At 36.5% G+C, this 144,179-nt stretch overlaps 1 protein-coding gene across 1 annotated transcript; it reads right to left on the bottom strand.

Moving 5' to 3' along the window:
- Positions 1–55,781: 55,781 nt before the first annotated feature.
- On the bottom strand, positions 55,782–137,492 carry PXDN (peroxidasin). Its single transcript, XM_058835544.1, has 23 exons — positions 137,171–137,492; positions 112,471–112,542; positions 110,695–110,766; positions 104,114–104,185; positions 96,610–96,681; positions 95,959–96,030; positions 95,401–95,570; positions 93,933–94,050; positions 91,685–91,854; positions 90,491–90,763; positions 89,101–89,217; positions 87,743–87,901; positions 84,584–84,696; positions 83,450–83,606; positions 79,652–79,760; positions 79,046–79,203; positions 73,275–74,778; positions 72,291–72,425; positions 69,731–69,939; positions 63,296–63,410; positions 60,361–60,493; positions 59,350–59,463; positions 55,782–58,727 (listed from the first exon to the last, which is right to left on the bottom strand). Exons 1-23 carry the CDS (start codon positions 137,392–137,394, stop codon positions 58,605–58,607), a joined length of 4,461 nt encoding a protein of 1,486 aa, XP_058691527.1. The 5' UTR covers positions 137,395–137,492; the 3' UTR covers positions 55,782–58,604.
- Between the last annotated feature and the right edge of the window lie 6,687 nt (positions 137,493–144,179).

Raw genomic sequence — 144,179 nt, 5'->3', positions numbered from 1 at the left:
TATATCCTCTTTTGGCTCTAACATAACTTCCCATTGAAGATCTATGCTTTAATGTCTAGGAAGTCTATGAAACTGAGCATTTCAGATTGCTGAAAATTCAACACTCGGAATAAGGGTGAAAAATTCTTAAGCCTGAATACATTGAAAACATTTTTATGTTTTTTTTCTTCCAGCTGGAGACTAATTAAATTAATGCAATTTTTTTTTTCAGTAAAACCTGACACCAGGAGCCAGAACAGATAATGTACAGAGTCTGCATGTTTAAAGATTGCCTAAACTTCATAAGTCTTTTCATATTTACCAAGACCATTTTGAGGTTTTACACTGAAATTATGCTTAACTTGGGGTTTTGACATGACACCAAGTGAAATGCTGTTTCATTTTTAATTCCATTCAAAGTAAAAAAAAAAAAAAAAAAGGAAAGGTTTATTTGCTGTAAACCAGCATCTCTACACAACATTCAATAAAGCTGTGCAAGCTTACAACTGAAGAGCTAATCCCAGTGAAGTAAAGCCGTGTAGTGAATTGAACCAAAGAAAATGTTCAAATGAGTAAGGCCAGCTGTATAGCACAGGCAGAATCTGCAGCTGGGCATTGGGCCAGGTTTCCCCATTAATTGCCTCCCCATGCTTCACTGAAGGAAGTTTGAAGCCATTCCAAATCTCCTAAGCTCCCCAGCACCACCCCTCTGTTTTTACTCCAACTGAGGCTTCCAGACATTGCTCTCACTGGCAACAAAAATGGGAATACACACAAAGAAATCTTCTAAACAGTACTTTGTGTGAACTGCAGAAATGAGGCTTAGTCATGAGTAACTCTAGTTCCTGGAGCAACACTGTTGTAGGGGCTGATGATAAGGATCCAAGTAGAGGAAATTAGGTGGGAGGAGAGGCTGGAGCTGGAACAACAAGGGGGAAAAAGCATATGGGAAAATTAGAACTTGTCTGATCTGGTTGCAAAGAAGGAAGAAGAAGAAGAAGCTCTCAAAACATAAAGACTTCTGGAAAAGTCTGAGTGGAAAAGTAGAAAAGGAGAGTCCAAAAAGAAGTGTATGGGATAAAGTGTGTGAGTTAGGAGATGTCCTCAAGGCAGTTCCATGTCTGGAAAGGAAACTGAGCAGGTCAGTGTGGTAAAAATTTGTCTTTTAGGACAAATTATCAAGGAAGGTTGAATGGACCAGGAGAATGTGGTGGGAGTCAGCAATGAGACACTGGGGTTAGGGAACTAAGAGCTGGAGTGGGAAGAAATTAAATTGGATAAAACACGATGAGTGTGAACACCTGACCAAGGAGATGGGAGAGCAGAGAGGCTTGACACAAACATGGTGGTGGAGACATCAGCAAAAAAGGTCTCCCCTCGGGAAGAGATGGCCTAACACATCAGTATCCAGTAAAGCAGTGTCCCTTAAAACTAAAACATAAATCCTCATTTCTGAGCATCAACATTTCCAATGTCAGCACATAACTGAAAGCCAGAGTAATTTTTATGCTGAAATAGTCACAAATAGCATGTATTGGAATGGTTCTGCCCATCTGTGCTGTCCAGGATCAGCCTTCTGACCCTTCACATATTCCAAAATAGCACTACTGAATCCTATTGGCAAGCAGTCTCAATTCGCTCTCACAGCCATGGCAGAGATGATGGCAACTTATTACTGTTATCAATTAATCTCTGAGTTGAAGGGGGCATAGAAGGGGAAGTGAGAAGAATGTGAAAGACATGGTATGGAACTGATGAATGAATGAATGAATGAATGTGCACAAGCCAGAGGAGCTGTTTAGGACAGATTAGATTTTTTTTTTTTTCTTTACTCCAAAGTTAATAAACAAAACAGATAAAACACTCAAGGCTTTGAAAAAAGTTCACAAAGCAAATTTCACAGCTTTTCTATCAGGAGGTCTTCTGCATTATGTCTTTCAGAACTGAGAAGACCTACAATGAATAAGACAGAGATGCAAGGAAAGGACAATTTCTGAAAAGATGCAGTGTTATCCAGCACATAGGCTGTTACCAAGTACATGTGCCATGCTGGATTATCAACCCTGTCAGCAAGGGCATGAAGTCCATACTTCCCATTCCCTGGCGCCCGGTTCAGAGGACGGAAACAAAGACTATTTGCTGCTAGTTTCTCACCTCAGCTGTAATCTCCATTAAAAGTGTTCATCTTCAGTACTTGAGCCTTCTATCAAAATTTTCAAATTGAAGGGGCTGATGCCTTCAGCCAGCACTCTCTCTGCTCCCTGTAGTTATGACATTAGCTCTGTAACAGAACTGTGCGTGCCAATCACATGATAAGTATAGAGAAGATGGTTTACTAAATGCTTTACTAAGTGTTATACAAAATCAATAGCTAACTAGACTTCCTTTTTCCTTTCTTAGTCTCCAGAGCCTGTATGAACCCTCAGACACCTCAGTCTGGCCCATGGGAGCTGGCAGATCATCCCCTGTGAAGCGCCAACTGATGGCTGTGAGAGAACAGCACAGGGTGGGCCCATTCCCTCCCCCTCTGCCTGGCTAAGTCCAAGCTGTCCTCCAGGCATGCAGACTATACTTCTCTGTAAGTGGGAAGTCCTCAATTGGTAAGACAGTCAGCTTTAACTCTCTCTGCAATGCCAGAGGTGAGTCCTGAAGCATGAATGGAGTTCTTCATGTTCTCCAGGTATTCACTAGCAGAGCCAACTTTGCCCCTTTGCCTTCTGTTCTGACTGAGTCAGACTTTGGGCCAAACACTGGAGTCACTTGCCTTGATTCTATTCCATTTCAAGGTACAATAGTGTAAGCATTATGGCTCTGTATTTATAACACCTTAGATTATCACTTCTGTACTCTTCCGTGCAACTGCACTCTGCCTTGGTTACTTTTAACTGTGCCTTTCCTTAGCTTATTTTTATGTCTGACAATAACACATACAGCTTTTGCCATCTATAGTCTTCAGCTTTTATAACATTTAGGTTGTTTCGGTGAACTACTATCCCACCTCCCAGTCTCCTCTATTATAGGGTTAGGATTTGGGGGAGACTGAGAGAAGAGGGAGAACACTGCATGACATAGTGGTTTTCCTTCTTTTAAGCAATTATATTTAGCAGACTCCATGTTCTTTATCCTAGAACAAAGAAACAGAGGTTATATGGAGAGGTCTGAAAAGAATGTGGATGGCAAGTACTGAATTCATTACCACTTCAAAAATTCCCACAAAGGTTTGGTTTCCTTTCTTTTTAATTGCCAGCAATGAAACAGTTCACAGTACACTGCAAACACAGACCCAGCTTTTTGTTAGAAACAGTTGGAGGGGAGGGGAGAGAGGGGAAAAGCTCATGAGGAACATGAATGAGTAAGCTTTGCTGACTCTTCTAACTACAGAGCCTGACAAAGTGCCTATAAATACATTTCCCATGATGTTACTAGCTGAGCAGGACTTTTGTTGTATGATAAGTGGGAATTCAATCTTATCAAACTTAGAAAAGTGGGAGTAAATTGTAATTAACATCTCTAACACAAAACAATATATTAAATTGATCTGTATATTAAAATGTAACTTTGATATGCATATCATAAACTACGCATTTGCTTTACTGATTGTGTTTTCAAGTTACCTCCTTAGTATTTATTGATATTTTACTGAAGAGAATCTCCTAGCCTATCTAATTCCAATCACAAATATCTATCACAAATAATACTATTTTTAAGTACAACTGTCCACTCCTAGTATATCACATAAACAGACCTATTGATCATGTAAGGTTACATGATTGCAAATAATGACCAAAAAAAAGAGAAAATGTATTTTTGTCACATACACGTGTATACATGTATAGTGTTCCTGAAAGGACTGAATTTTTCCTTTATTATCTTTCACTTTCCTCTAGAGATATTTGTTTTCTGAAAACTTGTTTCAGACAAAAATTGAAAAGAACTATTATAGTAACATTTCGGAAAAAGTTTTCTTTCCACTAAAATATGATAAAAAAGAAATTTCATTATGTTAAAATTTCAGGAAAGACAGAATTTTAATCTCATGGATTTATGTCTTGCAAAAATAGGAGTTGTCTTTAGTCGCCTAATTGTTTTAAATTACCTAAGATACAAAATTCCAACACTGGATCTTCTGGTATCCCTTGTTATGTTTTTTTTTTTCAATTTCCTTCAGAAAAGGCCATACAGTTTTGCTCAGTTCAGGTGGTCATTGTGATTTACTGTGCCAACTCTATTGCACTAAGTATGCACAGGTTTTCCCTTTTTGGTTGTACTTAACTAAATCAACTGTGATATTTTTTGCTCAAGAAATTAATGTACTATTTTATTAGGAAGAGAAGATGCTATTTGTATTGCATCCCAATCATACCAATATCTTCTGAAAATTACTCAGTGAAATCATGGTGCATTTCTTATTGCTCCATATTTGTAGAAGACCTGAGAGATGTTTCTTTGATGTTTTTAACGGAAGAAAGGTACAGGCACATACTAATGTAATCTGATGTTCATAGTTTGAGACCAGATGGTCTTCAAAACAGGCTGAGATTTCAATGCAGGTCTGTAACACACCCCTCATACTTGCACTCTGGAGTTCCCATAGTATTTTTCCTGCAAAAGACCCCCAAAAAAGCATTATACATTTGCTCAATTACATTTTCTATGTGTTTCAGTGGGCATTTTCCTATTCACTCCCTTTCCCTTCGTTATATGTCATCTTCCATGATACCTGCATGATATGCCTGATTAACAATCCTATGCACAAATGCAATCAAATATTGCCTGCTGAGATACACATATTTTATAAATTCTCTGCTTCATACTTCAAAGCTACAGATTCTGGTGCAGCACCACTTCCTCCAAGCCTTCAAAGCTCACTCTTATGAATCTAATGAGTAAAGCTACTTCCTAGCTGTCTTCCTCCATTTCCTCACCTTAGTTGCCTCTGAAAACAATATCTTAACATGCTTAAATACATATTTATGTACACACATGCTTTCACCTAAAGGTCTTAATTTTTTTCCATATGAGACAATTTCTGGGGTGACAACAAATTGCAAAGTGCGAGCCTCAGGAGGCAATCAAGATCTGAGCTACTGCTCATTACCTCTGCCATTGAGGTAATACCTTACTGCAAACTACAGCAACTTCTTCCAAGTGCTCCTGGCCTCCATCATGCCTTCTCTTGTTTATAAAAATAGCTCTCCATATGAGATTCTTGAACACTAAAGGAACAATCACCTGGGTCTATTTACACTAGCCACAGAACAGGATGCATAGATAGTAACAAATCTATCACTTGAGCCTTTGGAAGCAGTAATGAGAATGGTGTCTGGCAGATGTTCAGAGGTAAGGAAAAGGTAGTGAGGTTACTGGAAAAAGTCAAGTGGAAAAAGGAAAGTAGAAGACTGTGCATTGTCAGTGCATTAATTAGAACTTCACTGCCCTTAAACTCAGCATCCTCACCCCGGCATAGCTCCTGGTGTTGATTCCTTCTGCTGGCTCTGGCAGCCAGCACACTGGCAGAAGGGTGTGAGAGGGGGAGCATGGGGTACAGCTCAGGAAGGAAAACTCTGTTCTTCCGGGATGGCCGGTAAATATATTTCACTTATATTCAAATAGTGATTCTGGAGGCTTCAATTACATGCACAGAAGCAGCATGATAGTCTGAAAGCACGCATGATAGAAAGTTTGGGGATATGTTGAAATAAGAAAATAAGTGGATGGAAATATTTGTACTGGTTTTAGCTAGGATAGAGTTAATTTTCTTCCTTGTAGTTTGCATGGTGCTAGGTTTTGGATTTGTGCTGTAAACGGTATTGAGGAAATTTTTTAGCTATTGCCGGGAAATGCTTCTGCAATGTCAAGGTCTTTTCTGCTCCTCACACCACCAGTGAGAAGGCTGGGGTGCACAAGAAGTTGGGAGGGGACACAGACTGGACAGCTGACCCTACCATGACCTACCTCTGAGTCAAGACAACTGGGTTCTTGACTAAAGGATTCCTTGGAGGAAATTACAGCAAAAAAACTGTTCAATAGCTGATTAAAACAACAACAATAACTTTTCTTTTTAACAGCTCTGGAACAGTAACTAGAAAAAAAATAACTTGAAAAACCATAACTGGAAAAAGTGGTCTGTAGGCATTCTGGGAGCTAAGATCACTGAAAGATAGGAGAGATAGAAGGAGAAAGATAGAAAAGGAGATAGAGAAATAAATAACAAGACAGAGAGATATTACCAGCTGTGGCTCCAGTGCCGTGTGTGAGTGGCTGTGGTCAGTCACAGCTCCTGTCCATCAGGGGTGAGGGCACCATACACAGCAAAAATAGAGTTTTTATGCCTTTGGTCTCTTTCAAGAGATGGCCCCGTATCTCCTCAAGGAGGAATTCTGGTGAGCATGTGTCATCTTTCCTTGGAAAGGTCTGGAACGGTTGAGAGAGAGAGGATCTGTGTATAGGCTGAAAGTCTGTGGGTTTCAGTTGTGCAGTAATGACTTTCTGCACAGGAAGGAGACTGGCAGAGTGAAAATGCTACTCTGCCTCCACAGGGTCTGCTGCTTAATGGCTGCTGGTAGTCGAAAATCTGCCCAAAATATGTTAAGCATGGACACTAAGTGATCAGCACCAACTCACTCCCTTCAAAGCTGTTCCTAATATGTCACATAACGTGTCACATTGCAAAAATAGGCATAAGCACAGCTTCTAACTATTTCCTATTCTGTCATGCCTTTTGAGTCCAGAAGACAAGCTCTCTGTTTTCTCTCAAAGCACAGATTCACTCTATCATTCAGATGTACACCTTGGACTGCAATTAGAAACCAAATCTCCAGACCCCGTCATACATGACTGGGGATGTGCCCAAGTGTCAGAAGCCTGGGTAGGTTATTGCATTGACTGTGGGAGTCCCACTGCCAGCTGTTAGACATGGGATTAACAGTTGGGCATTCCTGAAGCTCAGAATAGCAATCAGTCAACATCCAGAGACTAGTGGAGCTTAAAAGGGCATGAAACCCTGCAACTGGATCCAGTCAAAACAAGCACTGTTTTTTTCAGAGTAGCAAGTAAGAAATTGTAGAAGACATCTATCTGAAGATAGAAGCTCTATATTTACCATTTCCTCACTTCTCCCTGTTTCTTTGGAGCCACACCATGGAGACACTGGAAAGAGAAAGCTTTCAAAAACATCTTTAAACCCGCATGTTCAGTAAAAATGCAACATTTACATTAAATACATAATGCAGGAAACTGCACCGACAGACAAGATATTCCTCACCTGATTATGACTGGAAAGCAATAAATAGAAAGAACTAGTCGTAAAACAAATGGCAACTGAAAACACATGCATTTAGGTCTTTAGCTCCAGAGTAAATTAAGTGCAAATGCAGATTTTCCATATATCAGCCAGAATTCAGGTAACTATTGTTATTTTTATCCTGTTTAACAGGTTGCTTGTATGAAAAGTTTTTCTAATAATGAAATACTCATTGTGAAAGAGCTTTAAAGATCTTGTTACTGACACAATTAAAATGAATGTGTGTTTTTCCCACTTTCTGTGCCTATGGAGCTACAGTAAATGCCAGTTGAGATAACAAATACTTGCTGATGGAAAACACAAACCCTGAGGTCTATCACATCTCTTAGAAGATGTGATCTATCATGTCCATCACAAGGTCTACTTACATCTCTAAGACTAACTGCTCATAAAGTCTGGTCTTTGCAGCTTATCTGATAGATGTACTTATTTAGTTAAGCTAAACTCTTTTAAAAGTCCCTAAATATTACAATTTAATGGTCCATGTTCAAGAAAAAATAGTTGAATTGTACTCTTGGGTAATACAAAGTGACTGCCAACATTTAAAGAAATATTCTGGATTCAAACTTTGAGCAAATTTGATAACAACCTTGAACTCCACAACCTAAAGTTCAGATCATTCTCCTGTAACACACTTCCCTTGAGATCTGGTCAGGTGACTTGACTTTACATATTTTCAAATGTTTCTAGCCATGGAAATAAGTTAAATCAATTTCAATAAAAACTGGGTGCTTTGTCAATGTAAGATTTGGTCTCCTTGTTTTTCAGTTACTCATTTGTATAGGGGAGACTTCCGAACATCAACAGCAGCAATTTTTCAACAATAAATTTTCACAGGGCAAAAAATGTCAGAAGCCTGCAAAACAGGCAGACATAGGTATTCTCTAGTTTATATTCTGCAGTTGTTCAAAATTGTCATCATTTTATTTGCAGATCAGCTCTGTGATTATCTCAAGACCCTAAAGAAACAGCAAATATTGATGTTTGCAGCTCATTGTCATTCTACAGGACACGTGACCTTCAAAACTGCCGTTTATCTCCTCAACATACAACTTTTTTACTGTTTAATTCTGCCTCCATTATGAAAACACCAATTGTCACAAATGGCTTACGACTGCACAGCCAGGTGTAACTCTGTGACTGTGACTTTCTGCTTCTTCATTAATGTTGACTATTTTATTATTAGAGTTAGGATGATATTCAGAAATTTCAATTATGTTATATGAAGACTCACAGCAGCAGTCGATCTGTGCTCTGAAGACCTCAGAGCTTTAACAGGTACAAGAGACAAAAAAAATACTGTTTTTCTAACATTAGAGATCATCCAGCTCCCAGTAAAACAACCTGATGTTTCTGCTCTGAGCAATTATAAGACACTGGAAGGCAGAAGTTTCATGATAACTGCTCAGGGCAGCTCTTTCCTCTTCAGGCAGTAAGTGGCAGCATCACAGTAACCTTTGCTTCCCTATCTTCTTTGTTGTTGCCTTCCAAGGCAGTCCTGCTTTTCTGATCAAGCTTACAAAATTCATTCTGCTATTTCTATATCCCTAAAATATAATAGTAAATAGGAAAGTAATTATATTTAATATAAATAATTTTGTGTAAAGAAAAATAAAAAAGAAAATTTGCAGATGAGGGTTTTGTGAATGGAGACTGTATATGAAAAGCAACCCCTTCCTTTCTATTCTCTCAGTTAGTGACTATTTTATATCCTTATTAACATTTCTAGAAAATGAACAAATTAAAACAAGGGAAGCTGAAATACTTTCTTCCTGTTTCTGAAGCAGAGGATGTAAATGGGAATCTATCTATAGGTAGACATTATAGTGTAGATCCATATTCTTGAATATTTTATAGCCACTAAAAAATAAGCCTGAAAAATCAACATCAGATCATTTCATGTTAATTGACTTGCCAATGATACAGTATTAGATTTACCCAGTTCTAAAAGGGCTTTTTGGAACAACAGCTGTGATTTCTTCCTGGGTTGTAATCATCAGCCATAAGGAAACTGCAATCAGAAGGGAGGAGACAGATCTGCTGATGAAGCACAAGCCTCCCTTGTATCCAATTCCCTCTTGAGTTCTGTTGGCTCTGCAGTGCTATAAGGAACAGCATACATCAGGAATTCAGTTTTGTCACTTGCATAAACATATAGTCCTAAATATCAATTACACCCTTTTCAGTGTCTGCTGAAGTGAGTGGCAATTTTCAATTGTAGGGCAGGACTAAAAAGTAGATCTTTTCCTGAGAAGAAATGGATTCTCAGGATAATTGATTTTCTGGTTAGACATGTCTGTGGTGATTAGCTTGTGTACTCATTAGTTTCGCACTACCTGGCTCTGTATCATGATGCTGGATGCTCATGCTGGATGTCAAAGGTCATTTTCTCTGGTGTGGCATTTTTGTTACTGGCCTTTGCAGAGGAATGAAAACTGTATGATCTGTCTCTTGTGGAAAAATGTTTTTAAAAAGATCCAGTTCTCCCATAAGAAGATGGCAAATTGTGTAAGGCAGCTTTTCATTAAAAACCTTGCTTATTAGCTGTCAAGGTTAAGAGGTGAATGAGAAGACTCCTTTATTCTTCAGGGCAAAATGGAGCATTTCCAGTGAAGAATCCTGGAAACACTTGCAAGAAAAGGAAAACTGGCTTTACAATAATTTGCACCATGCCTGTGTTAAAAAATCACTATTTTATGACAATTCTGAGTCCCCATTTTCAGTCATGTTGTATTAACTCTGGCCTGATTTGGCGCCTGGGAATTTTTGGCCATGTTTAGAAGAATCAGTCATAACAATATTTTACTGTGAATTTTAAAAGGATTAATTAAAAGGATAAAACACTGCATAATCTGGCAATTATTCAAAATTCTCTTTCAGCAATATTTCTGTTTTTCTGCAACACCACATATACTTTTAATCAGCATGTTTTTAATATAGTTTGGAATACTTAGAATAAAAGTGCTTTATAAATTTAAACCATTACTATTATTTATTACTACAGAATTTTTCCTTCATCATCTTTCTGATCATTAACGAACATTAATGAGAAAGTTTACTGATTGTGAGTATGAGCTGGTTTTCATGAATGTCTTTCCCTGAAATTATATGACTGCTGAGATGAAAGCTGTCCAATGTTAATGCACTTGAGGTTTATAATGTCTGATGTTAATGTCACAGGACATAGGTCAGAGAAGTGAACTGGGAGTGATTGCTCATGATAAACCATCTGCATGCTATTTTGCAACAACAAAACAGGGTCAATTAAGCCCTGGGACATGTCTACTGAGTTATGAAATTTTTGCAGGACTTCATCTAACATTAATGAGGCATCATTTGAACAAATGGGAAATTCCTGAAATAGGATATCACAGAACTAATTTCTGAGGAGCTCAAGGGAATAAATGTTGAGAAAAGGTTAACTGGATTTGGCCTTTAATGTTGCATAAGGAAAAAGAGGAGAGAACTTCTCACATTTCATATTCCAGTGTTAGGCTACAAATACTGGCCTGTGCCCCCTTGAGAAATAAACAAGGACTTTTTTTCAGAATTTATAACTTCCCTTTGTTTTCTTCTCCTCTCTTCTGTGTTATTCTGGAGGTCAAGACTTGAGATTACATGTTCACACACAGAACAGTGAAAGAAATCTTTAAGCTGTCTGTGTACATTCACAGCTATAAAGCATAAAAATATTTTAATATCACTGTGCCTACTGCACTCAACTATTTTGCCTGCTAGTATCCAACTACAAATGATAGGTGTCAGGCTGAGTTGCTACATCAGCTAGGCAGTGATTTACATGTGCTTTTATTTTATGGTCTGCTTTATATTCTTCTTAGCTTTTTACTATTCTGTAATAGGGCCAAAAACTGTACCTACATTGGAGGAGGACTAGAGAAATGAAATAGCTCTTTTAAATTTTATCTGTTTGAAAATGAATTTAATATTTACTACATTATTTGAACTAAGTCTGTAAATGTTTTGAGACCACTAGTTTCAAATATTAAATTGATTTTTATTGATATAAGTTACAGCTTCAGAATATATAAAGGAAGCTGCCGTTATAACGGGATGTTCAAGACTCACATTATCCAATTGAAGGCCTGTGCATCCTACTAGCTTTTAAGAAAGTATGCACACAGCCAGTTCTCTTAGGAGAGATGCATTTATTTGTCCCTGTGGTTTCAGACTCAAAGAGGCACCGGTTATGTCTATTTTCCACCCAGCATCCTGTAGTCTTCCTGGGGGATAACTAAATCCTTACACTACAAAATGACAAACTCACATGTACTCAAATTTGTTCCTACAGGCTTCCCTGGAGGAGAGTTGATGGGAGTGAATGGGGTTAATAACAGCAGAGAGGTTAAACTATTTGTTCTTAAGTGGAAAAACAGCATATACTATAACTGTGATAAGTCTCTTTTGTAAGCTTTATAAGAAATTAGAGATATGTAAATAAGGTACAGGAAATTATTTTTTTTTCCAGGGAATTAGACCATCTGATTACAGCATGCTTTAGTTGTTTAATAACATCTGGAGAAGCTATTTCAATTGCCTTAAAGATAAAAACTAGATAAAAATCTTGGAACATACTACTTCATATAAATAGAAATAATGTGGTGTATGAAGGAGGAAAAATAGATAACAACTCATGTTAGGCAGTGCTCAACATTCATTTTCAGATGAAATTATTAAATACTATTTTATTTTTTACCTTATGTCTGTCATTCCTGACAAGTAATTTCTATATTGTTGTCTGTTGCTGCATGAGAGGAACATTTAAAATACCGCAGGTATTTTTGGGGACCACCAAAAGCTAGCAGTAGAAATACTAAGTTAAAAACCTTCATGGTACAATAGACCTCCAGATCTTTTTACTGGGCACAGAGAAGGGCCTTGAACAGACATTCTTGATTCTGGCCAGAGAAGATATGAAGAGTACTATTTAATTAGTCTTTAAATATAGACAGATAAGTCTCGCTCCAAGGGCTGAAGAGATTATCAGTGGAGAGAGAGAAACATATAAAGGCACATTCTTGACTTGTGGACATTTATTCCAGGATGAGCTGAATTACACCCAAGAGAAAAGGCACCTCGATGACTAGTATGAACATTTACCTTGTAGACATCCTCCTTATGGACAGTGAATCCAGCTCATGGAGTTACATTTTCTCAGAAGCAAAGTGGAACTGAGGGAAGGGATTCTGGAGTTCATTGATTGTCTGAGGTCCATCTTTGGAGAGGCAGACAGCCCAGCACCTACAGCCAGGCACTTGCCCATAAGCAAGCAGACATTTGCCCTTATAGTTATGGATGCAACCAGCTGTAAAGCAATAAGCCTAATCAATCTTTTTGCTTGATGTGGCAGAGTGAGGAAAAGTCTAAAGATGACTAAAAGGTGAAATAAGATGAAAAATCATTTTTTCTCAGCTTCTGTAGTACTCATATAGAAGGGTAGATGAGAAAGCCTAAAAAAAGGCCAGGATCATCACCCCATATTGGAGAAAATGAAAACCTCTTTAGGGGAGGAGCCTGCTAGCTGGCATGTGAGCTCAGAGGAACCCAGGAAGACTGGCAAGTCTGCCTCTAAATTAGGCTTTTGTCTTGCAACTGGTAGGATGATTCCAGGGCACTTCAGTTCACTCAGGCTAGCAACAAAAGTGAAAATAAAGTTGTCATCATTCAAGTCATGTTTGGGTTCAACTCTTAAGCCTTTTATATTCTATCTGTAAGAAAATAATTCAGTGTAACTGTTGGTCTTAAGGATCTGGGCACAAGTGAATTATTTAAATTATTTTTATGGGACCTGCTGCCAGTGGACTACTACATTTTTCCTCTGAATTTCCTTGTTTTGAAACTGAGCAACCATATTAATATCTGTTTACTCTTTAGTACTTATTATTAGCTATGAATATTCAAGCAATACATTTGAGGTATATTCAATAAATTAGTTAAATGGTAGATAAAGTAGGTTGCAGGTGACACTCCATGGAAAGAAAGAGAGAAAGAGAGAGGGAGGGGAGAGAGGAAGGGGAGGGAGGAAGGGAGGGGGGGGAGGGAAGGGAGGAAGGGAGGAAGGGAGGAAGGGAGGAAGGGAGGAAGGGAGGAAGGGAGGAAGGGAGGAAGGGAGGAAGGAAGGAAGGAAGGAAGGAAGGAAGGAAGGAAGGAAGGAAGGAAGGAAGGAAGGAAGGAAGGAAGGAAGGAAGGAAGGAAGGAAGGAAGGAAGGAAGGAAGGAAGGAAGGAAGGAAGGAAGGAAGGAAGGAAGGAAGGAAGGAAGGAAGGAAGGAAGGAAGGAAGGAAGGAAGGAAGGAAGGAAGGAAGGAAAAGAAACGGTAAGGTTTTTACACATCTCATCTATATGCCAGCAGCAGTTAGAAATAGTACCTGAGCTGAATGGTCTGAAATGACTATATCCTTTAGCCAGCTGTGGCTAAATACACACACCCAGCAGAGTGAATTACAGTAGATTAATTTACATAGGAACAACAACAATTTTCTATATGCTGATGTTGTAATTTCCTCTGCATCAGGTCACTCTTACTTATCTGATTATTTAGCTGATCAGCAACCTAAACCATCTGAACTCAATTAACAATGTCATTCCTGCTAAAAGCTGAGCTTGTGTTATCTGTAGGGATATTCATAAGCTTCTTGTTAGTTTGAAGAAATGCTGTGCTGACTTAACTAACCATTCATGGGAAAGGAAGACTTGGCACTCACTGTAGGTACTATGGCTGCTATCACATATCCTCCACTGCTACTATGAAAAGCATTTTGAAGCAGACATTATTAAACACCCCTTAGCTGCTAAACCTTCACAGGGACACTGCAAAACAAGATAGTACAAAACTTGTATGAGTTGTCTGCTCACAAAGGACAACCTTGACAAGAGTAATTTCATGTAACTTTGCATACCTGCACGGTACATGTTTACATCCAGGTTCATCACCCTTGGTTCCTTCTGCCATCGATGAAGGGAATGAGTCATATCTATGACAGGATTCATCACAGCATAGGCATTCACAGGGTGAATCCTATCAAACTGTAAAAGTTTTGATTTTCTTCATTTATGGTGATGAAATGAGTCTGACTAGTCTGAGCACAGATGTTCACTTCAGAGTTTTCTAAAGTAAAGTAGAAGGAATCCAGACAAGTTTTGCTGCTCTTTAAGAATCTGAAATGTTTGTCACTTGTCTTTTTTTTTTTTTTTTTTTTTTTGCCATGATTCTAGTGTCTTAAATTCAGATTACAGCAGGGATTTTCAGAAACCCTGCATACTCTTGAAAAATATGCAAAAAGATGAAATATCTTTAATGGGAAACAGGAAGTAAAAAGGAGCAGTAAAAGAAGGAGACATTGCAAACTATAACCTAGAGATGCTATATATTGCACTTCTGGCTGACAAATGGCATCCTAGCACTTTTGCCACACTGCCCTGCCCTGTGTCCATCATCCTCAGAGTTACCAGATCACAGCAGAACACTCCCTCCTGTCTGCCTCTTGACTGCTGGCAGTGAGTGCTCTGTGTGACAGGTACCTTGCAAAATGCAAAGGAATTTTTGTCCCTATTTTTACTCAGTTATTCTTTAGGGATGTAAATTTTCCTGTGGCTATACACCTGGGGCATCTGGGGTATCTGTTTTACAAGCTAGTCTCACTGATTTTTCAAAATTTGGTGTAATGTAAAATTTCAGCATTTCCTTTCCAAAAGTAGTTACTATAACTATCAGAAATACTCAGCAGTGGAATTTCAATGTTTATTTTAATTATGTACAATAAAAATTTCACATGCTAAAATGCATGTCAGTGTAATGATTATCTTTAAATTAATCCTTTTTTTTCTCCTTAAAATAATTTTTTCTTCCATTTTCTTATTCCCATTATCAAAGACTGATAATATTATTTCCCTTCCTTTTCCAGATATTCTGGTCTTTTTCATTTTCTTTTAACACTTTGCATTTTTCAGGGAAATATATCAGTGAATAAGGACTCTGCTCCAGAAAGTTCCTCTGTTTCTTGTAGGCAGTGATGTGTGCACTCACTGCTCTGAGGAACAAACCTTGTTCCTGAAACAAATTGGCCCAAGAGGTATCATGGTAGTGATCTAGCAATGTCTAGTTTGCTAACTACTAATTGTTATTCTGTTCCTCAGAGTCTATTCTATTAATAAAGGCAAAACTTTCTAGGTGCCTTTCAGAGAGCACTGATGAGCCAGCATCCAGCCTAAAGTAATCTACATCATTTCATCATGCAACTGTACCCAGTGCAGGGCCTTCTCTTTATGGACCTTTCTTTCTGTTACAACTGAAATATTGGACCCTCTTTTTTTTGTGTGTATGAATTTTTTTTAGGTACTGCAGTTTTCCAAAACAGTTTGTATGTAACAGTATCGAGACTACTTCATATTTTCTGTGTATATTACATTAAGTGAATTGAGGTTAAATGTTCGAATAGATTAAAGCTTGACATGTATTCATGTACTGGCACAATCACATAATCTAAATCAAACATTTCTGTCGCAAAACAAGATACAATGACTGAGTAAATTCAGATGTGTACTTTACATAGTTACCTTAATAAAGACAGTGTCAGCACCATATTTGCAAGGCTACTACATCAGTTATAACCAAAGATTTAAATATATGCAGTGCAAGATAAATGTACCATTCAACAGGCCAATAATTCACCAGTTGTTTTTTTGCATTTCTTAGTGATTTTTTTATGATGAAAAACTCAAGTCATGCTGAGACACATGAGCTGACAATTATTTTATTTCAGCCTGTACAAGAGCACCTTCCAGCAGTTCAGAGCTCACTCCTCAAGGAGAGCATGTGGCTAAAGGACTGCAATGCAGTAACTTCCAGACAGGGTGATTAGTTATTTCCCTGTTTCTCCAGAAGATTGTAAGGAAAAAAGTGGGAGAACAGCTGCTGGTTCCTGTATTTGACAAATAATTGAAAACTTCCCTTTGATAACAATATCACTCTACTTATGCAATGATTATTGCAGTCTTTCTGAGGATCTCCTGGCTTCAAGCAGGGATCTTAAAAGAAAGACAAGACAGATAAGCAAGTAAATCAGCCCTTTGTTTGAAAGGCATATAATCTTCCATTAGAAATCAGAATATAATATTTGCTATTGTTGAGCCTCCCTGGAGAAAATATTTCTGCCTGACATGCCCATTTTGTAATTTTGAAAGTCTAAGAACAATGTTAATTTTTATAAACATGTTTTATTTTTTAATTCCTGTTTGAGGGGGTAAAAGAGGAGAGTTTCAATAGTGTTAAAGAGCTTTCAAATAGCTAAGGGGGAAATGTAAGAACTAGATGTGTTAATTGCAGTGTCTTCAAACACAGATCACATCCATTTACAAAACATGTGCACATGCCTGTGTAGATTTTGATTACCAGTGCATGATGAGATTTCAAGCCCAGTTATGCCAAGATATAAAAGAAGGTCTTAGCAGTGGCATGTGGCCACCACACACAGGGGCCCCAGACCCCACTGCAACCTGTTGCTATCTATGGCACGTCCCTGCAGGCTCTGTCCCCACCCTTGCAGGCAGAACTTTGGTCACCATGTTGCAGTAACACTCCTGCTCACATTTCTGTACTGTGTTACTGTCACCATGCTGCTCATTTGTGTTCACGTGGTGCCTCTACACATAATTTTACACTGGCACAGGGAAAGTTTGACTCACAGCTATTAACCCTCAGCAAATCTTCATCTGAAGAACTGAAGTTTGAGCATCAGGCTTTGAGACTTAATGTCTCATCTTACGTGGGGTCTTAATCTCTTAAATGAGGTCTTAAGTAGGATCCAAAATCTCAATTTCTGGACTTCATTTATATGTGGAAAGCACATATGGACACAGAATTGCCCAGAAAAGTTTCTAGAGCCACTGCCTTCTCTTGCTCTTAAGCTGTTAGCCTGTGAAAAAGTTTTGTGACTAAATGAAAACTGAAATTGATTTCTTTACAAAACTAATACATGTCCAGGGAAACTTTTTTGTTTGTTTACTTCTCTTACACTGTCTTTTTTATTTACCAGTCACCATGTCCTAAACTAGAATTTTCATTGAAATTCCTTTGAAGTGTGCCTACAAATATGTAAACAAATTGAATATCGATAAAACTGAGGAGTTTTGTTTGTTACGTTGTTGGATCCTATAGCTAGAACTTTTTAAATTCTTCATCCATATTTCAGATCTAAATACTGAGAGTCTTTTTTTCCTCTTAGTATTTTGTACTTGACTTGAAAAATTAGGGTTTGCTTTTCAGAAAGTGGAGGTACTTTGCTTTAAAAAATTAATATTATTACATTTGGGAAGGTTTTGAAGACATTCCTTTCATTGTTTATGTACCTTATCCCACTTATCAATGATGAAAATTAAATCTAACATTGTATCTAACTCTATTTGCTATAAATACATTTGTTTGCTGAGAAAATCCTGTGAGAACAAAGAAAATTCTCTGCTTCAGATCTTAAAGGATTAGGCCAATTGCAAAGTTTCCTTTCCTGAAAGAAAGTTTAGCCCAGAAAACATAGCAGTTTGCCGCAGGCTTAACTAACTAGAAGAACTGAATCTCCTGCCAGACATCTTAGATATGAGTTACAGCTGTTTTGTCAGACCTTTCAGAAGTCTACATTTACTGGCTCAAATGATACACTGATATTCTTGCAAGGAAGTCAGTGGTAAATAGGTGAAATCCATACTGGGTACAGTGGGAGACAGAAAGATTTTGTTTAACTCTGTTGGAGATTTGCAAAGTTATCAAATATGTTGTGTTATGGGGTGGAGAATGCCCCTGAGAAAACTCAGTAATTTCCATACACTTCTCTGGTTTTGTTACTCATCCTCCCACATTTCTCCTTCCTGCCTCATTTCCATCACAGCTGCACTTTAAATAATCAGGGCCTAATTTCTCTTTTCCTTGCCCCAGTTTCACTGCAGTCTAATGGAGTTAGATCTTCTTTTATTTCTTCAGGCAATGGTAATATTATGCACATGGACAGGAAGACAGAACTTGTGAGAGTGACATAGATTTTGGGAAAGGTGCTCTGAGAGCAAAAGGAGAATGGAGATATTCACACATATCAAGTGGCTAAACCAAGGAGAAACATTTTGTCCAGTTCCATGTCTGAAGACCAAAGCCTCTGTATACAGAAATTTTTTCCAGTGCACTGGCTGCAGATGAAATACCATGTAGAAAAGAGTATTTACTGATGTGCAAGAATTGTGTTCCAGATATTAAATGTGTTGTAGGTAGAAATAAAGTGAATTACAATAATTTCAATACAAAACCCCCAAAGCATTGTATCTATGCTGTACTGGAGCATATTTAAACATTTTCTTTCTATTTTGATAAATATCTGCTTTGATATTTAGAATGTCTTAAATTATCTCTAAGAAAGAGAATGGATTAGTGTTTGGAACATATTTAGATCTATGGTCATCAATGCTTTGTCTACACTTCTGCTAATGAATTAAAAAGTGCACACATATAAACAAAACTAATACAATTTATGTTTATGAAAGTTGACACAAATAACCTGTATATGTGGAGGCTTCTTCTCCTCAAGAAGAATCTGTACCTAAAGAAGGAACCCTTATTTCTCCTTACATTCCTGCAGTACAACTTACCAGTGACTGACCAGTACATACTGCAAAGGTTTTGAAGTCAGCATTCAGGTCTTATTCTATCAGTGAAAAGAACTCATGGTTACTTGAATCTTTTCATATGCAAGATCTATCCAGTGCGAAACCCAGAGTCCCCACCCAGCTGTATCTCTGGATAAAACATAATGTGTAGATAAAACCAGCAAGTTTCCTGCTGGTCACCAAAAGATGGGAGCAGAGAGCTCCTCCCTCTGCAAAGCACTGAGGCAGTGTTTACATAACATCCTTAATCATTTTTTTCAAATGTGTCACACAGAAGTTTTACAGTGCTGCTCATCTCAAAGCTTCTTCCTTTCACGGTAAGAAAAGGGGCTACTCTTGAGTCCAATCCAAGTTATTGTTCCAGCTAAAGACCGATTGTGTTGCTGCATTTAGCCAAGCCCTGTTTATAAGAGTGTTTTAATATTTTTTGTATTGTAACAGTAGATACAGTCAAATATCTTCAAGCCTTCAAAAAAAACAATTAGTTTATTTAATTAAAAGAAGAGCTCAGATAATTTTTGCTACTTATGAGGTTCCTGGAGATTGCATAATATATCCAGAATTTGTATACTGCGTATGTACTATATATAAAATGCATACTCAGTCAAGATTAAAACGGAATTGAATGAAATGCACATTGTAAAATGCTGCCAAATTATGACAAGCAACTTGATTTTGAGTAGCATATGAAGCATATCACGAAACTTATTCCTAAACTAACTCAACAAGACCTCTAGAAAGTTTTCTATTTGACCCTCACTTTCTCAGGTTATTCAAAGAGAATACACATAAATGGAGTGTCACTGATTCAATGCACAAAGCATAAAAAGCCAAAAATAATTTAGACGGAACATATTCTTCACACACAATATTTTATACTGTCAAGTTACTCTGTTTTCTTTTATACCGTGGAGATTTTATCATAAATTATTGTTTTAAAATTGACAGCTGTTACCATTTATACTCTTCAGTACATTCTAATGAACTTCATTTCAGATTGAATTATGTGAAATCATTCCCCAGTTGGCAAGCTATCCATTAGCAGTGACTTCTGATGATTCTTTATAAAGGTAGGATACAGTGAATATATTCTTCACTCTATCTACAAATGACATGCTGGAGTCAAACAACCTTAGGACTGAAGAGAAACCATGGAATTATGGCAGTTGCACAATGTCCAAAAAAACCTCCTTCCTGTTCAGGCATGAAGGAGTTGTTTAGCATTGATGGACTAGCACATTCAAATCCTTATAAATAGAAAATACTCTAAAGTCTGCAAAGATTTGTCCCACTATTAAGCCTCAGCTAGAAATAAATTGAAAAAGATAGTTCCTAGATGTTAGGTCTAAAAGCAGATATTTAAGTTATTTATTTTTAATTACATATGAAGTGTCACTATGGCGAGTCAAAAGCAATAATGATATTTTTAAAACTACGTAACTTTAGTGAAAGGGGGTAATCATGTACATCACAGCTCCTATTAAACTGCTCCACCTTAGCACTTCTCTCACATCTTTGCTCTTTAGATTCCTTTACAGATTAACTTCTATTCAGACAGAGGCTGCTACTCATAAATCCCTCTTCCTATAAGGTATGATGGAATAGTTAAAAATACTCTGCAGGCTGAAGGGGAGGATATTCACAAGTCAGTTTTACAAATGCAGTGAGGCTGACTGAGTTGAAAAGCCATTATGCCTTGAGCTGTGTGTGAAATCAGTTCCTCTGAGGGGGACTGAGACTGAGGCTACTTCCTGTGCTCTCTCACTGGAACAGCACAAGATGGGGACAACCATCTGGAAAGCAGAGAAGGGACATCACAACAAATAGCCTTCTGGACTAGGTAGAGTGTTGCCAGCAGGATCAGGAAGGTGATCCTTCCCCTCTTTTCAGCATTGGTGTGGGACCCATCTGGACTGTCGGGTACAGCTCTGGGCCACTGAGAAAGAGAGAGACATTGGCATATTGGAGAAAATTCAGACAAGGGCCATGAAGAAGATAAGCATAAAAGCCTTCTTATCTGAATTTTTTTGGTTTGGTTTGTTGTTTTTTTTTCTTCTTGAAATGTAAGTGATATCACTGCTATAATTTTCACAGCAATAAATTGCTTCTAAGAGAAGCAGTAGTTTTGAAGAAACTAAGGGGCTCACCTCACTCTTATGGTTTTTGTCAAAGGATGTTAGTATTTTAATCTGTTCACATACCACCCCTATGTTTATGATGAAGAAAGGTAATGGAGTTCTACATACATATTCACAGACAGAAAGGCCATCAAGGTAGAGCCAGATCTCTGTTCACAGTTTTGTATTATGTTACTCATATGCATAATTTGCTAATTCCATTCTGCACATATAATTTCTACACTTAATGAGTTTTTGCTTTTCAGAAATTACCTTGCTATCAAGAAATAAATTAAGCATAAGGTGTAAAAATAACCAGTACTACCAACTGAAATAAAGAAACCCTTAAGCCATAAACCAGTTTATAAATAGAGAACACATTTCAAGAAGCATCTTGACATATGGTTATGGAACAGTTTATCTTGAGTGCAATCACACAGCACATACAGGACAACCAAGTCATCATGCTGAATCCAGGATGGATTTAAGAAAGGCAGGACCTGCATGAGCCATCTGATCTCCTTTTAGGACAGGGTGACCCACCTAGTGGATAGGCTAGTGGATGGATAGTGGAAAGGCTGTGGATGCTGTCTGCCTGGACTTCAGTAAAGCTCCTGTGACTGTCTCTTGCAGTATTCTTCTGGAGAAGCTGGCAGCCCATGGCTTGGACACGTGCTGTGTCGGGGGAGGTTCAGGTTGGACATCAGGAAGAGTTTCTTCATTGAAAGGGTGGGTAAGCATCAGAAAGGGCTGCCCAGAGAAGCTGTGGAGCCACCATCCCTGGAAGACTTCAAGAAATAAATGGATGTGGCACTCACTTCTATAGTTTACTTGGCACAGTAGTGCTTAAACAGAGGTTGGACTTGATGATCTTGGAGGTCTTTTCCAACCTTAATGATTCTATTCTATTCAAATAATGTTACAGTTTCTCAGAAGACTCACACATCAGGCTCCCTTACAATTGTCCATCATACCAATTTTACTGTCTCTACCCCAGACAGCGCAGGCTAAGTATAGGTATCACAAACATAGATGGAACCAGATGGCAGCCAGTGCTCTGGCAAATCTTCCAGCTCAGCTGTCATCCCAGCTGATTCTCAGTGAGCTCAAATATAATCCATTGAAGATGTCATTCCCACAGGAAGCTGAGGATCAGTTCACACAGGACTTTGTGTTTGTTTGCATATGTGTATTCACTGTAGTTAATGTCATTTTACTGACTGCACTTAAAAATTGCCCTCCTCCCGAACCGTGTGAAATGAGATTATCCCTCAAACCATGAGACTGTTTCTGACAAAATACACGTGAATCAAGCCCCAGCAAGTCTCCCACGTTCATGAGAACTACTGGTTTCAGAAAAGAAGCATCCAAAAAATAAATCTTTACATGCTATTTTGTCCTTGTTATTCCTAATAGAAACAATGGATTGGCTGCCTTTTTAGATTTATGGTCCAGAACGATTGCAAAGTCAATATAAGCAAATCTTTTATGTCTCAGACAGAACTCAACTTTTTCCTTCAGGATGATATGTTGTATCATGTTTTTAGGATAAATGCTGAAAAATATGAAACTCTTTTGTCTGAAATAAAATTACTGTAAGGATAAATGTGAAAATTAAAACATTAAAAAAAAAAATATTCAACAATACTATTATCTGCTGCGTAATCCTAAACCATCAGAGTCCAAATGAGGATTTGTGGTATGTCTGTTACCAGTTTCCGACTGGTTCTGGAAAGACTAGATCTAGTTTCAAGAAAAATCCTACTGCAACACCTTTTAGCCAGCGAAATCTGTTGAAGTAGATGGAGTCTTATCAATTATTGTGAGAAGGATTGCAAGAGAATGAAGAAAAAATTTTAATATCTTTTAATAAAGAGCTCTCTAACAGGGATCAGTTCCACAGCACAAAATGCAAGAATTACCTTTATTTGATACTCAAAGCAAAAGGAGAAAAAAAAAATACTAGACAAAGTGGCAAAGTTCTACTCTAGAAACAAGCATCTTTCCACAAAGACTAGGGAATAAATATGTGAGGTCCCAACACTGACTAGAAACGCATGGCTGTAAGAATATGTGGACAATAAACATGCATTCCTCTAAGCTGAATAACCCTTACAACTAAGAAAGAGAAAAACAGAAAAACAAATATTGTTGCTAGGATAATAAACAAGCAAAAATCCCCATCTTGGGTATATTCTTAATCATAAGATGTCTGGCATCTTTCTGTTTCATAGTGTGTCAGTCATATTTTAGTGTGTTATGTACCCTAGAATGAAAGGAGGGCATCTTATTGTGGCACAGCTTCCAGCCTTGACAAAGGCAGCCAACACTCACTCATCAGCTATACTGCATTAAATCTTTACACTGCTGGGACTGACCACCAGTTTACACTGCCTGGGTGCCTGAGTATCCACTACTGGTATTACAGGACAAATCTTTCCAAATCCTTTAGCAACACTGCTAATACAAATATTATCTTGTGCCAGCACGCTGTCAGGAACTGTAATGCTGTCCACAGCAGTCACAGAGAAGAAATAAAATATGAGGAAAGTGAGGTGTAAATATGAGATCACAAAAAACAAATTGTAAAAGAGAAGTAAGGATCTTCTGCTTAAATAGGAAGTGTGGAAACATCTCTTCTTTTCCCCTTCAGGTTTCCCTCTCTCAGTCTTCAGTCTTTGAAAAGGTGTCTGGGGTACTCTTCTGGGAATTCCCTTAGCTTCTTGACCAAGTTTCTACCCAACAGGTAACTTCTTAAACTGAAAAAATAGTGTTATATTTTAAGACATGTGGATTTTGTGGCACCTATTTTGTGAGATATAAATTCTGGGGCTTACCCAAATTTTCTTTCAACTGATTAGGCCAACAATGATATATATTTCAGTTTATTTAATTTTCCTGAAAAATATCTTCAAAATTGTTGGGAAAAAGCTTTGAAAAATCATATTCAAATTTCTAATGTTTTCTGTTTCATTTCTGTTACTTTTTTTTTTTATGTTTTAGTAAATACAAACAAATTTTTAACATGTACTGGAAAAACAGACAAATCTTCACACACAGTCTGGAGTAACAAATGTTTCCAGGGAAATCCGAAGGGTTGTGGAAATGGGAACAAAAATTCTACCTGGCAAAAAGCCAGCTATTTTACTGCAATAGAAAAGCATGCTGATTCCAGAACATGAAAAAAACATGACAAAAGCTCTAATAAACATCCTGAATGCCTCATCCCCAGAAAAAATTCCCTGCTACATAATGACTACTGTTGCTGTGTGATCATCTCCTTCTGCATATCCTTGTGAATAACTAGTGCTCCAGGGATTTTTTTTCCCTTTGATGACTGATCTGTCTCAGCGGCTTGGTGGGAGTTTGCCCTTGACTTCTGCAGAAGCTGGGTCAAGATCCAGAACAAACAAGGACAGACTGCTATCTGAATCTATACAAACTTGGTGAAAAAATCCCTCACCAAGAGAAGGGGCAATGCAATTAATTTAAGAGGAGCGTAGATTCTATACCTGTGATATCAAACAATACATTTTTGATTGATACTATAGACCAATTTTTTCATATCAAAGCAGAAGCATTCAAATTAAGCTAGTATGGCCAACTTGGCAAACTTATCTGTTGTTTTAGTGAACAAGCCAAGAATTGACTAGACACTATATCAGAGCTGGAAAAAATCCTTGTGGTTGTACTAGATTGATTTATGCTGACTGAGGATCTAATACCATCCTCTAATAAAGTAAGGTATACAAGAGGCAATGTGTTAAAACTTCTGATAGTTTTCTCTGTGCTGAATCTATATTACTATCAGAAGACTTCAGAATTAATTCTGGCAACACTTAAAAACATACATTTGCAAAACTTTTGGAACTAAGCCATTCTGGCAGCAAATGTTCAGAATAGATTTTAAAAGTATTCTCCATGGAAATCTTTTATTGAAAAAAAAAATTCATGAAGTTATTACTCTGTAGACCAGAAGGAATGCAAGTCCACAGGTGTAAACTCTATTTTAGCAATTAAACATAAAAAAACTTTTCAGAGTAGTATTACCATAAATTCAAGGGATTGCTACTAATTACATCTATGTATCATTTCAGTGAGAATCTTCCTGATTTGAATTTTACTCATCTAAAGCTTATCCCAAACATTTTAGTTTTTCATCAATTATAAAAATATTGTATAATGCCAGAGGAAATGCTTCACACAGTCTCTCTTCCGACATTTGAAGACATTTGCCACCTTGCCACTTGAGAAGGAACATCTTGTTATTGTAAATAACAAGTGTAACTTTGTTAATGTAAATAGTGTGGCCCCTTCTTCTCTAGAATTTTCAGATTTTAAGTCCCAATTTCAGTGATTCAACTAAAAATTTCTGAAATAAAGCAGGTAAGAAGAAAAATAGCACATGGTCGAGAATCTGAAAATATGCAGATATCTTTGTTTCAGTTTTTTATTATTTTATGACAACTGTTCTTAAATGCTGTTTCTTCAGTATGAGGGGAAAGAAATATAACTATTGTTTTCACAGATTACAAGGGTTTTTTCTAACTGTTTACTGTATTCACATGTTGCTTTACAGCTCATGTAAAGGAAATGCAACTATGCAAATATCTCAAGGGTAGGAATAGTCAAAATCGTCCAGTTAGTACTGGCCCACTCTCAGGCTGATTTCTGCTTTTCTCCTGAACCAAACCTGTGATTCTCTGCCAAGACTGAGAGTCTATCTTGGGAAGAAATTCTTACAAGTAATACAGCCCTTTATCCTCCATAGTTCTTTAATGTTATCTCTGTTAGACCTGCACACAGAGAATGTATTTTAAAATTTAAAGTCACAAACAGTAGCAGGAAGACAATTTTTAAAATATATGGTTTGGAACTCCAGCTAGTAGAAACTTAACCTCACTGCAAATATTGATGTAAGAGCCTGGTAACAATGTTTTTTTAGATCTCCAGTCCCCATGTCCAAGAACACAGAAGTGGATTTTTCAGCTTATTCTCCTGTCACTGGATCTGATGCATCACAGAGATGGGAAAACCACCACTTCACACAAGTGTAACATTCCTGGATGCAGCTGTTTGCACAAGCAAAACCACATGGCATCCAATGAGGGTTATGCTAAGGTTCACATCAGACAAAGTCAAATTAAGAGCTAGGGAAGCTTTAAAAGTATTATGGAGCTTTACCTGATGATTCTCCAAGTGTTTTTCCTACATAGGTTGCTACTGCTCCAGAGCTGACTTAGCTGCTACTCTTCACAGAATAGTATTTTACCTATGCAAGGCGTAGACACCTCTACTTGACTTGGGATGGACTGTTCCTGGAGAACTGTTCCCATGGTCACAAATGTTTGTGAATATAAGAGCATTCATGGCTGGACAACATCATGATAGCACCATAGAAAGCTTGTCTGTATAAAGTTCCTGAGTAAATGATGGAAAAAGAAGTGACTTACTAAATGAAAAGGGAAAAAAAAGTTTGGACATTAAAATTTCTGATAAGAAAGAACTTTAAAATTCATTTTACATTGATTTCTCTGGGACTGTCATAAGGTGACTTGTTTTGCATATTTATGATATTACAAAGCCTATTGCCACACATTATAATTCTTCCAGCTTTGAGATTGTTTTGTATGTTCTTAAAAATTTTCAAAAGTATTTCTTGAAAACATTATATTTAACAGAATGTATCTGATTTACAACCTATAATGGAATGGAAATACAATAACATCTGTGTGCATCAGTTTCTAAAGTTTTTGCAAATAATTCAAAATTATACCAGGAAACAACAGGAAATCATACTGTGACATTATGTGATTTAGAATTTGGAGAAAGATAGTGAACAGGGAAAAGTGCTGATATGCATTAATAGCCATACAGTGTAATTATTCAATGAATGCAAATGAGTAAAATAGATTTTTGACATCAAAAATATTGTGAAATACTCACAGGAAGAGATAAACTCTCCAGTATATGTCCTCTCAGGCAGATATACTGAGAACTGCCCCTCAACCTTCAGGCTCCTTTTGATTTAAGGTATTTGCATGGAGAAGTAAATCTTCCATACTCTCAGACTGAGGCCAAGCAAGGCTTTGCTGGAATCCTTTAGCTGCCAGATGAACAGAGCCCCAGAACTTCCAAAATTTTTCTTGCATCCTTTTGCAGTAAAATGACTGCCAAGGTTAACTGTCAGATACTTGTAAGGAGCAGTAAATCTCACAGTGAGAAAGGTATTTCCCATTGTTTAGTAAAAAAAAATCTTGTTGGAATATCTGAGAGAGGGAAAGACAAACTGTGCTTTGAAGCATGAGCCTTTTTCAAGACTGAACATCTTGAGTCTTTGCACCAAAAAACATTTGCAAAGAATTAATATGTGAATGGGAGCTAGCAATTCAGCAGCCATTAGGAAGAGAATTATAGACCGCAGTCTGAGGCTTTCCAGGGCACAGCAAGCTTTATATACTAAAAGAACAAATTATTAACTTAATTTTTCCTGGTTTGGCTATGAATATAGATCACAATTAGTTTATAGTTTCATTTGGGTGGTTTCTCTTATTTTTCTAAATATCTAAATAAAATTCCTCCAGCAGTGGCTTCTGGCACACACTACTCCTATTTCTCTATATGGAATCCTTCCAAATTGGATTGCTTATGATATTCTCTTCCTGCAAGCTATATTCCATCAGAAACACCTGTGATTTTTAAGTCGTTTCAGCATCTTGGAATTTAGAGAGTAGGATCTGATATTTACACTGTACAAGCAGCAATCCTGCTAGTCCTCTAGGAAAAGAATAAAAGAAATTAAACCCAAACTGAGGATAGTACCATTTTTAATCAAGATAAAAATGCAATTAAAATAGAAAGACTCTTGAGGATTGCTCCACTGAGCTTACAGAAACAATAGTACTTATTTCGTTTGGAATTTTTTCAAGGAATAACGTGCATTTTTTTTTCTCTTTCAGCTTGATGGATCTTGCTGAAAATTTATTCTGCTAGTCCTCATTTGGAAGAGAAATTCTCCAGATAAGGTTTTAATTTCTTCCTTAGAAGTAGTTTCACATGTCATATAGCCTGTGATCACTACTCTATATTAGAGAACATCCATTTTATCTGAATTTAGGTAATAATTACTATGGTGATGGACAATGCATGTGTTAACACTCCTCTTATTATTACTTACTTCAATGTGTTGCCAAAAAAATTGTAAACATCAGATTGTGCATGAGCTTTCATTTAGATTCCTCTGTGTTGTCAGCTATAATTTATAGGTAAAAAAAAACTCCTTTCATCTCTGTTTTCACACATCTTTTAGAATCTAGATGGCAGAACAGAAAAAATATATGTGGATATTTTCACATCAATGACACTCAGTGATAGTGCTTATAAATAAAAGATTGGGAAGCAGGAAAATTTAAAAGGCAAATGAAAAATTATAGAAGCATAGCTGAACTCTACACCATATAATGAGGAAGCCCAAATAACTCAACAGACTTACTCAACTTCTCTAAATATAAAACCTTGAAGTAAAAAATTCTTTTTCCAAATTCATTCTTACGGCAAATACAACATCAGCTTTGTAGTGATTTAAATCCCTACCTGGATTCTGCCCTACCTGGAGTTGGAATAAATATCTTTGATATGAAATTAAATAATTCATTCAATGAGATTAATCTAATCAATTATTAGAATCTTAAGATCAGTATTGTATAATCGATATGGAAACAATTGTCTGGGAAATTATTCTTGAGACCAAAAATAATCTTAAAGATTTAAGAATCAATGCTGTAGGAGATAGACTACAAGATGGAAATATTGCTTGTTGTGTTTTTGAAAATATTTGATTCATTCTTTAGAACAGAATGTGCAGCAGTGTAAACATCAGCCCAGTGATTAAGGAAAATAAATCTCTTATACAGTGAAAGCAATATGAATGAAATACAAGAATGCTATATTGACAGTACTTAAATATCCTTGAAATTTCAGCGTGCATTACAATCTAGTTCTCTTAATCTATATGAATGTATATGCAAGAAATTGAAATCCCATTATGAGAGATAAAGTTGCATTTGTTGTATAAGCAAAAAATAATGACAGTATAAGTACAAAAACTCAGTTTGATCAGTCTTGCTACATTAAGCACAATAAAGTCCAAAGCAGTAATATACATAATTAGTGCTTTGAAAGGAGACATTTCCAAGAACTGAAAAGAATTATGAGTCAAGCCAGCTAGCAGAAAGAATTGAAGCAGAAAAATCATATGTCAAAAAGAAACCAATTATGGGTATTTTGCTTCATGTCCAGAAGGTAATAAGCTTATAAACAAACAAACAAAAAAACCACAGTAAACAAAATAAGAAGGCATCTGTAAAACTAGAGTGATATCTTGAAAATTCAGAAAACTAATATTAAAAATACAAAAATTAGAAGTTGGAAAATTGGAAGGAAAATAATATAAAACATCAAAACATAAGAATAAGGACAATGAGAAGGAATACTTTAATACATAAGGATTAAAGTTGCATAGGTCTATTATTCTATAGAAATGGTACATCTATAAAATGATAGAGAAGATGCTAGAAAAGATGGTCAATATTGATTAAAATGTGGACAGAATCACAGTAATGCTTCAGAATGGACAGGCATAATGATATCAGAAAGATCGTTTTAAAAACATAGTGCCATTGTTTGTCTTGGAATTTTAAAATCAAGTAAGATTAATAAGTTTTTATTTTTTTCAGTGATTTATCAAATTAAAAATTTTATTTTTATTTGTGCCTGTCATATCCCCTTATCCATCACCTTCACAAATCTTTTGTGTTTTTTTCTCCAGAAAGTACTTGAATTTTCTATAGAGATCATCTCTTGCCAGTGGTGTCTCAAGTGTCATTTTAAGTGTCTAAAGCAAAAGGCTTTTGGCTACTTCTGTGTTAACAAATCAAGCACTGCCAGGGAACATTCCTGGACACTGGAACTTGAATATGTTAAAGTCTTAGAACATTCCCTGGCATCATTTTTCCTGGGCCAGCAAGTGCTCTCTCAAACAATTTCCAGGTATGGCCTGAATGTTCATGCAGTCTAGGAACTGATCTCAAAGGATGTACAACCTGCTTTGGTGTCTAGGATGATAATGATTCTCTTCTCTGCCTCTTGGCCTCAGTGCCACAGAATAGTCCCAGGTGCATTGTTGCCCTATAAATATGTAGCCTTTTGTGACAGATTAAATAAAGACAGATTCAAAATTAATGCCTCAGATTCTGAGCCAATGAATGCCCTTTCATGTTTTTGGCCATGAGCTTTAACTGTTCCCAGAGTCCCAAAGTCACTTTATATGACTATTTTCAAGCACCATATTTGGCTTAATTACCCTTGTACTATAAACCCCAATTTTCTGTCCAATTTTCATATTGTGATCCTGATAATATAATTTTCCTGTAGACAGTTTATTAGTTATAACACGCCTCTTGTAAAAATAAATAGGGTTCAGAGTAGGTCTTGAATCTTTCTCAGTCTTCTTAATGTCTCCTGGTTTTTTTCACCTGGCTTTGTAAATTCCCAGCTCTGCAAAAGAAATATAGCAGATTTCTAAAGGACAGCATGAAATAAACTTGAAATCTGTAATTTTGTATATTTTCTTTCAAGCTTTTAATTGCCTAGGCAGCACTTTTTTCAGACGAAATCTCACATTTCATAAGTATGAGATAACCATTTCATGAACTCAAGGCAGCTTACCTGAATAACACTTAGAGTATAATCTTTGTGAACATGAACCATGACTCTCTAAAATCAGTGCATGATTTGCCTGTTTAGAGGATGGAGACACCCCAATTAACCAGAAAATGGACAGCTATTCTGCCCAGCAGAAACACTTTCTGCAGCTCCAGTTTCATAAATTAAATCCACCTCCAACTTGATGCTTTGGGTAATTTAGAAGTCTACATTTGTCTTTAAAAGTACACAGAACAAGGATGCAACCTATCCTTGGCTTTTTATTGATAAGACCATGTGTACAGTAGGCTTATTTTTCTTTGGCCTAACAGAATAATGATTATAGAATTCCAGCAGCAAAGAAGAAATTTTAATTCATGCCTCAATTTTATTCAAGAAAGAAATCTTTAAGGACACAAATAGAGAGTAGCATGATGGAAGTTCATTTCCTTCATTCTCTTTTAAAGGCAAAATGCTGAGCACAAAAGTAAGCCAGAAGTAAGAACAGCCCCTCTGCAGATGGATGGAATGAAGAATATCTGTTAAAGGGTCTTGGAAACTGCAGGCTATGTTAGTTCTGCCTAGTGAATATTGATGCCCATAATTTCAGGACATCTTGAAGTTAAGGCTGTTATGATTCCTGTCTGAAACACAGATGAATTTTAGGCATTCAAATTCTTACTTGGGAAGGAAGAGATATTAGGACTACAGCTACAGTACTAAGTTAAAAATGCCCAGGAACAGCTTTTGGCACTGAGGCAACAGGCATGAAACAGTTTGTGTCATTAATAAAAAATGGGTTTATAGCACTAAAGCAGGATGGCTTCATCCCAACTGCAAACTGGATCTTTTATAACACTATTTAATTTATTGTTATAGATCTTTTAGGAGAAATGGATCTCATCCAAAATCAGCACAGTTCTATATCTGAAGCAGTCTTCAGCAAAGTACTGTATTTCATCAGCTGTTTTTCTTTGCTGTTTTCCTCTACAAATGCCTAGATTTTTCTAAGTGTTATTAGTGGAGTCTGCACTCATTAACTGGTTCTATGATCAATGGTGTTAGAACAAGTAAGATCTACATTATCCACAGTGCATATTTTTTCCAGTTTTCCAAGAAGCAGTCACCTTAACACACCTACAGACTTCTATTACTGTGGATCATCATTTGCAGCTATTATTGATGTAAGAGGGAATTGGATAAGGGGATTAAAACATGTATTTCCTTTGGAGACCAATGTTATTACTTCTATTTAACAACATTATATTTGCTCCAGTGCTATTCATTTACTGTCTGCTAAACTGAAAAATACAGATCTTAATTCCATTCCAACTCACAATTTTAGCAGAATTTCTATCTGTTCTAATCACTGTGTTTTGTTCTGTTTCATTTCTGTAGGAATTTTGTTAAGAGATATTCCCATATGTTTTAGGGATTGTGAAGAGTGAACACACTTTACAAGATTCAAACATGACATTACTGAAGCCAAATAGCATTGCTGTTTTCCAGTGTGTTGGACCTTTGTATGAATAGTAAAATTATCCAGAGGATAGAAAATATTCACAGAACTTTTCTTTGAGACATAAGCCCTCAGGTTTTAGGTATGAACCAGCTTCCAGCTGCTGAAGGAGAAAGAACTTCCCCATAGGTAGTATCTGCCACAGCAGCCTGTTACATCAAGCTGAAACATCTGCTTCCAACCACTGCTGGACAGAAATACACACAAAGTTCTCTGACATTAATTAGCATCTTTTATTACTTTCACCGTTAGTAGCATTCTTTGCAAATATTTCCTACAATTACTTACAGTCTTTATATATAGTGAATTTGCCCGTGTCATGCCCATCATTTATTATCATCTTTTGTCAGGTATGACTGCACAAATGAATGCATATAGAAAAAAGATGGGAAACAGATTGATTTATGCATCCAAGTCAGATACTCAATTACAAGAAATCCATTCAGCCAACAGGGGAAAAAATAAATCTAGATAAATTGTACGAACTTTTCAAGTAAAGCAATAGTGCCTGACTTTTGGGTTTCTTTGTCTGACTGCCAAATGAAAAAGCAGAGTCAAATAGTAAATATGCTGTTCTGTCAAAACTTATGGAGAATACACCAAATCTCAAACAGTAAAACATTCCAGGAAAACTGGAATCCTGCTGTATGTTCAGAGAGGCAAAGCAGATTTGACTCATGCACATGATTAATTACAATGAACTGCCAGGAGTCCACACCGCCATGACCCAAAAATGAATGCAGAAAGGATAACAATGTTATAAAGCAGGCACTGAAAAAATTCTGAAGGAAGGCAGAATTGAACAGGGAGCCAGTAAATTAGCTGTCAGGCTGTAGAAAACAAGACAGGAAAAGGAGTAGCTCAATGGGACACAAACGTTCAGGGGCTCAAGCTGTCACAAGAGAACAGCTGGAACAGAAGAGCTTTTTCCTATGGTGGTTATTTCTTCCCATTTCTATTTTATGCTTGGATCTTAGGAGAAAAAACAGAGTCCATGTATGACTTCCCTTTACTCTGTTCAGGAATTCACTGGAACATGGGGACTCAGATTATATTAATGTAATTTAAGACAAATAAATTGGAAGTTACATCAGCAGACATCCTTGCTGCTGAAATGCTCTCTAACATGACCTAGCAAGCTGGCCATATTTTGTCTAAGTGCGAACATGCACAGCATTCACTTTACTTTGATTATCCATTAAAACAGTAGTTGAAAAAAGAGCCTTCCCAACAGGAAACAGGCAAAGCTGCCTAAAGCTTTGAACACTGGAAGAGCACATTCTGTTTCCAGTTCTGCCAGTGAACTGCTGTTCTTTCTCCATCTGTCAAGTTTCTCAGGTTATGGGTGACAGTAATGAAGTGGTATGTAAGGAATAAATACACTATAATCTTGATAAAGAGGCTTGATAAAAAATGCTATTAATTTTAATTAAGGATGCTGAATTAACTAAATGACAATTGTCACCATGGACTTTTGGTTTTTTTCCTCAATTAAAGAAACCAAATAGATTAAATTACTTCCAACCCTACTCTTTTTTCTTTTGCCTCTTTATTGCCTAATTAAATTTGATGTGAATGCAATAGTAAAGAAATTACAGTAACATTTCATGCTGTTTAGAATAAAAAAAGTTTGGTTGGTTGGTAGGCATCTCTTGAGACTGTCTAGTCTGTCTCAGGGCCAGCTACCAAGCCAGGTCAGGCTGCTCAGGCCCTTGTCAAGTTGAGTTTCTGCTGTTTCAAGCATGAAGAATCCCATAACCTTTCTTCTCCAGTGCTTAAGTAAATGAAATGAAATTTTTATTCCCATATCCAGCTGGAATTGCTCTTGCTACAATTGTGGCTGTTGCCTCCTTTCACTGACCATCACAAAATCACAGAATACTTAGAATCGGAAGTGACTTCTGGAGATTAACTCCTTTTTGACACCCTGCTGCCATCCAGTAAGGCCCAGATGTCCCCAGGTTCATGTACGATGTCTGTCCTCTGCTGCCAGGCTGGGACATCTCAGGAATCACTGTACTGATGGCTGATTAAGTAAATAATCTTCAAATATTCTTAAATCACACTGAAACATATTTTCATTGCCTGCAGTGGAAGTTTAAGTGCTTAAACGACTGTTAAGATTATGTTTAATCCCAAGAATCTAGAGATTTCTTTCATGACATCAGTGTCTGGGCTACTCCAGAGTGGAGTGAGAATTGGCCCAGCAAACATTACCTGTGATAATCTGACATCACTGACAGTGGTTTCAGCAACCTTCTGCTAACAAAATTTGTTCTTAAAATAGGCTTTCAACAAAATCACTGAGCAATATTAGAGATATTGTCTGGGGAAGAAAACAATGCAATCCATGAGGAATTAATGCCAAGTTCTATACATAAAAGCTATCAGCTGTATGATGATAGGCTGAATAATTATGGTCTCTGGTATTATAGAAAAGTGTCTAAAGTATGGTAAACCATGAGTTGAAAGTTATTCAGTGTAAGGCTGCTACAAAAAAAATAGAACAAACCATATTGGGATAGATAAACAATAGTTGTGTTTGCAAAATGAACTTGCACATGAAATAACTTGTCAGTAGCATGACCTCAGGGGGAACACCATGTCCATTTTTGGGCAGTGCAGATCAAGAAGAATGTGAGTTAGTCCAGACAAGCAACAGAAATAACTGAAGGTCTTAAAAACATGGCACATAAATGTTGAAGGAATTAGGACCGGGTAATCCAGATACGGTTGAGGAAAGAAAACTTGGCATGACTTAATCTTTTCTGACTTTAAAAGCGACAAAAAGAACAAGGAGGACATAAAGACTCGAGGCCGTTTCTGGTGCTGATTGGTACTAAAGATGTTTGGCCACTATGACTTATTTCTCCCATGTAAGTGGATCGGGAGCAGGGTCCATGCAGCCAGTTCATCCATCACTACTGCTTAGCTCACCCTCATGAGCTAGGCTTTTGGCAACAGAAGGCTCTCAGAAAATATGAAACTACTGCCAAACACTGAGGACTGTCCAATCTTGTAACCTTTTTTTTCCCTATACTATGCATCAGCTTGTATTTGTACAAAGACTGTTTACACCACATGAAGAGCTGAGTCAGAAACAGAGGCAGGCTACACAAATCATTTCATGACAAAATTTGGCCATATTTCTGTTTCTTTAAAGGCAGAATCCAAGTGTAACTATCAGCTGAGAATTAAATAGTGCTGTGGGTGGAGCTGGGCACAAAAAATGTACTTCTGTTTAAAAGAAAAAAAAAAGAAGAAGAAAAAAGAAATCCATTGATAAAAATTTGATGCCAAGGAGTAGCAAGGCCAGCTGCTGCCTAAGGGCAATAACTATGAAGGTGATTCAGGGGAAGTCATGCCCTCACCAAGTGGGTGCAGTCCTACAAGGCTGAGCAAATTGGGCAGAACCATGGTCTGGTAGCAGGGTCCATCAACAGTCCCAGATCCAGGTCCATGACTGATGCCAAGGATCCAGTCAGGGGCCAAAGAAGATGGAAATAGCTGCAAGCAGACACAAAACATTTTGGACAGAGACAGAGAGGCTGTGGCCAAGCTTAAATGGTGTCCTGGCCCTACAGGAAGGAGTGTGGAAGGTCGGGAGGATTAGCAAGGTCTATCAGTTCTCTCAGGACTCTGGAAAGTTTCAAAGGAAATAAAAAATAACATATTCTTGATTCAACACACATTGGGCTGATTTTAAAGGCAGTTGTTCTTAAAAACAGTTGATGCTACACAGCATTTAAAAGTCCAAAGGAAGAAGGATAAAATTCAATAAATACGATTTGTTCACTACTGTTGAATTCAAATATAGACATTTCCACCAACAGCAAAACATATGATATATTTTCTAGTAAATATGGGCTGAAAAAATATTTTTGGTCTTGGTTTATGCTTGGAGTATACCAAAATTACATCTTGGGTTGATGGTAGAATCAACTGTGCCAATATATTTTTTAATTGTTCTGTGGTTTTGGAAAAAAATCTCATGAAATCTCCTGAGAATTGTTGTTTTTTGAAAATCTTGGCTGCACCTCAAATGTGAACAGGCTCTTCCAGCTTTGGGATTTTACTGGAAACCATAAGCAAAGAACTGATGTTGAAGCTGGGAATTCAAACGTTTCCCCTCCTTTCTTGGACAGAGATTAGATGAGCTAGATATGACATACTGGTTTCAATCCATCTGTTCTTTCAGGCACTATCAGATACATAGTTCATTTCAGTGACAGCAAATGTTCTGAATAATTTGTATTACTTGCATTCTGCAATATCCTTGGTGATCTGTTCTCCTTCCCCACTTGCCCCACAGACACAGACTGAGCCATTCATCAAGTGCTCCTCACCTCATTGTACCAGGAGACAGCTGTGCTCTTATGGATTGCTTTAGACCATTTGGCTGCAAAAGCTGGCTGGCAATCCTCTACAGCTGTAACCTTGGCCCACTAACTTTCTAATGAAATCCATGCCACAGTGGGTACCAAGGGGAAAACAAACACCCTTTTGTCCACAGAAAGTCTGGCAGGGAAGCAGGTCCACTTTTGTTTCAATAACAAATTTCCTTTGACTGCAGCCTTCCCTTTGATTTTTTTCACAGTTAGAAAAATTGACAAGGGCAGGAGGAGACCTACAGTACTTTGGGTTACAGCTGCAAATTTTTTGAAACAAAGAATCTATGGACAATTAGCAAAGAAACTGCTATATCAATTCTTAGAGTTCTACCTTAATGGGAGGTGGTTTCATTCCTCAGACTGGTTTCTTTCTCGTATGTACACACATTTGGTAGAAAAGCCTGGAGCAGCGAGGAATGTCTGGCATTTCTGCTGTCAGTGTGCATGTATTGGAGTTCGTTATTTTTAGAAGCCCATCACATCCAAGTATGCATGAATTCTCACGTAACCTCAAAGCATGAACAGCTCAGGGAGTCAGGGATGTGAGGCATTATCAGATTAAGCACACAACTTGGTTCATGCTGAGTGTTTTTCACACAAACACTTGCTGCATATCCCAGTCCAGGGGCAAATGGTACTGTAAGATTAAAATGGAGAAGAGAAGCAGGAAAGGCTGTGGCAGCTGGGGTATAGCATAACTCTGCAGGGCAGAGCTAAAATTCTTTAACGTTGAGATGGCATGGGCAAAACTGGATGTTCAGTGCATTTTAGACAGCCATTGTCTTTTCTAAATGGCTCTAAGAAAATGTTTTTAAAGGGGAAGTTTTCTGTAAATAGGAGATTTCTGACAGGTCTACTGTGGTTTTCTGACCCATGCCCAGAAATGAAGCCTTATTTCTTCTTTCTTGCCAAGATCATCTGATAAGCAGCCTTTAAAAGCCTTCACAGTAGAAGTGAAACAGCGTCAACTTTACAAAGAAAGCCCAGGGAAGGTCAGCTTTTGAGAGTGCTTGAGACATAGTTATTCACGTAAGAGAAAGGGCCAAATTTGAACTGGAACTTTCCAGAGCTTTTTCAATTTCCTTTTATTTTCAAAAAAGTAAGCATACAATTTCTTACAATGCCAAAGCCCAGCAAATGTAAGGAAAACATTTAGGAAAATGTCCCAGTGTTAGGGATAGAAGATTTACTGGTTGAGCCAGAGAACAATTTTACAACAAACTTCCACTTAAAGAGAGCATTGTTTTAAAGATAGGGCAAGGATCTCGAAACTGCTGAGTGGTTTTAGATCCCTGAAATTTTGAAGGCCAAGCAGAGGACAGTTTAAAGTGTCTTGAATCTCTGCTCTAGAACCAGAACATCCAAAATCACTTGACATGTAAATGATTAGGTGTACTGAAAAAAATAAACAGGACAGTATTCCACCACAGGGTACTTCTGAAAAAAAATACTTTTTTTCAGTAAAATAAGGCATAAATAAATGTGAGCCATGGGTCAAGTTTTTTGTTGTTGTTGGTTTTTTTTGTTTTTTTTTTTCCATTGAAGTGCTTAATCAGACTTTCAGTATTTAATTTAATCACCAAAGCTTGGGCCTAAAGCCCTTTGCTGAGGGAAATCCAAGTTTAGAACATAAATACAACATTCCTGCATAATGCAGCTTTGATCTAATGAATAATAACGTGGAAGGATTCTTGTTCTATTACTCCCACAACACAAATGAAATGGCCTTTGTGTAACTTTCTCTAGTCTTGATTACATCTGTATGTCATTTAGGTCTAAGAGAGTAAGACAAAAGTAATTATAATTTTGTTGGCTTAAGAGCAATCTTTGTTTTTGGACACAGAGGTTTTAAATGGGGTTGAATTGCCTTTCTCCCCCCCCCGCCCCCTCCCATTCCCCTGTTTTTATTTTAAGTTTCTTTTAAAAAACAGAATGAAGAAATGGGGGGAAAAAAAATGAGCTAATGACATGGTTAGTGCTACTTGTTGCTTCTTGTGAGCTTGTCCAGAGCTCATAATGCACATTTCCTTCAGAAAGGAGTTAAAGTTTTACATAAATAAAGATAGCATGGTGTCGTGCTACTGGAATTGTGCAGGCTTAAAGCAGCCTCTAAAAATATTCTGTATGATTATGCTGAATGTCTTTCTAGTCCCTATGGTAACCAAAGGAACAATCAGTTGCTCTGAGGACAAGTGGAAAAGAAATGCTATGAGAAAAACAGACCCTTTCTGACTAGAGCAAGGAACAGGCATGATCTCTGCAGCCTCCTGGAAATAACGTACACTGTCGTTATAACTTTAAGCATGCAAACAAAGATCCAAGTATCACAAAGGGGATGAAAAATAAAGAGCTGGCACAATGTTCTGTAGTGAGGTACAGAGGTAATTTTCATCTTGTAATTATTATTTCCCTGCTACTGCCAAGGCTTCCATAGACTAATCTCTACTCTTTCAGGGTTTCTAGTTGGATGTCTTCTGAACAAAGTCTCACAACTCATTTTGCTCAGCACCCAACATCAGTCATCTTTAGAGGTGCATCCAAACCACTGCCAGGCATAAGTAGGATTTCCTTACTCCAGGGCAGAAATACTTATTAACACCAGCATAGAATATCTGCAGCATTCCCACTAGAACTCAATAAGCTGAGTTTCTTGTTGCAAAATAATCTTATTTTCATGGAGAAAAATATTAATTTTTCATAATGTTGAATATATGAGAGATCAGCTTGGTATACTGAGGATACTAAATCTTGTTGTTTTTGCTGTAGAGATCTCAGAGAGCAGGAAGGAAATGTTCCTGAGGAACACAAGAGAAAGGAAGAGGATCTGGAGCACGAATTTGCAGCAGAGAATTGGAGGAACTAGCTGGGGAAGAGGAACACCTGGCATAGTAATTGAATCTCATAACATGATTTTACATGTGAACATCAAATCTGTAGCAAACATTTAAAACCATGTATGTTAAATACACTTTCTAAAAAAATATATCTATGAACCTAAACATATAAAAATGTCACTAAAATATTACTATATTAATAACTGTAACAGTGAAGAGTTCATAACCATAACAGATTTTACTCATTGTCTAACTAACTGAGTCATACTCGCTAACTGAGCATCCCACAATGCTCAAACTAACAAAATAGTGTTTTCTATCAAATCATTTTTTAAAACTTTTTATTTTTTTGCATCTCACTCTAAAGCTTAAAGAGTTCTTTTGGGCTTCACACCAGAAAAATGACTGCCACTGAAAGGGACCCTTTATGTTGTGTCTCTGATCTAGGAAAAACTGGCTCAAAATGCAGATTTAGAGATTTTTTGCCTCACTCATCATTCTCCACAAGCATCATCTTTTGAAATCTTTCTCTTCCATTATTTGAAAAGGTGTAAGAAGAAATTCAACACATTTAGTGTACTACATAGAGAAAAATGCATTTTTCATTTCTGCATATCACTTCCAGAATTTCAGCAACAGATGTAACTGAACTACCAAAGCTTCTGAGACCAGAGGGGATGCAAGGTCCCTTCCTTCTGCCCTAGGTAAGGTACACTGTTTTCTTAACCATTTTTGAGTGGAACCTCCTAGGCAGAAATATGTGTACATGTGCTAGGTTTTGGAATTCCATACTGTTAATTTGCAATTCCACCATATGTGGAATGATCTGGACAAAGTTGGCCTACTGGATGTGATGTACAGACTGACATCTCAGAGCTAAAGTCCACACTTGCACTACGTCCATCCAAAACATGATCTACCAGTGAACCATAAGCAGATTACAGTTAATACAGTAGTCTCAGTGTATAACATGCATTACTGACCTCCACTATATTAATTACCATTAGTGGCTAATAAAACACAAATCATCCTAAAGTGTCCCTGTAATCCTCAAATTCATACGTGTACATCTGGTAAAGAAATTCACTTTTAGGGCATATTAATAGCATGTACCAACTTACTTTCCAAATCTAGAAATTATATTTTTCATCTTTTATATCTCATAAGGCAGAAATTTTTACTGTTATTTTTGTCTGTCTTCTCACGATGCAGGGATTTCTTGATGCAAGGATTTCTTGAAGCCAAATCCCTCGTGCTTTTTTTGCTGCATTTATTTACTTTCCAACACCCCTTCTCTCTCATTGGAGAACACAAATCTCAGAAAAATGATGGCCATGGAAGGTGGATGTTAGCAGCAGCAGCAAGAAGATGGATGCAAGGTCCAGGCTGGACAAAACTTCAAAATAAGAACATATGCACTCACCCTCTTATCTCCTTCCCACTTTATCAAGACAGATCTCTTGCTTCAAACACCCCTAACAGTATGAGGTTTGTCAGTGAAAGTGCCTAGGTCTACAGAGTCCTGGGGAAAAGAATAGTGTCACTTCAATCACATGAATGGAATGCATCATTAATCAAGTAGTAAAAAAGTGCTGGGTTTACAAAGTTGTACTTTTTCTCCATTCATGCTGGATTTTATCACTTCCAACAAACTGTTGGTAGCATGACAAAAAAAAAGAGAAAGAATAAGATCTTTGGATTATCAGAGCTCACTGTCAGTCATTGTGAGGACTGCAAATATTGATAACGTCCTGGGCTGGGCATCCAATTCCAAGTGCAGAGCTGTTTTTTACTCTTTTTACTGTGTGCTGAGGGAGAGCCTTAAGGAAGTTGTACAAAGGCAGACTGAAGATTGTTGCTCTTCCCTGCCGCACACTTCATGGCCAAAAACTGGAGGCGAACTAACAAACACTATAAATAAGGAAAAAGAAATATAAAAAGAGGGAAAAAGGTTACAATAAAGCAGAAATTGGAAACAGGCAAAAGTCAAAAAACAAGCAACAGTCTAAATAGAGACAGGCTGGCATCAGTTCAAGCTATGGGACTTAAAATAATTTAAGGCAGTCACCTTTAAAAAGAAGCTGTAAAATTGCCTTGGTTGTATCAACAACTTGAGCCTTTCTAAAGACTAAAATCTCTGTTTGTCTTTCTTTCCCTGTTTTCTCTGTTTTTTCATGCATCTTGCATTTCCCTCAGGTCCTATTCCTCACAGATAAATTTTCCTCCAGCTCAGAAATGTATTATTTTGACTACTTAAACTCATTTTTTTTTTAAATTATACTGATAACCAGTGGTATTTTTCTGGGTCCTTGACAAGGGATGATATCTTTAAATAATAGTAAGTTAATGCAACACAAATTTTTGCACAATGTTTTTTACTATATTATGTCTAAAAATAACAGCAAGGCAGTTAAAAGTATAAACACTTCTGAAGAATAAAAATGGTTCAACTTTGCCATTTATAAAGATGAACAATTAAGAAAAACTAATGTATGAAAATGAGATTACCATAAAATGGCACGGAATAGTCCTTGTGAACATTTTTTTTGTTTAAATGGGGATAAAATATTGATGAAAAGTATTTTTTAAAAAATAAACTTTTTAAAATATCCTGTGACAAAAAATATAAATGGTACTGGCTGTGTCCCAAGTAGAAACAAGCTAAAATATCCATGGGGTCGTAAAGATTTCCCAGAAACTCCCTGAAACTGTGAAGTGTGTCAAAAAGAGTATTTTCCTGATGAAACCATATAAAAATAGCTTCAATAAAGTTAGCAAAGGAGTTAATTCTGGCAGAAGGGATCTGCTTTGAGTCATTAAGATGTTGCTCTCTCCTCATGTATCATTGTCAATTTAAATCAAGGGATACTACACCTGAGACTGCCAGAGAAGAGTAAAACCTGGGACTGGTCACTTATTACCTCATTTCCAGTCTTGGACTCTGGGCTGCCAGGAGTGTCCTCTGCCCCTTTTTGGCTCAGTTCGGGACACTGTTCAACCCAACTGTCTACCCCACTGCCTTCTTACCCTTTCTACACACTGAGGAAAATGTAGGTGTAACTAGCTCTTTTAGAAAGATAATTTGTTGCAAGCTGTTACGTTTCTCAAGTGAATGTCAGATGAATTCATAATTGTGGGAACCCTTGAAACATTTCCAGCCTTACACAACATGTTTGTTTTAAGGCTCCGATAACGTCTGTAATGTGTGGGTCTGCTGAGATTTGGAACAGATGCATTATTTTCCTCAGCCACCTGGAAGAAAGTAAAATATTGAAAAAAGTTGTTTTATAAGGACTCCCTGGTGTCCACAAACTGGTCTGGTTAATAAAAGAGAAAATATTTCTGATTTTTTTCAGTTGCAAAACAAATAGTAAACGTATAATTGCTGCTTTCTGTCAAGGACATAAAAATGTCAGGAAGCTTGCAAGGCTTAAAATCAACACACAGTAGCTTGCCTAGTGTCCTGATCTTGGGGTACATTAAGGGTTTCTGAATGTACTTTTCAGACCTGTCCTGTAAACCTGAAACAAGAAAGAAGACCTCAAACCCATGTGCAATTCAGGGTAAACTAGGTGGTTTTAGCAAGAGTTAGAAGAAATTCATATGGCTGTTTAAAGTTCTTAAATTCTTTTACTGGGGAAAAGACACACTTGAAGTTTACACTTTTGAGAGCAAAAGATCTTTGAAAAAAGAAAAAGTTGCCAAGGTCAAATGGCAGCCCAAAGAATAGACTTCTGCAAATTGAGTAATGTTCAGCTTGTTGCAAACACCTTTGAAGTTATGAGCAGACTATTTCACATATACAAATATCACCAGCCATAACATTTGCTGAAGTCTTCCTCTGCTTCCACTCAATATAATGAAATGTGGCAAAATCCTTCATGTTTACAGGCTTTACAACCCTGATAGGGCTGTAAATATACATAATAAATAATATATAATATTCCTGCTTTACATGTTACAACTCAGCTGCAAGACATATACACTGGAATTTCCAAACTAGGTTTCAGATTGATATATGTCATTGAAATTATTTTTTTCATTTAGTTGGAACTCTAAAATTGCAATGAAAACAAGCTGAATCTATTGCCAAGAGAACATCAGCTTTAACGGAAGTTATCTTTTGTTTCTGCATTTCAGAGATCAAATGGCAATGATTAAAATATGATTTTGTAACAAATATTTATGCATCACTAACAAAATTCCTGTATTGTTCTTGTGTGCTGCCATTGTGTAAGACCAGCTCTTTATACCACAGTCAGTTCATCTCATATTTGAAATATAAATTATGACATTTATATGGCAAAGTGCTGTGTAGAGGGATCAGTGTGAGAGAAGTTGGCACTTCTTGAAAAAAAAGAAACGAAATAAAATGTTTCTTTTTCAATCTTCTCCTCTGCTAAGTGAACTAGAATATAAGGACATTTAGTTGTAATACTAAGAAAACAAAATATGGGCTACATTCCTCTCCTTTCAGCCCCCTCCCCCAAAATCTAAATCTTCATTATCTAACAATTTACACTGATCTACATCTGCAAAACTGCATAGCTGCATTTGAAAATCCCAAAGGCTTACTGCAATTCCTAACAGATGTATCATTGCTTTTATACAAAGGGGAATAATGTGGCCCAGTAACCACAAGAAATACATCAAATTATATCTCTGGTGATGACTATAGCGTCTGGTGATGATATCATGTGCCAACTAGTTTCTTCGGCAACTTACACGGACCTAGAATTATGTCTGTCTGTGAAGCTCAGTAGAGAATTGTACAACAGTTCACTTCTCATTGCCTTTTCAGAGAAGTTATGGAATATTTAGTTGAAATGATAATGCATTTATAAAGTCTATTATTTAGTAAGTCGTTTTTCATCCTTACATCATGGATATAATCCAGACATCAGGTTTACAGGCAATGCCTGCTTATGTTAGACTAAAAATTGCTCTGCTGGGGCTTGATGACATGCTTGATTTTTCCAACTAAGCCCAATCTGACTCTCCAAAGTGGGAGTGAGACGAGCAAACCTGGACGAAAATCTAATGGAAGCAGAAGGATTAAGATGAGTAGCTAAGGATACAAGGCAGAGAAAAAAGCAAGCACACAAGATGACAATGCAGAAGAGAAGGAAATCTGAAGGGTGCATCAGGGAAGTGACAGCAGGGCTAGATACAAACAGAGATTGTCAGCTAATGTATGATGGACCTTCAAGCAGTCCACATACTTGCCAGTTATCCCAGGCTTCATCTAGTCTACTGGTTTTTAGATATCTTAAAATTGCCACTCTTTAAAACTGATTGTTTGTGCTGTCGCACTATATTAGGGAATGGCAAGAAGTACATCATGACTCTCTTAGTTGCATTGTCCAAGAGAGCAAAGTTTATTTTCTTGGTCTTCTTTTATAGACATGTTTGAGAAGGTCTGAGAGATAAAACTCTCACTGATCATTAAAGCAACGCATCACCAGCATTGGTTAAGTGGAACACCACCCCTTGACTCTTTCCTAAACTGCAAAGATTGTTGTTCTTTACCAAGGACTGTTTGGATTCTTTCTTATGCTTTCTCAGGCCAGAGTGAGAAGCCTGCATGACTTAGTTTCACACAGGCTCTGTTTCCTGCTTGTTTTCAGCATCCATACTAACCTTTTGGAAAGTGTTAGCTGGAATGAGAGGGAAAAGTGCAGGTCCTTTAACTCATTTGCAGTTGAGTGAAGTCTGGCAGTGTTTCATTTACCATCATACAGAGCTTCATCAACCTGATCCCTTGGAGTTGGCTGCATGTCTCCATCACTACCCTGGCCTACAATCAGCTGTTCTTGCATGCCTAGCCTAGCCTTCAGATAAAGCTGTTCTCAAGTCTGTGAATATATATAAATACAAATATACTTTTTATGTTATGACATCAAGTAGTCAATGGTCATTCAGAAAATTTGCCACAGGATAACAAGATCATTGGTCATTATCATATAAATATTTTAGTAAAAACATCCATGCAAATTAGATAAAGAATTCAAAGACTAAGGGAGAGTAAGGGTATATCTAAGAAATACTCTGCTTAATTCCCATGCTCAACTTTTTACGAGGAAATCTCTAATTGAACTTCTTAAATAGAATTAAAACTGCTAATTCCTTTTGGAGTAAGGGAATGAAAATATAATTAATGCTTTAAAAATATACCTATCTTCAGTCAGAAGAATTTGAATTTAGCTGTGAAATTAGCCCATCTCTCATCCTTCATCAGGAATGTTCCTGGTGTTATGGAAGGGACATCTCTCCATCTTTATCAACAAGTCTTGATAAAGAACTTGGAAGAAATTAACTTGTTATTGAGGATGATTGAACATTGCATTGCGGCAGACACTCCAGTGTTTTGAGAAAGCAGAAGCATGTCTTGTCTGATTCCATGCTTGCCTGGGAAAATGTAAGGAAGGTAAATATGGCAAGAGTCTGTGAAGACAATATTTTCCAGATGAATTTAGGATGAAAATTGTCTGAAAAAATCAGACATTTTCTGAAAGATGGAATTTAGGAGTCATCCAACATCTTGGAAAATTAAACTGATGAAAACTTAATTCTATCTGGTAGCAGAGACAGTATTTTTATCTATACCTTGTCTGATGATGATTTGAGGACTTATTTTTAAGGGCACAGGCTATCTGACAGGAATTAGATATGCACAAGTATGGTCTCACAAATTCTTCACATGCCTAACTCCATCTACGTGAGAGGAAGGAAGAAAAGACAGGCAACTCTAAATCTTGACTACAGAGCAGCTAATAGGAAACAGCAGGCACTACAAGGCCATTATCAGCCACTCCCCAACCTGGAAAACTTCTGTCATAATCAGATCATCTAAGATTCAGCTTCCCCCTCTGTTTAAAGGTTCATGGAGGTGTTATACATGGTAGATTTGTCTTCCTTTGATTGACCAAACTCCTATTCCAAAAAAGGCAAAGGTCACCAAAATGGAAAATAAACAGGGAAAGGAAATAACACATAAGAAGGAATAGCAGTAGGCTTTTTCTGAGACACAACAGGCCACCAGTGAGCTTCAGAGATTTGAAAAGACTTTAAAAGACTTTAAGAGGCCTGCAGCTTTTTTACAGATGGGAGACTTAAATATTGAGAGCTTAAATTAATTGCCTGAGCATGCTAAAAGCTAACAAGAATGAAACCATCTTATTTCTTATCTTCAAGGCCATCCTGCCTTCAATTAATTGTTCCAAATCTACTCAAAAGCAAATAGTAAAGAGATGTTTTTCCCTCTGTCTGCCTTAATCCAGAATATTATGATCAAAATGTCAAATAGTATCAGTGTAGAATCCAATAACTCTGGAGACAGGAAGGTGAGCAGCTCCATTAGCCAAGTGTCCAAGCCAATGTGTTTAAGAGAAAAACTTCCTCCTAAATACCGTTTAACTACTTAGGCTAACTCACAGCTTGACTGGCAGAGTTGAAAACCATTTTCTTGCTTCCTTATTCTATTTTGGGCAACTAATTCAACCTCTTTTACTTTTACTTTTTAAAAAACATTTCATTTTGCTTTGTTCATGTATATAAAACACATTGAAAAAGGATACATTGTGCAGGCTGTAGAGTACTCCCAAATAGTTCATTTCCACTTCTCAGGACACAGATCTCTGTTGCCTTCAGGTCAGACAAACAGAACTGTGATAGTGAATAGAAATCTCTGTTACTGAGAAACAATTAATATATGGATAAATGTGTAAAAAATACCTATTAATATCAGATACTAGGTACAAGAGTCCTAACTACTGGTTTTACCTGGAGTAGAATTAATTTTCTGCCTAGTGGCCGGTACAGGGCTGTGTTTTGGATTTGTGCTGAACAAAGGGTTGATAACACAGAGATGTTTTTGTTATTGCTGAGCAGGGGTCACACAGAGCCAAGGCCTTTTCTGCTTTCTGTGCTGCCACGCTGGTGAGGAGGCTGAGGGTGCCTGGGAGGTTGGGAGGAGACACATCCAGGACAGGTGATCCAAATTGACCAGAGGGATATTCCAGACCATACAACATCATGCTCAGTATATGAAGTGGGGGAAGGAATGAAGAAGGAAGGAAGGAAGGGGAAGAAAGGGAAGAAGGAAGAAAAGGGAATGTTTGTCTTCCCAAGTCATCGTTGTATGTGATGGGGCCCTGTTCTCCTGGAGATGGCTGAACACCTGCCTAAACTTGGGAACACTGAATGAATTCCTTGTTTTGCTTTCCTTTTCCTGTTAAACTGTCTTTATCTCAACCCATAAGATTTCCATCTTTTTTTCCTAGCCTTTACCCTTCTGACCCTCTCCCCAAACCCATTAGTGGTGGGGGGTAAAAGGCTGCCTGGGACTTGGTTGCTGGATGGGGTGAAACCAAGACATTGTATCATGTTAAAATCATTATCAAAGGTGTATACAAGCTATTAACACAGTAGATGCAACTTATCACTTAGAAAATCCCATTTCAAATACTGCAGATAGTTCTTACATGGAGATTTTCCTTTCACAAAGAATAGAATTTTCTAGATAATGATGAGTAAATCAGCATATAAGCAGGCATGATGTATTTAGATATCCTGAAAATCTTGAAAATTAACAATTTAATATACCTTTATTTTTGTGCATCCTGCACTCACTTTTGTGTAAATTTTACCATGGACTGAACAAATTAATTCCCTCAGTTTACCTCAGGGATTATTCCACACTTTGAAGAATTGAATAGGGTAGCTCAATGCTCAATGGCCATTTTTCTACTCCTACAATTAAAAAAAAAACCCTTCCTTCCATTTTTCCAAATATTTCCTTCAAAATAATTGTGAATCATTGCCACTTCATGATGGTTGCTTGGCAAAAAAGGTCTGTTAACTCCCTTAGGAAACCAGTTCCCATGATACCATAAATGCTGGATTTCTCTTACACCCATCCCCTTAGACAGAACACTTTGGTGAGGATTTTGGATCACTTGTTTAGGTACAGGTCACCGGTGTCATGCAATAGAGGGTCATGTGGACTATAGAGGTCACTAGATAGGTGTAAGAAATATATGCATCTTAAAAATAAATACATGCAACCACTACAGTAACAAAGACTTTAGCTCATATAAGTATCAAATATTTCATAATTGAAAGAAAATACATGTAATAAAGGAATACTTTTTTTCAGTGGAAGTCTCCTTCCTGCCTTCAGCTGGAAATTCATGTATTCTATAGAGATATATAACTAATTTGCTCTCAAGTTTACAAGAAAAAAAGGAAGTATGGGTTTTCTGCCTGATTGCCAGAGATTTTATTCAGGGCCCAAGAGAGAAATGTGTTCATGTAAGTCATGATCCTGTGCGTGCTTTCTTGGTGTGCTGTGCCAAGACTGATGCAACAAGCCTTGGGAATCTTCACTGAAGACCCAAACGTGCTAACTGAGATCTGAGATAGCAGCCATCACCCTGACAGTCTGGCAAGCTGACTAGAAGAATTCTCTGAATCTGCTGGGAGAGTCAAAGATATTCTGTAAAGAGCGAAGCATTTCCTGATATCTTGCCCAAACCACAAATGTTAGTTTTCACGTGGACTCCAATTTCATTTGTAGCTAGCACTCACAAGGATTGACCTTGTGTAACAAAATCTACCTAGAAAAAAAAAAATTATTTTCTAGGATAACATCACCAAGGGTATTATTGGTGTCCTGTAAAAGGAATACATTTAGTGAAATCCTGTCCTTAAATTGTACTCACATATTATACCTGCTGATCTTATTAAGAAAGATTTCTAAGTAAATTGGTCATGAGTGTTCCTTGGGACACTTCTGTTTTCAGGAGCTGCAACTAACTTCTCTTTTTATTCAGTTTGCTTGCACTGGGCACTTGTGCAAACAAACAAAAATTAGGACAGAGGCCTGAGACATTACAGAGAATAGGATTTTTTCCTAATGAAAATATACTGTTCAGTGCTGGCATACCAAACTGTAGTAAGATAATATTTCTGAAACTGATCTCCTGATCTTGTACCTTAGACACCAAACTCCTTCTCCCTCTTAACACACAAAATCCAGAACTACAGGAATATTATTTGATTATCTAGGAAATCCTGGCCCAACAAGCGTGTTTCCAGGACTGACCATGACGTGTCAATGACATCACCGCATTGACTTAGCAGAGAAGATTCCAGCTTTGTCTTATCTCTTGTTAAGAGATTTTTGTGTGCTTTCAGAATGGAAAGAAGGCCACCTGTTTGGTTGAACATAGGAAGACAAAACAGAAAAAACCAGTCCACTTAGGTAAGCAGTTTCTACAACACTTTTCCAAGATCATACCTTATTAAGATCTTAAATTGTAAGTATTTAAATTTTCTATAATCCCGTAGGAAAGTTAAGACGATGATTTTAAAACGGCTGAAATGAGCTGTCACAGTCACTGCCATCAGTTTTCCTCAGACCAGACTTAGTACTAATATCTTGTTTGCTTTGCAAGAACCTGCGAAAATAAAACTATACCATTTTCTGTGGAAGTCTGGGATTAACCCTCTAGTTTGGACTTAGTAATAAGCAGTCAACTGCTCAAGATTTGATTTAAAAATAAATGTGTAATTGTTGTGACATTTCCATTTTCTTCTATTCTATCCCTTTTATATTTACTATTTAAAGTACTAGTTAATTTTAAAATACCATGCAGGCAACTTTTCTATGCATAAATATTCTAATAGTCAAAAAAATAAATATTATGGATTTTAAGGTGGTCATAGTTAAAATACTGCTAATGTGAAAGCTTCTAGAAGACAGGTAAGATGGTTTGCAGGGTTTCTAGTGGAGAAGCAAAATCATAACCAATAATTCAGGACAGAAAAGAGACACACTCCTTTCTAACAGCTTGTAGACAAGTGATGTTACAAAGCCCACCAAGGCTGGTATTTGCAGTATTAGTCTTAACAGAGACACCAAGGCATGAATGAACTCCGATCTTCATCTGTGTCTAAGTAATTTTCCAGCGCTGTGGTGGAGTTCAGAGGCGCTAGGAAGTTCTCACATCTGCCAAGCACGGCTGTTCTGCAGGCCAAGGCATTTTATTTTCCAGTGGTGCAAATCCAGCACTAAAATATGCAAAGTTCCTGACCACAGCTATAGCTTCATGTAGCCCAAACTCTTTAAACTTCTAATATAAACAGCTTCCCAAACATATTTTTTTTGCTCTTTCATAAGTGTGGGCTATTCTTGTTTTAATCTAATTTAAATTAGATACAGAACTAAGGGTTGCAATACAGGAAAGCTGAAAGGGAAAAGAGAGACAAGATTATGACTAGGAACACACAGTCTGCACCGTGTGTAAGGATTGTGTGTCAGGATTTACACACTGTGTAGACTTTCTATCAAAGCCTTTCTCTAAGCTCTTGTACCTTTAAATAGTGCATCTAGAGTGAAGAAAACAGCAGCTGATATGGGAGGGGAAAGGCCAGAGACCATAACCAGGTTCTTTTCCTTTGTGAACATCTCACCCCAGAAGGGAAGCAGCAGCTCAGCCTTAGTATATGAAAATTTGTTTTTCCTTTGATTTCTTATTCTCTCAAGTGTGGTCAGTCATACTTGGCTAATTATTGCTACAAGGAAGCTACAAGATGCGTTTGCCTGTAGATGCATCAGAACTCTGTACTAGATCACATAACTTGAAACCTGAAGTATATTACTTTCTATAAAGAAAATTAATACAATTATTGATAAATGTGGCTTATTTTCTAGACTGTTTATCTGAATAGAGTAACATAGTTAAATGCAAAATAATTCATGGGGAATAAAGAATATGACTCCCATTAAAAAAACTCAGACCCATAACATAACTAAAAGCAGCTCTAAGACCTGGCTGGACATGAATTCTTAGTGTCATTTAGTGAAGAAGAGTCATCTTACATTGCAAATGGCACCCATCTAAACCTTGTACTTTTGAAATTAAAAAAAAAGAAGGCTGATCTGTTTTAAAAATGAAACTATCAGTTAGGATGAGCAGTTCAGTAGCAGAAAACAAAACAGTTGCAGGCTGAATTTTTTTTGTGAGAGTAAGTAACCCTCACTACATTTTAAATTATGGTGATGTGGAAGTAACATTTTAAAATTTTCCATCAAGACTGGAAGTCTTTTTAAGACACTATTCAAACACAAGGTAGTGTTTTAATGCAAGAAACTCTGGACAAACTGAGTTTACTAGACAAGGCTACAGTGACTTTAAAGTTAAATCAGGGCTTTAAAGGTCTGTTAATCTAAAGCAGTAGGTAGGAGCCACGCCTCTTTTTATCACTCCCAATGTGCAAAATCCTTGAACTCAAAAAAGTGAGGTGACATTTTCCGATATGTATCTGCAGATCAAATAAAAAATACTAGCTGTTTGTGAAGTAGGATTTGGGGTAAAAATAGCATTCTACTGCAAAGAAAAAAAAAAAAAAAAAAAGAAGAAGAAGCAAACAAAAAATAAAAATATAAGATGAAGGTTTTAAAATCTACATTAATGTTTGCCTGTAGCAGAAACAAGCTGTCCTTTTCTGATTGCAAGGCACCTATTGTTTGGTATTGCCTGAATTGATTGTTGATATAAAAGAAAACCCAAATAATCCCACAGCAATATTTAAACACTCTCAATATAAGAGAACAGCCTGGCAACATGTAAGGGTGTATGCAAACATGCCAAGGCATTTCAGATGGAAGAAAACATTTATTCTACTCCTACAATGTCTCCAGTCTGCTGTACTCCATTCAAGAAAGCTATTTCCACAAAGCCTTTTCTGTGACAACATTGGAGTTTTAAAATAAAAATGTAGGTTGCCAAATAACTGGTTTTCACCCACAGGCAGAGAAAATCATTGATTAAAACAGCTTGAGTATTCCTTCAGCAACTGGAATTGCTCTCTACATATGAGAATTGTCACACTTACCTCTCAGGTGTAGCAAGAAGATGGCTTTCTCCAAAAAGAGTTACCTAGGAAAGAGCAAGCCCTCAGCTTGTTGTCTCCTAACAGAGTTCCACAGAAGTGTGAAATCTATGTTATTGAAATCTATAACAGTGTCAAATCTGTCACCCAAGCACAGGAAAAGAAAAGGAACCCCTGTATGTCCCTCTGGAAAATGTTTTTAATTGGCTGACTCTGAATCTTTCTCCCAGTCATCTCATTTGTGTTTCTCTTGTCTTTGTTCACCAGCCAGGACCTGCCATTCTGGGTCAGGCTGATGATTTGCCCTAATAAACACCTTGACCTTCAGTCCTGAGTTCATATTTAAGTCCTTTAGCTGTGAAAGCAGGTAGGATAGAAAAAAAATAAATCTTCATTGCAAGAAAGGCAATGCACAGAGTGGAAGTAGGGAACTAAAAACCAGCCTTACTACCACTAGTAGCTGGTTTAATAAACGATGAAATTGCTTCCCAGTGCCCCAGGGCTCTCTATCACACTCTAGTATATGTATTGCTTTGGTATAATTAATCTGTTCCTATATTCTTAGTGAATTTCTGTATTTGCCTGAAAAAATTCTGAGGCCTTGATGAAATCTTTCCTTTTTTCTCCCTGCCGACACAAAACTTTTCTCTGGATAACTCCTGACTATTTTTTTTTTTCTTCCTCTGGACACCCTTTTCATGCTTATCTCTGTGAAGAGACATGAAGCACTTTGCCATTTCAATTCTTGGAATGGCTGCACAGCAGATTAACCAATTACAGCATCTCATAAAGATATAAGTAGATGAGGAGATCTGTTTTGGCAACTCAGCAACAGCACATGAGTTGTGGGAATGTAAAGCTGTATCACTGAGGGAGGCATCAAAAAATACAAACATCTTTACCAAATGCAATGATTAAGTTTATTCCTTTATTGAAGGAATTTCTGTTCTGTTTGTTCCATTTCCGAATCTAAACAGATATTCAATTCATATCTTTTCAGCTAAACACAGCTAGCCAGATCTTCTTGTGACTTAGACATATCTGTGCTCTGCTCCATCTGTTAGCAGGCTGTAATGCTTAAACCCCATGAAAGGACCATTCATAACACTGCCAGCTGGACAGCAAATACATCGGGCCCAAAAGAAAAGGAGAAGTGTGCTGGAGGTGCAGATGTTTCCTTGCCATGTCATAGCAGGCTAAGTGGGAAAAAAAGGAAAGTAAAGGAACTACGTCATGAAAGACAGAACTCAAGGAAACGGCCTGAAGCTGTGTCAGGGGAGGTTTAGGTTGGGTATCAGGAAAACGCTCCTCACCCAGAGGGTGGTGGGGCACTGGAACAGGCTCCTCAGGGAAGTGGTCACAGCACCAAGCCTGACAGAGCTCAAGATGCATTTGGACAGTGCTCTCAGGCACAGGGTGTGACTCTTGGAAATGTGGGGCCAGGAGCTGAACTCAGTGATCCATGTGGCTCCCTTCTAACTCATTCTGTGGTTCTATGAGCTAAGCATCCAGGACAATTGCAAAACAACAGTCTGGTATTCTTAGTATGTCTGCTTTAAAATATGCTGTTAAACAAGAACCCTGCCTTTTCATGACTCAGAACAATCTCCTGATTAGGTACATCATAATGCGAAGCTGTTCAGGACAGTATTAGTGTTGAGCAATTTATTAAGCATTTAGCAATTTATTGGTTCACACTGGTTTTAATAAGGATAATGTTTCATTCTACTGGGGGTCTGACAAATTCCAGCTTGAATGAGATATGTGCGTATGCTCATATTAGTATTTCTTTGTTTACACAGTTTATTCACATATTGAATCTCATTTTTTCTTATACAAAACAAAAATTAGTGAATTCTGGAATATATTTCATTGAACCCCATGTTGTAGATGAGAGACCATTAGAGGACATTATGTCATCTTTTCTTCTACTGGTAATTTTATAATTTTATTACACAGTATGTGCATCACTTAAACTATTTTAACAATACAACAAAATAATCATGCAGATGTTTTGAGAAAATTAGTCAAATATACCAGCTTTTGATACCTTAATCTAGTTGTCAAACTAAAACCATGGAACATTCCAACATGTCTAATGATCTCTCTGCAAAGATTACTGATTTGGTATATACTATAGGCAAAAAGCGTGAAGCTAGTTGGGGATTGGAAAGAAAATATAAGGAGAAATACTTTAGATCACATAATGATATATGCTATGGCAGCAAAATATTATATTACAAAGTTAATGACTATGGAAGGTCATTCCCCATAAAGACAGCTTTAATCATACTGCAGCCAAATGATTCTTAGCTGTAATGAACTAAAAGAAAAAAGTCAATTTACTTGATTTATTTTAAATGTAACCGAGTCTTCCTCAAAATATATCAGTATCAGTGCAAGGGGTTTTATTCTAAATCTCTACACTCTGTGGTTTGTTAGGAAACTTCTAGGCAGTTAACACTAAGTGTGGGTGAACAGCAGTATATTTCAGCTGCCTGCAGGAAAATACACAAATGACCTATTGGAGTTTTGCTTTTCTAGATTTGCCTTATGAAAAACTATAAACTATATAAACTATAGTGAAGTGCAATTAACTGCAACCTGAACACGATTCTTTACTTTATCTCTTGCAGTCCATCTTTAATTTCTCCCATTTCACCATAAGGTAACTTAGAATTATATTAATTTCGGTGATATTGTATCACAAAATTCTTCGAATGAATTTCAAGTAAGTCTGACAAAGGAACTGACCTAGTGTCCTAGAGATCCTAACACCTCACCAAACCATGAGAATACTCATCATGCGTCCAGCAGTAATTCATATCCCAGGATAAAAAGAAAAAATGAGGTTAAGATCATCTCTTGCAAAGACTCGTTTTGAGCTGAGATTACATGAACCTGAATATCTGTTGGTAAAATGATGCGAAAGAAGAATGAATGTAGAATCAAGTGCTTGGGAAGGTAAATCATGACTGGATATATTTGGAGACGTGAGGAACTGTAAGAACAGGCTTAAATTTGTATGCATTTGTAGTTAACTGTCATGACATTCCCATTAAAAAAAAAAAAGTTCACCACTAAGGTCTAAAAAATGCATTTGCTAAGAAATAAGTATATTTTAAAATATCCTTCCTAAACCTATGGTATCTTTTCCAATCATCTCGAAGAAAACAGTGAACAGATACTTTAATTTTATGTGTTGCAATATTACATAAACTACTGAATCTACATGACTCATTAGCCCTTTGCTTACTTCTCAGAAATGGTCTTGATTACGACAATCCTGCTTAAGGTAAGTAATATGGATCTTATCAATGCCTACACATTGAAACTTCAGCAAATAATCTAAAGAACACATGTACAAGAAGAAATCTTGAAATTTACTTGGAAATGTGGCCCATTTTATTTTAACTGAAAAGCATTCATTTTACAGTGCAAACAGTTCTTTGGTAAATTTACTGATTAAAATAACAACAATGATGACTTTGTTTTAGGTAACATTAAAAAAGAAAATAAATATCTAAAATTTGCATAATATTACAGCAATATTCTCACAGTGGCTACTGAGGAAATGGTCACCTAGCCATTGGCCACTGTTTCAGAAATGTTAAAATCGAAGCTGATTCTAGAGACACCGCATTAAAACTGAACTAGTAAAATCCATGACCGATTGCATTTTAAATTGTGGATAAAGACCTGTTTTTCCTGGTTTATAAACAGATGGATGGTGGAAAATAACTCAATATTAGACATGTTACACTTGTTTAAGCATATCCAGACACCTAAGCCCATTTTATATACCATATGAATAAACAGTGAACAGTGAAGAAAACCTCCAACTTTACTCTGGAGGTTGGAGAAAAGGAACAATCAGATATAAGGTACTATTTTATAGTGTATAAAATGGAAACTCTCTTCTCCTATAAGCGGAAATCTTGAGCAAGTTTATTTAATACAAAATTGAAAAGAAAGAATGCAAGTAGTAACCAGCTGGATGTATTACTGCCTTATTTAACTGTTTGGACAGTTAAATTATATTTGGTTTAGCTCTGCAACCCTTCCTCTTTGAGGAATTTCTGCTATAGGTCAATGGGAGTTCCATCTGAGCTGGAATTACAGGGCGAGACATGTGGTATGGACTCTCAAGAAAAGTCAACAAAACACAGAGTATCAAAGAAACACAGGAATGACAATCTTTAGGAACCATATGATACTCAAATGTGCTTGCCACACAATTTCTTGAAGTATTAACAAAGACTATTACATAAATCAAAACATTGTATATAAAATCAATTAAAATATTCTTAAAAATATAAATTGCAATTCCATGTGTATCACACACCTTTAACACAGCACTCACATGTACATATTGCTTCTGCCATAGTATGAAACAAAGTTTCCGTAGTAAGCTTTAAAGTTACACCAAAGTTTGAATGTGTGTCATGGTAATATTTTATCAAATTAGAAATTATTAATGTTAGTAATCAGAGAAATTATGTGCCAAAATATGATAGTGGATTTCATATTGCTGTGCTAGGTTAGTTATTAGACAGGCATTTGTTCTACCATGCAATAATTAAGTACTCGGTCTGTTTGTATATTCTGAAATGCTTAACATATGAAGGTTTAATTTTGTGCAGAATTCTTTGATACCCCAATCACTGTCCTTTGAATCTGAACGCTTTAAACACAGAAATCAGTGAACCATGTAACTAGCACTAGGTTCTAGTGAGTCCTGACTTCTAAAGACTAAAGGACAGGGCAACAACCTCTAACAAATGAAGTATTCAGGGAAAGAATCAATTCTGAATAAACAGGAGAAAAAGCCGTAAAATGAGGTATGATTGTTGTCCTTCACTCAATATAATTCCTGGTCAAAAATATGCAGTTTGCATCCTAAAAAGTACACAACTTTGAAATGCTAGTGTAGACATATACTCTATAATGTTAAACATTTAAATGGGAGATAAAGTTCACTGCCAGATCATTTTTAACACAAATGATAACAACATTGAGGTAAAAATATATATTCATTAGATGAAACTGGAAAAGAAAAAAGAGAAATCAAATACCTTGTCAGAAAAAGTAGTCAATCCACAATTAATCATGCTGCTTGATTTTGATTTTTTTTTTCAACAGTGCCACAATATAGTCAGGAACATATGTCTATTGGCAATATGCACAATGAATCAGTAGGAATCTTTGTATACAAAATGGCATGTGACATCTTTTCACATTTTCAAAACAGGGCTATACAATTACATGAGCTGATCAGAGATCAAGAGATGAATGCTTTCAAACTGACCTGGATGATAAGGCTACAAAGATTTAAAATAAATGAAACAAACAAACAAAAAATGTTGTCAAGCAATTACAAATGTTTTGACAAAAAGGATTAGGCTAATTTAGAAGATCAAATGCTACTCTGTCATGCATGTTTCCCTAGAATGAGGAACGCTGTCAATTACATCTATAATACACATTCAGTTGCTTTTGCTTTCTTCCAATTACAGTTATTTATATTTCCTTACTAATTCTAGCTTTTTATTGCTTTGAAAATTTGGTTAATTTTGCTCCTTAAATTAAGGAAAGTATGTTGAAAGGTGTCAAGTAGCTTTCTTTATTTCCTTGCTGGTCCAGGCCCAGCAGTGATAGTGTGATTTAACAGAATTTCCATCCACTGATGTTTGCAGAAACTGGCCTGGCTATGGCTATGTTCTAGGCACAGTGACCTCGTGTCTTCCTTTTCCTGGCATTTTACTAAATAACTGCAAAAAGTTAAGTATCAAGACAGACTGGTACTAGAAAGGGACAGTAAACTTTTAATGTTGCTAAGTAAAGATAGGAAACAAAGTGTTCAATTTAGACTAAATCCTAAACCCAGGCATTTTGGGTACCTAAAACTACCTGACAGTGTTCTTCTAAAGTAGCACCAGTTCGAGTTTGTCTAACCTGAGAAGTTAACACAATTAACTTTGACCTGTTTGCTATTTTCCCTTTTGTTAATTTTTGCATTGTGATTTACCTTCATGGGCAGAAAATAAAATGATACATTATGTTATACTGTTACAGCACCATTAGAATATTTCAAATCTTGACTTCTTGCTGTTGTTTGGACTGCAGTTACCTGTTTTCGCCATCAGCAGGCACTGATATGATTTGAGGAGTGTGAACCCTAAATCCTTAAAAAGTAGAGTTATGGCTTGTTTTTATTAGTGTTTTGTTGTAAGCAGACTGGACAGCAATCTCCTTTACCCTTCACAGGTGCTTCACAGTCAGCTGGTGGGCACGATTCTACAAAACAGGTAATCTGACCAGCCTGTGCCAGGATAAAAATAACAGAAGAAATACATACTTAGCTACATGTTCCAAACATTTTTCATGTTATTGCAGAAAATATTCTCATTCATTCTCTAAATGTCAGGGTAATTATTATTAGTCAGATAAGAACCTGACCAATTTGGCAACTCCACATGGTTTGTTTTAGTATAAACTTTAAGAAGGTTAAGGCACTCTCTGTATTACCACACTTTTTGATAAAGCAGCATATATGCTTTTGTCTAACACTGAGGTGCCACCGGGGTACCAAGCACTAACTTAATCTTTTAACTACCCTTTTTAAAAATTTCTCTCTGATGGAAGAAAATGACAATCTGGTACTAAGTCAAATGAGCTTTTATTGAAGTGAAAGCTCAAAGTGAAGTGCCTCACTTTGCAGTTAAACTTACCCTTACATAAATGAAAATACAAGTATAATAGATAAGAGCTGGATTGCAAAACAATGTCCAGGGCAGGGATAATATAATTTTCTGAAAAAAACCCTGAAGAACCATAAAAAAATTTGCAAGTATTACCCAGAATTTAGCAGGCACAAAATTGGAGCTGCTGTTTTAGAAGCAAAATTATCATTTCTATCTCAAAATTAATTTTCACATACTTACTTTGCATTTGCACACAGTACAAGGGTCCCTTTTCCAGGTTTCATCGCTGGAATATGATTTACCCTCTTCATCAGTGCAATCAGAATTACTGAGGCGTGATTCAAGTTTTTTTATCTGAAAACATTAAAAAAAAAGTAACTGAATCAAAAAAGGTTTTTATTTGTGTAAAGTATATTGGCTTTTCTCTTATAATAATCGCTATATAACCCTTGTTATACTTATCTGGGTTTGTCTTCTCACTACTTAGCTTTCATAAACCTAAAAGACTACAAACAGGTAATACATATAGAGATAGTCTTTCAAAAGAAAGCTAACAGAAAATATATCTTTCCTACCATTGGAATATTCAGCTAGAGCATGCAAAGAAAAAACTTCATGTTTTATATAGAGAAAGACAAATATAAACTGTCAAAAAAGTTTTTGGAGGAGAGGAAGTAAATTTTAAATTTTTTAAAAACACCTTAATTAAAAATGTTTACTTGAATTTTTTACTAACTTCTGTATGGTGTATATTTCAAAAATGGGATTCCACTATAGCTGAATAGAATTTACCTGCAAACATTGTAAAGTCTTTTCTAAATGATCTAGATCTTAACTCTGTTTGCAGTTGTAGTCTGGCAAAATACTCCTTATGAAGGCTGCATTTTAATCATTGCTTTACACAAATTCTACACACTTCAAATAGCAAAAAATATTTTATTAACACTACACTCAAATTTTAAGGGAGAGATTAATTTTGTGTTTAACATATAATGGTTACACAAGATTTCAGGTTCAAAACTCAAGAGGGTCCAGCTGTAGAATATTTCAGTATGACTTCAAAAGAACACAGAAATAAAGAATAATAACATCATCTTCTGAGCTGGTTTTTGTTTGAGGTACTAAGTGGTGGGTTTTGTCTGCAGGAGATGTCTAAATATTAAAAATGTAACACAGATGTTAAGAAAACATTATTAATTAAATCTACAATTAGACATGATAGACTATTCTATCTTTATGATAGAATCTTACCTGATTTCTGAGGCTTGAAATAGTTTTTTGCATTTCCAAGACAAATTCTTTGAAGTCATTCACTGCGGGTACATTTCTATTTTCATTAGAGGCAGATGTGGTATTACGAAAATATTTACTCTGTTTCACAGAACTGCAACAAATGAATGCCAAGTAAAGATATAGTAATCTAACTCATTTTTATTTGACTCAATATTTTAGGACACATAACAAAAATGTAAAAGAACAGCAACCAACAAATGTAGGAATATGAACCACAACAGCAGCACACAAGACCAGCTGGTGCTGAAGACAGACTCAGCACAGGTGAGCTCTAGATTACTGTCAATATCACCAGCAACGGGGAATTTATTATACTTAGAAAAATTATGTATTTCATGCAGGGGTACACCAGTGACACTATAGAGCATCATCTTGAATTCACCACTGAGCCTCTGTTGTAATGCAGTTAGGAAAAACGGTATGACCCAAAAAATGTACCCCCAAAAATGTAGACTTGGAAGTTTCTTTCCCTTATCTTCTTTCCCCAGTCCCCCTTACTGGTTCTTTGAATTCCCTCCACTCCTTTCCCCTCTGTTTTTAAAAAGGACTGCTTATCGATACCTCTTCCTCTTTCCCTCCTGCAACTTCACCCCAAAAGATCCCAAGGAATAAAGCTGTGACTGCCATCTCAGCTAAGGGAAAGAGCTCGTTTTTAGGATCTTCTTTGGCAAGCTAATCTAACTCCCCTGTCTCCCTGGCTGCTGCAGAGTGGACAGTGGTAGCAGAGAGGCAGGGGACACTACAAGTTATAGCAAGCCTTCAATACGAAAGCAGACTAAATTGAAAGAGTCTTAAAAGTGTTCCCCCTCCAATATGAAATTCACACTTCACATTCTGAACCATAGATTCTTCCTCTGCAGCCTTGGTAGCAAAACAGAAAGTCGGGTTTCATAAATAAATGAGAAGCACTTATAGATATGAACATATATTTAATTAAGGTTTGACGTCAATACACAAAAAAAAATATAGTACACAAAATCAAAAGTCTTTTGTCTCTAGTACTTTCCAGCTGATATCTCATAACAGATATATAACACAAAATTGTGTTAATCAATTCAATCTGTTTATGAGAAAGAGTAACAAAAAGATCTGTCTGTAACTAACAATCTATTTATCTGATACTACTTGAAAAAACAGGCATTCAAAAGCATGGCTAACACTAATTTTTAAGTCACTTATTACATTAAGATCCTTGAATCCATTTACTTTTTTGAAGATTCTTGAATTCATCAATAATTACAGGCATTACTATTTTGTTAACATGTCATCTCCAGTGCTAAGGGATACTCAAAGAATGAATTGGCAAAGAAATTGTCATGTATCAGGGCTCAGGATTTATAATCTTTCTGCATAAATTAAAACAGCACTTACTGGCAGGTGTTCAAGCTACTTAGTTTCCCATAGTTTTTCATCTAAATTAGAGAAAAAGATCTCTAAATAATATAACATGCCAAAGTTCAAGTAAACCAGCTGCTATTGTATAACAAAATATTTAATCTTCCCCACCTGTTCAAGTTATTGAAAATGAGAAGGAAAAAAAAAAAAGGAAAAAACCCTTCTCACCATAAATGCAATTTAAATACAACACTGAGCATGAGAACTTATGGGAATGTTCAATGACTGAGGTTGCTTTAGCTCTATGATACAAATGAAGTATTGTAAATCTACTATTTTGTACTTTAGTAATTGGACTGAAACAGTCAAACAAGCTGGTACTTAGATGTATTTATTTTTCTATTGTTCTCATTTTTATTTAATTTAACCCCTTTTATAATTTTAGAATTATGGGACTAGCATCCTTAAAAAGTGAATAGCTGTTTTTTAAATTTTTCTAGCAGTTCACTTGCAAAGATGGACAAAACATCTTCAAGGATTACTTCAAAGAAACCTACCTTTTCATATTATCTATAAGATATACAGCCTATACATAGTTGCTGTCTTCTCTTGTCTAAAATCCTAAACACCTAAAGCATCTTTTATTTCAGGACAGATTCCTCTCAAATAAGTGGAATATAATCATGATGGTTCTTCAAGCACCATAAGACCTCCAAAGTATTTGAAATAGCTGAAATTAATTTACCTCATTATGTATCTGTCTAGATGCTTTCCTTGCCAGAGTGGGTAGACTCTACTTGATCACCATCATCACACAAGTAGAAAATTTTATTTGTTAAAAAAATGCATGCTGAACAGAAAGAGCTATAATTCAAGTGTCTCGAATTTGTTCATCATGAAGTATCTTCACAAGAAATGAGCAGAACTTGTTTCATGTCACTAATTCATACCTAAGTTTTCATTCCCATGAAAGGGCAGGGATCCTGTGCAGCTGATAATTTGTGACTGAAACTGTGATTTACTTCCTTGCTATAGGTTGAGGATTAGGGAGTTATAAACAATATTATTAGCACTGCTGTTCTCCATTCCTGCTTGAAGTATTTTTGGTACCAGAAGCAATCCTTACCATTATCACAAATTTTTATGCACCTGAAATCAATACTTGGTATCCTCCTATTTCTACAGGAGAATCTAGAAGCTACAAACACAAAATGGAGTAATTTAGATAATTTAGTCTACTCCAGGCACTGTAGGAATGTGGCATTTCAAACCCCCAAATTCCGCTTCATTAGTGATTTTTTTTTTTTTTTATGAAGACTGCAGGAAGAATAAAAGCACTATAGTTATACTACTCACAAAGAGTTTTACATAAATTTGAGCTTGAAAAAAAGTGGTTTATTGTTAGTAGATATCTAGAAGTGTCAGAATAAAATACATCCATCATAATAAACTTGAGAAAGCAGACAATGGACAAAAGTGGCATGTGCTCACAAATAAATCATTCCGTTTAATTCCATTTTTAAAACAAATTTTTTTAGAATTCTTAAAAAAGTCTCACCTTACTGATTTGGACATTTTCTTCAGGGGCTTGTCCTCCTGAAAGCTGTAGTCAAGAGAACGTCTCCCCCGAAAGTGATATGAAAATGCATTAAATTGCCCTCTGGTTCTACAGTCTGAAAACAAACAAGAAATTACACATAAAATATGTATTCATATTAAAAACATATTTCAGCATTTGCAATATTAATATGGTTTTGCAGTGTTTTCTTAATTGGGAAAGGCAAGTCATACATTCAGGCTTATCCCTCTGGAACTGGTTGATGGCAGATGAATAGATCTCAGTGATAGAACATTTAAGCTAGTTAGATGCAGAGAATATGATTACCCACAGACCAGCTTTTTAATGTGAAACAAAGGAATAAATACAATTTTAACAAACCCATATAGTGCTACTTTAATTATTCTTTTCACTTCTGAGATTTTCACTCTCTTGGCTTTCAGTTGTTTTCTGGACAAACAGGGCAGCTACAAACAATGACAGAAAAAGCTACTCTGTGGGTTCTTCATCGATCCCAGCCATTATTATTTGATATTTTTGCCATCTGAAAGAGAATTTTCAACTAAATTCCAGATTTGCAGACATGCTTCATAAGCTGATGAGTCTTATTTCCAATTCTGAGGAATCTGAATGTATCACCAGACTCTAAAACTCCTTCCACCACAGAGTAAAAATCTCAACCCTGAGAATTATCTATGACAGAAATCTTCTCCTAAGATCCTAAAGGACATCTTAACAGGATGAAGTATGCTTTTCTTCCAATTCACTTTATTTAGCCTTCCAAATGCTATCAGTATTTGGAAAGAGTCCCATTTAAAAAATAAAAGGAAAGCAAAATAAAACTGCAACAGCACTTGATAGAGGAGACAATGAGAAAATAGCTGTTTTCTCATTTCTGTTCACAGAAGCTTTAAATCTAAAAGTTATAATGGGCCAAGCTGAAGCAAGAACAAACTACATGATCAGCTTCTAGAAGCAGAGTCCTCTAAAACCAAAGGGAAAGCCTACATACAGGATGCCATAGACATTTCTCAGCTAAGTTTGGTATTAGCAGAATGAGCCATGAAAGAAACTGAAAATGGGAAGGAGCCATTTTCCACAATGTTTCTCTTAATTTGCACCAAAACAAATTAAATCAGAAACTCAGTAACATTTATAAACTATTTTTCTGGAATTTAGATAGAATACCTGAAGTATTAACACAAATTATTGCAAAAGTTTCAAGTCTATAAACACTGCTGAAATGAGCAACTAGAGAAACAAATGTACTGTTGCTCTGATTACACAAAATTAGGTATCTTACACTACTTTTAATTGTGTTTAGCTTTTACTTATATTAAAATATTACAATTTCTCTTAAGTTAGGAAAAACTTAAGTTTGTCCTAATGGCTTATTATCATTTAAGAAACAGAAAAAGGAAAAAGATGACTGACCAAAACCAAATATTTTCAGATCAAAACAATATCTACAGATCATTCTTAAACACAAGTTACCTACAATTCCCCTTCCTTGTTCTTTCCTTGTGGTTTGTCCCATTCTTTAATAAATGCATTCCTTTCCTCCTATAATAACAGCACCCACCTAAGAACTACATGGTATTTGTTGCAAACATATTGTTCATTCGTCATGTGTGTTCTGCTGTTCCCACAAAACCTCCTTGCTCTCCACTCAGAAAGTAAACTCCTTCAGATGGGAACAGACTGATGTGTCTGTAAGAAGCTCAGCATGAAGGCATTTTTGAACACCCTTAGACACTTCTATATTTAGTATGGTGAGAAAAAGGATCATACTGAAGGGCTCCTGAAGAACGAACTGATTTTGGTCAGAGGAATTTTTTTTCTTAAAGTAATGTGTTGCTTAAAGTTGTCCTGAGTATCACAAAATCTCTAGTTTCTCTTGGAAACAATATGTGAAAGGTTTCTGCTATCCTCCTTTGTTTAGTAACTGCTATAGTCATCTTGCACAATACAGAATTTTTGGGGTTTTTTTCTTTTGCACAATAACACAATGGCCCATTGTTTTTTTTCATTCCTAGGTTGTTTCTTAGAAACAAAGGTCTGCAATCTTGGGAAGGTTTTATCACCTTAGACTGGTAAATATGAGAACCATATGTTCAGTGACAGCTTTAAGTACACAGATCTGACTTTCTCTGGTTTTTAAAATTCAAAAATGTCAACTTGCCAAATTAAGAGCTCTTGTTCTTGGTTTCTGTTTCAGGTACAACAGGGAGGAATGTCACTGCTGAGAGGTGCAGGAGAAAATGCTTCAGCTTTCAGAAAGCCTAAATCAAGAAATTTCTTCTCTCTCTCTTCTTTTTAAACTTTTATTCTTAATGAAGAATACCTTCACAGTAAATAAGAAAAATAAGCCTGAAATTCTGCTTTTTTTCCCTTCAGCTTAACTAAAATGTCCCCAAATTAGGTGTACCTATTCCAATTATTTTTCTGCAGAAAAAGTGAAGGTGTAAAAGCAACCTAAGAATAATTCTTCTCTATGGACAGTTTTTTTTCTTCCAGAAGCTAGCTACTGTTACACTGCAAGAGCCAAGGTGATCCATTTACAGAATCACACAGAATCACAGAATCATTTCTGTTGGAAAAGACCCCTGATATCATCAGATCCAGCCTTTGACCAAACATCACCTTGTAAACTAGACCATGGCACTAAATGCCATATCCAGTCATTTCTTGAACATTTCCAGGGATGATGATGCCCCCATCACTCCCTGGGCAGCCTGTTCCAATGTATAACAATCCTTCCCATAAAGAAATGGGTATCTTCATTTGTATATGGAAGCCATGACCACATCTTTAGAAAATCTCATTTCAACAAGCATACAAGCTTTGTGTAAAGACAAAACCTTTTCAGGCATAAATCACATTATTTTGGTATTTTGAGGAGCTTTTGGTGAACAATATTCTTTATCAAAAAAGAACTTCCAGTCTCACACAGATTTCTGATAACATTTTAAAATGTTATTTCCACTCTATTCCACAGAATTTAGTGCTTAGCCCAGTGCTGTTTAGTATTCTCACTGAAGATTAAAGAACGTAATGAGAAGTGCATAGTAAGAGATTAATGTTGTCAGTAGAGAAGCAATAGACAGCATAATTGTTCCTCTGGTCTTAAAATACAGGAGTTCATAAATATAGGTCTAATCTACTGAACAACCATGTATGAAAGCATTCAGATTAAGCATGTGTTTAAACTCTTCTAATGAATTTCAGTGGGATTTAAACACTTCATTATAATTCGTATAAGGCTGTATTCCTACATTAAACAAAGAAAAAGAACAATATCTGACAGATGAGATATGCTGTTTACTAACTGACAAATAGTTTAAAAACTCTTTCTAATTCAGTTTACACTTATAAGGATAACTTGCATCTTATCTGAATCACTTCCTCCATGGTCATTGTCCATTGTCCTCCTGGGTCCATGTGAAAACCTCATGGGTTTTGACATAAAACAAAAGGTTAAAGAAATTCTTTATTTCAACTTACAAAAAAAGCCCCCAAAACAAAAGAAAACCAAAAAATGTGAAACTTTTAAAGGCTCGCATCTGAATAATCATGAAAGCTTATGCTGATTACTTAAAAAAATAAACCTCAAAATACACTTTTTGTACTAGAGAGCCTGACATAAAGCACCAAAAGTTTCTCATTTGGAAAAACTGAAGCTCACGTGCTCTTTTCAGAAATAAAGAGCTGCAGCAAGTCCAGCAATTACTCATCATCTCTGACAAGACAAAGAAAGGTAGAAAGTGAAGGAAAACAGAAGAAAACTTGTGCACTTTAGTAGAACTTTTTGTCATCACAAACTAGTAATCCTTTTGTATGACGTGCCAACTGAAATCTAAAGGTAATCTTTTTTTATTATAGACAGGAATAATGTTTTGCTTGGTTAGAAGCAAACACTAGCTTTACTCAAGAAATCTACAAGGCAGATTTTTGTAACTAAGAAATTTTTCTATTCTTCATATGGAAAAGTATTTTGACTTTTAACAAAACAGGAAGGACAACAAAACCAGATGTGTTTTTAACCAAGATGAAACAGCTGAACACGTGAGTCACTTATGAAACATACATAAAGTGCAATGAGCAATATTTTGTACTCGAAACTTAAACTTAGGATAATTTTAACTATTAAATCATTAGAAGCATTTTAAACATGGAGAAGGGTTTAACTTTTTTTTCCTTCTAAATAATTAACAATAATAAGTTCAAATAAACAAACCCCCTAATGTATTCAACTCTAAGTAAGTGCTGTTCCTAAGTGTATGCCCCACCTCAGAGGAGTGGTTGCTTAAACTGGATTCCCACAGAGAACGTCACAGTCATTCATCCATGCAAGAAAGCAGTTCAAGCCATGAGCACTTCAGTTTCTCTTCATTAACCCCTGCAAGGCTTCAGGAGTTCAGGAAAAGGGGATACAATAGGCAATTTTTTACAAAACAGTAGTTATTCACCCTTTCTTTTGCTTGACAGTTGTCTAACTGTACTGCACCCAGGGGCACTCTCTGGTAGCAAATTTCTTGAATGAAAATACAAACTGGGTTGTTGAACACAAGAATACCCTAAAGACTTTCCCAAGATAACATCTGTTCTAAAGGGCTCGGTGATAACATAACATTTAGAGAATCAACATATAATTTCTCAGAACAGCTTTAATATTTTTCCAAATCAATATAAAAAATGTATTTGCAAAACTGTCTGTCAAGCTTCATGAATGATGGGAAAGTGAACTTATTCTGAACTGGAAGAATGTGCTTTATTTAAGGTAAAGCATTTAAAGAGTGATAATTGATTTTTCTCTCAATGTTTCTGGAATATGTCAGGGAATTTTTGAAGAGATTCTGGAGACTTTGTATTAAAATTACAATGTGTTAATCATATCTAGCTTTTTAGAAACTATTATCATATATTTGGGAATGGCAAACCTGATAAACATTGTTTAAAAAAACCCAACTAACCTGCCAATAAAAAAAAAAAGCTGTAAAAATTAGAGTAAGGCCTGAAAGATATTGTATATGGGAAATACTGTACAAGATCTTATGGAAATTTAAAGTATTTATTTCTGTTAGTCTTACACTGATAACTGACATTTTGAACAGTCTTCCAAGGAAGAATTTTCTTAGAGAGTGATTTTTTTAAAGACTTATTTACTAGATGAGACAATATAGTAATCAGTTTAAAAGCTAAGTTATGCAGTAGCTTTGAATAGTAAATCTTTATCTACTTTTTTAATTGTTAATGAAACTGAATTTGTTCTCATCGCACAGTGACACCAGCATAAATCCTTCCTCAGTATTCATTGTATCTGTAGCAGACTGAAGAGATACCCTCCATCAGTTTAACTTTTATCTTCTGCCTTAAATTCTGAGCTGTAACCAAAAAGTACTTTGTCATTGTGGACAATTGTATCTTACCAAAAGAGTTAAATAGACACGACATTAGTGGAAGATTGTGACTTCTCTCAAAAATAAAATCCACCCGTTCTTTATTCATACATTTCTTTCAACAGAATATTGAATAGCCTACTCAGCAGTAGTAAACTCAAGAGAATCAGCGGTAGAAAAGATGAAGATCACAGATCTGGATACCTTTCATCAGCAATTCTACAAGGTATTAGTATTTAAATATATCAGGGAAATGATAAGATTCTAATAATATCAACCAATACTACCCTTATCCTCTCAAATAAGAGCAAAGCTTTTCATGCTAGGAATTTGTTTGACAGCAATTTCTCAAGTCAGATTTCAAGAGCAAAGTTCCTAAAATTCCTGAGTATACTTTTACAGCCTGGGCATGTCATTTGAATTTTGTCCAAAGAAAATGATAACGACATGGTCAAGGAGATCTCAAGAAAGAGAGGTCATTGTCCTCTGAAGCATTTTGTTGTTGATGCTACTGAAAATCATTCTGCATGATCCAGAAGATTCTCTTGGGAATGGATTCTAACTGTGTTACAGCTGCAGTGAATTCTGATGTGATGATGGCTGAAGAGAGGCCATGCAGAAAATCTGAGAGACAGAAGCCAACATACAGGCCACCAAGCAGTGTCCTGTGCTCCATGCAGCTAAATAAATCCTATTTTGGGAGAAAAAAAGCTTATTTTTCAGGAAAAACAAATTACCCCCATCCTCCTAACTTTTGAAGGCGATGGCAGTGAACAAAAATATTTATCCATGAAAGAAAAGAAAACAAATAAATAATTATCTACACTTTGCAATGCTCAATATATGTTATTTTCATACGGTGTTCATTTAATATAAAATATGGAATGATTACCCACTTAACAGGGGTTGTGCTTCAGATTAGAATTTGTAATACTTTAACAAAACCCAAAAAATAGAAAAATATCTTCTTAAAATAAAATAGACACTTAACAAACTGCACACACCTCATTGCCCCCAAATGCACCTCTATACAGACCTTCACAGCAATCTTGCCACATCCTGAGATCCAGTTTAGGAATATCTTCACAGCTACTATATCCATGTGGGAATTCAGCCACCTTAAAGACATCATGCTGTACCCTGGTTATGTTGTCACCATTGTCACACAAAACTCTGGCAAGAGATGTCTGCTTGATCTGAGTGAGCTGAGCAGGTGTGAACACACCTGGGTTTTCATACCATAACCTGTAATCTCACAGAAAAGACAAGTCTGCTAGTGAGAAAACAAGAGGCAGTTTTTCAAAGATATTTCAATACTGTGTTCAGAATGAAAGGATTTATCTCTTAAATCCTGCTCTCAACATTGTATCAACTAGCTGGTGTCATGCTGACACTTTGAAAGGGATGAAATCTTCAAGAAATTCTTAGATTTCTCTTCTTGTCTCATTTCTATGTCTTGGGTATCTCTGAATATCTAAAAAGGCACCAGACCACCAAGTTAAGGGTTCTTTTAAGTAAAAAACTTAAATGACCATGATTTCCTTCTGTAGGCAACTTTCTTATGGTCATGAAAACATTTTGATGGAATTTCTGAGATTTGAAGAATGTTTATATCTAGTTTACTATCAAGATAAGTGAGATGATTTAATTTACTAACAATTTTTGTTCTGTTAAACTATTTTCATGACTATACTGATTCAGGGACCTTCTCATACATGCTCAGTTAATTCATTACATTCAAGAAGGAAACACTGTGGTTTTAAATAGTTCATTTTTCATACGTAAAAGGCTAAAAGCCTTTTATCAATAGCAAATATAAATAATACATTACTATAAAAGGCAAGCTTCACAAGGGAAAGAAAATTTCTTAAGTTGCTGTCCAGAATTTGAAAACATTTTACACCATTCTAACACATAAGAACTGCTCATTGTGACATTGTTTCTGTCTCCCAAAGCTGTATCAATATTGATACATTTTCCCCCCACCTATTTTAAACAAAAAACAAAAAAACAAAAACAAAAAACAAAAAAACAAAAAAAAAAAACCAACAAAAAAGAGGCTCTTTATGAAAAATGAAAACAAGTAGTAAACTTAGAAGATCGGTCAAGAAATTTTGCTTTACCTATTGAGTGTATAATTTTCATAAAGTATTGGACAGTGGCCAATGAATTTCCAAGTACTATGATCAGAATCTCAAATTTCCATCTTGACATGAAGTTAGGCTCCCTTCAAATATCACTTCTTTTTCATGCACAGACACATCTGCTTTGCTTGGTGTTACTAGCTTTGATCCTCTGCCCATCAAAAAGGCTTTTCAAAGAAGTAAGAGTTGCTTTCATTATGTCTAATAATATTTTACTATTTGCTGGCATGTTGCTTCCAAATATTTGTATTCCTTGGACAGTAGAATCCCATTTCCTAAATATTCAGTGTTTTCCTATAGTTTCTAAATGTTGTATCAGAAGACAAAACAAAACAGGAACAGGTGCTTTTGCTTAAAAAAAGGGAACAGATATAAACAAAAAGCAGCATAGATATCCTGTTTTGACACAACTGAGTACTTGCCACCAGTAACCTGGAGCTCATACTCCATCTATTTCTTCTCCTTTTACTTTCTCTGCCTCCAGGCATTAGAGTTCTGTGCTTCACAGCTTTATTTTTAAACATTTTATGTAAAAAAATCTGGGGGCTCTTTTAAAATAGCATAGAAAAAGGTTTGGGTTATTAACTACAGAAATAAAAAAGCCTTTATAATATCCTAAATAACAATTTAATAACTTAACACAGTAACATTAAATAAAGAGAATCAAATCTAATCTCCTAATTCTTCTTCTATTTTCCTTTCATTAGGATTGAATTAATCAGCCGAAGTCTATGTATTCTCACATCATGAAAAGAACAGGATTCAGGGTCACAAATTATTTTAAAATAGGTAAACACTGTTTTTCAGATTTTGAACAAATGTGCTGAAAGTGTGCAAAACAGATCTGGCTGCTGTGACATGAGAAATGACTATTCTCTTTTTTCAGGTATTCTAAAAGCAGAAAATGAGAAATTGCTCACAATGTGCACATACTTAAAGTATTTTTACTTTAAATAATTTAATTTAAAGTAATTTAAAAACAATTATAAAATTGTGGTCTTTGGATTAACTTGTCTGCTTTTATCACATTTTTGGTGCACAGACTGCTTGTATTGTAGCAAGCATAGGGGTTATATATAGAGTGATACTCTCCAACCTATGCTTAAGTAACAAATACAATTTCTTTGCCAATAAAATAACTAAATAACTATAAGAGAAGCATCATGTACTTTTCAAAAAGGTAAGTGACTTGAATATCTGGCAAAAGGAAACTTAGCATGTGTGGTCTGTTGTGTTTTTGGGGGTCAGTATGACATTCACCACAAAAATTAAAAGAATTAATGAAGAATCGTGGCTTCTAACAATGTTTTTTAAATGTGTATTCTTCATCTTTTCAGTTATACTTTAAAATCATAAATGAACATAAAATGGAGTTTGTTTTGGAAACAAGATATTGCAACTATTATTAAGCATCCTAAAGTTAAAATTCATTTTGGTTTCAGTTGAATGTACCTGTCTCCATCCCGAATACGCCTGAACTGTGTGCTTAGCAGACACATCAAAGTTGGCCCCAGACGACTCCCTGGAACTAAGTCTTCCACCATTAGAGCAGGAAATAGGTCTATGTTCAGTGGGGAGCCATATAACCTATAAATTGAAAAACACAAATACTGAATAACAAATCTTTTATACTTACAAAATAATCAGTACATGGTGAAACTAAGAGCAAGAGATACCAATAACTCACAGGAAAAAATGCAGTGATAGCTCTACATCTTTTGTGAACAAGCTGTGGGTGTGTACGCAAGAAACCCTGCAGTGCAGGTTGTATACACACTGTGGGTCTGCATATCCAGCCTGTAATATTTTTCTCCTAGCAGCTTTCTTCTGATTTCTTAAAATTGTTTCTTTTATTATAGCTTCTCTTTCTTGTACCTCTGTTAACACTTTTTCTATTATTATAGCTGAGACTGATTCTCTGTCTTTAATTGTGAGCAAATAAGCTACAGGTGGCAGGTAGATGTAAACTTAATTTCAAACACTAAATCTCTAAAGAAGAACTGATTAGTCGTAGTGAAGGGTGTCCACATGACATTACAGTGGACAATACATTTGTTTCACGGTACCGAATTAATGGACTTGAACATCTAAATATTTGCAGGAAGTTTGCATTTAATATGACCTTACACTGGAACAGCACTCATATTTAACAGCATTTATATAACTAGGCATTTCAAATTAATAATTTCATGAACACATACACTATATATTACTGTTTATATGCTGTATATATTCTTACTGTTCATGGAGATGTAGAAATAGAGAAATTATCTGCATGTGGAAGTTGTTAAGATCTATTTTCTGGTACTGATGGAAGTTTCTCAAAATATCCCTTTAAGTCTTTCTTACCGAGTTATCTTTTTCTAGATAAGACATTTAGCTATGGTTTTTGCATGCACATTTGTATAATTGACTTTTTCTTCACCTCAGGCTCACCTGCTAAGCTTCTCCCTGATTTCAGGATTCTTAATTTCATTTTTCAGATCTTCAAAAGTCTGAGCTGAAGAAAGATTACAGTAAACTCTAAAATCATGGTAGGGAGGAATTCCATGATCTCTGCCTCTCTGAATATTCATAGCTGCCAGATCTAAAGCCACAGTACGTGCCATGGAGAAGAGTCTTTCTGTTAATTCTGTATTGAGTAATTGTGACGGGACACGCATCTTACCAGCAACACCAAAAAATCCCCTTAGAAGTGGATCAATGCCTCCTTCATTTACAATCCGAAATGGAGAGAAGAATGCCTTATGAAGAGGTAGATGACCTTGTGGAATAGGTTCAAAGTTTTCATCCAGTCGATACAGAAAAGGATTAATGAGTGTGTGACCAAACCTAAAAGCGGCAGTTGCAAACTCATTAGTTATGCCAGAATTAACACTGGGATCATAACCCTTATATTCGCCAAGCATCTTCATGCCTACCTCTCCAAAGATCTTAGGGAGCCAGTGGCTAAATGTTATGTGTTGCATTTCTGCACCAACAATTTTGCGTGTTTCATGATATATTGTGTCACCGTCCCAGTGTGGATTGAGTTTCAGTAGCTCTGTGGCAATTCTGTTGTGTTCTCTAAACCACAACGTGTGGATGCTGGTAAGACCCAGCTGCTCGTTAGAGCGCTGATCACCAGCTAAAAAGCAGGGTATTGGGCTCTCATTTTCATCTCTCATACATTCTGTTGGTGGGCCAGTGGCAAATGGAAGAAGAGGCTTGCCGGATCTCTGTACAATGCCCTGCCTCAGAAGACCCCTCTGACTTGCCAAGTCTCTGATTTCTAGTGCTTCGTGGTCTGAGCTGCCATACACATTGGATGCATCAATGTATGAAGTCAGCTGGTTGATCTGTTCTCGTGGGTACACAGAATTCATCAGGAGAGATGTCATGCCGCTTCCACAAACTGGGCTGGAGCGTACGAAAAACATGCAGCGTGCACCATTTCTAACTCTGGGATCATTTGGTGGTATCATGATCGAAAAGCATGGAGGATCATTTGTACAAACAGAACTGCAGTGCTGACCATCTGAAAACCTGGCCTCACTTAGCGCAGCCACGGTGAGGTCAAGGTCATGGTCAAGAAATTGACCCCACTGCATGAGCATGTGAGTGTACTGGTCGTCAGGAGTCACGGTTTCCGTCCCGATCAGAGTCGTAGAAACCAAGCGAGGCATTGGGAGTGCGTAGCCATTAGAGAGTCTTCTGGGTTCAATTCCCCGAGGCAAATTAAATCCATTTTCATAGACTGACTTTAACAGACGTTCAAAAGCTGTCAGAGAAGCGCCCCACATGGGATGCTGGAGGTTGTTGCACGTTCCATCATGCGTCCTGTACTTCTGGTGGAAGCACATATCTGAACAGTTGTTCACTCGTCGATGGGCTGTACAGCCTGAGAGATTGGCTATCAGATTCAAGTACTGTGGGGATACAAGGTCATTATAGTGATAACCTGAAAGAGAAAACAGAGGAAGATAACAATCAGAGAATTCACAGACTCATGGTCCCCCTACAGATCACAAATGTATTTGAAATGCTATTTTATTTTACATTTCCCACCAGATTAAACATCCTTATGACAGCAATAATCATATATCTATATTTGAGCATTAGGTCATTTGAACAACCTGACCATCACTAGGTCAGGAGGAAACTTTCTAAAATGCCAATTCAAGTGCAACTTTTAGAAAATTATCACAAAAGGGGCTCATTACTTATTTGGACACTTGGGAAAGCAATGATATTGTCAGAAATAAAAGTCTCATATTGAAGCATATAGAACATTTTCCTTATGATACTAAAAGCATTTTTAAAAATGTCAGCAACACCTAAATGGACTTCAAGACTTTAGCTTTTGACACTTGCTTAGTCACTGAACATTACTATTTTGTTTTGCTTTATTACAGTGAAGTTGTAAATTTAAGAACAAAAAGTCAATGAAAAAATAATAAAATAGCCACCAGCAATAGAGCCAAACGCAGAATGATCTCTAAGACGAACGTTGTGGAGTAACTCATATTCACATTACTCTGGACAAGTTTCTAGAGAAAAGTAGTATTTGTGTAGTATTTGGCACAGATTTCCTCTGCAATCCACATCATTCACCTCTGGGATTAAAACATACTTATCATTTTCCTGTATTTTTTTCTCAGTTCATACTGAGTTTTGTATAGTTCATATACAAAATATATACTACAATTCATTAGAGTTATGCTTTTAGAACCTCAAACTAAGGTTATGTGCTGCATGATCTCTGTTATGGTATGGTGGTGTATGGAAGGACTGAAGACCATAAGGCCTCCCTGTACAGTGTTGGGTTACTGCAAATAGCAGAAGAGTCAGCCTGTACCTTTGTCCTTGCTGCCTATTAAGAATCATTGTAAAAGTGAGTTTTACTTAGTAACATTTGGATTTAATTTCAGGGAGAAAAATTCTGGCTACATCTACATTATCAGCTTCTGTAGACCAACAAAAATGTCTCAGTAAAGTGAAATTTTTGCTGCTGAGTAAGACATGCCTACTGTATCCAGGAGTAGGTTTCCTTCACAAAATCTTTACTTTGTACTCCTGGACCAAATGTGGGCCTGGACTTGATTCTTCATGTAAGTTGAAAAGAATTCACATTATTCAAGACCATATCACAAATCACACCAAAGGACAGTAAGTGGGGACAACTTCAAAAACCAAAAGGCACAGCCATGAGTGACTAATGGATAGAGTGTGGATGAACAAAGTTCCAGGATCCAGGAAAAGGTCCAGGAGGTGGAGTATTTGGCAGCATAGACGTACATTTAGCTAACTAGAAACCATCATACACCACCATGGATCTTGATCTGGAAAGCTTGCAGTCGGGAAAAAACCAAACAAGCCGTACAAAGGCAAATGGAAAAAAGGAAGTGAGCGAGTGTAGAGTGGTACTGTATTCCCACAGGCTTGAGGGGCTCCCAGCATGATGGCAAACACTCAGAAATATGAACTAAATGCAGTTTTGCAAGAGGTCAGTGTCGGTTAATTGCACACAGTTGAGAAATATTACTTTTAGCACAGAGCTCAGCCCCAGTGTGCCTGCAAAGACAATGGTCTTCATCTAAATTCAACACATAAACATGTGCTAGGCACAACTGGCTCTCTGCCAACTTCCACAATGCAGGGCAATTGCAAACAAACTACCTAAAGCCCAGCTTTGTCTTTGGCTTGAAAGGGACTGGGTTGCTCACAGTTTCCCAGCTGGGACAGGACCCGTGCTCAGCCAGGGAAGTTGTTTTCTCAGCCTTAGGCTATGAGTACTCCACATGGTTTACAAGTCAAAGCAAAGATATTCAGAGATTTAGTGCTTGCATTAGGCTAAGCTAACATGCTCATGTAGACATACAGAAATTATGTTATGGAATATTCCATACTATGAAAAAGAAAAACAAACCACAGAGCAAAACCTGTAAGTGCCACTGGGTAACGCAGCAAAATACATACTTTAAGGACATAATTGATAGCATATTAAAATATCCTGGCTACCAGGGCATCTTAATTCTAGAACTACGCCTAGAAAACTTATCTTGATTGTCATCCCACTTCTGAAATCAAGTTGTGAGCAATACTCTGCTGTGAATCTTTTGGGTAGAATAACCTTCAGTACTAATTTAGAATAAAAGGCTCAGGTTCTCTCTCTAGAAGTTCAAGTGGGATGTAATATCTCATGATGGGTTTTGGCTTTCTGATGCCGGTTGCTAATCCTTAATTACGTCTCACATTGCAGGCACTAACTTTGCCTTTGCTCTCTAACTGGCTGGGAGCTGGGCATTTCCACTGCTTAGAAGCTGGCTAGCTCAATTCACATATTACCTTTTTTTTCCAAAGAGAGGAAGGTGTTTCATAGAGTCACAGAAATATTGATTATAAGGGACCTCTTATCCAGACCAAGCTCCTGCTTGAAGTGGAGCTGTTTCCAGCACTAGATAGCTAAATGTCTGGCCTAGCAGGCTTGAAAACCTGCAAAGTCTGAGACTCATCCACCTTTCTGGATTAGTTGTTCCAGCACTGCACAGGTCTTCTGGAGAGAAACTGTTTCCTAACATCTAATCTGAACCTCCATTAATGGCCATTCCACTTGTTATACAGTCTGGCATTGCGGAGGAGAATTTGGCTCCATAGTCTTTCCTTGGGATACTCAAAGGTTTTGCAACAAAAAAATAGTCTCTGACTAGGAAACTGTCACATTTCTCAACTGTTCCCAATGTAAAAGTGCGAAATAACACCTTTCATTTGGCTCTGCGTTTTGAAATAAAATTAAATAAGGACAAAAATTACTATTAAAAATCGGGGTATTGGGCAATTTAAATGAAAACAGATTTATTTTACTATCCAAGTTTCCCTCAAAGCCAGGTTTCTTTGGATTCTGTGGGTCTGAAAAGTAAGATCTGATTGCGAACAGAATTTCCAGTATCACAGAAAGTTGCCTGATTTTGTGTTTATTAACTAGTATCCATAGGCTTTACTGCCAGTTTTTTGTAAACCTTAGGTATTTCACTATTATGAATCCTAGTCAACCAGTTCTCACACATCAATTTTATATATTCCTAGAACTATGTATTTATAGCATATATATTCAATATTCTTGAGTATGCAGCTAATCAGAGAACCAAACTGAATGGTGTGGCTCTTCTAAAATATCAGCCTTCAATGAATTGAGTAAGTTTTTGTGGTAAACAATTCATAACAAATTATCTGCTCAGCTCTAAGAATGAGTAGCAAGCTTCTTTCATTAGCAAATGTGACAGTATACCACAAAACTTGCTGTCTTTGGTCTTATAAATACTTGCTAGCACATGGTCAGTGTTAAAGTTTTCAAAAGTTACAATAAATACTCAATTATAAACATCAAAAAGAATATAATGAGTAAAAGTATTTCCTCTAGATTGTCAGTGTAGTTTTTGGCTATGCCTCAAGTCTCAAAAGCTATCCTAAAACTCTATAATTATTTCCAAATGCTTCAATACTATATTTCAAGCCTATCCACATATATATCTACACATATTAGCTGTATGTACTCCAGCTGGACTTCATGAGTTTGACAGAAATACAATACCTAAAAGTTAGAAATTAAACCTCACACCTTTTTTTGTTACTTATAAAAATCAACAAGAAATGTATTTCTCATTACATCAGGTCAGTGTTAAACAAAGAAATTAGCTTAGTTTGACTCTCATTTATAAAGTAGCAAATAATTCTTTGAATACTATTGTGGTACATGCAGAAACCTTGCTTTGTAAGGTATACAAATCTTTCTTGTTATGTCATCTTTTCTCCTTGCCAAGGCATGCTGATATTAAATGTTTTTTCTTAAAGAAGCAGGAACAAAACACTGCTTATTTTTAACATGAGACAATAGTCCTAATAAATTAACACAGAGAGAATTAACAAACAGGATACATTATGTACTTCCAATATATTAAGCTTGACCAGCAGAAGAATCAGAATCTGAACTCTTTCCATGCCAATGTGAAAAAACACACTCCACCTGGAGAGCTCAGAGTTACACAGTGAACAGTGTGCAAACCAAGGAAGAAATTTAATAAAGTTTTGCAAAGTCAAATACTTCACTGATTTCAATGCAATGGTTCTGCAGTTGGGATCAAACCTCAGAAAGTTAATGTCTCCTGAAGTATAATGACTTAAAAAGGCAAATACATGTCAAAACAGAAAAGTAAGGAAAGAATACTGACTTGTTCCATTCAGGTCAACCATTAGACCATCCTGTACATGATCTTGAATAAGCTGTAAGGTCCTTTCAAATATTTCCCCAGCTCTTGCTTGCTCAACAGTGTACGGGTCCCTTGGGTATCGAAATAAGGCTAGCAAATCATTTGGAGAACGAGGACGACTGATAGATAATTTGGAAAAAAATAGTAAGTGTACACAGGAGTTACGAAACAACAATACTAAATAAATCATGTAAATGTTCAGCAATGTGATTAGTACATACCTTGGTTATTCATCTCAAAATGGAAGCAAACCAAGAAGAAAAAAATTCAATAAAATAATAATCTTTTAAATATATTGTAGTAATTAAAAATTTACTAGCATTTTAATACGGATTATCTCAGCAGAACTGCTGAAGTGAACAGAGATCTCAGCAGGAGTGTATAAACAATTGGAATCCTTACATGTTAAACTGTTAGTATCCTCAGAACCAGACACTAGCAATGTCTTTTAAGTAATAAAATGGTTTCTTGTTTAATAAATCTCCCATTATTTCTAGTATATACAAAATAAATTCTGACTTATCAATACAAAAAAAATAAATAAAAAAAATTTAAAAAAGGAAATACCTGTCAAAAAGATGTGTACGTGTTGAATTTATTGCTCTGTCAACAGTTGCAATTGCTTCCACAATTGACGTTTGTACAAAAGGATCTCCATTTCGGCTGACATTAGGAACTAGAGAAAAAAGAATTCACATGTTATTGCAAAAATGGCCACACACAAAAAGATATTTCCATAAAACAGAGTCTAGACACGACATCATTTCAGTTCTACAAAATAAACCTGTGTTCTTTAAATGTTAGTTCATCCAAATATAAAAGTCTTAACCATTCTGGAATTTTATCAAGGCATATTAAAGTAGAACAAAATTAATTTAAATGAGAAGTTAACCTAAGCTTCAAAATCATCTAGCTTATAACTCAAAACCAAGATAAAGTTAAGATAAATGCATACACTGTTTAGCTGTCCTTTAATTAGACCAACAATTTCAAATGCAGATGATCAAATAAAAAATGAATTATTATTATCATTAAGGTTTTTTTTCTGGTGCATTATCAGATTTCAGGTGTTGGTATCAAGAGCCTGACCTATAACCACTGAAATCAATGCAGGTTTCCCCTTTGATTTCAACTAGTTCTGAACTAGTATTGAATGCAATGTAAGAACTTAAAGGGCTTACAGGAATGTGCTGAAAATGGTACATAATGAACATAATCTACATAACTGAATGAACATAAATTAACATTGCTCTTCTCCTGATCTTCTAGTATAATAAACAGCAAAGATTAATTTTAAAGAGCAGTACGTATTTTTTTTTTTTTAATTTAGATCACTGCTTTTTTTCCTACTTTAAAATTTTCTTCTTAATACTAGGTTAAAACTCACATGCTTAAATGCTATTTAACAACAGTACACAACACTGGAAACTCAGTAATGCATAAGCCATTTTATGCAGTGCTTAGTTGCAGCTGGATGTTTGTACAAACTATGTAGGACTAATCCTCCCTTTCAGTCTAAACTAAGAACTACCAGATCCAGGGGCAACAGCTAACAATTTCCAGAGCATGTTTAGATTGGAGAAGTCACACAGGAAGAAGGGTAAAGTAGGGAAAAAGTCCAAAGCAAATATACTAGAATAAAATCAGCAGATGTACAAAATCATCTGACATAAAAACTGTTGTTTACAGTTTACAGTTCCTCATTACTTCTCTTTTTTTTCTTTTTTATAGGCAACTTTTCATTATTCCTTCCTAAGTGTCAGCTTAAATTGTGTCTACATGAGTTTCATAGTCTAGACCCTTTCAATCAAACTTAACCATCTATACCATCAAATAAAACAGTCCCTGGAACTCTATAGCTGCAGATGAAGCCCCTTTCTGTGCCCTGAGGCCAGTCTCAGGCTTTTAGCAGTATATTCCCAGCATCCAAAATCAGCTGAACCTTTCCACACTGCCTCAGGGCAATAGTCCCTGATCTGCCCTAATTATCAACTGACCTTGCTTGACAGCTTCATTTTCAATAGTAACCATACAGAAACACTATCAGATAAGCTACTTACTTTAGGAAGAAATGTCATTAACAGGTTTAAATTTTAAATTTTAGTTGTTTCAGTGTTTGCGTGCCTTGGATGACCTGAATTGAGCAAAGTTGCAGTCTGTATAAATCCAGTGGTTGGTTACTCTCCTCAGTGCTGTCTACAATAGATGTAAACTTGGTGTTTACTTACAGGGTTATCTTTCTGATTAATGGAATATATGGGCTGAATTATAAACCTTGGTCAGATGTTAGCTATTCTGTACTTGATTTTTGTTTAGACTATTTATTGCTAGCAGTTTTTTTTTTAGACTGACAAATGTTAGTAAAGCTCCTTGTAAGAGTCTCCCACAATACTTTTTTTTAATTTGGGCAGGGAAGGGGAATGACTTTTACAAAACAATAGAAAAGGACAGAAGAAAACGGCTAAAGAAAATATATGTAATATATATTAATATATAATATATATTATAAAAATATACACAATGTAAATTATATATTATATATAATATATATTATAAAATATGAATAATTTATATTAATATAAAGTAATTATTATTTAAAATATTATCCAACACAGCCAGCAAAACCTGTTCCCAGCTTCTCTACACTTGCCTTTATTTGGTCTCAATCTTAAGTGTTTTGATTTAGAAACACTCATAAAAGTTTAAAAGAAATGATTACATGCAAGTTTTTAGGCATTTCTGGCTATGCCATTATAAATACTATCTACACAACAAATAACCAACACTTCTAATCTTTCCACTTGTCCTCCTTGTTTGTCTGACAGCATCAGTTTTTAAAGCAGCCATAGTAAAACAGCATCTCCTAGCCCACTAGTTTGAAGGAGAAATTTCATTTACACTTTCAGATGGAATGCAGATTAATTAAGTGTAGTGTCACTAATTTTAGGTTCATTTACACTACAGTTTAGAAGAAATTACCCACATTATAATTATTTATTGCAAATCAGTAAATAAGTAGTTTTGGAGTTTGGTGATTTCAGCAGATAATGATCAATTTACAGCTGTACTAAGTGAATGAAACTCATTTCCACTGGTGTTTTATTTCAACTCATGGTTTCATTTTTCAGCACTCTTAGTGACTTGAGAACTAGCTAATCTTTCCTAAACAAAAACAGTTTTTTGCTATGCATATCCGGATTTTCATAGACTTTCTTTCCTTTGTTGACTTCATACATATAGATAGAAACTTATTACTGAATGATTCCTAGCCCTACAATTTTTCTCTCCTGAATAATGTTTATAGATTAAAGAAATATTCTTCATAGAAGAAAGTATATATTAAAAGTCTACTAAAAGCAACCTAAGACAGGTAACATCATAGTTTTATCGATACCATGGCAAACAATACATTAGAAAAATCACTGATACGTCTTTATCAATTTAGTAAGCAAAATACAGAACATCCCAAATAACACTGGGAAACAAGATCCAATATATTGAAGATATTGTCACATCAATCTTCAAAATACAAAAGAATTCTATACTAATTTTATATTTTAATAAAAATAAATATTACTTCTAGAATAAAATATATAATCAAATTAAATATAAATAAATTTTATACTTTTTTAATATTTATTATGTTATATACTAATTTTTTTAATATACAAAAATATTGTCTTCTATTCTCTACTGAGACACAAAAATCATGCCATTTTCTTTTACTTTCCATCAAAATTAAGCTGAAAAATCAGCAGTTTTAGTCAATAACTCAGAAAAGCACTATGGTCAATCTTTGTAGCAAAGTTATTTTCTTAGCCTCTTTTGCTGCTTTATTGTAATTTTTTACATAGTAGTAGTTGATAACTATTATTTGTCATTATTACTTTCAAATAATTAGAACAAGATCAAATATTCTCCTTTTTTTTCTGTTTTGTCTTTTAGCTTCTTAAGGTCTCTATGACTTTCCTAAATGGTTTTGCAATAGCTGCAGCCTAATTTTCAATGAAGCGCTGTAAGTGTCCCTTTGAAGATGCCAGAAGACTTTTGTCAACTTATTTCTAAAAATTAGACTGGGTATTTGACTAGCAAATTCTAAAAGCTCTACATAATATCTCAAGAAGAAAGTTGAAAGATAAACTTGAGACCAAAGCACAGTTGGTTTTGGAGTTTAACACCTAGAGAAACTGTTATTGTGACATTACTGTTTTGCTAAAATATGGGGAAAAGGAGAGAATCTTGGGAGAAAAATAGAAATATGAATGAAATAACTAATTTAGTATTTTGACAACTTTTTCCCATTTTACATGTTAGGCAATTAGGACAAATGTAATAATCTAAGTCATACACAAGCATGTATCTTACCATTTACACTGAGCACCATACTAACAGAGGAGTATCCGATGGTGTTGCGGGCAACACATTCATAGCGACCTTCATCAGCTGTGCCCACATCACGAATGGTGAGAAATCCCTCTGGACTAACATGGAATTTTCCACTCTCTGTTACCTGTACTCCATCCTGCAGGAAAGCCCAAAGTTTACTAACTCAAAACACACTTCTGCTCATACATGGTTTTTTGTCATCTTTTCCTCTTCTGCTTTTATTTATAATTTCATATTTCTACTTTGTATGCCAAAAAAGTTAACAGTCAGATAGACTTAGATAAGCTTATATAGAAAAATTACATGCACTTCTAAATTGTACAGTGTATTTCTTTACTTCTAAAATTACTCATTATTACAATTCAAAGAATTTTAATAGGCTTTCACCACATAAAATCTAAGACTGAAAAATAAGACAGCACCACTTGAGAATATACATATTTTATTTTTCTCAAAATTAACTACTGAAGTAGATTTCAAGAGCATTATATATATATATATATCAGTTCTTCATGTGCTACACATTTAGAAGCTTCTTCCGGTTCATTAAAGTAAATTTCTAATACTCTCTGATTGAAGGGAAGAATATAATTAGAAAAATTTAATATCAATATTAGCAACTCATTTATTCACTGGTAACTCTGATAATCCTCTATAGTTTGATACTGCAATTATTACATCAATGGAAATCAAAGCCAGAAAAAAAGTTACCAAAGCCTGTCCTGGTTGGTTTCAACCTAGCAGTAGCAAATGGCTTCAATACAGCATTTCTTACTGTTTTATATCTATAATATCATTGAAAGTGTGAATATTAGTAGGATATTCACACAGAACTGTCACTAAATACCATACATAAATACCTTTTAAAGCATACATTATGAATTTTAGTTGGTCTGCATAATAATTTGCATAATTACATATACATATTTTTCTATGTAAAATTCAGGTCTAGTATCTATATACATGCTCCAATTTAAATATTTATTTACTGGACTTCAGGTAATGTTTTCAGACATCAAAGGAAACAATAATTTGACCATGAGCACTTTCAATAATTAATTATGAAGAGATGGAAAGGCCACTGCCTCTCTATAATAACTGAATATGTAGTACCTTATTCCATGTAATGACTGGCTCCGGCTCTCCTTGAGCACTGCATGGGATCTGCACGTTTGTGCCAACCTCCACTGTCATGTCACTGGGAACACTGGCAAATACAGGAGTCACTAAAAAAGCCAAATGATACACTGATAATGTATGAAATACAACTTATGCAAAAGATTATCAAAAAATAAGTCAGCACTCTTTTTTTATCAGTTACTGAACATTACAAAATCTATTACATGAGTCTATCTTCACACTTTTAGTTCCTTATAACTTCGTTTTAAGGATTAAATTCCTTTCTCTTTGAAGAAACTAGCTTCCCATGGTGTATATTCTTTGCTGGATAAAAAACTGGCTGGATGTTCAGGCCAGAGATAGTGGTGAATGGAATTACATCCAGTTGGTGGCCAGTCACAAGGGGGTTCCCCAGGGCTCAGTACTGAGGCCAGCCCAATTTAATATTTTCATCTATAACCAGGATGAGGGGATGAAGTGCACCCTAAGCAAGGTCATAGACAACATCAAGCTGGGTGGGAGTGTTGATCTGCTGGAGGGTAGAAAGACTCTCCAGAGGGAGCTGGACAGGCTGAATAGATGGGCTGAGGCCAATTGTATGAGGTAAAACAAGGCCAAAAGCCAGGTGCTGCCCTTGGATGGCAACAATCTCCTGCAGTGCTGCAAGCTGAGGTGGAGTGCCTGGAAACCTGCCTGGTGGAAAAGGACCTGGAGGTGCTGGTGACAGCAGCTGAACATGAACCAATGTGCCCAGGTGGCCAAGCAGGCCAAAGGCATCCTGGCCTGTATCAGCAATAGTGTAGCCAGCAGGAGCAGGGCAGTGATTGTCCTCCTCTTCTCAGAACTGGTGAAACCACACCTTAAGTGCTGTGTGCAGTTCTGGGCCTCTCACTACGTAAAAGACACTGTGGTGCTGGACAATGTCCAGATAAGAGCTGGTAACAAGTGACAGGACAAGATGAGATGCCCTTAAGTTGCATTTAAAGTTCAGATTAAATATAGGGAAATATTTTGTGTAGGAAGGGTTGTCAAGCACTGGAACAGACTGTCCAGGGAAGTTGTGAAATCACCATCCCTGGAAGTGTTCAAAAAATGTGTGGATATGGCACTTCAGGACATGGTTTAATAGTGAACATGGTGGTATGGTGAGCATGCTACATTGACAGTTGGACTTGATGAAAGGTCTTTTCCAACCTTAACGATTCTTTGACCTTTTTCCTGAGATCTGCTTCAGGATGATTTTGAAGTACTCTTAACTTCTAACATAATAGGCTAGTAGTTGTCAAAACATGACAATTCATGTTAAGTTCCATGAATTTATAGCTCTGAAAAATATTTCTGTTGATAGCTAAATCTGTACAAAGTCAACAGAATTAATATTGTATTAACTTCTCTTATCTATTTTTGTTGTTGTTTTATTTTTTTTTAAGTATCAACAACTGCAATTTCTTAGATGACAAAAGCAAGACCTTCCACAACTCATTCAGCTGAGTCTCTCAGCCTGACTGGCTGAGGCACTGAGTCTTGACAGAGGTCCTACCTCCATGATACCCATGAGCCTCAACCCAAAACATCACCTTCAATTCTAAGGACAGAGTACACTGTTACCTAAATCCACTGTGAATAAAATAAATGTGTTTTTAAACTCTAATGTTCTTCAAATCCAAATTGATGCCTGGCAGATATCATCATGAGAAGCACATACAGGATTATGAAGACATTAAGAACTCCATTTCTGCTGTAACATATACTGCTATGTTACTGATGTCATGCTACTGATATTTAGGGGGGAGTGGGAGAGGGTGGAGGGCTATGCTTCTACAGGGAAGTATTTGGATATATATCCACTGCAGTCACTTATACTGCCAACCAAATCTGGCCCTACTGGTAAACTGTACACAAATGGCTGCAAAGGACCAGAAACCAGTTCAAATAAGGCATCCAGAGACAGGACATCCAGTCCAGCACTGGCAGGTAAGAGAGCCTGGCTCTGTGGATGTGAGCTGAGTCATGCCAGCAAACAGACCTGGACCATTAATCTGTATTCATTAATAATGATTTAACCACAGTGAACAATGACTAGACATTCCCCAGCTGAACAGTCCTTTTGTTAGAAGCCCAGAAGAAAAAAAAAATTCTTGCACAATTGAAAACAGCATTGCAAATAATCTGTGGAGGGCACCAATTTCAGGCTACATATTCAGCCTTCAATATTGCATTTACTATCTTTTGGTAACTGAATTTTGCAACCTGAGCTGCACAAAAATTGTTATATTAAACTTTACTCAAGTCCAGTGTAAAGCTGGATATAAGCAGTTATAGCTTTTCCAGCTGGAAAGCTGTAAAACTTTTTTTAACTGATATTTGTTTTATATAATTTTAATCAACATTTTATATAAGTTAAAAAAATCTCTATTTTGACAAATCCATCTACACCGAACTAAGAAATATCAATAGAATTTTTTTCTGACAAACTTCTAAACTCATTTGAGCCCCTTTTACTAATATACAGTTTTAAATTAGGTCAGTAAAAAGAAATGTTTTGAATTACATGTTTTTTCTCCTTGAATTCAGATAAACATCAAAGTACTTAAATAAATCATGAATGGTAATAAGATTACAATTTATCCTAGAAGTAACTTACTTAGTTACTTAATTGAAAAAAAGTATAAAAATGGTGTTTGGGGGTTTGGGGTTGGTGTTTCAGGACTTTCAGTTTATTTTCAGTAAAAGGAATGACTTTTCTTTGTGAAGTTCATTCCGCTTCTGTAAAATAAAGTTCTGCTTCTGGACATGAAACATTACTTTAATAACACCATTTAACTAACATCATAGAGCCTCATTGGAAACTAGACTTTTCACAAAATAAAATATTTTCCAAAGCATGGGAATACTGTCATCCTCAAAGCAAACCTCCAATTCTTACCAAAAATAAAAAAGTAAATCAGATAAACCTCTTTCCCAGAAGACAGACTCTTCTAAAGGAATGATACCCTGCACAAATACCGGTAAGTATCCAGATGTTATTTATTGGAAACCACCTGGTATCTAAAAGGAGATATACTCAGAAACAATCACACATGATACTGTGTATTTTAGTGCAAGCTTAAATATTCCTTTTTTTCCTTCCCAGCAGCTGTACATGGGCTGTACCTCTAGGCTGTACAGTCAGGTATACAACGATTCGCTGAGATCCAATAATGTTGACAGCTTGGCATTCATACTGTCCTTGGTCATGCAGGGCAACCCTGGAAATCCTCAGTGTTCCCGAGGATAGAACTAAGTGTCTTCTATCAACAGACAGCTGGCCTCCTGAAACATACAACAACATCATTTGCTCTTTACAGTAACAAAGTCCCTTTGTGTCAGAAAAAACAAAACCCAGAAGGTTCTAAATTTGATAAAACACTGGAAAATAATAAAGTTTCATAAAAAAAAAAAACAAAAAACCCCAAAAACAAACAAGAAAAAAAGTTTGAAACTTTTACTTCTAAGAAGATAAAAGCAAACAAATTGTACATATGCACACAATCATAATTCTGAACTCTTCTTTGTTTGTGGTAGAAATAAATATTTTCATTTAAGGAGCATGCTAAAGTATCCAAATGAGAAGGCATGAAAACACCAACATGTGTTACTGTTCATGTCATATTATTGCCATGTGTGTAATTTATCTCATTTGTCTAGGCCTGGATAATCCACAGAAAAATACACACGGCCCTGAAAAAAATGGAATATAAGTAAAATGAACGCACTTAAGTGTCTGTACCCTATCCTCCCTTTCTGGACATTTGATTTGATTGAAGCAGTCTGAACAGAGGGAGAAACAAGGATGTCATCAGCATGAAAATGATGTACAGTTTGTTAAGAATCTGCTTCATGTACCATAATTTAGTATTTCCCAAGAGTAATTTAGCCTGCCAGAGTTTTTCCACTTGAATGAACTAGAATTTTTGCTTACCGATAAGACATCCGCTACAATATTTCTTCCCACTGGATTTGGCTTAATGCCTTTAGAGCCATAACTTGATAAAACAGTTAGCACAGTGCACCCTGTAGTTTCTGTCAATGTGCATTAAGTGACAGAGATGCTGGTACACCGGTGCCAGTTACAGGTTGGACTGTTCTGATTTCTGACGAGAGCACATCCCACTGATTTTCAGACCTCCAGTTAATGACAGCCATCTCCATTTCTTCTGCAGTACAACAGCAATGATACTTGCTGCTACGTGTAATTTGCCTCACATTTCTTAAACATTTATTATTAGGATTCTATTACGGACACATATATTTTAGTGACTTTTTTATGTAAAAATGAAAAATGCTTGGACAGCTAGCTCCTGTGGGACACCTTGCCTTTCCCAGCTGAAGGAGAAAGAGATAAACTGTTTCTGTCAGAGACATCTGAAGCATCCAAACAAACACATGCATTTCCTTTCAATAAAGAAGTGATGCCAATACGAGTGCTAAAAGATCCTAGTAGTTTAAAAGTACGAATGGAACACACTTACCTCCTTTAGTCCAGGCAATAACAGGCTGGGGATAACCTTGTGCTTCACAAGGAAAATCAACTGTTTGTCCCTCAATCACTGTTTTGTCTTGTGGAGTGACAGTAAACTGAGGTAGAGCTACAGAAGAGAAAACATAGCCATTAAAAAAAAAAAAAATTGAAAAAATGCATGACTAAATTACATATTATTTCCTGTGTAAGTTGAAATAGCACACATTAGAGGGAAGAGAGATGCTACTTGAATTTTTTTATATTGTGGACCCTAGAGAGAAAAGAGTTAGGGAAGCCACTTTTGCAAAAGGAGCATCTCTCTCACAGCCTGGCCCTGATGTCAGTGAAGGCATGTAGGATCTACTGTCACAGATCCAAAATAAGGGGTACAGTAAGAATCAAACACAGAGTCTTCCCTGGATTAAAAATACAATCTTCTCTTTCTCTCAAAACTTCCCAGTTAAATTGGGAAGAAAATGTAATGTAATCAAAATCTTCTTGAGCTGCTTATTTTCTTCCATGAAAGCAAAGAGTGAGCATGGGTCAGATTCTGCAGTAACACTGTGCACTGCCAGTGTGAGAAGTATTTGTTCAGCTCTCAAACCACAATTATCCACTGGTAAATAATAAATGAACAAACCACACAGACAAGTTGCTTTGTATATCTTTAGAACTCATTAAGAAGGAATTTGTAATCTTAACTGTTTGCCAACTAAAGATTTTAATATGAAAACAGAAGCAAACAAACTTAAAGGTTACTTAAAATACTTTGGAAATAAAAGTTTCAGCATGAAAGTGTTTGCAAAAAATATTATCAACATACACAGGAGACTTTTGATAGTTGATCTCAAATGCTTTATAATCACACTATATCACAATTATTGCAATCACAAGTTAGAGTACTTTGACTTTTGCTTTGCAGAAAAGCTGCGCAAATGTCTCAGGTGGTAGAATAATAGCTCTTATCAAACTCAGTAGAAAACATTTCCACATTCACTGAGGTGTCTACAAAAGAAAAGTGGCACAGATCTCTATTCAAGACTCCACTTCAAGTTCTCCAGGCACAAATTCTAATCTCTAGCATTGCTGCCTGTTACAGAAAATATTTAATCATTCAAAAATTTGACACTGCTTGTTTGTTCCTCCATGCAAACGAAACATAAGAAATTAACATTTGAAAACATTAAACTTCTGATAATAATCAATGAAACATAATTTTCAGGGAAATCGTATATAATACCTTACTCTGTGTGAAATGCATAGCAATTTCCCTATGGATTAAAACAGTGCAATTAGAAGTAAAAACTTTTATGTTTTTAGTTTGGCTCTGTCAATTCAGAAGAAAAGACAAATCCACACAATTTCAAGTAATATGTCTCTCCTAGTTCAACATTATTTACCTTGGACAATGATGTATGCAGTTGCATGGATGTTATCTATGCTGTTAGTTGCAAAACAGGTGTACTCGCCACTGTCCTCCTGCTTTACATTTTGTATATAAAGTCCTCCTGATGGAGTTATTGTGACGCGAGGGTCATTTGGTAGAGGGGTTCTGTCGCCTTTGGTCCAGGTAATTCGTGGCTGAGGATGCCCGGTTGCACTGCACTCCAAGGTAACACTCTCCCCAACCAGCACTTCGGTATTTTGTGGGTGAATCACAAAACTTGGCCGGGCTGTGAGAAAACAGCAATGCCTAAATGCAGCTTTTAGCTTGCACAGCTCTAAATTAGACAAATATAGTCTATAACTGGGGACACCTGGAGGGGTTTAATATCTGTGTCCCAACCTACCTCTAATCTCGGTGCAAACTCTACCTTGCTTTAAATCTCATCTAACTCCAGACATCAATAGATAAAAACACAAGCTCACAACATCATAATTGCTCTGATGTTTTTTCTTCAACTCCCATGAAAACAATTTTCAAACATTTTGTTCTCCTATCCTGATCTTTATAAAGGTCTCTTCAGAGGCATGGACATTGAGACCCAAAACACAAACAGGCTAAAAATTGTTCTAAGTGCACAAAAGCCACAACCGATTAAGATACATTTTAAGTAACTTTTCTCAAGTACATGAGTAATTTGCAGTGACATTTTAAGTTTACCTGATGCTTTTTGTCAAAACAAAATGTTCTCACAGCAAAGTCTATGTTTTAAAAACATTACAGTCCTGGACTGGAATTTAGTCCTTCCAAACATGACGCTTTGGCTAGACAGGGCTAAAAGGCTGTTGAGCAAGGATGGCTGCACAGGGTGTGCTGAAGCTTCCATGAGTGGCCTATTCAGCAGCTTGTGGGTTCTGGTATCCAGAGAGAACATTACTGCATTGAGCAATGTTGCAATGCAAAGCCTCCTTTCCTAACCCTTCTACAGCCTACGAGACTATTATCAAAATTGCATACTACAATAAACATATTAATTAACCAGCTGAGTTGCATTTTTTTTCCTAGGGATATTATAGCCTCATGATCTAGTTCTTATGACACCCAAGCCAAACAAATCTACACCTCAAGCATTAAAGCATTTTATTTTTTAGCAATCTTATTATCAAAACAACTCTGTCTGAATACGAACTTCAGACTTAATGTTCTTTACCTGGTGACTCAAAGTATCTAAGAGTAACTTCCTGAGTTTTCACTTCTCCAGCCACATTTTTTGCCATGCATTGGTAAATGCCTTGGTCTGTTTCTTGAGTATTCTGAATCATCAATGTTCCATCATCTAGCAAGTTTAGACGGGAATCTTCTTTCATACTGAGCTCATTACTGAGAAGAAAAGGATCTGCTAGAGTTAAACCTTTAAATCACAAGTGCAGAAAACTGCCAAATAACAAAACCCAGGAGATAAATTGATAAATTACCCAAAATAACTTGTGGGGAAAAAAAAGTTTTACTTTGTTAAAAATAATGGAACTTTAAATTTTCTCCTAAAGAGAAGATGAAAAACAAATAATGAAATTATTTTGTTTATGCAAGTAATGTATCTTCAAAATGAGAAGTTGAAATAATTATATGAGGAAAAGCTTACAGGGAAAAAAAAGTGAACAAATACACATATCTGGCCTTTAGAAGGCTATTCTAATTGATAAAACAGTTAAAACTTTTTTCCACTGGAAGTATGTCATGCAAGTTCAATATTCAAGATACTTTCTACTAAGAGAGAGGTTAGTTGTTACAAAACTATCTTCGTGCCAGCCTCTGCCTGGATTGTTCAAGGAGCACTAATGAACCTGATTATAATTTGTAATGGTTTAAAATATAAGTTAAGGTCAGGTCTTCAGGTTAGGTCATGGATGAGTTTCTGCGATGTAACCTAAGAAGTCTTAAGGGGTTTTATTAAAGGAACTTTTCCTCAGTCCACCCCTCACTACATGATGAGGAGAGCACAGAGGAGGGATGAGATCACATCTCTTATGTACAAAACCCAGCCTACTGATCTATTCAACATACTGCTCACCACATTGATGGCTTTTGACTGAAATCTTGCCATATTCAACTACCTTGCAAAGAGCTTAGCTCTCATTCATGCAGCCAGGAAACAAGCCAGAGTCAATAATCCCTCACCCCAAGCTCAAGTTGCGTCTTAAAACTCCTATGTGTATTCTGAATGTGTTTTCTTTGCATATTATAAATACATGAGCCAGAGAAAATTTTAAAGAAATAGTTATACTATTCAAGTTCAAGGCTCTGTTCTTGACATACTCCATAAATGTTGTACCTTTGCTGCACAAGGGGTTCTCACTGACATCAGCAGAAAGAACCAGGTATCTAAACCACACCATTTCATCAGCGACTAACATGTCTTATATGAACTGTAAGGGAATTTATATTTCTGGTCAGGTTCTCCATTTGTATAACAGCATTATTAAGCCAAAGTCTGATTTGCTGATGATAAACTCATAGTTCATATGTCCATTGTAAGCTGACACCAGTTTAAGAGGGTGATGTGCTGGCACAAGGCAGGTCCAGCTGTGCTGCGCCCAGCGCAGCTGGAGGGAGCCAGGCTCTGGGCACAGCCTGAGTAGCCACTCTGCTGCAGGCTGGCCCTTGGGCTGTTGAATGATAGTTACCCTTTATAGAACCTTCCCCCATCTTCTAAGTGGTGAGGGAGATACAGCAGGTTGCCCAGACTATGTGGGCATAATCTGCTGTGCTATCTCCACCCTTAGAGGCTTTTAAGACCCATCCAAAGCAATCTGGTATAATCCTGCTTTGAGCAGAAGGCTGCACTGGAGGCCTCCTCCAACCTTGGAGACCTCCTCCAACCTGAATTACACTACAGTCTTATAAGACTTGCCTGCCCTCCCATGTACTGATTTGAGGAGGCTAAAAATGGATGTCACCCACCTCTCCAGGGACGGAGCTACACCTTGAGAAACGCTACCTCAGAGGAGCTAGGGCTCTAGAAAGAGTTCTCTGAAGTTTTGATTGTATCCAGCTGGAGTCCTTAAAAAAAAGTATTTTTTGCTCTGCCCCAAAACATATGCAAATGCTGAGTAGTCTGCAGACTGTACATGCAACATGTCCACAGTGGATTGCCTGGTACTTATATATATAAATGATTTAGTATTATAGGTGTGAGCAGCTTTGCCACTGAACATCTTACAAATACTACTAGAGTAATAATACTTTCTAGTTACCAACTTAAATCTTCAGAATTACTAATAAAAAAGATATGGGCCATTATTACTTCATATGCTTATTTTAATTACAGCATGTTTTTGCTGTAACTATTTCACATATTACCATACACTGCACATGGACATGCACCCAGAAATGTACACACACACACACACAGGCAAATGTACTTACATCAAGTTTCTCTCTTCCTCTTTTAAACTTACTTGTTTCTAAGCCAGATAATTTCTGGTTTAGGATTGCCTTCAGCCCTGCAAGTGAAGTACACTGTATTCCCTGAGGTAACGTCCACATCCTGAGGCTCTGATGTAATTCTTGGCCTCTCTATATCAACAATAAAACATACAAAGAACTCATACTTATTTTAAAACTACTAAAAACTGGTAAACAAAAATATTTCCACACATCTTGTATCTTGTGAAAAATATTTTTTCATAAATGTTACAACTTAAAATATGTATATGCTTAGTCAGGATTAAATTTACTTTTCCCTGTGCAAAAGTGACTGTGGGATTTCTGACCTCCTTCATTGTTCCTTAGGACCTTTCAGCAGGCTGCAAATAGATTGTGCAAATTTGTATCAGGTTCTAAAGTAGCTGTTCTATTTATTTGAACAAAGACTCAAATTGCCTATTGAAGGAAAAACTTTAAAGCAGCAAGCACAAATGCCATTTAAAATAACTTCCTCTAGATAAGTATCAGTGCCTAACCTGCCTCACAGAATAATTTGTACAGCTTGCTTCCTACAGTTTCCATATTCAGGCTCCTTAGATATGCAGAGAGCTGGTAGGATGCCATGTGCATTATTCTTGCCCCAAATTCCCTTTGTACTATCTTTTTTCAAAAAACTTGTAGGTGCTTATGGTCTTAATTCTCACGATCAGAATTATATCAAACACATAACCAAAAATGACAATTTTCTTATTTTGGACTTATTATATTTATATTTATACTTATTTACTTCAATAAGTAGGTGGGCAGGCAAATGCCCATAGTTTGATGAGAAATCTGCATTTTGATTTCAGAACACAAGACGTGCTGGGCCAAGTCCCAGGGTGCCCATCGGGCCAAATTTTTGCACCCCTAGGATGAAGGAATACAGACAGAAGGATTACAAAGATGCTTGTCCATTAATCCTCAGTGGCAGAGGATTTCAGTGCCTGTGTGGGGCACTTCTTGTAATTACAGATGGGTCAAAAATAATTCAGTGGTTCAACCCCAATTCCTACATCAACAAAAAATTTTAAGGCGAGAACTGTGTCATCAGGAACAATTCAGTAAAGCACCTTTCTTTCCTTTCCCTTATATAGAAGAGAATAAACAACACCAAATAATATTAACACCATCGACCCTAGCTGACAATTCTGTTATGATCAGAACTGAAATATAAAAGGGAATGATAAACCCCTTCAGGATAATCACCTCTAGTTCTTCAAGGAGAAATTTCAAACATGGTTATATTTGTTTCATTCAAGACAGGCTGAAGGGTAAAAGCAATCAATTCAGTCAGAAGACACAAAACTAGAAAAGGAACACAGATTTCCAGGAATAACCAATATTAACCAGAGGTGGTCAGTGTTAAAAAAACAGAACAAATAATTCTAACTTCCCCAAAAAGTACAGCTTGGGTATATGCAACCTATTAAACAATCCATCAGGAAGTGGCACACTCACCACAGTTCAGTTCTTCTGGTGTTATGGTGGCCACTGATCTTCCCTGGATCCTCCGTGGATACTCACAGGTAGCTGCTGCTTGAGCATTACCAGACTCCGCGTACGTCTTCAGCAGCTCCGCCAGCCACAGGATTTCACAGTCGCAGTGAAGAGCGTTGGAGTCCAAACGCCTGCACAAAACAAGGAGCAGCCACAGCTCTGTTAGCAAGCCTCAGCCATTCTGCTAGGACCAACATGGTTCTGTAAATGGAGCAGTGCCTTTATCTGTGAATACAGACAACAGCCCAACATGCAGTACAGGTGATGCTTACTTGGTTATTACAAACAAATCTAATATAGGAAATAAACTTTAGTCAGTAACTAAAGAAAATAGATATAAAACAATGTTCTCAATCTATGCACATAAACAACTGGAGCACAGTTAAGGAAAAAACCATTCAATATTTAAAATAATTACACCATAAAAGGCATTTGCAAGGAAGATAAATATTGCAAGAGAAGATATAGTCTAATTGGGTTAATTAATATTTCATTAATTCCATAATTCAATTTACTTACAGTCTCTTCATAGATTCTAAATTACTAAATGTTCCAGGAATCAAATGAGCTATTCTGTTGTTATGCAAAAACCTGTTAAAACACAGAAATATGCATGTAATAATTCAGATTATGTGATGCATTAATTTCATTTACATACTTCTGGAAGGTTTTCAAGAGAAAGTAATCTAAGAAAATTTAAGAAAAAAAAATTAAGCCTGTTCAGCAACTCACTGTCTGTGATTTTTTACGTGGCCTCCAAGATGTACTTGGGTATGTCCATGGGGTGATAAAGAAGTCATAAGTAACTACAAGGAAGTGAGTTCATAAGCATTCAAATTAGAAATTAAAAAACAAAAAAAGGTCCTAAAAAATTATCTAGTTCTTCATTCATAACATTTATTTTAGGCCAAACATTGATCACAGATCTTTGGGAAATAGTTTTGCAAAAGAAAAATAAACCACAGGCAATGCTCACTTCTGCATGCCTCCAAGGTCAGCCTCACCAAATGTTCTTGGAAAGACTATGTAGTAGTTTCACTAAAAAAAAAATGGATTAAAAACAATCTGTGGCAATGATAAAAACATTATTTTTTGTTTCAAACGCTTGATTTAATTCAAACAAGGAAGCAAGCTGTCTTCTGAATCTTACCCCAAGAAAAACAAACTTACAGCCTTTCAAGTTTTGGAAGATGAGTAAAGGATTCAGGTTCCAACGTTTCTATTTGATTAAAGTGCAGATACCTGAAAATATGTTAAACAAAAAGAAAAATACTGAAACAATTTTCTTAACTGGTGAAATATTTTAAAGAATTTATTGTTTCCATACTCTTTACAGATATAAATGGCCATAGTGATGTAGCAGCTTTTTTGTTACCATCTGAATCTAAAACTTGAATCTGAGAAATAAAAGACATGACAAACGAAGGGTTTGCAGATCACTACACTGAGTGTGCGTGTGTGTGTGTACATATATGAGCAAAAAACCCCAAATGAGCAAAAAACCCCTTTTATTTTTTATTTTTTTTTATTTTAAAGAAAATACTTTGAAAACTGTTTTGCTAAAATTATATTCATTGTATGTATGCTTGGAATAACTTAATGAATTTTTCCTAGGAAAAATGTTAGAGGTTATTTAGAAAACATTTACAGTTTCCAGCACAATTACATTTTCTGTGAGCAAATGCTTTCATTTCTGTGACAGGATTTCCATGAGTGAAAATTTCAAAAGATGCTGAGAAATAACCTTCTGTAGTCCATGAACATTGGCATTTAAAGCTGTGAATACTCTCAAAACCAAATTTGTAATATAAACCCAAGCTTAAATAATTTGACTTTAGACAAAGGGCTTCCTAGCAATTGGTGCTGTTTGATGCTCTCTTGATGCTTATACAAGCTATTAGCATTATACAACAATAAATCTACACAGCTGTTAATGCTGTAAAGTTGAAAAAGTTAACAAGACAATTAGCCAGACTATTTATCTGTAAGTATTGTGAAAATGGACTGCAAAGACAGGATCCACTGTTTTTCGGAGATACTCCTTAACCTTGCAGATGAGAAAACAAATGTAATAGATAACACTGGCACAAGAAACTGTGAAAATGATTTATAGACTTTGGATCCTGATTATATCTTTATACTCTTTAAACTCTTTAAGTTTCCTATTTGACCTCAGACAAACTCAGGAACCTCTGGAGAATGTGCATATCAAGAAATCACTGTGGTCTGAAGAACAAAAAAGCCTATTATTTAAAAACAGTGAGAACAACTCAGAGCTCAGTATCTCCTGAAACATCAACCCCTCAGCATGAACAGGACAAGGACCAGGGGATTGGCCTGAGCTGAGCCAGATGGTGGCTGGGCAGAGAGAGAAGCGGGAAGAAGTGGTGATTCCAGCCAAGGCCTTGCAGGGATCCCTGGAAGGCGCGTGCAGAGGGAAGCCAGGCACATGCCTGGCAGCCTCCCAGGACAAGCGCGAGCCAGCGAGCGGTGCCAAGGAGCGGTGAATGGGGACCATGGAAAAAGCCAATAAATCAGCACGGGCGTGATCAAGCACATCAGAGTGTCAAGCCTGCCTACTGCCAGTGCAATGCCTGGCCACAGCAAACACTGAGCATAGAGCATGGTCTTGTTAGCATGAAGAATCAAGGACTGCATCACCTTGTTGTGACTTCCAGTTTTCATCTCCCCGTTCAAAATACATGGCTATTTCTTCTAAATCAGATCTCAAAGGCAGATATTTCCAGAAAGGTTCATTCGATTTGCCAGTAGAGAGAAGAGAGACCTCAGAGTGAGGAAGGACTGGCAGGACAAGGACTGGGCATGACCCAGCCATGAGATGGGCAGGCACAGCTTGGCAGGAGCCAGGGCTCTGCTCATCCCCCTTTCAGGATCAGCATATGGGAGTGGGGCAAGGCAAGGTGGGGATCACTGCAAAGGAAGATGAAGGGAAAAACCAGGCACAACTATAGGGTTTGTTACCTCTGAAGCAGCTTTCATTCTGAAAAAAGTTACAAAGACTACCTCTTTTGCAGGCAGCAGTGATTTTTTCCTTTGTAGCTTTCTTAATTCTACTTGCATTTTTATGCCTTGTGAGCACCTTGCAAACACATCTCTTTATATTCCAAAAAAATTAATCTCTCTTACTTCTTTAGTATTGACAAGGCAAGGTTTGTAGGCACCTCTTATTTGAACAAACATTGGTAAAAGCAGACACATTGAGGCACACAACACCTTCTTCAGGGCCACAAATCAGGGTGAAATTAGAAAGAGAGAAAAATCACCTGAGAGAGGTATTCTAAGTAGCATATTGCACATTGCAAATCTTGAAACAACCATAATGGCTGTTTAGTACTCAGGACTATTAGAATTACAGAGGTAATCAATATGTACCTGAGAAGTCACCTTATTTTTCCAAACAAATTAAAAAATATATTCTTGCTATAAACCTTGCCTTGTTTACAAGCCCACATCACTGCAGATATGAACACAATAATTCAGGTGCTAAAGAACAGTTAAATTTACCTCATCAGACACCACTTTGTCTAAGGCAGCTCAAAAAAATCAAATCATGAAATCCAGCTATAAAATACTCTTAATTGCTTCATAGTAACTGGGCTACACAAGTTAAGTGGGTTTTGCAGACCTTTAAATTATTAGACCTAAGAAAGTCCTGAGCAACCTATCACGTAACTTATTAATAGAACAAGGTGTTAAATATCTGGCCAAAATAATTTGTAATTCAAAATAAATAGATGCAGAAACCAGATTGCATTTTAAGTCTACAATAAAAGGAATAAAAAATCCTTGGCATAATGACCTACACTTTATTCCTGTTTTATCACTTAGGTTTACCACTTCTATTATTTTCTTCTGTGTACCACATTAAAGTTCTGTAAAGGTATATTTTGATATTTTAATTAATATGGTAATTGCTTGGATTTAAAATTCACATTAAAGGTAATCATATTCAGGAAATAATCTCACACTGTCATATCTTTATAGTCATCTTTTATGTTCAGAGTACAAAGCACTAAAAATGTAATAAATGTAATAAATGTTAAAAATACTGTAATAAAGATTAAAAATATGTAATAAATATGTAATAAATATTAAAAAGACCTTCAGAATGAAAATTGAAAGAAAAAGTGTGCTGAAGTGATTTTTAAGTACCTACATCTCTTTCTTAATTCTAAACTCACTATCAAGATTTAAACAGAAGGAAAGGAAATACTTATAGGGAAAAAAAATCCAAGTGAAACATCTTGAGAGGAAGATTAAGATTTTATCAAATAAACATGGCATAGATTGTCTTTTTTATTATTAATCTTACAGGACAAAAATTTACAGTAAAATTCAGTCCCAGTGGAATTTTTCACAGCACTATATTTAGGATTATGTCTTATGTATCTTTGTAGGTTTTGTTGGGGAGAATTTTTATCATATATGCCGATTGTTCTTTTTCTAATAGTATCATCACATCTTTGGGGAAGTACTTACTAACCCATTAGCTGAGTATAATCTATGTTCTGAATATTTAAACAGCATGTTTGCCTTTTGGATTATTTGAAAGAGAATGAACAAACATATATGTTCCATATTTATCAAAGAGCTTTCCCTGCTCAGGGATAAGAAGTAGCAGCCTTAAACCATTAGGAAAAAGATATAAATGTATGTTGTGGTAATGATATAAAATATTGGAACAGGATACTTAAGGAGATTGTGGAATCCGCACTGAAGACTTTTAAAATAAGGCCAGACAAGTATCTGTTTCCAGATTGTTGTCCCTAGCTGATCTTATTGTAGATTATTAAGGATATATTCCTCAAGACCCCATCACTTTGGGTTCGTCTGATTGTTTATTAATTAATTATCTTTCATTATTCCTTTCCACAGATAGTTTTAGCAGCAACTTTACACAGAGTCCACGTGTTAAATGTGCATAACTTCTGACATGGAGTTATGCAAAAATCAGGACTTGTAGTATAAAAAAAGAAAATAAATAGCAACACTTCAAAAATACTGGAAATGGAGTTGAGGTAAAGCAACTTAATATAACAAACCGTATCACCTTATGTTAGTTGAGGTTTCTGTCTATTAATTCCCCCTAAATATGTATATGTGTACATAAACTACATCACAACTAATAATAGCTTACAAAGAACAAAATTAGTATGTTAATGTGAAAGTTAAAAGAAAATGCATAGCTAGGATTAGGTAAACAGATTTAAATAATAACATTAATAATTGTGTATCCCACTGTTAAATACTGGAGAGTACACTTTTTGTCCCTGATATATACAACTCATAAGCTGAGATCTCAAAAATATGACAGATATTTGGAAGCAAAGCCATGTATACACATCTGGAAATGGACTCTATTTAACGCTAGATCTTGAGATCCAAACTCATGACCTCCCAAGAGGGGTATTTGTGACATTTCAGGTGGGATTCAGTGTCAAGCCCAGGCACACAGAGGCACAGAGCAGTTGTCTAAGCCCAGGCATACAGAGGCAGCCCTCCTTGCATTTCACGTGTTCTGTCTGCCTTCCGGCTGCTGCTCTGAAAAAATGTAAGCTTCCTGCAGCTTTCTGCTGCCTTTGCCAGACCCAAACATATGTCTTGCAGATTTACCAGTGTCTAAACTGGTACTAAGCAGCGACTTTTCATCAGCTGACTCCCTCCCCTCATGCCCAGTCACAGGTGAAAAGTTAGGTGACAAAAGAGATATATGGCTCAGCATGTTCAAGTACCTAAAATTGCCAATTTTTCTTCAGAATTCACCCTAGCACAAATAGGCTTCAAGATCTGATTCAAAGTTCTTATTCCCTTGGCAGAAATTTCCAAAGGAAAAGCTATTTTGACTACATCAGCAGCTAAGAATTCTGCTCTAGAGATTTAAGGAGGAGCCTGCCAGCTGCAGTAAATACTTGGGGGGTTTTGTCCCTCATACATGCAACAGGCCTCCTAAATCTAACTACATTTAGTTTCTGTTAACAGCAACAATCAGCAAAAATGTGTTTGCTTTGCTGTTCAGGTATTTTTTAAAAAGCAACTATCAGTTGAATTCTGCTTCACTGGAGTAGAAGAAATTGCTGTGAAACAAATCTTTCCCTGAAATGTGGTCCACAGTGTGTACTTCTGAGAACTCTGCTGAGCACTGAGAACAGCATTTGGCTGAGTTAACACAACCAGTAGCAAAATGTCTTTGATAACTTGAGGCCACAGAGACCTCAAATGCAGAAACATCGACATAGTACTGTCAATACAGTTCAAAACTGAAATTAGGGCACTTGGGAACTTGTTTGCCAAGAATAACTTTTGTCTTGTCAGCAGTTTTTCTCCAAAGCTAATGTCATAAAACAGACCCTGTAGAGTCAGAACATATTTTTATGCAAAGATGCATAAATGCCAAATCTCTTGTAAACTGAAAATCTCAAAGAGATTAAATTTATTTCTGTGCCTGCCACTGGCTTCATGTGCTCCCATTTTCCCTCCTGGCAAGCTCTCTATTTAGGAGAGAAGAGCTCTAAAAAGCAGTGAGCTCTGATGCAGGCAGTGGGGAATTACCTGCCCCCCGTTCCCCAGCAGCTGCAGGTGCTGCCATGGCCCATGGGCAGGCAATGAGCTGTGACTCTGCCAGGCTCCATTTCCACACTTCCCAGCTAGAGATGAGACTCAAGCCATGAGTTTGAATCTCAGTTTCATACTGAATAATGTTGGTGTCCCAAAAGTTTGAGCTTAAGCTGATAGGCAGAGAGGCTTAACTGCCACATAGTGGAAAAGTGTATTCAGAAGGTGTTAATACTTCAAACTGATTTATGTTCTTCAGTAATAACGGAGATCAACAGGAAAAAAAGAGCACAAGAAAAAAGGACAAATGTTGCCACTTGCAACATATGAGACTTGTGGCATGGGAAAGAACATTATTTTGGAAACAATAATTCAATAAATGGGCCTCAGTATTCCAAATTCTACACAGAAATTAAGTATTGCTATTATCATGCAAGTACTGTCTACTCTACCAGTTGCTGTCAATATGGTGCAGTAATAATTTCTAGAGTAAAAGGAGGAGAAAGGCATTAAGAAAAAAAATTACATATTTGTATACTTTTTATAATTAACACTTCTGTTTTACATAGAAGCTCCTCTTTCAAAAGACATCTATTGCACTCTAAAAGGAGCATGTATGATTTTGTACCCCTATGAAGTGTCATTTTATTTCATATATACTCAGCGTCTACTAATAACCATTAGAGGTTTATAGGAACAAGGAAACTGCTACATATAGAACACTTGTAATACACTGATACCTTTCAGGAGTTTAAAAATTTATATTCAGCCCTCAATTTACACACTGCGAAACTCATTGGTTTACTACTGTTATTTGGTAGTTAAACTGTGAAACAGCTACATTGCATTTTCCTTTTTCTAAACATTATCATAATGAATGTAGAACAATGCTTTCTGATCAGAATCATAAAATTGTTAAGGCTAGAAAAGACATTTAGGATTTTCAAGTCTAAATATCAACCTAGCAGCACTATCATATTCATCACTAAACCATGACCTCAAAGTGCCATATCCAGTCATTTCTTGAATACTTCCAGGAAGAATGACTCCACTGCTTCCCTGGGCAGCCTGATTCGATTCTTTACCACCCTTTCCATGAAAAAAAATTTCATTTTATCCAATTCATAATATCCAATCTAAACCTCTCCTGATACAACTTGAGGCAAATTCCTTTTGTCTTGTCACTTGTTACCTGGGAGAAGAGACCACTCCCCAACTCACTACAAACTACTTCCAGGGTAGTGGTAGAGAGATATAAGGTCTCCACTGAGTCTCCTTTTCTCCAGACTAAACAGCCCCAGCTCACTCAGCTGCTCCTCACAGGATTTGTGCTCCAGCCCCTTCACTGGCTTCTCTGCCCTTCTCTGGACTCACGGCAGCAAGTCAATGTCTCTCCCACAGTGAGTATAAAACAAAATATAGTTGACCTTAATCGAATCAATGCAACTGGTTTTTTTTCATGTTTAGGACTGCATTCTTCATTCTTTTTCAGTGGAAATTATTCTTCATTATACAGGAAAAGAAGTATGATTTTAATTAATCTTTCTGGAGGGTATTACTGAACATCTACATTGCAAATGATGAACTTCCTTACTTTTTAAACATCTGTATATGGCAATGATTAACACAAATGATAGCATGGTTTTTATTTAAGAACTGTTCTTGTTTCAAAATATAACAAAACTGGGTTGAACTTGCAGAGGCTAATTCAGCTTTAGTTATGCTGCATAAAACAAAGTAACTGCTGCAGTCAAAAGAACTGAGATATAAAAACCTGCAGGAATGAAAGCAGAATCTATCTCTAAGCAATATACATTAGTTTTCAACATTTTCCACAATAATTCTCCTTTGTCAAAGCTAGGTAACAATGTATAGAGACATCAGGAATGCAAATCACAAATGAAAGACAAACATAGAAATGAGGAATTTGAGAGAGATCAACTGTGGTTTTTTCACATGCAGATGATTATGGGGCTCTCTGCCCAACCCAGGGAGTGCAGACATGCAGAGCATGCAGGTAGGATGTACGGGTCAAGGCGTGCACTTTTCCTCTGCAAGGGGAACCACGGAGATGACAGCACAGAAGAGAAAAGGCACTTACAGTTGTTCTAGAGAGGCAAGTCCTTTAAATGCTTGCCTGTCAATTGACTGGATTTCATTCTTGTACAAATAGCTGAAACAAGAAACAATCAGTAATATTAGTACACAAACAAGAGCTACATGAAGGTGGAAAAGAAGAATTAAGTTGACACGTGAAGACAGTTTTTCAACTACATATTAGAATAAAAAATACAAATCAGAAACTAAAAACATAAAAATATTCTGTCCTTGAGATTTCATCCCAAATGACTAGTAGGAAAGACAAAAGTCTGGGGCCTTGAAGGCCCTGAGGCTGATACCCAAATGGACTTGGGCTTCCCAGTGCTCTTGGTATTACTTACTGGATTTTTGTCCCTTGTTTTCTTGATTGGTTGGCCAAATGTCAAAATAAATTCAACTCAATGGGACAGAATTGCATTAGAAGTGTCTTTACCAGAACACACCAGGGATGCCATTGGCCTCTTGTTTTCTTTAAAATATCTCATCTGAATACTGGTACAAATATTCAAATTAGGATAGTGACTCTTTTACTGGACTTGGAGAACAAAGAAAAGTGAGAAATTTTTGTAACTCCGCCTGTGTCACCTTTGTAATATTCACAAAAAAAATACAAGTTAGAATATTGGTATCACATCCATAAAGCAGCACTCTATATTTGTTTTATCACTGTGTAGAAGATGGACATTAGGTCCCATTGATACTCTATAATATAAACAAAATAAACATGCGGAGTATCAGTATGATCACATGTATTGTCTAGACCTTTTTTATGGCATTAAAATAAATCAGGAAGGATCAGTGTATGTGGTCATGTTCATCATGCTCTTAGCAGCAAGGATGGTTTAGTGAAAGGGTACTGGAGAAAAATCACAGTTTAGCTGATGGCTACAGTTTCTGCATGGAGGCAGCCAATGAAAATACTTTGGGGGCTCAGTGTCAGTCACACTTTTTGTGTTAGGATAGGCACAGGTTTGCAGTTAAGAACTTTTTCACAATTATTTGACAAATTATTTGTAACTCAGTTAATCAGGCATGGGTTTCTATGAAAAGGGGATGAAGAGACTTTGTACCACAAATGACTTTATTAGCAGGCATCTTATTAGTAGTGGTTTTTGTTTTCCATTATTAAAGTTTTCAGTAACTTACTGGAAATATTGCAAACTCCTTTTGGTGCAACAGAAAAAATACTGGCTCTGCTGGAGATGGTGGTAGTTTTTATACTGATGTGCCAATGGGCAACATTTCACAATAGACCCTAACAAGGAAAGAAGTTGTAGGTATTTGGTAATCAACTAATGACAACTTTGGTGAGCAATAAGGAGTAGTATCCTTCCTTTGAGACTTAATTAACTTTTCCAATGCACTGCTTGCTGAGGATCCAACACATTAATATACAGAGATTCCTGGGTGCTTTATTAAAGTAGATATGCATCTGAATAAAAAAAGCAAAGTTCTTCCAAGAACAGGCAACATGGAAGTAAAAATTTCTGAGGTTTTTTTAAAATATTCAAAACCAGGAAAAAACTACTGTCATGTGAAATTACTATAAAACCTTCAAAAATTATTTGCAAACTGTGATTTTATATGTGGAACTGGTTTTTATTCTATTTGAAAAAAAATATTTCATGAGTATTAAAATATGTGTTTTGGCTCAGATTTACCAATTCATTTGAGGATCACAGTCACTACAATTTTCTCTCCTTAATTTTCCTGTTTGATATTCAATTCCTATCTTATTTTCCTGTGAGAATTTTAAACATACCTTTTCACTCCTTAGAAAATTTCAAGGACTGAACAGCTGAAGCGTTATTTATCTTTTTTAATACACTTAATTCCACTTGGCAGTGTGGAAATCCCTCTTATTTCTGAGTACTAAACTTCTGGTCAGACCAGAGAACTAAAGTAGGCTTAGACAGATTTGATAACCACCCTCAGTTAATAATGTCTTGTGGGCATTTCAACAATTTTATTCAAAAAATATTAATCAGATTTTTAAAATTGTTTTACCACAATAATTCATATAACTTTTATTCACTCTCTGCAGACAAAAGAAGGCAGAGAGTGAAAATCAGAGGTGAGTTAGACTGGGATAATGACTGTAGTATTGCAGGCCACACTTCATGGAAGGGAGCAGCCTTTAGGAGTTCTTACCAAACCACTGCAGTGAGCCTTTATTTGGGATTCAGCTTTAAACCAGAGCTTTTTCCATTCTGACCAGAAAACCCTCAGCTGCAGGAAACTCAACCATCCTCAGTCATATCCTCCTCAACCATATCCTCCCTTCACAGAGAAACCCCAGCAACCTCAGGGCTACCTCATGTTCTATGACAAATGCATTAACCAGACTTCCATTTAATTATGTAGCTGTTTCACTGACACTGAGGATATTAACAGAAAGAAAAATATATAATTATTTGCCTAATGGAGAGAGACATGACAGAATATAAAGTACAAATAAGAATCACAAAAAAAATATTTGTCCCTCTAAAATGGTACTGTGCATATACAGTGTTATAGAAGTAAAACTTTGCAAACACTACTAAATTTTAACAAACATTCTCAAAACTTATCTCAGTTACATTATCAGAAAACAAATTTAGTACAACTAGGGAAAAAATAATTTATCTTTTAATTTACCTAAAAGCTCTCTTACAGAACCGAATATTAGAATTTTATAGGAGATGAACCAACAGTGGATTAAGAAGAAAAAGGGATATATTCTATTAAGACATTAAATTATTTTTGGACAATTACTAATACCTATTTCTAGAAATGTTAGAAAACAAACAAACAAACAAACAAACAAACAAACATTTTTTTCCAGAAACCCAGGCTAGGCTCCTAGAGATCATACACTTAATAAATTAACAAATAGGTGATCAGTTACCAGAAAATTTGGGAGAAAATTTAATTTAAAAGCCTGCTAGATTGCCTATGAGGATATTATTGGGGGGTTCATTTTTTTTTTTTTTTTAATGGGCCATCTTAAAAATCATGTGGTTCAAGGAAAGTAAGATCCAGATATATTTGTTTGGAACTAGAGGGGGGAAAAAAGCAAAAATTAACATTGTAGAGTTAAATCTCATGAGTAAATAAACACCCAAAGACAGGTTTACATAGGAACATGAAGGAGACAGTGGAACCAGCAACATGAATTGCAAAAAAAAGAGATCTGGAATCACTGGAGTTGCCCAGAGGACAAACTAGCACGACCAGGACAGCAAGAGTGGCAGAAGGCACAGAAAGAAATGAGACCTAATCTCATTCTGAAAGGGTGAGGTCAGAAATTCTGCATTCTGGCTAACCTCTAACACATCATCTGCCACTACTACTTCATTAATCAGACAGAAAACAAAACTTGCATGTTCCCTGCTAGTATTTGTGGAACTGATACACCTCATACAGTCTTAATTATCATTTACCACATGCTTATGGTAATACTTTTATGTCTGTTTCCTCATCTATGCATTTCATACCAAGCAAACACACAACGCTGTTGACAAAGTTAATTTCATTCCCCAGTTTTATTTCTTTCACTTCCTTCATGTTATCTTCTAGTTCACCACTCTGTAAATGTCTAATACATGTTCTCTATATCTGGAAAGGTTTTTTTAATAGCTAACCTATATTATATATTTTGCCGTATCTCCTCCTGAATTCTTTCTTTTTTAACTTACCTTCATTTTTTTCCACTTCTGATTCCAAATCTTCTAGTATTCTACATGTTGAAATGGTAATAATGTGTTTACCTTCAATTCCCAACTATGTTCTCTCTTGAAGAATAAACTGTTGATTTTTAGGCTTAGGAAGAATTAGCTTATCAAGTTTCTACAAATTTACCTGCACCAACATTATAAGGTTAGGAAGCTTACTAAAGAGCCTTATTGCCAAGACTAAGGTATATGGAGTAAAGACAGATGGACAGAAAAGCAGAGAAGCAGAAAAAAAAGAAAAAGAAGTACCCTCTGAGTTTCACAACAAAACAAAAATTACATTTCTTTCTTTCCAACCTTTAGTATATTAATACAAAACCAAATTATTATCACAAACAGCACAAAAAAAACCCCACAAAATTGTTTTTATAATTGCCAGAATTTCAAATACATAAAGAACAAGATAATAAAAAATCCTAAAAAACAGTTTAAAAATCATGTGCACAGTTTTCTTTTTATGATATAAAGAACAACTTTTACAGTGATGAATGCCTTCAATGCAGAGAAAATTGAAAATATTACTCTTTGTCAAAATATGTTCTTCAGACAGATAGTTACGGTAACATACTCCTCATAAAACTCTAAGCTCAACTTCAGAAAGGAAAAGTACAACAAAGCATTTGAAAATCCTGATTTAGATCCTGCTGAATAAAATTTTGTTTGAAAGCAAAAAAAGCTGATCTTCAGCCGTCATACAGGAATCGGTCTTAACTTCGATCTCTCAGAGACTGGCTTTTTTAAAAAAAATAAATACGCTGATTTATACTTTATTTTATATAAAAATATAAATTTGTGAATATTTTTACCTGGTTTTGTATATGCATGTTTACTAATTGTTATAGATTTTATATTTATATATACTCACATTTTACTAAGTCAGGACCACTGAGAAATTACAGGCTCTTTAAAATTCGTCAGGGAATTATACATTTCCAGAACCATATGCAATCCAGTACAAGTTGTCATAAGAACAGAAGTCGTAACACCAACAAGTCTAGTCATAAACTAAATTAATGATCTAGTTTTATGAAACATGACAGTACAAGTTAGGTTTGCAAATATCCACAGGACCAGATGATACTAAACCTAAATTTTTCCAGGTGATTTGACTTTAATATAGTACGTTCTGAGCAGTATTTCTAACTTTTGTACAATCTCTCCCCCCACTTTCTACTTCAGTGGATCCTATTGGAAAGAAATTTTGTTTTGTTCCTTTGTTTTGTTTTGTTCCTTTCATTTCACAGAATACAGTTAGCATTCAGTTACTCAGCTGAAACTTTCACTGCTGAATGGTATTGGTTTTTTACATTTAAGTCTTCTGTTTTGATAACTTGACCAGTAGCAGAAATTTTGTAACTTTAAGGCTATACAATTTAAACATTTGTCACAATCATTGAAACAGGTAAAAAAACCCTTAAAGTTTACTTTTGAAAAACAAAGGATAGCTTAAAGAGCTCTCTGCAGTTGAATAAATTACCATACTAAATTTTATATTTAAATTTTCCATAAAACAACAGGCAAATAAGATCTTCCTCTTAACAATATAGGTACTGACAACCATTACTACATGTATACAAAAAAAAATCAGAGTTCAGCTATCTTTTATAGCTCTTTCATTGAACTGAACACATAGTTAAGCTTTATTTCAGGTTTACTACAGCTAGGCAAAGGCAGGCATGTGAAAACAAATAAGTATTAAGAATCAAGAAAAATCTTTGTACAGCTGCTGACTGTGGAAAGAAGTTTAGCAAACTTCACATTGTAAAATCTTATGTACTACACTACCAGAACCATCATGCAAACATTTCTTGTAAGAAATATAATCACCATGGACTTTAATCATTCGTTGTCAATGGTCTGTTCAATAATCTTTTCCCTCCTATTGTGTATAGGTTAAACAATTTCATTACTGAAATACAATACACATAAAAATGAGAGCAGGAAATGTAATCAAGCACAACTTGGAAAAACAGGTAATGTGCCTTCACAAATTTATGTGATTTTCTCCCTGCTTCCACCTCCTCAGAGCTCTTCTGGCTATATTCTTGGAAACTGCATGGAAAATTCAGCTTCTGAATTGTTCCCAAAGCAATAAAATCTCAATGTGACCTTTTCTTTCTGTATGTCATTCATGTAACCATCAATCAATACTCCAAGACAATGGAGTGAAACTTTTCTAAATGACACTCCATAAGATCGATTCCAGAAACTAGAGCTGAGAATGCATGACAGCTTACTATGCAGCTTTAGTCTATTATACAGACAAAAATAATATTGTTGATGCCTTTTGTTTATTCATATAATTAATACCTTTGGTATGTTTGTTAAGAGAGAAGTTAGGCTTAAAATATACAAGGTGACTGAAGACCTAGAACTAACAGCAAATCATGCGCATACTTTGGTATTTTGGGTTTGACTGAAGTTTTCACTTATGAATTCAGTGAAAAATTTTGGGATAGTTAATAAGCTCAGGTAAGTCACAAGCTGCTGCAGACACAACCTTTGGACCTGCTACTTTTAAACCACTTTTCGAAAGACATAAAGTACCTCTGTGAAGATTTCAGTGAACCATTGAAGAGGTGGTTTCCTACACTTTTCAACATATTCCTTTTTAAATTATAAGCTGCATATAATAAACAGCAACTAATAAGTCCTTTAAAACATATTGCCTACAGACAGCAGTTTCTTATTAGCAACTACTTAGAGAAACACAGTTGCCCCATCCCATAAATTAATTTCACAGATTTATCTGTGTAGTTTATCTCCTGATATAGTGAATCAGTTAGCAATCACCATCTCAGATTAGAAAACTTTCCCACTGAAGAAGCTCTTACACAGTGATGAAGAAAGTGACATTCATTTAACTTACAGATATTTCAGATTTTCAAGATCTTCAAATGCCCCACTAGGAATTCTTTTGATTTGATTGTTGTTGAGAAGCCTACAAAAAGAAATAAACAACGACTTATTTTAACATAAAGAAACACTAGGGAAAAGTGTAAAAGCAGGGACAATATAATATTAAACAGAAAATGCTTTTCCTCCTAAGTCTAACTGTTAGAGAAAGAATGGTTATGCGCTTACAGATGCTCAACCACTATCTTGCAGGTGAAAACCTGAAAAAATTAGACAGAATTAAAAAACAAAATAAAAAATAACCCTAAACCCATAAAAACAGCAACAAAGATAAACAAACAAAAGCTCAAACCCAACCAAAAACCAAAAAGACCCACCCAGAAGTGGAATAATGTAGTTTCATACAGGTATCTGAGATGTAGGGGAAGGGGCGAAAAGAACCTTTTGCATCAAGTCTACACATCAGTTTGAAACTGATAAAAACAAAGATTTGTCACTAGCAGGTGCATTAAAGTGGCTTTTCCCAGACGTTTCTTAGCAATATTTTGTGTACTGGGCCCTTTACATTGTACAGGAACATCTGTATGCACAGATTTGCACTCACCCCTCATACACTCGTTTTACAAAGAGAAGTGAATTCAAACTTAATGTAGCCTGTCCTTATTTGGGACTTGCGGGTATCAGATCAGTGATTTGGACAGTTAGAACTTGAGCTGGATATCTGGGAGAAATTGTAATTCAAAACTGGAAATCAACTGCAAACAGAGGTATGATCAAAGGAGACTGGAAAGAGGGACAGCTAAGAATATTTTGGCAACACAGATTTGGACAAGATACTTGTCAGGGAAAGTCCTATCATTCCTTCTGGTGTGAATATAGAGTACAAGACGTGTCAGTGTGTTTGTAATGATGTGTCTGCAGATAAATAGTGATCCAAAGTTCACTGATATCACTACTGTATTCCAGTTCATATACTACTTGTGTTCTGGGAAACACTTATATAACTTATAAGTGTTATGTACACTTATAAGTAAATATGTTTCATAAGTTATGAAACATATCATAAGTTATGTACACTTAAAAGTAAAAATTACTGTCTATCTTAATTCCTCTTCACGCCAGCTAATATATTAAAGAAGAGAAACATGCATGCATTTGTTTTAAAAGTGATGCCTGAAGGAATGATAGAGGAGATACAAAGTTAAAATGATAATACTCATACTAATTGTATCACTGGCAGTAAAAGATCTTTTAGAAAGACTTTTCTTCACAATTGTATATGATAACAAAGACCTCCATGAAAGGCAGCTCAGGAGGAACAAAACCATTTGACTCCTGCCAGTCCTGATAAGCACATTAGAATAGGAAAGTTCAGAGTATGTCAGAATTTGTCAAATATTTTGTAACACATTTGCACAACTGAGCCTTTGATCAGCTTTCTTGTAACTCCATGGTTTATTATGTGATATTCCACCAAAGCAATTTAGCACTATGTCAAAAAAATCATACAATAATGATCTGCATTTTTAATGAAATTCAATTGAAGTATATCAATAAAATACAACTATGCAAATAGTTGTATTTTATTTTTATTTTTATTTTGATAGACGTACACCTGTTTTTGCCTTCAAATATTTTGGTCTTAACGCCCCTTCTCCCACCTGTGTAAATGCTACAGCTCAAATTTATGAGACTACTTACCTGTGAAAAGTGAGCAAATATGACGCATTACCAAATTGATCACATTAAGTCAAAAGGGAAGGGATCTTAAGGTTGAAAAAGAACTTACAGTGTGTTCAGGTTTTTAAGCCGTCTAAACTCTCCAGGCTGGATTTCTTTAATCCTATTAAATCTTAGGTCTCTGTAGAATAAAAAAAAAAAAACAAAAACAAAAACAAAAAACCCAAACCATTATATTAAAGAGGCTGTTTATTTTTTTATATGAAAAACTGAATTAAGTACAAGTCTTTTGTGATGACTGACTAGCCTCTGTCCATAAGCCACAGCTTTTGACCAAAGCAAAAGAAATCCAAATGCTGTTTGACAAGTTTAGGCAGAGGATTCACCAAATCCAGCCTCAGCAGTCAGCTGAAGGCTGTATCTAAGTTAAGAATTGGTCATGAAGTACATTCTCTTCCACAGTGAAGCAACTTGTAATGGGTTGTTCAGTATTTCACTAAAATGAATTGTGTCTGTACTATAAAAGCCATTTGTAAATAATACTGCAGGACTAAAATGCTTATTTATAAATGAACAGATATAGAAACATTTACATAAGATAGAAAAAACTAAGTTGTCTTGCTTTTAAGACATGTAAACCCAGCTGCCTGAAGCTAGACATTTCCTTATTTAATTTTACTTGCTCTTAATTTTTTATATGTTTCTACCACCTTCAGTTCCCTGTTAGCTCTATAGCTTAATGAGAACCTCTCCAAGGAGAAGGAAACCTACTTCTCAAGTAAAGTTCTGCAGAGAGAGCAGGGACAGGGAACAAGGTGGAAGTGGAGCTGGGATGTGGGGAAACACCTTGGCTGTGCCAGTCTCACCCCTCTCCTGCTGAGAGCAGGCAGCAGAGCTTCCCACCTCTCCCACCTCCTGTTCTCCCCTGACTCTGTGTCTGGCTGCTGTATTGCAGAAGCTCCAAATTGGTTTATCAACTGGTTAGAACCAGCAATAAACCCATGCAAAAGAACCCAGACCAACCAGGAAATAATTTTCTGCCTGATAAGCAAAATGGACAGGCTTCCTGGGAGAGCACTCAGGTGAGGGGAGGACTACAGGACCAGGGGAAAGAAAGCAGGGTGATAAATCTGTCCTCTTCCCTAGCCATGCTGGACATCCCCCTTACACAACACTCAGCAAATTGAGGATTTCCAGATTTAGAAGCACAAATTTTGGTCCATTCTTTCAAAGAGTATTTCCTTCTTCAAAGGAAGCAACATTTCACAGTGGTCCCTCCAAGTACTTTCATTAATTTTCAGCAAAAAATCCCCCCAAAATAGAGTTAAGCAGCTCACAAACTAAGATAAAACTTAAACCCTAACCTCTGAAGATTTCTAAAGAAGAAATCTGTCAAACTGTCATAATTTCCATGTACAACAAGATAATAAACAAGTGGATAAAGCAAATAGAATTTACATTGCATGCATTAGTTTAAGGGGTTGGTAGATGCCATTCACATAAATAATAGAGGAAATCTCTGTAAACCAAGTGTTCAGTATGTGATTCAGTAGAAGAAAGTAAAAAAAGCAAAAACTTTAGTCCTACTGTCATACCACCAGAGAAAAAAAATAAAGAAAAAACCCCAAAAAAACCAAAAACAAAAAAACCCAAAACAAACAAACAAACAAAAAAACCCAAACCAAACAAAAAAATAAAAAAAACCTACCCCCAACATTTCATATTAACAGAAGTACCATTTCTCAGGCTTGAAATGTCATCCCCCCATAGCACAGACCCCATATCCAGGTTATGATAACAGAATGATTTCAGGAAACAGAAGAGCTCAGAGCAAAAGGCCAACAGTAATCAGAAGCATCCCCTTGGAGAGTGAATGGCAGGAATGAGGACTGTGTTAAAACTGAAAGATGAGTATGGGTAGCACTAGCAGATAAGCAGGCCATTATGGAGCAGATCTTCAAAGGCATTTTGTGCTGCTGAAATAATGTGTGGTCAATCAGCATGATGAGGTTTCTTGACCCTTATTTTCTGACTAGTTCGGGCCCAACAGTGCCACATGACTGTCACTCACAAAAGCTTGCTCCCTGCCCATTCAATTCTCCTTCACCTTTTTCACTGCTCCCCATTTCACTCTTACAAACTGACACATCCTGGATGGATGCTGTCTGACTCCCCACTGACCGGACAGAGTGCACCAGGAGGTTAAAAAGCCAGCTGAGGGAAGCCACTCTTGTGGCTACCATTTTCCCCCCCTCCTAATCTTTAAACAGTAAATGAAACAATCAGTTAAAGAGATGCAAACACCTCTGATGATGGCATTGAATTTGAGGGTATATAAAAATTTGGCGTAACAATCCAAAGCTAAATGTCATGCATTTGTTTTTTAAAATAAAAATCTAATACATCTAATTCAGATAGTCTCTTTTATTAAGTGCTTCAAAGTGAAAAATTTACTTCTTAAAATTGTAGCTAGGCAACATAATTCCAGCTGAAAAATCCTCAAAATCTTCAGCCACACAGGCTTCCACAGAAGCTAAGCCCATCATTCTGAAGCATGTCTTACATAATAACACAAACAAATCATGTCCATGATAGACAGCAGACTGAATTCTGACAGGGTTCTTTTCCTGGCTCCACTCAGGAGCTCTGCTCTGTGCTAATCCGTGGAGCATGACCAGGAAATGTTCAGCAGAGCACGAGGCTGCATGGACCAGGAACGTGCCAGGGAGCAGGCGGTCAATTTAGCAACTGGATGCCCTTGAGAGTCACATTCCAGCACCTCGGAATGGCCGAGGTCCCACAGCCCTGCAAACAGCCAGGCAGGGTGTGCACACACTTGCCTTGCAGGATTCCTACGTGCCACTACCTGAACGGGGCTGTGGGAAGATCTGTAAGACCCAGCGGTATGGCATATAAGTAAATACAATATTTGTATATGTTTCCTTTTCTGTCACAAAGCAAATGAGAAATGTGCTGTGGACACTTTTTGTCTGGATTAAAATGAATCCTGTTCTTAATAAATTCTTTATTTGAACTAACTGCATCCATTTGTCTCCCCTCCCCTTTACACTGGTCATTTTTAACTATTTCCAACTTAGCACTGAAAATTAACTTTTGACAATATTTTTATCTAATTAAACACAGTGAAAATTTCTCAGTATATAAAAAAATTAAAAAGCCGCATCCTGGCACTGCAGGACATTCTTTAAAGCTTGCACTGACAGTGTGCAGTAATGAAAAAGGGTTTCTCTGTTTAAACATCCTGATATGGTATGGCAGCATTGGACCATATGAATTCATTGCAAGTTTACAAAGTAACACCTTATAAAAACTAAAGACCTTCATAAATATTTGGAATATGACAGTCACATATATGACAGGGTACACAGCAAACAGTACAACATTGACCTTAAACATCAAGCAACTTACAAGAATTAATTAAAGAAGTTTCTGTTTGAAATACAGGAATATCTGTGAGAGAAGGGATTGTTTTTACTTAGATAAACCATGTACTGAACATAAAATTGTAAATTTTTATATAAAATGTCTAAAGTGCAGTTTTCCTTTGTTAGGTTGTTTTTTTTCTAGTTATTGCAAAGCAGCATAGAGGGTGGAAAGGTAAGAAAATTTATTTCATTACTTTTATAAAAGGTTAGACTTCATGTATTTTAATAATATTATTTCAGATCCCTTTTTGCATATGCTTGAATTTTAAAGATTCTGTTGCTTCATCAAATTCAGAAAAATCATTAACTGTTCTAAGTCAAATGGATTTAAAGTAGGGTTGTTAAAAACATATTCTGTGCTCTCATCATGCACTTCAAAAGGCAGCCACCTTTGGATCAGATTGTGGATACTCAACACCAAAACTGGTCACTCCCAGTCATCACTCCACCAATGATAACCTATTGATCTCAAATAATAATCACTCATTAGTCAGCAGTTATTACAAAAAGTATCATCCTAAGCAGGACAAATGTGAAAATTCCTTGTAAAGAACTGCTGGAGCAGCAGTGGGAAAGACACCAGGGCTTCTCCTCTGCTTGATCCACCCCAGACATGTGCTTCTCGTCTCTGCCTGAGGACTAGACATCCTGTGACTTATTAGGGCTTGGAGGATGTCCCTAAGAACCCTCCATTGCTAGAGAGAGTATATTAAAAATGGCTTTCATTTTTTCAATTTTAATCTGTGTCAGAAAAAAAAATTGTCATGACACAATATTAAGATTATTAATAAAAAAATTAAACGCAAAATTTAATGTGTTATGCTACTGCTTCTTCTATAGTCATCTTTCTCTCTGTAGATACATATAATTAGCCAATTGTAATTTGGATATAGAAACACTGTATTAAGTGATGATGTAATTAAAAACATTTATCTTGGGAGATATTGTATGTGTGCAAAGCATAACATCAGGGCATTCACAAAAAAAAATTGCTCTGTGTGTCACAGAAATGAGACAATTAAAGAGATTTCAAATCTAGTATCACAACTACAAGTATTCTTGGTTATCCATTTCCATCTTCCTAGCTACAGGATAGAAATTAAAGCAAAAATATAACTCATTTTATTTGAAACTCATTTGCCTGGGTGTAACAATAAGATTTATAAAATGTAGTATAAGGAAAGAGTTTATAATTTTAGCTGCTAGAATCACCAACACAGCTGCAAAATCTTAGACTAAAGTAAAGGAGATACATTTTGGATACATTTTTCCTATTATTAAAAAATGCTTGAGAAGAGAATTGTATATGCAAAAGGAAGATTTTAAGCACAATGTGTAATTTCACCTTCTGTTTATACCACTCCCAGTACTAAAAAAGATAAATAGACAAAAACAGACTTTTGATCCTATTTCCTTCTCACATTAAATAATAAATTTGTTATTGTTTTCACTGCTAAGGCTGAGGAGGACACATAGCTGGTCTAACCAAGCATTCATTAGTTGAACTGACACCAACTAATTCTGTAACACGAAGCTGTGTCTTACTTAGTACTTTTTGGTTAGACCTACTATCACCTGGACTTCCCAACTTCAGAAGATCCCTTGAATAATTTGTTCACCTCCGAGCATCTGTTTTTCTAGTCCAAAAATGAAAACATCCTCTTACTTTGCTTAATAACAATAAATGCAAACATCATTAAAACCTAAACACCAAATAGCACTTAGATTTGTTATATTTGTTCCAGGGACTATTGACAAGCATATTGCTCCCAGGCATCATAGATTAAAGATCACATTCACACATTCATGCTAAGGAACACTAAATGGAGAGTAAGTAAAACAAAAATAATTAAAAAAAAATACTAAATACTAGAAGTGTCTCCAAAACCAGTATGTATAAATATAGAATAAAGCAAATACATCAAATTTACTACTGGCAAACTAGGACAATGTATTTAAACTCAAATAATTTCAAAAAGCTGCATTTTTCTTTAGCTTGTCATATTGAAAGCACCTGATTTCATACTTTAAATTGAAAATATTTGTGTATCTGTTAGCTTTGGGCAAGACAAAGGAAATTTGGATGAAATCAACTTAGTCATATGTTGTAGTCATATGTAGTCACTATTTCAAATGCCATGCTGATGCATTAATGACTTTTATTACCAATCATCATTTAAAAGCAAAACACTAAATCATTTACCATTGATATAAAATCCTGATTTTTATTAGCAGTGAAGGTAAGTATATCTCATTACCTTGTTAAAAGGGTTAACCAGTACTTCAGCATTGATTTAAGACATAAATTAACTTAAAATTTAGAGTTATTTCCTCAGCTAAGCAAAATCATCACAGCAGCAAAATGGAAAAATCTGAAGGAACACTACTGTACATTTAAAATGGACAGGTTCTCAAGTGTCCAACCTCTGCTGCAAAGGTAGGTGATTTTAAAAGGTTGAGTAAAAACAATTTAAAGTTAAACCTCTTCCTCTATAAGTGATTGTAAAGTGTATGTATGGTAATACAATCTTCATTACTTTAATTTGACAAATTAAAAGCAGGTAGGGGCAGAAATAATGCAAGCTACTTTAAAATTATGTATTTATCATTGTCATAACTTTCTGATATTGATGGATATAAACAGTCTGAAAAAGATGCTTATGTGAAATACTGTGTACTCATTTATCTGTAAGGCTAGTTACGAAATGCAATAAGAAGTAACAAAATGGAAGATCAATTCCTTCAGCTGTGTGATTCCTTCAGCCTCCATCTGGAAAAAGGTGTAATCTAATTTTCCTTAAAAAAAAAAATCCAGAAGGGAGCAATTTAATAGATAAATATTAGATTTGCAGATCTAGTAGATTTAATACTTTAAATCAAGTAATTTAGGTTAAAGAATTGCCATCATGTGTTTAGCACTTTTCTGATATGTTCATAAGGTAGGAATTGTAATAATTGGATGATTTTTCCATTACTAAATCCAAAAGAACATATTTTTTTTCTAATTTTTTGCAGATTAATTACTATCCAGCAGAAACAACCTATACCTTGAACACCAAAGTGCTATGTTTCTCAATGTAGAACAAAAGATCTGCAAATGCCAGCAAGACTACATTGCTTATGTCTACTTTATTCTTCTTTTTTTATTCAAGGTCATCCCAGCAGGAAATGAAAAACAGCCATCAGCATAGTAAAAACATTCAAACAGAGCAGAGCATGAAAATTGCACAAAAGAGGTTATATAATCAAGTCAGTGGAGTAACTGGATGATGTCAATGGCACTTTAATACTGCTTTAACTACTGCCCTGTAAAAATATGTGTCACTTTGTTGAACAAACAAAGACACAGCCACCACTTAAAAAAAAAATAAAACCAAACCCTACTTGCAGCTATAGCACTACCTACAGTAATCATCTCTGTTAGCAGTGTAACACTTGCTAGAATACTAGAGGGACCAAGATTTTTTTTTTTTTTTTGTCTCTTTTTCAGATTTAGCACTAGAACTCCTTTTGCAAACAAAATTATATCATTCTTCTTTTTCTTGGCAATTCATTCTCTGGATTAATCTTCCCCAGTCTAACTATTATATACAATATGTAATTTTCTCAAATTTACATTGAGATATTTTTATTTTTACATTGGCATGAAACACATTAAAAAAGCCACTGCATTTTGAGATGGGAAATTAAAACATTATTCTTACATGGTGAGGGGGTATCAACAATACCTAGTATGTTGTAATTTCAGTAACAAAAGTAAATGGTAAGACCACAAAAATATTGAAAGCTGTAGAACAGAATGCACAACATTTATCAGTACTCACCTTGATCATAAACCCATGCTTCAGAAAATATAAGTAATGAAGTCTAGATGATATACTATCTAATTAAAGTAATATCTGATTTGCACAAATATGTAAGATTTGTTGACAGGAACTTTGAGTTCACATGTCTTAAAAACTCTATTTTACCAGCTACAGCTTTGGTGAATGCAGAACCTATGAGATAAATCCTCCTAAAAGAGCTAAGGATTTGTTTTAACTAACGATTATTTTGCCATTACAGTTGAAAGAAAAACATTTAAATGTTAATTCAGTGAAATGCAATACAGTATTGTCTTACAAAGTCTTTAGATCCCTTTGCTGCCCCTGTAGTCAATATTTTTAACCAGCCATTAAAAATGCCATTAAAAGGACTCAAGTGGGATTTGCTGGTCCAAACTTTTAGGTCTGTATGCTTAATTGCCAAAATTATACATGGAAATTTTACCCTGGTGTGTGATTGTGGCTTTTCATCTCATCCACTTTCAAGTTCCTCCAAAATTCATACACTACAGAAATTATTTTGAAATTAGAAATTTTATTTTATAATTGTTTCTAATTCTCATGCTATCTTAAAAAAAATTAAAATAAAACAACAACAACAAAACAAGCCCAAACCCCCACAACCAAAACCCCTCCTTTTAAAAGCATGGACAGAATTCAAAGAGATGCAATTGCTGTTTCTGCAGTCTGAGAAATTACAAGAAAAGGCCAAATCTGTCTTTATTTCTCTCAGGGGGATCGATTGCTAAAACCAAACAATGAAAAGGCTGTTGACAGCACAGCCATATGTTTCATTACTGATTATTTTTCACAGAAATAACCTTGGAAAAGGGCTGATTTTTTGTCCTGTGTTTATGTTATGCCAAATAAAATAGAGCACGACAGTCGTGTCTGCGCGCTGTACTAACACAAATCTGAGATAGTAAAGGTCTTGGATCAAAATAATGGTTGGCACAGTCTATATAAAAAGCTGTGATACACTGAAATATTTTAGAGGACTAATGACAGTTGGAGATGCAACCTTTTCTTGGTTTCCTTTTTAATATTAAGAATATGAAGTTTCAACTGGACTTTTGAATAAAAACCAAATTAGTTCTCTATAGTAGGCTAAAGAAGACACCAAAATAGGAAGCTGAGTAGTTTATGGCTTAGCATGAACCATTGAAACAAATGCACTAGTTTTGTTTGCTTTTAAAGTTAGCAGTCCTGTGAGTTACTACTGTGAAAAGCCCACAGAAATTCTGCTGTTATGCCACAGTCATAAATCAGACTTATTTTCCTCCCATGTACCAGTCTGTAAAATAAATACTGTTTCTGCACTTCTCTGTGTCACAGGGATGCTTAATTCTAAACTCTATATCCATAAAATATTGATATTCTCAGAGGAAAGAACAGAAAGCCAGAAAGAAACATTATCATCCCTGACCTCTCACAGAAGTCACACAACAATAGAGAAAGTCCCATCTTAAGGCAATTACTGCTTTCAGAGCTGAGCCATCTTTTTGAGAAATAAAAAAATGTGATTCAAGACCATTAATCAAGCAAAACCTAATGACTTGCTAGCCATTCTAGTAGTAAACTATATTCACTGTTAAAAATGGGATAGTCTCACCCTGCTTCCCGACTTCAGATTGAGCATGTTTGTTTTCAGTTTCTGCTCAGCAAAACCAAACACCTTTAAGAGAGGAATAGCAGTGACCATTTTTCTTAAAAAAAAAATCCAAACACTGAAGTTCATGCTTTTTTTTTTATTTTCCCCAGCAGTTCTTGAAAAATTTAAAAAGAAACAAATCATGAAACTTTAAATAGGATGGGTAGGAAAAAATACAGCTATGATTTTGTTCTGTGGCAGATTAGTTCTTTCTCTCTTTACAGTCTTTACAACGGATATTCATAATTAAAAACCAACACAGAATAATCATCTATGTATTACCAAAGTGCCTTAAGCATCCTTTTAACTCTGAGGCAGGAGCACCTCTCCCATAGGAGCTCCCAGCTGGGTACCTCTTATGCTGGGAGAGGACCAGTGCAGGGTGGAGCTCTCAGCAACAAAGACCCTACATCTGAAAACAGGGGTGAAGGCTGTGAATAAAACTGGACAGGTAAACTAATAAATCACTATATAAGTGTGGTTTCCCCATCACTGCAGTTTTAGGGACTTCTTTCCTCAGGGCAGGCAGCCTCATTGATGCAGTACATGTGAGCCTGTATTATATTTATTATGCCAATAAATAACATCCGGCATCTAAAATGCCAGTGACCTTACAAGCAAAGAATGCCCGTTTTGTCTCCTTCAATTCAAAAAGCAGTTCTGGAATACAGGATCAACATCAAGCCAAAGGATGTGGAAAATTGAAGGAATTACTGCATCTAAAAATAACATCTAAATTTGACTCAAAAGCTTTTATTCATTGTAAATCTATGTGTCACTCTTCCATCTACACTAGGCAGATTTTATTGGAATATATTTGCAAATGTTTTGTACTTCTCACTTGTTTCCAATAGTGGCAGGCATATTACATTCCCGTAGGCTTAGAGGTATTAGAATTGATATGGATAGCTGTTCTTGTAGAATGCTAAGGAAGCTTTACAATTAAAATGGAAACACTGTTGGCTTGCATAAGAGTAACAACAAAAATTCAGGTACTCTATCATGTGGCTGCAGACTGGATTCCCGGTTCCAGACAAAGCAACAGGTCTTCCTTCCACTTAATGGAAAATCCCAGGTCACCTCAACGAAAAAGCTGCAACTCTTAGAATGGAATTTTCTGCTTCCTGAGGTTAACAACAGGCTGCAAGAGCAGATAAATTAGCTATTTTCTGACTCTGCCTCCAGCTCCTCCTGCTCCTGGCAAAGAAAACTCAGTGGAACAGGGGTCTTAGGACTCCTCTGATATTTTTCTTCCCATTCCTCAGGAGTGCAGAAAGCCTAAAGGCAGGCAACTGGGCGTTCCTGTCTCTTGGGAGAAGTTGTTTTCTCCCTATGAAGAGTAATGCAAGTGACTACCGGAAGACATTCAACCATAAAGTACCCAACCTAATGACATCCAGAGAAGGGAATGTCTGGGAACAGATTATTGCCTGCCTTTTCTTCTTATGTCATGTCCATCCTCACACAAATATCAAAATTATAAACAAAAAGCTGTTTTGGAGCTACTACTTGTTAGGGAACAAGCTACCTTACAGAATGCACAAGTTATCTTACAGAATGCATCAAGGGTATAATAAAATATTAATAATAAACATTATGCTTTATACATTTTTATTACGTGTCATAGCTTAATCAATACCCATCATCTCTTACCTCACATTGCAAAAATAGAAGTGAATTAAGTAATACTAGCCTACAACTTCTTCCCCTGCACATTTATTTTCTTCTTTCTCTACATAAATTAAATTGACTGGACATCTTAAAAAAAAAAACTTGGAAAACTGGATTTCTGAAAATTATGGATATATCTGAAATTTCCGACTAAATCTTATTAGTCTTGTGTGTTTTTCAGTATTTTTAAGTTCCATTGGCCTTAGGAGATCACATCTATTTTGGATTGTCATGCATCCTCTTCCTAGCAATTCTAATATTGGCAGCATAAAGTCAGCAATCAATTAGACATCACCCTTCTGAATCTCTCCGTAATTATTCCATCCTATTGAAACAATATTAAAGATAAAGAAAAAAGTATGAAATGCCTATAGACAGAAAAAGGTTTTTACACATTTCCATGTTGTTCATAAAAGGTAAAATTCATAAAAGGCAAAAAAGGCAATTTATTATAAAATGTAAGACAAAATGTAAGACCCTTCTTCAGTCTTCACAGTGTAATGGCATTTTTAAAGTTATAATTTAATCTGATTTTTCTACTTTGAACACATTTCAATTTACTTTCTTGCTTTTATTACCCGATGCAAACCTGCTGTACTCAGGCCATATCAATGCCATTTGGGCCACATGGAGAGCAGCCGTGCTGCCCAGTAACACATAATAGCAAGTGGGATTCTCAAGGGGTCTTTCCTCAGCTCAAACATAAAGAATGAAGCTTTTGACCTACGGTGTATGTTAAGGAAAGTTCAAACATCTGCTTACTCTTGCCAAAGCAGAATGAAAATACCAGAATTATCTCTAAAATTAAATTATTAAATATTAAGCTAAGTACAAACTTGCCTTTAAGGATTATCAGATGGTTTAAAATATCCACATAATAAATACCTAGCGTAATGATTCCATATTAATTAAAAATTAATTTGTGAAAGTTAAATTGTTAAAATTTCTGAGGTAGAACACTTTCTCTGGCAGGTTGGGGCAGTAGCCCAGGCAAGCACAGAGCAGGGGCTGGTGGCATTCCAATCCCTGGCAAGCCTGGCAAGGAAGGAAAGTGGAAGGGGGCTTTTTCTCATGAAGGGGCACATACAGTTCTGTTTGCCCAAACCTGCCCCTTCAAGCCGTATCCCAGTTCAGCTTATTTTATGGTTTTCTCTGAGGGCAGGTCCCAGGTTTGGCGAGGCCCCAGGGATAGAGGAGGTTTGCTCAGGAGGCAGCTCCTCCTCGTGCCACCTGTCAAGCCACCCTCTCTCAGACATCACAGACCAAACCAGGGAAATGATTCAGAGTGAAACCAAATGTTCTTCCCTTGCTTATTCCTCACTGACTCTGAGAACTGATGGACACCATGGGCAAGAAGAGCAGCAAGAACTGCTGGCCAAAAGAAAGCCAAGAACCTCTCACAGGGTGTTTCTGAGTAAAAACAGTTTTTACTGAAAAAAAAAATCTCAGTTTTGTAAATTAAAAAAGAAAACTGGAAGAAAACAAGTAGGTTTATACTAGCTTTACTACACTAAATAGACCAGCTACTTAAATACATTAGACTTATGGTTTTCTTTTAATATGAAATCTAAACAGTAAAAAAAAAAAAAAAACTATCTGCAGCCAAAGATTTTTTTTAAAAAATCTTAGTTTCAATAAGCAGATATATCTACCAAATAATTTCCAGCTTTGAATAAAAGATTCTTACAGTGTTGCTACTACTGAAAACACATATCTACATGACTTAAAAATATATAAATTACTAGTATTCCACTTGATTAAGACACTGCTATGTCATATATTTGGCTTAAAATCCTGTGAAAAAAATTCTTTCCCAGAACTATTAACCACCAAATCTTAAGTTTAACTGCAAAAGAATCCTCTGGACTCAGTTAAACGATCATTGCTCTAAGAGTGGTCAGAAGTACAAATATACCCTCAGATCCAAAGGCATACAGATATCAATTTATGGCTGGGATTTCCACAAATACTTCAAGACACTTCAAGGACTGAAGAGGCCACAAACCCAGCACTCAGCCCTTAAGTGAAAAACTTTCTACTGGTAAAGTTTCCTCAGGCATCAGATGTTGTGTTACTACAGTAGTCCTGTGGCTGAAATCTCTCCTGGGAGATTATTCATGGGCTCTGGTCTCTAGAGGGACAATTCCTTCCCATGTCCAAGCCATGAGCTAAAGATAAGCCTGAACTAAATGATCATTTTATTTCCTGACCACTGAAGCTTCATCACTATGCAGCTAAAACCAACAGATTAACATAATGAAAGAGACACTAATCAAGAAAAAAACAAAACAAAACAAACCCCAAATTTTAAATCCCCAAAGGCATTCAACAAGATTTACAAATCCTGATATTATCAGAAATTTCTTACATGTGGGTCCAGGTGTTAAAAGAAATTTATTTTTTGGGGTATACCATCATGTCAAATTATCTCCAAATTTCCAAGTTAAAAAAAAATAAAATAAATTAATTCCACTTGAATCATAACCTTCTTTTAAAAGAAAGTCTTTGTTTACACTGTCCAGAAGATTTGATTCCTGAAAAATGAAATATTCTTTCAGAGAAATATGGATATTTCTAAAGCTAAGTCAGCCTGCCAGTAAGTATCTAAGTTATTTAACACAGCAACCAAACAAACAGACACAAATTCTGTCACAGACAATGTCTGACATGCAAGACAGGTACTTGCTCTATTCTATCATTATTACAAAGCAATTCCTTGTGGATATTCAGAGGGGAAAAAAAGGTAAATGAAAGGTAATGAAAAACTCTCATCTAAGGAATCTGGGTTGCATAGATACTGCTGTGTTCTATGTACAGTGGGAATTCAAAATTTTACCAATATTGAAAAGACAAAACTAGTTTGAATTCAACTTCATACTATTAAATGTTGAGTGCAAAACCACAGCTAGTTCTTATTTCTTTCTCTGGTGAATAAGGGATTATTAACACATGTCATGGAGTTACAAAACTGGCTACATAATATACCAGAGCCTGGGGGCTGTACACAATTCACTTGCCTACCTGTCATATCTGTTTTAAGTGTTGTTCACATTGAAACTTCATCAAAACCAGAAAATTTTCCCTGAGCTATCTGAGATGTGTGGCAATCCCACACATTTCTTCAAAGGGCAAGTCTATCTTACACCTATCGATATATATATATAAATTTTACACAGATATGACCCATATAAAAATTGACACTGAAGGCTGGTTTGTTTTGTTGGTTCTTTTTTTTAAAAAAAAAAAAAATCTTGCTCTCAGCCAATTAATTACTGTTCAGTTGGAAATCTCTAATGAATCACAGACTCTTTTTACATACTTTTTCCAAACCTTATATTCAATTTTTCCCATGCAAGATGCATCCAAAATGTTTAAGTAAAAGAGAGGATATCAAAAAGAAAACATCTACACCAGAACGTACACAAAGTTGACATAGAATAAAACATCCAAGGAAATACTCATATCACAGAGGAGGATTAGAGGATTTTCTGGCCAAGTTTTCAAAACTGTTGTTTGCTGAATCAAGAAAAATGTTTCAACACGTATCAATATTTTAGAAATTTCAAGTGATTTAGATTATTGATAGAGAACGCAGAAAAAAATATAACATCCTGAGTTTTCAAAACTGGCTTAAATAAAATATAAATGTTACCATACTAAGAAAGGCATTTACAGACCTTTAATAGTTGTCTGGTAGCCACTATTTACACACCTGACAACTAAGTCTCCAATCTACAAATTAACATTCTTTAACTATACATAAAAGTCTAACTAGGAAACATTTTAATTTATTTTACCCCCTACATAGGTGTTGTTGCATTTACTTAAGCTTTTCCCAGGGCAATAAAATTAAATCAGGAAGTTAATGCCTTGAATCTGCCAAGAGTAATCCACCAACTCAAAAAATCAAATTGCTCTCACTGCTCTTACAGCTCTGTCATAGCTCTGCAGTTCTCTTTGCTGATATAAGTCTTTCCTTTTACTGGCAGTCTAATTCTGTTACCTAGGCTCTTTTTGTTGGAGAACCTTACCAAAGTCAAAGATCTGGATATTTCAATCAGTTTATCTCTGTAATAAATAAATACTACCACCTCTCAAATTGCTTGGAGAGTTTATCAAAATACCATCAAACCAAAACTTGAACCCAAATTAGCTATTATCCCAAAGAGTGACAAAACATCCCTTAAAAGTTATCCTGTTTGATAGACCATATACATTTTAATTTACATCTGTCACACCATCATACTGCTGCTCTAGCTTTTTATCTTAGCAGACAATGTAATGTGTCATTTATTCATATTAGAGTTTTGAATGGCGCACTAGAGTTATCTCTGTGTACCAGAACACACACTACCCCTCATAGTTTTCAAAATATTTTGGAAAAATTTGGAAAAAAGTTCTCTCTTCTAACCATTAAAACCTAAAAATACATTAATCTAAAGATTTGAATATTGGTGACTGATTTAATCTGATTATCATGAAAATTTATCATTAAATAGAAGCCATCACAAGACACTGAACAGTGACATTTTATATCAAAGCAGAAAATCAAAATCTTGCGAAAATGAAATATTTGCTTCTGTAGAGCATGCTGGACGTCAGACAGAGGCTATAAGACTCTGAATTTAATTGTTTTGAGAAGTCTGCACTGAATTTCATGCTGCCCCAGTCATGATGCTCACACTGCCTAGAGATAAGCACACAAGGACTCGTTTAGTCTTTATTTTTTCTGCAACAAAGGAAACTAGCAGAAAAATGGCTAATAAAATGCTATTAAGTCCAGTCTGGCTAACACAGGGCAAAGAACTTGACATTTAGCAGTCATCGTCCTGCTTACCAAAAACAGTCATTAGCTAAGGTAACACTGTGTACCAAGGAATATTTTTCCTTTTTCAGATCAGCCAGGCAATGAGCAGCCTGTTGTAATAAGTGATTTAAGGGGAAAGAATGCTAAAAGAAAATGTTTCCGAAAGATACAGGGAGTGGCAATTGGAAAGAGAATAAAAAAATCTGAAAGTTAGAACAGATCACAAAAAGAAAGGGAGCAATGCCACAGGGAGTTAAACTGATTTGGAGTTAAATACATTTGCTCATTGTTTTTCTTTGTAAAACTTAAAAAACTCAGGAAAAAGAAAGAGAGAACACTACATTGCACAAAACTTCACACTTTTTATTCTACAAACTTTCACATGGTTTCAAGAAACCCTGCCAGCTACTGCAAAAAGTCTCCAATGTCCTTATCTTGGTAAATACAGATTAAATAAAAAGACATGAAGATGAGAGACCACATAAATCTCTCCTTTGTGTATCTTTCTCAAGGTTTTGAGACTCTGTTATTTGTAATAAGCATTCAATTTTCTGTTTAAAAGAATCACTTGACTCTCATTAGCAGCAGTAATAATGCCATACCAAAAAGAAATCAAATTTGGCAGCCTGATAAGCAAAGGAAGGAAAAGGAAATATTTGAGTCATTCCGTTCCAGCTCAGTCAGCTCTCGTTGCACCATCTCTATGGATTGTCTTGAAACCCTGCCCACATTTGCAATAAGAAAGCCTTTAAAGCTATTTTTGTTTTGGTTTGTTTTTGTTTTTTTTAATTGAATTCAAATGGAAAAAATGATAAGGACAATTTAGCCCAGTTGTTTCCCTGTATCTATGTATCTATACATATATATAAACACACATTATGTACAGCATGTGTGTGTATATATAAATATGCAGACACACACATACACATAAGTATTTAAAATACTAACTTCGCTTTATACATAAACTTCACCAGAAGGACAAGCAACTATAAATGTTTAGATTGTGTGATATAGATTTTAAATGTCACCTTTATAAATGGATCTTTTCTGTAAGTGAAGTATTATCCTATAAGGATGTAGACGCTTTGGCTTGCTCGAAAGAGACTCAGCTAAAGTCCATGTCCAGGAAAAATCAGAAGCCTGGGGATTACTCATATATACAAAGCTATGCGTAAATTCTACAAGATGAGATCTAGAGTGTACAAAATATTTGATCACAAAATACTGTAAACAAACTACAATAAGCTTTGAAAGTCTCAGAAATTTGAATCCAAAAAGAAATAATGGAAAAAATACCCTGTAAACACGTGAATCAAGATGGATTAAAATTTAGTTGTTTTTTCAGTTGTTCAAAATAGAATTGGAGTTTCAAAACTTGAATATAGCATTTTCATTTTACCAATTACACACAGTAAAATATTTCTGTAAAGGCCATTTTGTAATTTAAAATAAGTCAAATAATATTCAATTTTAAACATAATGGACTACTTCTCTTCTTCTTTTGATATTTCCTGAATAGCTGTCTGCTATTTTTTCATGTCATAATAGTAATATTAATTTCTTCTATTATATTATGTTTGTTTCTTTCCACAGTTTCCTTCTATCTTCATGCCAAGCTCTGTTCTTTACTGGCTGTATTTCCTAGTTTTCTTTTCTGCTAGACTTTCAACCTTTCAATTTAAACTTAGCTTACTTGCAAGTCAATCCATAAGCACATGTGACAATCCTAACTGTTATTTAACACCTAAACAACAAAATTTTCTGCAGGCTAATGACAACCCCACATCATCTCTTAATGAGCACTGACCTCACCTGGGAGAGAAATCAGTAGGGCATACTCAGAAAATGGAGGTTAGAATATTTATTCTAGAATATTATTACTAGAATATTTTTCTCTTAAACTGTGTTTACCACAGTTTTAGGTGAGACACTAAAGTGTCTAAGTGTCACTAAAGTTGTTAGTCACTTTAGGTGTGACTCTCCCTGTGTTTCAGATCCAGACCCTCCTGATGATGTAAGGATAGGCATCTCCCTGTTATTTTTCCACCAGCTGCCTTTGGGAATTAGGAGAGAAAGACTATATTTACTCATGTCCAAGAATCCATTTCCTAATTTTTCCAATAAGTAATCCCATGTTTGTCTCTGCTACACAAACATTTCTTGTTCACTGTCCCTCATGCCCCTAAATTCCCCAAAGAAATGCTGAAAATTTGTTTAACTCATCATTTTTTAATTACGTTTTTGGGAAAACTGAGTACCAGCAGAGACACTGAACTCTCTGTTAAATAGAATCAGAAAGACATAAAAATGTTTAAAACTGAGATTTTACAGTGGGGATGTAGACAACAACACCAAGCAATCCACTGATCTGTATAATCCTTATAGCTTTCTAAAACATTTCAGTGGAACAAACAAAAAATCTTGTGCTGACATTAGTCCAAACTCCCAAAGTTTTGGGAATTAGAAGACCATCTTTTGAAACAGCTATAAAGCAAATATTTCACATAGTCCATATGAAGAGATGTTTGCAGTAAATGGAGAATTTTTGTAGCTGGGAAAGGTCACCAGTAGAGCTTCACAGAGACCTGTGCTGAGTTCTACATTGTTCAGTTCATTCCTAAATGGAAGAGTGATGAACCACAGAAAGAACAAAGTTTTGCTTATGATATTCATCTATTGTAACAAAGTCTCTCTAGGAAGAACAGCAAAAAGACCTGTTAACAGTCCATGAATGGCTATTAAAATGCAGACCTAATGCATGTATTAATACAAAATAATATATTTGGAGAAAATCAAAGTTTTCAACTAAAATGGCCGGCCTAAAAGTGATCATTACTACATACAGACATGATTTTAAACTGCCTCTATTAGACCATGAAACCTTATACCAGATCTTTCCATACAAATACTGGAAAGAGTTACAATTCCCTCATCTCCAAACACAGCAGAATGGGGAAGTAACAGTTCAGATGATGAGAGATTAATACCAACCTTTCAGTGAGAAGGTGCCAACTTTAAAAAGAAAGGAATGGAGAAGCTTAGGATCAAAGATCACAAAACCATGGCTGGCATTGGAAGAATAATAGAGAGGGATCAAGCACCCACTGTCTCTTCCAATAGAAGAAATGGGGAACATTAAGGGAAGCTAATAACTTTTAGGCTTCAAACAGAAGAGAGCAATTTCTGCGATGTACTTTGTGCAGTACTCCTTGTCACTGAAAGTTATAATGTAACTTAACAGCTAAACAGTTGAAAAAAAGAGGTTAAAAAATTTGTGGAGGAGAGATCCATCAAGATCTACATAAAATATGGAAGTATCTTTTGCCCCAATGACCTATATCTGCAAATTATTATAAGTATAAACAACTATACAGCTGCTCTACACTGTCTTCTTGTTCATAAGCTGTGCTTTACATCACCCTCAAAAAACAGATATCAGGTCAAACAGGTCTTTGGGTTTATTTATTAAAGGTGTCTTTCTGCAAATAAAGAGATATTTTTCATTTTAACATTCAAATGTTAAGTATTTACTGCTCAAAAATACATCTTAGTAAAACAAGATGAAAACCAGAACTTGTAATGTATCACAATGTATTCCTCTGATGACAGTGTGTTAAGTGTACAGTAAGTTACTTGCAGTAAGTGATGGATATGATTTTGTTCCATATGTTTTCCCATTCTTCAGCAAAGCATTTGATGAGGACTAACATACTGCTGAGATGACAAAAATATCTTCCCACCAATGACTCTGGTGACTCGAAGCAAAGACTCATTTGTGCCTTCTGTTGCAGCCCTCAGCAGCTTTGCCTCTTGTCTCCCAGTAAATGTCAAACACTATCAGTGCCCTGCCCTTCTGGCCCCTGCTAACGACCAAACACATTCTGCAAGCTCTGCAAATGTTCCTGAACACACTCGTGCCTTGGTCCTGGCTCATCCCATCAGCAGTACAACCAGACTGCCTGGGAACAGCTTTGCAAGGCTTTACATCCGACACACCCTCCACAGCTGCTTTGCTGGGGAGGATTGGTATCTTCTGCAGTATCCACTTGATTTGTTGGGACTCAGGATGAGGCTGAATAGAGAGAATTTCTCTCCTTTTAGCAACAATTAACCTACTTCAAAAGTTAATTTTTTAAAATTGCTTGTGACTCCTTTGCCTACACTTTGCAAGTAGTTTCTTTCTGTTAAAAATTCTATGAAAATATTTTGTCTGAAATACACTTTAAACTTTGGCTTGGACAAATAAATATCAACATCTACATACAGACATTTAACCTCCTTTTATTGTCAACAGAAGACTAGTCAACACACTTATGCTAGAGAAGGCAAAAATTAATTAATAAACTGCACAAACAGTAGCTAATTAATTCAGTTGTCTGACCAGTGGTGCTTGCTGTTGATTCAGATGTCCCAGGCTGAGAACAAGCAGCTATGGCACAGGCCCAGTAGGGACCTAGTCTGAGGTTAGAAATTATTATTTCAAATAAATAAATAAATTGTCCCCTTTTGAGTGAGCTGAGCTCTGTTCCAGGCACTATGAACAGTACTGGCTGAGTTGCTACCTATTAGAAGGGAAATTCACAAACCAAATAAAGATGTAAACTCCTGTGTATAATGACCTAAAATGTAGGTGTTTTAATCTCAGATTGAATTCTTTACTCGTTCATAAAATTTCTATGAAGGAAGACATAAAATAATTTTTATTGAAATAATCTTGTGCTTTACCTCTGTTCTGTGTCATTCAAGCAAATCACCACTGGCACCTACTGCACCTTGCTGCCCATCCAGGAGTGGCAATAGCTGTGTCAGTATTAAGTTATTTTCAAACCATTCAAATAAATCTTCAGTATCCGTACTTCTTTTTTTAACATTAAATATGTACAAATCCCTGCATCTTGAATAAAACCTTCTGGTGTGTTATCTCTTGACTAATTCCTACATGCAAATTGATGTTCACCCATGAAGTGATCAAGTTTATTCACAGTCCAAATTTGAGACTGCAATCCTTCACCCTTCACAGTGATGAGGTGTGTTTATTTTATTTTGTCTTAATCTACTGGAATTTTGGTAAAAGGGTTTCAAAGATCTAATCGAACACAAGGACCTTGTATTTTTCAGATGAAAATGGGATGGTTCTTTGCTGGCAGAAGATGCATCATTTTAAATAGCAGATCTGCAAACAGCATGCAGTAAGATTTCTGCTATGATAGCCCAGAGATTCCTGCACTGACGGTCTCCATACATATCACCTATTTCATTTTCCTAAATGCCTCTGCTAAGAAGTATAATGTTAGCACAAATCAGCAATGAAATGTGAAATGTCATTATATTTCCATTACCCCTACCTCTTTAGTGATTCACATATTCTCCAAATGCATGTTTGATTTGTGTAATTAAGTGTTGTGGTTTTTAAAATTGTATTAAGACAGATACTCTTGGGAAGCCTCAATAACGGTTTTCACTGGCATTATGAATGTACATTAGATCGCAACAAAAGTTCTTATGGAGAGATGAAAAAAATTACTCAGCTGTCTACAAAGTCACCATAGAATTAAACTACTAACACCTTCCCCTTTCCCTCTGACATCTACAGTACAAATCAGAAATTAAAATACATTGATAAATGAGTAAATAAAAAAGTACACACCCTAAATTACCCAATGTTGAGAATGTTAGATTCATTTAACAAAAGCAGTAACAAGCAACAAAGACTGTTGCCTTCAATTTCATTTTAGAGCCTACATTCAATAGCAATTCAGCTGGAATGGCTGCAACTTAAGAAGTCCTATTAAGGTTTGATCACTTAAAATTATATTTGCACGTTGAAGATGTGTTTTATTCATAGCAGACATGCAGGTGACTCAAAGTAATAATCACACATCAAATACAGAATGACTTATTTCAAAATTAAATATTCTCAATAATTTGCATGTCATTCTCAGTGCAATTCAAGTCCACTTTCTTTCGTGGCAACTACTTTTGTCAATTTTTACCTTTTCTGCTGTTAACAGAACATTAGTTTCTTTTCTTGTTCAGTCTGTTAGACTCAAGTGCAGTGAATACAATTTTGTTTGCACAGCTAGCAAGAAATAAGAGAGCAATGAGGTGCTGCCAAGAAAAACTGTGAACAAATCTCAGTATTGGTCTGAGTATGTGTAGCTAGTCCTGTAGACAGGTTTGGATTTGGATTGTGTTTAGATACAAATAGTAACATATTGCATCAATATTCAAATGCCAAAACTATCAACACTACTTACAAGAAATTGCTCTAGAACACAGAAATTCCCTAAAAAGAGTAAGATGAGATACAAGAATGGGAGGAGGCAACAGCAAGAGGGGATACCCAGAATTTTACATTCCTCAACTGTTTAAATGCTTTAATATAATTACGTTTCAGCAATTTCTGTGAATATAAGCATTCTATATTTAGTCAGAGATGAAATGAAATTTCCATGATTGTATTTACCACATTAAGTAGTTTTTCAAACCATTTTGTACATGGGTCTCCCTTTTAAAGGAAGTCAGCACAGTGACTGGGATGTTGGCCCTATTCCAAAAAAGAGCCCAGGTAACAACTTCATCTTGGGTGAAACCACATGCTTGTGTGAGGCTCCATGAGCTCTTTCAAAGCTGGCAGAATCCACACTGCAGAAGAAATCTAAACCATGGATCCCAGCCTGAAGCAGGGAAGGGGAAGTTCCAGAAAGTGGGAGAAGAAAGGGAGAGTGAGAAAATGTACAGCCAGAAGCAGCACTGGCAAGGTCAGCAATTAGTAATGTTATGAACAGTTTTCAAAAGAGAGCCTGAGATTAGGAGTAGGCATTTTTGATATGTGGGGGAAAACACTTAGCTGCACCATTGGTCTGGGCCCCACGCTGTTTTAATCCATGTAAAAAATTATATGTGAAGTAGAGCAAAGTCAACTCAGCTTCCAAAATGAGGCATTTTTCAGAACCAGTACTCAGCAAAATACTTATAAATGAGAAAAAACTTAGGGTGATATCTTTTTTACAAAATTACTTTGCACAGTCAATCTATATTGTAAGCAAGAAATAAAACAGATGAGAATGTGGAATTTATCAATGCCAGTAAAAATGGACTTAGCTCATCAGCAGTACACTTTGCAGGATTTCCTAAATTTTTGTTTTAGAGGGGAAGGTGATCAATTTAAATTAATTGATTCTTTTTAATTATCTATCAACACCACTACTAAAGAAAATGCATTTAATATACAGGCACCACTTGAAAGACAAACATTGAGAGTCAAACCAGAGATTAAATAACCGCCTGCTTTCATAGTTAAAAAATAAGCTGTTCTTGAGTGTAGAAAGCCCTCTATGGGTGATGGGCTTCACCTCTGAGAACACTGCAACGTAGAGCTACAGTTCAATATGGCAGGTAAGTAAAAAAAATGAGTGGTAATTCAATGAGTACCTCAGACATGCACTAGTTATCCTGAAGGTACTTCCTACATCTAAAAGTGGGCAAGTCATATAAAACTGGTAAGGTATTTATGTACGATTGGTATCTTCAAACTACTGATTACTAAATAAATTGTATCATTGCTCTTTGTCCCAAAGACTCATATTGCCTGACTATCTTCTGACCCAGCTCCTTTCCATTTACAGCCATTCAGCAGAACTGTAGCAGAAGGAGTAACTGAGTTTTCACAGATGTAATACTTGCCTATTTTATTTATAATAGCTCCCCAGTCAGTTGTCTAGAAAGGCTAATATCCATTACTAGATGACAAGTAAGGTCACCACTAGGTTTTGAAGAATGCTGATCATCCACAGACATATTTGGAAAACAACCATTCTTTGTCAAGCTGAAAACTTCTTTTGCATTGTTTCTGCAGCATGGTAGCTTGCATTATACCAGAATGATAATTCAAATTTGAGATACTAGACAACTCGATATATTAGTGGGGTTAGATGAGCATAATGCTTGCATTGTTCACACACTCTCCTCTGACTCACTGCAAGATTATAAATACCCACCGTAAGGGGAGCTCCACCCCGGCGAGGTTTAATCTAATACTTTCTGCTGTTGCAGACCCTTCTACCTCTAAGAAGAAACCAAGCCATTAAGACTTGACTCCACACTCTAAGATTTTTTTGGGTTTTTTTTTACATTTAAGATGATTCACAAAGCTAGCTTCACACGGTTTCCTGTAATCTCAAGGCAGAGGTGTTCTGTAAATGTACTTTGTTTCAAATGCAAGAAACATTAACCACCCACTTCCTGTACTGTTCCCTAAAAGGTTTACAAGTACTGCAGGACTAATCCCATTCTGCCAAAAGCCTGCACTTCTTGCCAAAGAGGGACGCAGTTAATGCTAAATGACTGTACTCTTCACATTAAATAATACTTGGAAGCTGAAACACAGCAAGGCTTTATAGACCCCTTTTGAAAATATCTGACAAAGTCACAAGTTAATTTATGACAGGAGGCCCCGCAGAAAATTCCCAGGGCCAAGCTGTGCTCAGCTTCCACGGCTGCTTGTGTGTAAGGAAAGGGCAGGGCTGGTGCCAAGAGCTTTCTGAGCCCAAGTAACATATAAGCAGGTCAGTGGAACAAATCCGTTCCTCTTAGTAAGCCACGAAACAAAATAGCGTGTGATGGTCATTTGGAACTTTGCCTTTATTGCAGGGAAACATGCCTGGAAAGGTAACTGTTTCAGTCAAACCAGTGTGAACTAAATGTCAATCATTGTCAATACTGAAATTTATACCAATGCAATCCCACCCAAAACAGTGACCAGAGGAACGGCCGGGCATTTGAACTGACACATTTGTGCCTGAACTAAAAAGTGGTTATTAACTAATATCCGCAAATCTCTGCAGGAATCTGAGCCGGGTTAGTTTTCTGCAAGCCCAGGGTTTGAGTCCCGGTTTGCTCTTACATCCCCAACATGTCTAAGAATTGAGTAGAAGGTGCCATGTCCCTGTCGATCCCCCTACCGCCTGAATATGCTTTTAAACAGGATTCTAAGGAAGTACTGAAATCCTTCTAGGGACTACTAAGCTGGGACACAACGCCCGCAAGCTAACCAGAACGTGCACCCCAAGGAGCCTCACAGAACCGGGGGCACCGCTCCGACCCCGCGCCGCCGGAGCCGGGCAGGAGCGCGCCGGGCACGGCCGGACCGCGGGGCCGGGGGCGGCGAGCGCAGCCCCGGAGAGGCGCAGGGACACCCGGGCCCCTCGGGCAGAGCCACCGCCGCGGGTCCGGCCCCCTCCCCCGACCGCAGACAAAGAGCTGAGGCTCCGCCGCCACCCACCCCAGTGTCTCTCACCCCAGGTATCCATCCCTTCCTCCGCCTTCTCCTCTGCCCTCCCTCCCTTCCTGCCTCCCTGCGGCCCCCTCCCTGCCCCGGGCCGCCGCGGCAGCCCCCGCCGGGTACTCACAGGATGGTGGTCTGGGGGGACACGGCGGGGACGCTCTCCAGCATCAGATGCATGCAGCGCACCGTGGTGCGGAAGCAGAGGCAGCGGCTGGGGCACCACACGCTCCCGCGCTGCGGCGGCGGCGGCTGCGCGGCGGCGGCGGGGAAGAGCCCCCCACTGCGGAGCAGCAGCAGCAGCAGCAGCAGGCAGAGGCCGGAGGCGGCCGCCGCTTCGCGCCGGGACATGCTGCGGGCGGAGGGCGAGGAGGAGGAAGAGGAAGGAGGAGAGGGGCTTCTGCAGATCCGCGTCGCGCCCGCTCCGCTCGGGTCGGCGGCGGGGCGATCCCGTCCCCCGCGCGGGCTGGAGGAGGGGACGGCGGTGGGCCCGCCCCGGCCGGCGGAGGGATGGGCGGCCGCCCCGCGCCGGGCTCCGCGCCGCCCTGCGCACGCACCGCGGGGCAGCGCCGGGCCCGGGATGGGGCCGGGGTCCGCCCGCCACCCCGGCTCTGCTCCTCCGCCCTCGGGAGGCAGAGCGAGAAGGCATCCCCTGAGCGGGACCGCAGCTTGCACCTCGGGAGAGAGGGAAGGCAAAATGAGAGGAGTGGAGAAGGGGAAAGAATGGGTAAAGAGAGGAAAGGAGAACAGCAAGCAAAGAGAAAAGATGAGGACAAACAGATCAGGGAAAGAGAATCCCTTGTGGGAAGCAGCAAGTCCAACAAGCCAATTTCCATTTCTGCCCTGCTTTGAAAACCCACATACACAACCCTTGGACTGTCCCGTGCTGCAACCTTTACTTTTGAGCCAGGGCAATATGTTGTATTTGCCCTGAATTACTTTCTGGTGGTGGTTTTGGGTAGGTGAGTGCACAGGCAAGGAGGTATAAGAGGACTCACTAGAATGTCATGTAGAAGTATAATAGTTGCAGCCACAGCTCACATGATCTTAACACTTTCTCAAAACAAATCTTGCCTGAAAACACAAAACTAGATTGCCTTTGAGATTTCTAACCATGTCCTAAATACTTTGTCATTCTTACATGATGTCAGTCAGTCCTAAGCAGATCAATACCTTATCTCCAACCCTTTGCCTATCCCAGGTGAGCACTGGCACATCATTTCTATGATGACAATAACAGCAATAACAACTAACCTATTATGTCTGATGACACATTCTCTTATAAATGATGGATGTCAGAACCCCCAGGTCTACCCCAGAAGTAAGTTATAGCATTTCTGCAGCATTGCCTGAATCTCTTTTTCTTCACAAAACAATGTAGAGTACATTCTTGCCTGAAACTTAACTATAATAATTCATGGAACAGATTGCTCAGAGAGGTTGTGGAATCTTCCTCACTAGAGATAACTGTCCAGATGCAATCTTGTTCCGTGTGCTCTAGAATTACCCTGCCTGAGCTGGGAGGTTGGGCCAGATTACTCATTGTGGTGTCTTCCAACCACATCCATTCTGTGATTCTGTTATTTTGAATCTCACTATCCCATGAGTCTGGGAATGACTTTTGGACAATTTTTTTTTTATTATTATTTTTTTTTTTATTTTTTTATTTTTTAACATCAAGTTGAATACCTCATCAAGAAAATCAGAGTCTGGAAGTCTGCTGTGATGCTGGATATCACTAATGGGCACAGAATTAAAATACACTGGGATGATTCATTATCTTTTACTATGTTTTTCATGAGTCACTATGTTTCCTTCTCTGAAGCAACATAACTGCTTATTTCTTTTAAAAGTAGTTAACTAATGGAAGTATAAAACTAGGGTTTGTGTTCAGGGGTTGTGTCCTGAATCCTTTAAAAGATCCTTCACTACCCCAGTGGTTAACTGGGAGCCTGTGGGCTCAATCTGTGTCTGGAGATAAGGGGGGCTTACTGACATGCCATCAGTATGATTACTGAGTTTCTAGGGTGGTCAGAGACTCCTAGAAGACTCTTACCAGTTAGGTACACTTCCAAATTGGTTGCACTTCTAAATACTGTTGCAGGGCTTGGCTTAGTCTTCTATTTCAACATAAGTTGCTCAGAAACTCATATACATCCGCATCAGATGTTTTACAGCAAATAATACCAGTCTAAAGTAGAAGAGAATTTACAGAATAAGTAGGTTAAAAAGTTCATCACCTCAATGTCAATTCAGCAAGCAGATGCTATGTGTATCACCTCCTCTGCATTTGTAATCAGTGTTGGGCTATAAGCATATCTTAATCTGAAAATTAAATTTGTTTCCTGGTCCAGGAAAACCTCAGGCACTTTTGACCTACAAAGTGCAAATGTTGGCACAAGTAAGTTTTTGTTACAGAAATGCCATTCACATTAGAGCATCTTGGCAGCTGTAAATCTGTCATCCTGCAGAGCCTGTACTGAAAGCAGCAGAACATCTGAGGTTAGATAATTAAACATGGTAATATAGAGATAGTACAAAATCGGGATATTTGCAGAATTTAGGGAAATATGATGACATTTTACTTCATGTAATTTTGGTGCTTTACAATGACTTTCAGAAAAAAGTACATAGTTAGAATTATGTTTTCTATAGGAAATTAAAATTGTTCTGAAAAGTTTTTAGTGTTTGGGATCTTGATAGATTATTGCACTATGCCTCAGAAGTATATGTGCTATTACACATGTAATTCTGATAGTGAGAATAAAAGTGCATAGATACTCTCATTGTCCTTTGGCAATTTAGAGGTAACATGTGCTACAGCATTCTTGCCATTTGCTTTGTTACATGCAACTTCCAGGCTCTTGGTTAATATGTTGGTAATGCCTCATAAGTCATATAAGTTAGACATTTTTTCATGCCCTGTGGAATCCAGAAGAATGAGGTGTTACGTCTATAGTTGGACTCAGTGATCTTAAAGGTCTTTTCCTAAACAGTCCTATAATTGTATGATTTTAATATTCATTGCATGCTATTCTAAATTGATGGCAGGGAAGGTTTCTGATAAATAAACTTCCAAATGGTTTTGATATATGTTTCTATTCTTAGTTGGTTTTTATAGAAGACTTTTTATAAAATGTGCAGGGTCATTTTTGTTGACCTTGCATATAAATATCCATGGGAAATTTGTCTTCTGTTTCCAATTTCTCTAGTTGAAGGGTCGATCTAACAAAAAAAAAAGGAAAAAAAATTAGGCTGGAAATGAGTTATGTTTCTTTCTGAATGCTAGCAGAAGTGATTACCTTATAGTTAGATAGGGTGTAAATCTCCATTTGCTTTTAAAAGTTTCCTATCCATCTCACAAATTTTTGTCAAATACTGCCACTTGCTGGTTTTATTCTATACCAGTAATTTAGTTTTATAGATTTTGCTTTGCTGAGGTACTGAAAAAAAAAAAAAAAAACCAAAAAACCCAACAAACTAAAAGATCAAATAGTTAATACTTTTTTCTTTTGTTTTTCTAAAAATTCAGGTATAAGAAATATATACTTAAGTCCTCTTCGGTTTAGTTTAAATCTCCATGTTAATATTGTATCTTTGGATACAAAATCAGGCATTCTAGACATTTCAACATATCTCCAGATATCTGACAGTGAAAATGCTTTGCACTTTCTTTAGCAGACACTGAATCATGACCTAGTTTATTAGTTAGAACCTTCTGGTCAATAATAACAGTAAGAGTCAAGAGGACCAGGTTAACCAAATCTCTAATGAAGCACCATAGAAACTTCTATTTAAAGTGCTTTCATGATAATATACCAGCACAGGGATGTAAAGATTAAACACATGTGAACATTAATTTTTTAAATGCAGAAACAAAACTCTAACTGGTTTTGAAAACATAGAATCTTACCTTTTCTTTCTTTTATATGTGCAAAGTGAATGTCATGGAGTAGCTGGATGGCATGTCAGCAACTGTGCTAAATGCAATTATTAAAATTTATAAATGCCTGTTCCTAAGCATTTTTCAACTATCCAGAAAAACTTAGGCTATAATCAGATACATCATTCTTGAAACACCTCATGCATCTTCATAGCCAGATCTGTCAGAGGCAATGTAACTTCTCTGACCATGGACATTTGAGGGTTTATGATATCTTTGCTGGCACAGCAAAGAAGATTGAGGACATTGTCTCTACATACTCACCAATTCTTCTTTATCTCATTTGGGATAGTAATGTTGGTATCTTTAAAAGCTGACATTCTCTTTCCTGAATATAATATGAATTTCTGGAGGAAATTATTCCTTCACTGGTTCCATCATAAAAGGTGTTCCCTCCAAGTTCAAACAAGAGTATGCCTAGCTGTGAAATGTGGTGGGTAAATTTATTTGACTGGTGACTTGCAGACACCTGAACAAGTGTTGTTATTTTCCTTACAATAACAAATTCGTATGACTGACAAAAAAAAAAAAAAAAAAAAAAAAAGAAAAGCTTGTCTCCCAAGTTATCTTTGAACTGTCACTTCAACCAGACTACCTGGTACTAGTGAATGTGTTCAAGGAAAGATGCTTACTGTATCTTAAATCAGCCAGTATAACTTACATTTGCAACATGTTTCTGTTCTTTCAGCCAGTGTCCACCCTTTCAAAGGGACAGTTTGTTGCATGCAGGAAATGGACCTTGCCTAGCCCTTATATGATATTTAGGGAAATAAACCATAAGCTTGTATCTTTACCAACAGTGCAATAAGAATCTATTAGACCTAATTCCTTTGGTTTGATGCCACACAACTCTCACAGGTAACACAGTAGTAGTAAAACACTTATCAACCTGCACTGGCTAGTGAAGCCAGGATTGAAAAGTAGATAGCACAGGAGGATAATCTGTTTTTATCATTCTGGCTTTTCTAATTATGTGCTAAGAAAAATACTGAATAAAAGAAAAAAAAATATTATTAAGCCCTGCTTTGACAAGCCACTTAAAATGCAAAGAAGCATGGCCAGCCAACAAACAATGGAAGAGTTTGCCTGTGATGATAAAGGAAAATAAGAAAACTCTCCTGAAGAGACTTTCCCAAATGAAAATGTGAACTTGAGAAGAACTTGAACCAATGAAGTCCTGGTTTCCCACAGAGTAATTTTCCTTAATAGCAATATAGTGGGAAATTGGGTGTTATTAATTTAATCCCTTGACTACACTGAAGCAATACCTCACCCAGAAGAGATTCAAGCCTATGATTTGTTCTGCAGCTGTGCCTGGAGGCCCCAGAGAATCAGAGCTACCAGCCACATGTTTTACAATCATAAATAAAACCAAATGCCCTCTCTGAAGACAGATGAATGCTGTGGGACTGTGCCCACTTCCCAGATGGGTACTGGGTTGATCCTGGGCACCTTGAGCCCAGAGGCCAGGCTCTTGGAGTGCTGGGACCACCTGGGAAGAGCAGAGCTGGTCCCTGGGCACAGGGAGCTGCTGTGGGGAAGGCCAGAGCCCCTGTGAGGGCAAGCAGACCTGCTTTTAAACAAACTGCCATTTCCAGCCTGGCTTCAGCCCATGCCCATCCCCACAGCCCTGCCCACACATCCCAGGCCTCTGCTGGACACTGCTTACCCCTATGGGCCTGATCCCAACCCCAGCCCACAGGTAAAAATCCCCACCCAGCCTTGGCTCATCCCAGTCCTCACCGAGGTGCTTGATGCCCTGGGCTGGCTGCCCTGTTCCTGGCTGGCAGAAGGGACCAAATCCTAGGAAGGGTCCTGGAGGCAGTGGTGAACAAATGCTGTTCAACTCTCCAGAGCAGTGTAGATGTTTTCTGTTCTTAATTTTAAATAAATGAGCATCATCAGGAGAAACATAGGCAGCAGATCAAGGTAAGACGCTTTCTGCCACAACTAGTGCACGTGAGGTCCCACCTGGAAAGACACATCCTGCTCTGCCTTACCAAACCAAAGGGAATGACAAAAAGCTAGAAGGAGGAATACCAAGATGCCAAAAGGCCTTGACTACATGATCTGTGAGTATAGATTGAGGGATCTGGGTATATTTCATCTGGTGAAGTTTGGTTAAGGCTGTGATCCATCAGCAACCTGTGACACTTGGAAGAGAAAGTACACACATTGATAAAGCCATTTTTTGCAGTGGCAGACAATATAATAGCAGTGATATAGGTGTAATCGTTATAAATTGTGGTGTGAGAAATTTAGGTTAGATATGGGGTAAAAATATTTTTTACTAGGATGGCAGTGTGGCACTGACAGAGGTTACATGGAAATGCTGGGAATTGTCTTTCTGAAAGATTCTCGCCATTTGATTAGACAAAGCCATGACTGCGATGAGAGATTGCTGGCAATAGCTCTTACCTCAGCTGGAGTCTGGCCAAGAGGTCTTCAGACATCCCCCCCAGGCATCATCTGTTTTTTTCATCACCTGACCTGCCCTTTGGCAATGACACCTCATTGTTAACAATAGCTGAGCCTGGGTGACCAGTTTAGGCAAGATGCCTCACAAGCTTAAATGATGAGTCACGAGGAACTTCACCAATATGACACAGTCTGGAACAGGAATGGTCTGCTCAATTCATCAGACCTTAGCTTCCAGTGAAATGCAACAGTTTTTCTGGAGCAAAATCAATTTACTATAGTTTGATTGGTGTAAAAGTTTAACTAAGGGCTTTGGAAAATCAGAAGTAATGCAATACTTAACAGGACATTCAGAAGAATATATATTTTTCCATATAGATGTTTGTGTTTAAAGATAATATACTAGAAAGATGTAGTTTCTCAGACTTTCAGGTCAAATACTAAGGTACACCAAGAGGCAAGAGGGTGTGTTCAGCTACACAGGTTGTCTGAGGTTGAGGCTATCAACAAACCTCCCTTAATTCATCCATGCTTTCCACGCTGATCAAAGCCAGTATGACTTTTCAACTGGGGTGGGCCAGCTCAGTCCTTTTCTCTCCCTCAGGGTGCTTTCAGTGTCCTCTAATTGCTCCCCCGATTGACTAATTGCTGTTTGATCTTCCTCTTTTAGTCACCTTTGATGTTCTGTTTGTTACAGTCTCTGGTTAGAATTATTTTAGAGAGTAACACAGTCCTGTGAACGAGGAGTGCAGAAAAATAAGTACAAAAAAGAGAA

Source organism: Poecile atricapillus, chromosome 3, assembly GCF_030490865.1.
Source record: "Poecile atricapillus isolate bPoeAtr1 chromosome 3, bPoeAtr1.hap1, whole genome shotgun sequence".
NCBI lineage: Eukaryota > Metazoa > Chordata > Aves > Passeriformes > Paridae > Poecile > Poecile atricapillus.
Note: the sequence above shows the minus strand (reverse complement) of the source record. Positions and strands in the feature narration are given on the sequence as shown.

Coding starts and splice junctions, on each gene's coding strand:
- PXDN (XM_058835544.1), bottom strand. CDS start 137,394: ATGTCCCGGCGCGAAGCGGCGGCCGCCTCCGGCCTCTGCCTGCTGCTG. Junction 90,764..91,684: donor TAGATACTTTGAGTCACCAG/GTAAAGAACATT, acceptor GTTTTCTCACAG/CCCGGCCAAGTTTTGTGATT. Junction 89,218..90,490: donor TGCATACATCATTGTCCAAG/GTAAATAATGTT, acceptor TCTCTTCTGTAG/CTCTACCTCAGTTTACTGTC.